Here is a 113,496-nt window from a genome sequence, read left to right on the forward strand (position 1 = left end):
ATTTGTGTGAAACATTACCCTGAGGACTAAGAATGCTTCCAAAGATCAGTTAGCCCAGACCTGAACTCCTCCCACAGGTATTGGCCGTTCTGAGCTCTTATAAGTCACTGGGAGGAAGTGGATATTTTTCACACAGACTCCACACATACTGTAAGTGCATGATTCTTACGACCCCAGTCAGACAGTAGATACATGTCATCTGTGGGCAGATCAGTGCTGGGAAAACAAGGCCTCGTGAACCTCACGATGAGTGGAGACACTGTGCGTCATCAATCACTGAGCAAATGCTTGGCTCTCCATTGCAAATTCAAATTGACAAATCAGGACACTATGCATGGTGGCTCCACCCATTTCTGGTCATGGTTGTATAATGCTCCTTTCTTAAAAAAAACAGTACTACTTCCCCCCTTTTGGAGGCGTTGTTTTCAGTCATTGAGGCATTATATCACACGTCAAGTGACAGAATTTGATTAGCGTATATTCTTTTTAGTTTTTCCTTTTTGTAACACACAGTGCTGCGAGCTTGCTGTTTGCTCAAATGCACTAAAAAAATGTTGTGTAAAGCCTGAACACATAATGAATTAAAATGCGTAACTATTAGATGCATGATGAAATCTCTCAAAGTTATAGACAAAGCGCAGTCAGGGTAGAATGAATCTGAGCCAAAAATGCATTGCCTATATGCTGAAATATCTCCATACTGGTCTATACACAGTTGTTTGTGTATATGCAAAAACAGTTCTGCATAGAATTTAGTTTGTCCTTTGATTAACAACTTTAAACAAGCATTGATTTCAGTGGTGGCTGAAATTAATCAAAGGTTGAACAGATGACTAATCTGATATATTTGCTTCATCATTCAGCTGTCTTTGATGCATCTAAAAGGCAGGTAAATGTGTTAATTTTTGTTCAGGTAATGTTTGTGTTGCACATGAAGGTGCAGTCCTTTACCCTCTTTAAAGCTGACGTATAAAGACATCATTATTGCTGTTTATATCATGTTCACAGTCTTCAGCTATAGACATTCATCTTTGATTATGTGATAGCAAAGAAATGCATACATCACTGTATGTATTATATCATAAAACTGAGAAGTAGCTTATTTTTTCAGTATGTAATGCGCAATTTATATTTTTAACTCAGGATAAAAACATGGTATGCCATAAAGCAGATTTTCTTATAGTAAAAGGAATGTTTCAAACTGCTTGGTGTAATTTTGAGGGTAATCTATCATTTCCTTTTTTTTTTGCCAAATTGTATATATTGTACAAACTCTAATAACTGCTTTTGAAATCTAATAAAATCGAATAAAATTGTCCTGAAGTAGCAGTGTCTTTTGATCTTGTTGAAAAAAAGTTTTCAGGCGATGAACACCACAGGGATAAAGTGCACTTGTGTAGTTTGATTGTGGCTATCCAGTCAATGTAAAATGTACATGGAGCTGTTTTCCAAACAAAAAACTCCCTTAAAAATATTATTTAATAATATGTAAATCCTGTAAATAATGGTACGCTCTCTGGAACATGTGATTAAATATTCAAACATAAGCGCCTGGGAAAGCGTTCAGTTGGGCATACAGAACACAGAGTACCTCCCAGCCAATCACTAGGCAGAATATTAAATGCTTGGTCTGGCCAACTAAACACTTCCCCAGGGCTTACTTTACCACAGAATTACCCTAGGTGCCTTTTAAGTTTTAATTGCCACTTGAATATTCCAAGAAGGCCAAGTATTTTTCTGAGTTTTTTTCACCACACTTCGTTACACAACAACGATGCTTGATGCTTCCCAGGGGTACAGAAGCTCTTGAGGCCATATTTGCACTTAACTACTATCCAATTAGCTTTGGCTTCATCCGGGCTTTCTCCTCGCTCAAATTTGTTCCTGCTTTTAAACTCAAGGATTTATTTCCCATAAAATTAGTCATAAAATGGTCATTTGTCTCAAGCTCATACTGTGGCACAGTACAGAAATACTCAGAGTACATGCGCAGCATTAAGCTACAGTGATATTTGGGAGAGTATATGCCCTAGCCACCCTGAGCAGTGATGGATGATGGATCCGCCTCCATCATTTTTTTAAAATTTGTACGTTTCACCCATTCAGAGGCAGACTTATAGCTGCGACAACTATAACCTGCTGTTTACTGACAAATGGTGGAAGTTACAAAAATAATTAAAAATACATTGATACATAATAATAAATAATGATATTTATTGATGATGATAAATAAATGATATTTATTTAAAAAGAAAGAGCAGGACTAGAAGAACTTGACTAGACACGTACCTTTCACAGAGATTTGCACCCATGCTGGGTTGTTATGTTTAGTTTATTAGTTTATTTTTATTAAATATGATGGCATAAAGGTGATAGTCCACCTACTGACTTCAAGGAACTCAGGCGGGACGGTAACTCCAAAATGCAGGCTTGTGCGTCCAGGCAAATACAAACAGACAGGCCCCAAATAAACACTATCTACCAGCGTGCCGGTGAAAACAGGTAGTGTCACGAAAAATGACCAAAATAGTTATAGGCTCCAAAACAAATGCAGCTTACTGGTCTCACAAAAAAAGAGAAATTTTCGCAAACTGCACCAAATTCGCCACCATGGGTTTTTCCTCTCCCCTCCTCCTCTTGCAGCCTGCGTTTCACCTCTACATGCTTACCTGGAAGGGAGGTTGCCTCTAGCTGTGCGATAAAGTCAGCAGCAAGTGCCAAATCAATGTGATGTGCAGTGACCCAATCCTAACAGTACGCATGCACACACTCACAGTACAGATACATACATTTACACACACACTCAGATATGCACACACTCATGCTCACACTCACATGAACAGAGTGATCTCATCTTTAGCTACAGGCTTTTTTTACAAGGTTATTAATAATTTGGAAGAATGTCTTGTTGACAGAACAGCCCGTCCCTTTCTGTTTTTTTTTTTTAAACAGCAGGTTCTAAAATGATTCACTCTCATGTCACTCCATCCCCACGGATCAGTGTTCCCCACTCAGGACCTGGAGGAACATGGTGTCTCGCAGTTCACTTTCAGCCACAGACACTCACAGAACTCAGGAAACGCAAGTCACTTTGACATCTGGTCGAATGGAAAAAGCTTTCAGGCACCAAGACCCTCGAAAGGTTGAGCAGTTCCTGTATAACCTGAGACCAGTACAGGGGACAAGATACCTTTTCTTGAGCGGAGCGTTACTTCAGAACTTACACTGCACCTGAGGGTCCTTCACCTCATTCAGTCTGGCAGAGTATGTCCCAAATTTGTTTTGGTTCAGAAGTACACAGGTATTGCGGTCTCCAAAGACCACAGGGTTGCGTACTTTGTCATGAGTGGAGTGGTGTGTGCTCCATCTGTGAAGGCCCACATGGAATTGCCAGTCTCTGTTGCCTGCAGAACATGAGCGGGACTGTCTTCTCTGGGAGTTGATCTCAGAGGCAGGGAGACCAGAGAGGAAAGTGTTGTAGATGTGCAGATGGAGGAGTATATGGGACTCAGGGTTGAGTGTGAAGAAACGAGTCTTTGGATGTTGCAAAGAACGAACCAGCAGGGTGAGCTAACCAATGCCATGCTTTCTGCAAATATCCACTGTTACCTCGAGACTTTTGCTGGTCTGGCAGGTGGACACTGCGATGCTGTGCTGGAGTAGTGGACAGGTCTCAGAAGGAAGGGAGAGGGCTGGGTTGTGGGTTCTGTTTCTAACTCAAGTCTTAATTACTTGATTTTTTTTACTTAACACATGAATGGAGACCTTGACTGGATTTTCAAACTTCCACCCCAAATCTAATGCTTAATCAACAATCATACTTGAATAAAAGAACATTAAGAAAGGGTGAGGCCCAAAACCACAGAACAGTTCAATGATATTTATTGTTTTTTAGACACTGTATACCCACAGAGGATAGTAGTGCACCAATCTCAGGCTGCATCCACCAATAGGAAGGGAGTCAGCTACCTTGAGAGTCAAGTCCCCCAAAAGATTGGTGGTGTTTGATTTCACAGCTCTTACACAACAGATGCAAAGAACAAAACATGTAGCCTATAAAAGTACATTTGAAATGCAAAAAACACACATGCACACATGCAAAAAGACGGTATGTTATTTTATTTTTTACTTTCTTTTTGGAATAGTGGAATAGTGCTTTTTGTTTTCAATAGCACTGCAATAATAGACAAGAGGTCCCGGCTATCATTTTTATTCCTCCCTTATTATGTGTATGAGCAATACGAAAGAGGGTTTGCAAATCTTGGTAAATTTAAACCATGATCGAACAGACCAGTAAGTAATGTATGCGGTATGATTGTGTGCTTCTGAAATCCGCAATACAGTATGAGCCATACAATACCCTACCTATTCTAATGGACACGTGAAATTTATGATGGAGTGGATGGTAATCAGAATGATATGTATGGATTACACATTGTATGGCCTATTGTGGAAATAAATAAATAAATAAATAAATAACCTATCGCCTTTCAAATCGGCCCACCTAAACGGAAGGTTTAAATTTCTGCCTTCCGTTTCAAGCATTAAGTCACAAGCCTCTTCCTGTGCGGCGTCCTGACTCCACATTCATTAATTCTGGAGAAATCCACAGGAATCTAGGGGAGTAGGGGGCATCTAGAGGAAATGAGAATGAGACACAGAAGTGGGCAATCGGGGCCCCTGTGTACCGCTGTTCACAAATCATTAATGATTTTGTGCTGGTGCCGTACGCTTTGACGAATGTAGCCTTACCGTATCGGCTCTCCGCGCTATCCTGCCGTGTTTAGCACCTTGTACCTTATTCCCCGCCTCGGATTGGCCGGTATCAAAGGTTGCCTTCTGCGCCCGGGGAGGTGTCCAAATGCGGCGGCTAATGTTTGACGTCACCCCCCAACTTCAGAAATCTCTGCGTGGCAGCCGTGGAACGCCGCGAGCGAGGAACGGGGACGCAGCTGGGGGGAAAGGGAAATAATGACTGAATGCCAGAGACCGCGTCGTAACTTTGATGTAAAACTCCATTCGAGTTACTTCAGGCAGTCGGGAAATTTTGCAAAGTGTTAGCAGAGCTTTTTACAGCAGTCGTCACTGGGGTGTTTTTTGGATAGCCGGAGACAGCCCAGCTAACGGTTTTCGCTGCGATGGATCAGTCTGTAGCAATTCAAGAGATTCTGACAGAGGAAGAAAACTGCCTCATAGTATCCTTCTGTGTTTTGCGATGTGGGCTATCCATGCGAAGCGGATGCGACGTTTTTGTTTGAGTATGGTGCATATTATGTCGTGAGTTTTACACGACGTAGGCTATAACACTTAAGTTCGCTCTGTGACTCCGATCGGCTGCTGTGTGGTTTGCCAGCTTGCGTAATTTTGAGGAAGATGCATTTCGGGACACTGGCGCAAGGCGAGGCCTCGGAGCTGCCGAAGTGTATATATGGGCAGTCATCTGGTTGTTTCAGAGTTGCTTCGTAGTTTGACTCTCATATATCAGTTACAAGCTATGTTCGTGGTTCTTTTGTTGTTGCAAATATGATCTGGGCACGTACTGCAGCGCCAAAGATTGTTCTTAACTTTGCGAACTACCGAATCCTGTTTAGAGCATGCCCAGTTAATTACTTGCAATGTCAGCCCAGAAATCAGGAAAATCCCTTGTGATGTTTTTAATGCGCCACAAGGGGGCGATATTGTATAAGTGCAATTGGACTGTTCTATAGTTGTTCCTGTAAACTGTTGTTGGTCATATTTGACATATTTATTGTCGGAATTAATTTATTTTGTATTATTGAACACAAGAGGGGGATTTAATGTAGCCAATTCTCAACTCCAGGCGTCTCGTAGGCATAAACCTTATTTCTGCACTGTGAAATAATAAGTAAGTTGTGTGTACTATTTGCCTTGAGTTTTCAAAACATGCCGTCCAATGTCTCCTGCTGGTGGACGATCTTACCGAAAGCAGATTGCTTGGTTTGGTGGAACACGACACGGAGCACGCGTGAGTTTGTGCCCGTGTTTTTGGGGGGGTTTTTTTGTTGTTTTTTTTCTTTCTTTCTTTAGTCAATCAGTGCATTTTTCATAAGCACCTCTAAAAGGGGTGACCAAAAGCAGAGAATGCACTCCATAAACTCAGCGTCACAGCGGCAGAATAAATTATGTTAATACACTGACTCTTGTCTCCCGAAGGCTGTTCATGTTTACCCATAGAAGAATGGCCATCACCGGTGATGACGTCACACTCGAGCTCATCGTCCCCATATCTCACGACTTCGCGATCGTGGAAGGTGAGCGAAGTGTCCCGTCCTGGCACTGACCTCTGTCCCATAACTGTGCTCACGAATTATGCTATCTTGCACAGGTTGAAATATAATAAACTGCGATTTTTAAACAATTACTCAGGTCCGCATTAAAGAAGTAACGGAGGCGGTGCGTTTACTTCAGTCCACGAAGATAAATTCCGTTAAGTTTTAGTTGTTGAATTATGGTGCACCAGACCGACTCATTTCTTTATGCTGTAGTTAATAATAGGTTTATATTTGTATGTTTAATTACCTGTTACTATTTGGTTTTATGTATGTGTGTTATTTGCTCTGAAGGATATCAAATTAAATGGTGTGTGTTTCTTTAGTTTCATCGCCTGATGAACTAGCGATTGTCGGTGAGTTCTTTTTATCATTCACACTACCTAATCGTCAAACATGTTTGCCAAACCCAGCTCTCAAATGCATCCATTGTTCAGTCGTTACTGAACAAAAGGTAATTAAGCTGTATTATTAGTCAGTAACAGTAAGACATTTTAAATCCATCAGCCAAATGAATTAACAGCAATGTGTATGTGTGTTTTCACCCAGAAGTGTTAGAGTCACTGTTTTCTAAATCGAGGCATGAAGTGCTGAGAGTCGGTTTGCGAGTGTTTTGTTTGTGGTGGGGGTTGCAGAAGCTGTCCCGTTGCCCTCTGTAGGTGCTGACACCAGGGTGCGGGTGACAGATTTGGATCTTGAGATGGAGGTTCACTTACCTTTCGGCTCGCACACGCGTCTCTTCCTCGGCGAGGTCAACCGAGCGTGGAGTGGTAAGAGGCCGTCTCATTCTCTTCTTCAGAATCTCATTTCGTGACGTCTGTTTGCCACCATCTCACACCAAACCTGAGGCTCCCGCACTGCAAACTGCGCATTGACATTGGTTATTAACAGGTGCACGATCTGTAAACAAAATGAGTGGCCTACTCAAGCCCTCTTCACTTCAGTGAAAATACAGCAGACAAGATGCTGTGACATCACCCATGAAGTCATTATTTTGGAGTTTTTTTCCTGACATGACCATTATTCCCTCACTTGCTAGTTGATTTCAGATTTCTCTGAAATTCACCACAGAGGAACCTTGTATGTTGGTTGAAGAAAACAGTTATTAAGAAAACTGTGATCAAGGAAAGCATTTTGTCTGGCTTTTCGGGCCTATACACGCCTCCCGTGAGACATTCTAGATTTTGATCTGTTCTTGGTAAGTGGAGGACACAACCCTCCGATCCTCTGCTCTGATAAGTTATTATTTATAGATATGTCTTTCTTCTGAACTTCGGACTCTGTCACTTGAAACCCTTTAGTTTCATAAGCAAACCTGCTTGGGAGGTTTTTGTATCGATCGAAGCGACTCAAGGAACAAACATCAGAGGAAGCATAAAGACTCAGTGCTGGTTTATTTAAAGCCCCGGGTTTGACTGTCAGTCTTTCACAAAGCTCAACGAGTGCTTTAACACAGAGTGGCCAGGCTTATCTCTGTTTTTAATCATTGCCACAAGCACAACAGCCCAGAGAACCATGAGTTTCCAGCTCTTGAACGGCAGGGGCAGTAGGGTGTAAGTCTGTGCTGAGCTGGGCTGGATTCCCGAGTCTTGCAGGTGACGTCTGCAGAACGGGATCAGAGCAAGAGCTGCTTTGAATCCTTGCAAATTCCTTCCCCCCCCCCCGTCTGTCAGAGGAACCTGCCCAGCAAGTTGCGCGCCGCTCGTAGTTGCCCGAGCGGGGAGGTGCAGGTGTGATTCAAAACTAGCATGTTTACAGCCTGAGTTATCGCTCTGTCCTGCGCTAACCAGAAGCTGCGATGACGAAACTCACTGCGGACAGACCGCAGATACGGTTAGCGCCCAGGCCGAGTGTGCATCGACACTCAGGAGGCTGAGAAACGAGGTCAGTTTAGCTAGTCTCCAGAGCAACCAAACACCTTTGATGTAAGGACAGGCATTGTTGTTGTTTGTTTTTTGTTTTTTTAAAGTCCATATCTCATTTGAACTTTGACTTTCACTGGTGATGATCTCATTCTCTCAGGCTGATAAAAAGTAGTGATGCGTAAGAGATAGAGAAAGAAAGGAAACTGAGGGAGGGCAGGAAAGAGAGTGCGTGGAGGGGTGGAGTTCTTCTGTGGGTAGTGGCAAGTTTAGCTGTCGCAAGCCAACCTCTGAATGCGGACACATCGCATCGCAGTGTCAGCAGAGGGGGGACAGAAGCAGGGAAAGCACCCTTTTATCGTAGCTTTGAAGGTCTTTCATTGGTGTGCCTTTTTTGTAGTTTCTTCAAATGTACGGAGTGGGGCAGGTTCAGTTCCAAGCAGCTGCTGTTGATAGCATCGAGGGAGGAGCGGTTTGTTAAGCATGTGTTACTTCTGCCGCTGGAACATCACTTGCACCGCGAGGGTACACATCGGCAGATGAGATGAAGGATTAGGCCCGCAGCAAGCCACAGCTCTCAGGGGTTCTCTCAGGAAAGGCAACGATGGAAAGCTGTGGAAATGTGTCGGAAATCCTCAGCAATGATAGGGACGTGAGGATATCGAAAGGTAAGGGGAGATGCGGCTGTAGAGAGAGTCCAGTCTGTGTTGAACAGCAGAAACGCCCCACTGTCGGTGTTCTTGTGGTCACCTGAGCACTGAAGTACTCAGCGCAGTTACAGGCAACAGGAAGCTGATACGGCTGTAAGACTTTGTGGGGGGGAATGTGTGTGTGTGTGTGTGTGTGTGTGCGTGCATGCGTGTTTGTGATCACAGATCTCAAAAAGGGAAGATAATACAAGCCACTGTGTACTCTTTAGCAGTAGATGTCATTGCGAGATGGAGATACAGTGACAGTGAATATACTGTATATAGGAGCCACATGTCACCAAATGCCGGTTTGGTGCCTGGTTTGTTGATAACAGAAACCACTGGATTCCATTTTTCTCTGGAAGTAGTCACAGAGGAGGGCCATTTGTGATACCCTGGCATTCTCATTGAGCTAACACTTAACATTCCAGTGCTGTGAGGTTGCTGCAGCCTCATGTTTGCCAAGTGCTATACCACTGTGGTAAAAATGGCATGTGTTAGCTAGGCGGTGATGTGTCTTTTTATATACCAGTGGCATTGTTCCTAATCATACCACCATGGCACTTCCACAGAAGTATGAAAATATCATGTTTGCATTTCTACATGGAAACATGCAGCCACCCTTACTTTGGCATATGTGATGAGTCAGCATGGAGGTGTTGTGGGAAGACTGCCTTTACCTTTGTAGTTTATTGTGGGCATCGGGGCTTTTTGCACTCTGATCTGTAGTAGTTCCTTTTTTCGTGGGGAACTCGTGACTTAAAATAAAGACTCCATGTGTGATGTGGATGTGTAGATTGGTATCTAAGCAACGTGAGTGACTCTGAACAAGGGTATCACCTGGAGCCCCTAAAAACACACTCTGCTTTCTCATGCAGCCCGCTTTGCCGAAAGACCCAGCGCTGGGAGTAAAGGTCACTCCTCAGCATTCTCTCTTTTCTTAATTCTTGATCATTTTCGTTCCTCTCCCACTCTCTGTTTGATGTCAACAGCGACAGACGAGAAGCTTTGAGCGAGACCTGGAAAGCGGTCAGTGACAGATTTCCGGGAAAGCTGCACTCGCGTTGGCCTTGATTTTGCTTACGTGTTTCTGGATAAAAAGGAAACGTGGGGCATCGGAGACAGAGTCCAGAACTTTTTTTTTTTTCTGTAGTCTCAGCGGTTAAAGGGAGAACAGAACAGGGAAAATAAATCTCCTTGTGAGCTTGGTTCTGAAAGCTTTGGGACTGACCTTGTTCTCTGCGGTCCACAGCAGTTCTGGACATGTCTCTGTTTACACTCACCCACTCTAGCTGTACGTGTGCTTTTTTTTAGGGTGACCCCGTCATGAGGGTCACTGGTATATTGTAATCTCATCTACCGTCCAAATGCTGCTCACCCTTTAGAGTTGAACGTATTTGGCACGGTCCCCACCGGCCTCGGTGGTATGGTTGTAAGCAAATGAGCAAGGTAGTCTGTGTTTATGCTCTTTCTGTTTTGGAGACGAGAAGAAACGATCACAGAGAATGATGCTAGTTCGCTGATGTATACCTGGCATGCTCATGTCATAGGAGCAAGCCCTGTTGAAGACAGTTTCTCACCTTTTTTTATTTTAATGGCTAAACATGGCTACCTCTGTTTGATTTTCTTCTAATTTGGGCAAACCTAGTGTCTGGTGAACTGAGCCATGTCAGCTTGCTGCAGAAATGCCTCCTACTCTCCTCAAACAGAGCTGACCTACATCTGTGCGGGCCAGTAGATATTTTGGTTTCTGACTCAGGGCCCACTGATCATCACCATAATCTTTCTACGTGCGTGCGTGCGTGTGAGTGTGAGTGTGAGTGCTGTGTGCGTGTGCGTGTGTGAGTGTGTGTGTGTGTGTGTGTGTGTGTGAGTGTGTGAGTGAGTGAACGCTCATGTCTTTGTTGTCTTGTCCTTGCCTCCAGAAGTCTGTAAGCAGTCCTCGACGGAAGCGCCAGTCTCCCAGTTCGAGTGGCTCTCCAAGTACCGCAGGCCTGCAAAAGGCCCCGGGCCAGGCAGACAAGTCAGCGCACCAGGCAGAACGCCATTCTCCAAGATCAGCCAGCTGAAGAAATCAGGCAAGTAGTCCCTCTCTCTCTCTCTCTCTCTCTCTCTCTCTCTCTCTCTCTTTCTCTCACTCTCAATTCCTTTTAGTCAGGGTGCCTGTGTGGCTTAAGATAATTTGATGTTGAGAGTGAGAGTGCTAATTTATTGCGTTGGAGCTGATATCTAAGTGTGCTCTACTTACAGGAGTCACTGTTTACAGAAAAATGAGTTTATTCTTTTACCATGAGCAGATGCAAGACATGTTGGCAAACTGTGAGTCTATCAAAGAGATGGGTATTAGATGTGTCATCCAGCCATACACTGTCTGTGTTGGGCATTGCAAATGAAAAGCCTGAATATATCTCAAGAATTAATATTTTAAGCATCAAATGCACTGACATTTTAAGATACAGTAATATTACAAAGAGGATGAAAGAAGCTAAACAGAGGTTATGTGGTCCACGTCAAACCAATGTACATTCTGATGAATGCATTGCCATTAGCACAGACAAATGTCTGGTGGATTTTGTCAGAACAAGTCCTTGTGAGTACTTTGACGAAAGTGCAACAATGGACAAATAAGGCGTTGACAATAGCATTCGGGCTGGCCTACGCGACTTCCTGCGCTTTCTTGCTCAAAGTTCACCCCCATCAAAGCTTAATTGAGTGTCTTTTATTCGATCATAGGCAAAACTGAGCCGGTATTTCAGCGTGCTTATCGTTGTTGGCACATGGTCCATTCACAGTGAAGAGACGATGTAACGATGTCGCTCGAGTTAAATCCTGAACGAGGAAGTTCACTGCAGGATGGCACTGTGTGACATCACGGGCTGCCGAATTTCCCCAGGTTGTGTGACATTCCTCATGCTGCCGCTGAGGTGAATATCAGATATTGGGGCACTCGACACAGCCGTAGCAGCCGCCAGCTATTTCAGACTTAAGACGTTTAGTTTGTTCGAAAAGCGCAGTGGTATTTGTCCTGTCCGTGGTACGATAACGTGGCTCACCGCGTAGGTTCAGCCTGCTTGGTCAGTGAGATTTTTAGAAGGAAGTGAATCATGGAACTGGAGCAAGTTTGGCGCTTCAGTGACATTCCCCCAATTCCCACATCTCCTCCCAAAGTACACAACCTGTGTTTCGGGATGTTTATGTCGTGCCGTAATGTCCCCCGAACTCAAACTGCCTCAAAAAACACGCACCGCACTGAACAGACACATTTTGCTGTCAGGTTAGAGTATGTACCTTGCTGAATAAAAATGAAACTGTCGCCCAAAAAAAAAAACCCACCAATAACTTCTCCGAAATGTCATGTGTGACTCGGTCCCCCCAGGTCCCCGCTTTTGCCCTGTATCGATCAGATATGTTCGTTATGCTTCTTTTTATCTTACACTGCAGTTGAAATAAAAAAACGGAAAGATGGTGATTCATTTGTCGATGGGTGTTGGTTAATGTAACGTCGTGCCTACTCTGATCTTTAGCCGACTGCATGACATAATAAGTGATCTTTGGACTTTGATCTAACAGGAGATTTCGATCTGGATCTTGGTTTCATGTGTGAAGACGTTAAAAAAAGTTCGATTATCACTAACACGCTAACGTTGGCAAGGTGACGTTACTGAAATGAAAAGTCATAACACTACGCCTTTCGTGGCGAACTGTGTTACACGGGAAGTCTGGCTAATTTGCTAGCAAGATTTTTGCATTTTAATAAACACTTGAATAATTCAGTCCCATTATATACCGAAGTTCTAGTGTCAGACTTCTTTCAATCGTACAGCTCCGATACTTGATTACTTTGGTCTAGCTGCACTTTGCGCAGTCGGTGTCACTCAGGCGAGGAAAAAGCGCACCAGGAACAGGTCTTGGGAGATCGGGCAACATGAGAATGAGGAAAGTAGGAAATGTCTGATACGATCAAAATAAGCGGTAAAGAACCCTGTTTGTTTATTCATTTTTTTCGCTTTGAATGGGGTCCAGTGTTTTGTGTATAGTGGTTTCATTGTTAACGGGCGAAGGTGCAGAACGCATCTAGGTAAATAGCTATTTCTCTGTTGTAGAAAGTGGAAATTGGCTAGCTAGTCCTGCTCGGCTCAGCTAGCTAGCTGTATGGGGTTCCTACGTGTTTATTGACTATAAATCTCTTTGTTCCTGGATAACCGGTCAACTAGCCTATAGTGCGCGGACCTGTTGTTTGGACAGCCTTAGCTAAGTAGGCTTACTAGCTAAGTGTCAGTCGTTTTAAATTTGCGGGCTAAGTTAACTCCGCTCTGGTGGGGAAGGTGTTCAGAATTAACTTTATGCCTTTGAAAATCCTTGATTCTGGAAGCCCATTAGCAAACTGTTTCCAGCAAGACGGCTTATCTTGGGGCGGTTTGTGCCGTCAGTAGTACTGTACTGTGTGTTTGTCCTTGTACACAACACTTTTTATTATTTTTATTCGGCCAGTTGATAAATTAGCCAAGTGAATTGTACACGTTCCTGGACCCTTCATTAGACAACGGCAGAATGCTCGTCCCCCTTCTAATAATTACCAAAGTTATAGTCAGCTATTTATCTACATTGCTCCCTCTGATTTAGATGGCCTCATAACCTTGTAAAAGATTATGTGCTTTAGCTTAGTGGATTTAAGTTCCGAACTGAAGTAGCTATACCTAGCTAGCTAACCATGCACCAGACGCTTTCAGTTGCATTTCGGACCTTGGACATTTTGGTTGCTTTTCACTCGGTGCGTCGCGATTTGGCATCGTATTGCACATCTCCAGTGAGTACAGTGAGCTCCGAAGTCTTTGTTTTTCTCCGGAATCCGGTTTAGACTACAGAATCTACTCAGGTAGACGGAGTTCTTAAATGCGGCGCGAACGACACTGAAATGGGTAAAAGTGCGCTATTGTCCGCTGGTGTGATGCTGGTGCTTCTCGCTGAACTTGCTGATAGTGTATGTTGGGATATGTAACAGATTTTGTGGTTGAGCATTTGGCAGATCAGCCTCATCCTAGGAAGCTGAGGAAAGGTGTTGCTTGAGCCCACCGTTTCACTAGTTCCTTTACTGTATTAAAGAACCTGAAACAGCGAAACGAAGTCTGAAGCCTGCATTCATTTTCATACACGGACAGTGCGACAACCGCTTTATTTCTACAGTGTGTATTACTCACTGCCTATCTGGCACCTGTTCAAATGAAAATTGAAGCAATACGCTTTCATACAGATTCATTTTCCATTTGGCACTGAATTAGCAGTGTGATTTGTCTGTGGTGTGCATTAGGTGTAAACCGAGAAATGCTTTGGTCTGGGAGTGGAAAGGTCAAAAAACCATTCTAATGACCATGGCGAGAAGGCAGGTGGTAATGCAGCTTAATAGGGCAGTTGTATTTGCCAGGGTTTTACATTTTTTGTGGGGAGCCTGATGTTCTAAACTCATAACCCACTCACAATCTATGACAGTGCATTGCTGAAGAGAAGCTTACACATAGGGCCTCTTTGGTGAGTTCCTCTCTCTGCTGTGTCACTGACCAGACCAGGCCTGAATCACTCACACCTCCTGACACACTCTGTTTTCACGAGCGCTTTATTTTTAACAGAACCAGTGATACCAATCTATGGTGTAAAACACAAAGTGTACAACTTGCATGCATCATCACTTTGCTGGTGGAGCTACCTTCCTGTGTTTTGAGGGCATATCTGCAATGCAGTGCAGATTATTCTGTCTTAAACAGAGTGCCCCACTGCCTCCGCATGGAATGTTGCACATGCATGGGATTAGTATAAGTTCCAGTAATACGTTACTGAGCGATGCATAGACCCCATGGGGCAGAGCATGTCACCTGCCTTGTCATGTATGTATTTTTTTTTTTTTTTTTTTGCCAAGTCAGATAAAAATGAAACGGCTGACCACCAACAGGAAGCGCACTTTGCTGTGACTCAACTTCCCCAGGTTGCTGGAGAACAGTTCGCCGGTTCGAGTGTGGAAACATGACACAAACTGTAACTCATTTACAGAAATTTCAGACCCCCCTTCAAAGGGCTGTAAAGTTATCCCTCTCTTCCTCAGTAATCAAGGGGTCAGGGAGTCCGCAGTGTATCCATTTTAAATGTTGACACGGGGGGGAAATACTATTTGTAGCGCTGAGTAGCTTTTTATGGTACCGCAGCACAGAGCGCGCGCGGTTAGGGACGCTTGCTCAGCGTGAGTCCTGCGCTGCGCTCTGGTTCTGTAAATACGCGCCTGTCGCAGCATGCCGGGAGTTTCCCTATGGAAGTGCAGAACAATGTTTTCCATTTCCTTCTCCGTCACGCTGCTTGCGGGGGCTGCGGTCTCCACCTCGGCGTTCAAAGAGCGTTCAGGGCCGCGCTGTTGGCGTGCCGTCCGTTCTGTTTACCCGGCATGGCGTGCTGCTCCCGCTGCACCTCTTGCTGTGGCCTGTTTAATTATAGACCGCCTCTTTCCTTCTCGCTTGCCTGTAGAGAATATATGCCGGTCCCTTTTCTATTTTTGCCCTCTGGGGTAGAGTGAAGTCGCGGTCGTCGGTAGGCTGAATCGGCTCGTCCTAGGCTATGGTTTTTCTGCCACGGAAACCCCACCCCCAAACACTGTATTTCCTGGCACCGCACAGATAATTTGGGTTAGATTAACGGGCCATTAAGGGCCCTGAAACTGATGAGGCGGTAAGTGAAACGGAATGATCCAAAGGTCGATTGAAGATATTGGGAGGCTTGTGCCAGCAGTTGATTAAAGGAGAACTCTGGTCTTCAGTGTCAATCGCTGACATTTTGTGGGTTTTATATAATGTGTACATGTGTCTTAAATGTGAAGAATGACTGAGCGTTACAAATCTTGTCATATAAGCCTAGAACCCAATCCTCCAAATGGTAACCAAGGCCAACATTATTAGCAGCCTACGTTTCTCAGTGAAATAAGTAAGTAAAGGCCTGTAAAACGTTCTTTTCCCCACAGAAATCCTCTCTGATTGCTTTAAGACACTAAGAATCTTGTTGAAAAAAACTGCTTGTAAAGGCACGTGGTTTACTATTTATGTAAATGTTTACTCATGATGATGATACTGCTTTTTACAAAAATTGGGTGAAACAACACATTTTCTGGCAATTCACCTTAAGTAAATCGAGAGGGAAAAATGAGAGGCTTGGCATATGGGCTGTAACAGAATTTTGTTCTGATTGGTCATTTTTGATTTTTGTGTTTTCATTGGTTGTCTCCTTCCCATCCAGCAAATCAGGTTCAGGAACAGTTGTAGCCCTTAAAGGTTGTAGCTCTCTGTTATTTCTCGCTGATGATCTTACGTGCCTTTAACAGAGACTGACTTTCTCAGCTTAGATGAGTAGCAAGTCATTGTTGCTGGAATCATAGAATTCATTCTATTTATCAAATCAAATTTGGTTTTAGAGACCGTTATTAAACATGTTGGGTGACGTAGCTCTCACTGACGTTAGGGGATTAGAGCGGTAAAAGTGGATAAAACGCCTGCAACAAAGCAAAGGCCAGAGAGAACGCCCCCAGGATGTCTGTGTAACACTGTTTGACGACATTTACGCTTTTCAGCATCATGCCCCTGTTATTTCATGTTACTAAACCATGTACTGTTGCAACACTGTATCCTGTAGTTGATATAATGTGTGGTTTTCTGCGGCAATACTTTACGGTCCGTTCAACTTATCGTATCGGACGCTGCCGCCATCAGACTGAGACGCAGGTGTGACCTGGTCCAGTTACACAGGAGTGTTTCTGACCACTCGCATAACTACAAGGTAGAGTGCCGGCACTACTAAGGTCTGCTCATTCCTCGAGGCTCGAAGTTTCTCTTTCTTTACGAGTTTTCGGTCATCTCTTACATCCTTTTTTTTCTTTGCTCAATCCGCTATCGCTTTCAAAAAGCTGTTTCCTATTTTCTTCTGTGTCACCGTTGGGTCTGCAGGGAGCTGTTGATTGACTGTGTGTTAGAAATTCACCAAAGGGGTGATGTCTTTATTGCACATGCTGATAGCTTAACTAAGACATGCATCTCTAACAGCACCTGCTATGAAAGGCTACACTGTGGTAGAGAGTGAGAGTGTGTGTGTGTGTGTGTGTGTGTGTGTGTGTGTGTGTGTGTGTGTGTGTGTGTGTGGGGGCAGCACAGGGAAAGCTGAGGGACACTCCTCAAAGCTCAGTCATAATCAGGGCTTCAAAGTTTGATCATTTGTGAGAATCCTGTGATCTTCAAAGGCTTCAACTGTATTGCTTTGAATAAGGATCTGTCAAGAACTGTACTGTTATTATAATGTTTTTATAGCTAGACACTTAATTTAAAATTCTTAGGTTTTCATTAAGCTGGAGAATTAAACCAAGGAAAATATTTTAGTTGGACATATCCAGTACACACCCCAGAAATGGACTTCACAGTTGAGTGTTAAAATGCATCATTTGTCCAACAAAATGCTTTCCCTGGGGTTTAATTTATTTTCCCAGGCACCTCGTTGTACCAGAGACACATTGTTACGACCAGCCTGGGCAAGAAGAGAAAGAAAATGCAATTAAATAAATCCAGCCGAGACAGGAAAGGAAGACATGAGGGCTCTGTAGTGGAAAAACAAGATAATGAAAGGTCCTTTAGTGTAATTTCCTCCTTTATGTGCTTGGCCATGCCTAGATTGTTATTGTTGCTGTGCCAGTTCTGGGGTAGGGGAGAGTTTTTGCAGTCTCAGAGTCCCACCCACAGGGCGAGTGGAAGCAGCTGAAGCAGCCGAAACACACAAACCCGCTCCAGAAATGGGGTTCGGGGTGGGCGAGCGTGTGGGGGGGGTCAGTTTATAGGACGGCCGCCTCGTGTGCGGCACTGCGGGGGTTTAACGTGACGGTGTGGCCGTCTCTCCTCGCAGGGAAGGCTTCGGTGGGGAACGGCAGAGCACAGGGGGAAGAGGAAGGGAGGACCGTGCGGGCGGGAGGAGACAGCGGGCCCGAAAGGTAAGGAGTGGGGACCCCCCCCATGGCGTCACGGGTTAAATTTCATCCCAAATAACGGAACATACCCACACCACAACACCCCGCATTCCCGCTACGTCTCAGTGTAACGCTGTCGACATGCTGTGCTGAGATCCTTTCACACTATTGCTGGAGTATAAGAGGAGGCCTGTTTGAAGGCTTTACGTTGGCTGGGAGTTTGAAGCAGCAGCCAAAACCCAGGCTGTACAGAGGATTGTGTGTAAATGGATGGAAGAGCTAGTCCTTACCAGCCAGCTGTGCTGAGCTGTGACAGTGGCTTTTTTACAGCCTCCTCTTTGGTTTCTGTGGGTCAGAGTCATGCTGGAGCAATGCCTGTTTTGTCTGGAGAGTCTTCTGAAAACACAATTTGCTCCTTAGACAGTATAATTCCGGTCGATGAACTGGAAACCCTGTTGTCTCTGAACAAGGAGCAGTCTCAGAGCTGTCAATGTAAGGTTATGCGGGTAAGCGGCTCAGTGCGCAAGGTGTTTGCTTTGAGCACAGGTGAAGCCCCACGACTCGGGTTCAGAAAAAGTGGCCGTGTGATTTGCCAACAACAGATCCCGGGATACAGGGGTGGGCGTGTTGGCAGGCAATGCTCGTCTCACTGCTTCCAGCCACGCTTAGATTTATCAGCCACCTGCGAGTTGCCTGGGTGACGTCAGTAGCGCCTAGATTCCAGCGAGTCTCCTTTCCACTGGGGCGCTCTGTGTGACGTGAAGGATTGCATTCGTCTTGCCTTGGTGCTCCTGCAAGAGGCTAGCACTCGGTTGGCAATTCCAAAACAAAGTTGCATAAGGGAGAAAACGGCAATAAAAAAAGGATATATGGTGGTTCAGTAATGGTGGGACAGGTGTTCAGGTTGACGAAGAACCCCCTGGGTTGCAACGTCGTGCACTGTGTCGTTTCTCTGTCTTTGTGGAAAGAATTCCGCTCCAGCTGACCTCTTACTTACGTTTGATTGAGCTCTTGATTAAATTCGGATCAGATGTGGCAGTCATCCACTTCTAGAGGAAGAAGTGTTGCGTCAACTTATTTTTGGTGATTTGTGCTGCCTAATCGAATTAGATAAGGATTTACCGCCTGGGAGATCTGAATTAAGTCCAGCGTGCAGGAAGTCGTCTTTACACGGGCTGAAGCTGTAGCTTGAGTGCAGTTTAATCAAGGCCCAGTGCACAGATTTCTCCTTTATGAACCAACTACTGCAGATACATTACATGTATTTTTCTTAATATCCTTCACAGAGTATTTACAGGAACTGGCAAATGAAGGTATTTAGCTGGTCTGCTGGTATGTTTTTAGTTTCCTTGCCCTTGTTTGCCTCTCCCAGACCTTTAAATTGTAATTAATTCTTTTGATGTGTGTTCCATGGTCTGGGCCAGAATATAGTCATTGTGGTACTTTTCTGCAGTTTTAACAGTCAAATGTCAGAATTCATAGAAATTGTTGTGCATTGTAAAGAATTAAAGATTAGCATTCAATTTGAAAAAGGAGGATTCATTCAGTCAGTTTTCCGAAGACCCAGAACAGTTAATTAACTGAACGGTTAATTGAGCTGTCGCTGTGACGCATGAATGGATAAAAAAGTGAGGTCCAGGAAACACTTTTACTTTTTACTTTTATAATATCAGCACAGATGTGCACCTGCAGCTACACTGTACCTTTTCATTTTAAGTAGCTGCTTCAGTGGCGGGCAAGAGTGTAGCATAATATTAAGGAGCAGCTGAAAAGTTGCTGGTGCAATTCCCCACTGGGGCACTGCTGCTGTGCCCTTGGGTAAGGTACTTAACCCTGAATTGGCTCAGTAAATATCCAGCTGCATAAATGGATAACATGTAAGAACTGTAATCTGTGTAAGTCAGTCTGGGTAAGAGTGTCTGCTGAATGACAATAATGTGATGTAATGCCTCAGCAGTCTCCAGAGCAGGCCCCCACTATAGACCTCTGAAGCAGCATCCTCGGCTCAAATGCTTTGCTCCCACGGTGCATCCCGCCTGAATTGCGTCCTGTATCTCTCCCTTCCCGCCTACAGTCTGAAGAAAGTCCCATCGGAGGACAGGAATGACCTGGTGCGCTCTTCCAGACACACGGTGTCAAACAAAGCCCAGATACTAGCCATGCCACAGTTCGTCCTGCGGGACAACCTCATAAAGTGCGAGCTGCTGAAGAATGAGCAGCTCTACACCTACATCAAGAACTACAGGTGAGCTCTGCTCTTACCTGCACACCCACATCAAGAACTACAGGTGAGCTCTGCTCTTACCTGCACACCCACATCAAGAACTACAGGTGAGCTCTGCTCTTACCTCCACACCTACATCAAGAACTACAGGTGAGCTCTGCTCTTACCTCCACACCTACATCAAGAACTACAGGTGAGCTCTCCTTTTATCCCTACACCTACGTGAAGAACTACAGGTGAGCTCTGCTCTTACCCCATAAACTCATATCAGGAAATACAGGTTAGTGTTCCTCTTACCTCATACATGGGCTACCAGTGAACTCTACTCTTTCACAGTGTAGTAATAGCAGAAGCCTCAGGTAAGTTCTGATCTTTACTGGGTACAGTAATATCTGGAGCTGCAGGTGAGTTCTACTCTTTTCCAAATCCACTGCTCGCTCCACAGTCCACACCCTCTCTGTGCACCTGTATGGAACTGTCACCTTGTGCCCACACATTGCAGTGCTGGCTCTGCTTAAAGCTTGTGTATCTCAGTGGCTGTTGTGTGCAGCGTGGTTCAGTAGAGGGTGCACACTGCCAGCCAGGGAGAGGGACATGCTCAGTGCGCTAAAGACCTTATGCTCCCATCTATAAGTGGATCACTTTACAAAGCATAATATATGTGTAGCTTCAAGTGACAGCGGTCACTCATCTTGTGCACAAAGACCAGCAGCTTAATTTGGACTGTGCTTTTGCTGAGTGGTTAAGGTACTTGACTTGAGGCTGAATGCCAAGCAGGGGTGATACTGATGTACACTTAATCAAGGTGCTTAATCTGACTTGACTGAGTATATAGGTGAATATCCAGCTGTATGAATGGAGAGTCTGTTAGAAATTCATCTATACAGCTAATGCAAGTCGCTCAGGGTAACTGCGGCTGCAGAGCGGATTTGTAGTGATCCCTGGAGCTGGTGCACGGTTCTGTAATGCCCAGTTCACTCTCAACACAGTCATTTACAGTTCCATTTCCTGACATGTACGCCTCTCTGTCTGGGGTGGAAACTGCATGCTCTGTCCCTGAGACTGTCAGCCAGACCCTGAGTGTGGGTGGGTTTCTGTGGCGTGAGAGACAGGCCTGAGTAGCCGAGCGCCTGGCAGGAAGACGAATGAGGCCAAAGCCGCCCCCTTTGCGCACCCTCCTTTGCGAGGGAGAGAGAGAGAGCGTTTGAGCTGCACACAGTAAACTCCTGCAGACGGATCTGCCGTAAAGGGGTTATCGCTCTCCGCTTGCGGTGCGATGAAGTGTTTGCATTTGGCGTCAGCCAACAGAAAAACCAGCTGTTATTAACACATTTACTGCATGACATAGGCATTACATTTGGTTGATTTTAGGTCTCAGTTAAATATTGAGAAAAAAGAAGACTCACTTGCGAGGGCTGAGTCTGTTGGCCTTATTGCCATCTAGTGATGAAATGAAGTACTGTCACATTACAGAAGGGATTGCTCATCTAGTGAGGAATGTTACTGTTCAGACTGCTCTCTGATAGTCGAACCCAAGGAGCACCACTAGATATTCACTGACTCAATAATCTGAATTAAAGTCAACATTTTAATTTTGAAAATCAGTAATGATCACATTTGGACCTCTGCATTAATAAATCTTGATGTTTAAAATTTTGTGAGTTTGTTTTAGATTTTCTGAATGTTTCTGTGGGTGTGTTTTTGCGGGAGGCAGGGGGGTGTTCTGATGAAAATGTGAATGGGGGAGTGCAGTAAATAATGAAAATGTGTTTTATGACATATGCAGAGTACTGTATTTTAGCCAGTAAGTAGGCCTACAGCCAGTTCTTCATTTAAATATCGTTTCATGCAAAACCCCACATGAGTAAAAGCTGCTTTTCCTCAGATAGTTCTTGATTCATATTGACACAGAGCGCCAGGAAACACCTACAAGCTCAGGGGTTTATGATTCTTGGTGTCTGTAGAGGGTCAGAGACCTTTTTTGCTACAGGTTTTAGCATTTTCCTTGAGCTAATGAAGACTTATGGTGAACAGCGAGTCATAAAGTGTGATTAGTGTCGTAAACTGAGAGTCAGATTCTAGAGTTCCAGGATGTGGTTCAAATGCTCAGATGTGCATGTAAATATTTGATATACCTGTATTGGAAAACATTCAAATTTTTATTTTTGACCGGAGTTCGCTTCGACTGTTTGGTATTGTTCAGCTGCATTTTTCTGCTAGTGCTGTTGCATTCTGTACACTGCCATCTGCTGGTGGAAATGAGCAGCACATTGTTAGTCCTCCCTGCCCCATGTGGTCTCCAGTGATCTGGACACTGCTGCTGCTGCTGCTGGGCTCTGTAAGATAATCACCAGCCAGCAGCGTGTGTGAAGCCTGTCACCACCTCGTCATGGCGACAGCCTCCCGCCCGTCAGACTGCCATCACCACGGCATCCAGCCGGGGGCGTGGCTGAGGCAGCCTGCCTCTCCCAGTGGCCACACTTAGAGTCACAGAGCAGAGGTGGGGCCCACGGTGCCGCCCCAAAGGAAACAGGTGTGTGTGTGTCGCACTGAGGGAGGTGTACAATTAAAAGCCATCTGCAGCTCCCACGCAGTGCTGAAGTTCTGGCCCCTGTGGTGCTGATGACTGTGGTGAGCAGCTGTTCAGCCAGAGGAGGGAGGAAGTGTGAGCTACGCAGCACCTGATAATCTGTGCATATTATAGCAGTGAGAGCTGCACAGAAGCTGGCCATACAGCAGTCAACTGTGCATAAGATGGCCAACTGGACATTTTACAGCAGTCAGTGCTACGCAGAAGCTGGCCATCTGTACATGTTACAGCTGTCAGAACTGCACAGCAGGGTCCAAAGCCGTGTGGGCATTGTGCCGGCCTCCCGGCCACTGTGTGTCCATGGTAACAGCCATGTGCCTTCCCTGTGATGACGCGTGCTCACGCCGGTCTCCCCGTTCCTCTGCAGCTTCTTCCTCGGCACATACAATGTGAACGGCCAGCCGCCGAAGGAGAGTCTGCGGCCCTGGCTGTGCTGCACTCCTGAGCCGCCCGACTTCTACTGCGTGGGGTAAGTGCACAGCTCCCCGGCTCACACCACAGATTCCGCCATTTTGGCTCTCCTTTACCCCTCTGCCCCCAGAGTTGCAGAGAAAGGAGTGATCTGATTGAGTTTACCAATCGCATGGACCGATCAGAAAGGAGGTGGTGTTAACTGTCCTGGTGGGTTCTAGCTTTCAGGAGCTGGATCTCAGCAAGGAGGCCTTCTTCTTCAATGACACGCCCAAGGAGGTGGAGTGGCTGAAGGCCGTGCTAGACGACCTGCACCCAGAAGCCAAGTACGCTTTAGTAAGGACCTCCTTTCCCTAACCGCCACTGTGCGCTGCCCTGCAGAGTGCTAGAGTGTTACTCTGTAGAGCGTATTAGAGTGCTAAGCTGTAAAGCATTACACCACAGAGCGCTGTCTTGTAGAACATTACACTGTACATTGTTACACTGCAAAGCGCTGTCCTGTAGAATGTTACACTGTACATTGTTACTTTGCAGAGCACTGTCCTGTAGAACATTACACTGTACATTGTTACACTGCAGAGCGCTGTCCTGTAGAACATTACACTGTACATTGTTACACTGTACATTGTTACACTGTAAAGCGCTGTCCTGTAGAATGTTACACTGTAGATTGTTACACTGCAGAGCGCTGTCCTGTAGAACGTTACACTGTACATTGTTACACTGTAAAGCGCTGTCCTGTAGAACGTCACACTGTAGATTGTTACACTGCAGAGCGCTGTCCTGTAGAACGTCACACTGTAGATTGTTACACTGCAGAGCGCTGTCCTGTAGAATGTTACACTGTACATTGTTACACTGCAAAGCGCTGTCCTGTAGAACGTTACACTGTAGATTGTTACACTGTAAAGCGCTACCCTGTAGAACACTATGCTGTAGAGTACTATGCTGTAGAACACCGCTGGGGCTTGCCGTGATTACTGATCCTGAGTTTAACTCCTCCAGTTGCTCATGTAAAGCAAACAGCTGTTCGAGTATCTGCTGTGTGTAAGATTGAAACAAAAGCTGTCATTGTGAACCGCCTGCAGAGGAATTCTGCCGACGGAATGGCAATGAGAGTTTTCCCCTTTCACAGCAAGTATGATATGTGGTGGTTTGCTCACTGCCACCCTCACCCACACTTCGGGCTCATTCAGAAGCACTTGAGTGTTCAAACTGGAGAGAAGTTTGTCAGCCTAACAAGGATTTTAGGTTTGTTGACCACCAAGAGAGGGAAACTGGCCTCTTTACTGCGGAAGTCTGAACAATTTGTGTCATTGTATTTTTTAATTGTCAGTAAAAGGGCTTCAGTGCTTTTTTCTATTACTTCTCTGTCCCTTAAATAAATTTGCTAAGTTTAAAGATTTTGTTTCTTCAGGATGCATTAGGGTGACGCCTGATCTTGCGGAGTGCTTTGTTTCCCTCCTGGTATGAATTTGGCACACTTGGTGAGGCCGTAATTGGCACTCCGCTGCGGCGGCTTGCTGCAGACAGACAGCCCTGCCGATGGCTTTACGAGACGTTATTCATCATCTTTCAGCTGCGCGTCTGGGAAACGGGAGAAACGTTTCAACATCCTTCAGAAAAAATAACACCTAACATCTTTGTTCTTCGCGTGAGCATGTGAGGGAGAAACCGCCGTGTCTCAGACCATATATTACTCCCCCTGTCACTTCTCTGAAGTGTTGAATCTATTATACCTGCAGGGTCTCTGGGGGAAAAAAATAGTAAATCAGATTTCTGTGCGAATATGAGAGTGGCACTCTCATATCTTTTCATATCAAAGGCCAGTTTATATTCCTTATTAATTTTGTGCCCCAGCTTTAAAATGGCTTCCCTGCTTCTGTCTGTAGTACCAAATGTTATATTATACAGGCTATATTCTAATAGTGCATGTAACATTCACATTACAATTAGTGGACACCTGATGAAGGAATTTGAGGTTATGGTGTTGTCCAGGTTTATATGACACTCTAATGAACAAGAAGCTATCTTGCCAGACGGGCTAAGGGGTTTTTGAAATCTGAACATTTAACATATTTGTTTGAATATACCGATGATTGAATATACCGACATCAGACTGATCACTAGTAAATAAGCCATATGATTAAAGAAGTTGAGTAATGGCCCTCTCCTGGCTGCTGGAGGGATTGTCCGGGACATGCTTGTCGGCGGCTCCGTTGCTTGAAGTTTGTATTTCTGGTGTCTTGCCCTCACCTCCATTCCCTCCCACTGCCAGTCCCTTATGGTCACAGTTCGGCTGGGTTTTCTGTGCTTTGCGCTGGCTGGGTTGTAAATTTGTGAGCAGATTTATCAAACAGTAAAGTATCATGTTGACGAGGTTATGGTTGACAGTTCCAGCAACAATAGGAACTGGACAGGGTGGCACAGTGGTGGCTGTCTTACTGGGCTGTGTGAGTGCTGCCCCCCGGTGGTAAAACATCATGGCTGCAGTTACTTTAGTGGAAATTCACTAGCGAGAGACTGAGTGAAAGACAATTCTATTTTTATAAGCGATCCATCCAGTTACAGCCAGAACGTCACTTTCGAAGGCTGATCGGGGGGGTTTTTGTTGTGAAAAGCAGCCAACACTGACAGCAGACCCTAAAATACATTTAAATCAAAAAAGTTATTTAAGTTTTTTATATTTATTGCTTCAATTGCGTAAATGCATTGCTGAAATTACTTTAAGCATAGTGTAGTTTCTGTGTGAGCGTCAGAATGGCCCATAACTGCAGGGTGAGCTGTGGGATTAGGGCTGCGTGTCTCTGGCGGCTGCCTGACCTCTGTGTGACCTCCGTGTGACCCCCCCACATGCAGGTGAAGCTGGCTCGGCTGGTGGGCATCATGCTGGTGTTCTTAGTGAAGAAGGAGCACGCCGAGCACGTCTCCGACGTGGTGGCTGAGACTGTCGGCACAGGGGTCCTGGGAAGAATGGTGAGCATAGAATCCCCTGAAAGAACGAGTCTGGCGTACGGTTAACACATCTGGCATCAGGCCGGGAGGCTGCCTGTCCGGGAGCACTGTCCTGTGTCACAAGGACGGAAGACGACTCGGAACGTTCTGATAACACACCTGAGATCACTGCAGGTTCCGATAACACACCTGAGATCACTGCAGGTTCCGATAACACACCTGAGATCGCTGCCGGTTCAGATAACACACCTGAGATCACCAAAGGTTTGGATAACCGAGATCACCGAAGGCCACAGCCTCACACTCCCTATCTGTAGAAACAAGTCTGTTACATTTACGTGAAAATTCTGCATTTGTGGTGGGGTTGGCTGGAGGTTACAGATTTCATCTGTGGAAAAGAGTCAGACTCTCAGTCAGCATATCCCACAATGCACTTTATTCCTAACACTGAATAATGAAGTAGGAAGTGTTATTTATATCTTGCAGTTTTTTTTGTTTGGCAATAGACAAATTTTCAGTGTTGTGAAGGAAATAATGTTCTTTATTCACTCCTTGATCTTCAACTTCATGTAGGGGACAGTGCTAAATTCAGAGCAGCTGTATATCCCTGACATGTGGATTGGTCAGGGTCACGTACACTGGTGCAAAGTCAAGGCCCTTTCACAGAGGAGGAGATTTTTTTCCACAGAGCCGGTTGGAACCAGTTTTTCTCTCATCTCCAGGGCAACAAAGGTGCGGCAGCCATCCGCTTCCGTTTCCACAACTCGGACATCTGCGTGGTGAACTCGCACCTGGCGGCGCACATGGAAGAGTGGGAGAGGCGCAACCAGGACTACCGGGACATCTGCTCCCGGCTGCTGTTCCCCCAGATACCCCTGGAGCTCCCCCCCCTCACCATCATGAAGCACGAGTACGCTCCCCTTCCCACAATCCCGCTGGGGTGACGACGCTGTGCGGCGGTGGTGCTGCTCTTGAGGGTTTCCAATGAGTGACTGGAACACTGTGTCATGGTTGCTTAGCTGCGGTCCATTTGCTGCGGTCTATTCACAGTCTTGGCTTGCTTTCTTTGCTGGCTCCCAAATCGACCTGCCAGAAAAACAAAGTGTTGGTGTAACGGAAGCTTCTCTTGTGTCTTGTCTCTTAGTATCGTCCTCTGGCTAGGAGATCTGAACTATAGGCTACATGATGTTGAAGTCGACCAGGTGAAAAATTTATTATCCACGAATGATTTTAAGACTCTACAGAGTTACGACCAGGTGAGCACACACGCCCAAACGGATTCCTGCTGCAGTATCATTACACACTTAAGTTTAATTGTTTTTGTTTGTTTTGTTAAACTGGGTGTGCATATTAGCTGCAGCTCCAGTGTAACCCATTTTTATAAATGACACTTGAATCTGGAGTACAGCACAGAATGCAAGTGTAGGATTTTTCCATGAATGGAGGCATGCATCTGCTTTGACCAGTGAGAGTACCCTTTGGCGCGTTCAGTGGCTGACCTTTGACCTGATGATGTTGCTTTTGTCCCGCTCAGTTGAAGAGGCTGATGGCTGAGCAGACCGTGTTTGAGGGCTTCGTCGAAGGAGAGATTTCATTTCAGCCGACGTACAAATACGACACGGGCTCAGATGAGTGGGACACCAGGTAGGGACACGGGCCCGCCCACACCTGGCACAGAGGATCACCAAACAGCAGGCTGTATCCACCTCCCATCTCTGGAATAGCAGGAGAAATGCGAGAATTACTTTGCTTAAAGATTTTATCTTAAAGTTGAGGCGTTAAAGAGATGTTTGCCCACTACCTGACATCGCTGCAAGGAGATATTATCAGATGAGAGTAAAACATTGAATCTTGCCGAAAGAAAGGCCAAGGTGACTTCATTCAGAAAAGTTACCCAAACAGAACCACCAAAGTCCACAGTGGACCTGATTGGAACTCCTGTATTATAAAACATACAATGCAAAAAATTGTTTAAACTGAATTTCACTAGAGAATGAGGAGTGAATTAGAGATGATTACATTTCCTTGCCCGTTATTCAAGAAAGAAAGGAAGCAGACACGAGGTAATTTGAAAAATCAATTCTGAAGTGCTGACTTGGTTGTTCTTGTGCAGGCTCGGTTCCTGTCGGGCCTGTGTGAGAGGATGCAGTTCGCTGTCAGTCCTGATGCATATTAAAAATGATCATTTCCGCTGATGAACTTGCAGAGTGTTGGGACTCCATTAGCAGAGAGTGATTGATAGGGCTGCACAATATAGCCATCGCAATATATCGAATAGCTATTTTTAGCGCAATAACAGCTATCCCCGGTATGTGGTGTTAGGTTTCTTCCCGTATTTTCTTCCCTTTAGTCATACCTGATGCAGGTGCACACCTCCAAAGTTCAGTGAAATGCTTCCAGGACAGAAAAATCTCACTTGTATCTATATGTTGGTTAACTAACCTATTAGCTTTGAAAAACACATAGCATATGTTTTCACTCTTTATCTTTGTAGCCATGTGTTTCTGCGCTAAAAACAGCTATTCGATATATCACGACGGCTATATCGTGCAGCCCTAGTGATTGGTTAAATGTAACATTGCCATTAGAGGGAGTGAAGTGGCAGGCTCACAGCAGCGCTGGTGTTGGTGCGGAGGTGGGCTGCAGGTGTACCACTGCTTCATACCTCTCAGTAAATCACTGAACCCCGACTGCGGGAGCGAGGGTCCCTCTGTATGAATGATACACATGCTGTGTAAGTGGCTCTGGGTGGGAGGGTCTGCTGGGCGCGGTCATGTGAGAGGGAGATGGGCGTCTGACGGCGCCGCCCTGCTGTTTGCCCGCCCGCAGTGAGAAGTGCCGCACACCGGCCTGGTGCGACCGCGTCCTGTGGAAGGGGCGGGGCATCAAGCAGCTGCAGTACAACAGTCACATGACCCTGAAACTCAGCGACCACAAGCCCGTCAGCTCCCTGCTGGAAGTCGGGGTGAGTCCCTCCGCCCGCTCCGCCACCCCTTTCCCTCCGACCCCTGACCTCTTCCGGGGTTTCCTTCTTCACCGCTTGTTCTTTTTCTTCAATGTTTTTTTTTTTGTCCAGATTAAGGAAGTAAATGAAGAATCGTATAGGAAGGTGTTTGAGGACATTGTGCGCAACCTGGACAAGATGGAGAATGAGTGCATTCCGTCCGTGACGCTGTCCAAGCGCGAGGTGAGAACGCTGCATGTGCGCGCTCCTGAAGGCGTCGGGACAGCGGGAGAGATTCACTCACTCACACATACATTCACTCACTCACTCACACACAGATTCACTCACTCACACACAGATTCACACAGATTCACTCACTCACACACAGATTCACTCACTCACACATACGTTCACTCACTCACACATACGTTCACTCACTCACACATACGTTCACTCACTCACACACAGATTCACTCACTCACACATACATTCACTCACTCACACATACATTCAATCACTCACACACAGATTCAATCACTCACACACAGATTCACTCACTCACACATACATTCACTCACTCACACACAGATTCATACACTGACTCACTTACTTTTATACTGACTCACTTACTCATACAGATTCACATACTCATACTGGCATCTCTCGCCAACTTTGTGGCTCACATCTCTCAAACACATGATGGTTGACAAACTCATCTTTGGCAGGGGATTGAGACTATGGGAAATAAGTGGTCCGGAAGATGAATGGTTTTATATGAGATAATCCAATTTAACCGTCTGTACAATGTAATGTAGTGTTTTCCTTTATCTGCGTCTGCAGAACATTGACCGGTCCAGTCACGTTCCTGTGTGGTAGTGAAATGTGTGTTGCCAGCAGCCCACAGAAGGCTTATGTTGAACTTTTCCCCCTCATCCCATCATCTGAGACTCACGTGTGACGTTTTGTAGTCCTGCCCAGAGCAGTCACTGCGGGCCGTCTGCACGCTCCGCATGGCTCCAGGCTCCATGCTCTCCGCAGCCGGTCCCTCCGCAGTGACACTCTCTCTCACACATGTCCTCCGCAGTTCGTCTTCCACGATGTGAAGTTCATGAAGCACCAGGTGGACACGCTGACCATCTGCAACGACGGCCAGGTGCCGTGCCAGTTCGAGTTCATCCAGAAACCGAACGAGGCAGAGTACTGCAAGCCCTGGCTCACAGCGAACCCGCCCCGGGGGTTCCTGGCACAGGGTAAGGATCCACCCCCCTGCATACCCCCCCTTTTCTTTCGGGAGAGAGACAAGTGCTGTCTCCTGGGTCTGGAAGCCCTCTGAATCGCTAAGCTACACAGTCAGGAGTGGGTCACTTAGATTACATTGCAGTAAATTGATGTCATTTAGCAGACACTCTTACACAGGAGCAACTTACATAAGTTACAACTTTACATGTTACCCGTTTATACAGCTGGATATTTACTGAGGCAATTCTGGGTTAAGTACCTTTCCCAAGGGTACAGCAGCAGTGCCCCAGCAGGGAATCAAACCTGCAACCATTTGGTTATGACCATTGTCCCCACAGAGGCACACAATTACAAATTACATGTCATTATTATTTTAGAAATGGCCCATATCCACAGCACCTTACATACCTCACATACCATCCATTCATACAGCTGGGTATTTACTGATGCAGGGCAGGTGGCGTTTCTCTCTCAAGGGCTGTTCGGTGAAGGACAGTGTAAATGACTGATTTCATAAACCGTCCCTGACCTCTGACCTGTGCTCCTTTTTTTTCCTGTACTGGTTTATATGAATCTGCACATCGTTATCATATCTGTGTCCTCGGTGCGACAGAGGTGTGCTCTCTCTTCACAACAGCGCTTGTGTATGATCTTGGAAATTTGTCTCAGCGCTGGAGCGAGAGAGAGAGAGAGAGAGAGAGAGAGGCAGAGGGAGAGAGGAACAATTAAGGAGCTGTCTGGTGGCGGGGAGTGTGAAATATGGAGGAGGCGTCTGGGCGTGCTGCTGTTGCTGCGCGCCGGTGACAGGGTGCATCCAGAGTCGCCTCAGCATATTTCAGCCCCCGGCTCTGCTGACGCTGCAGTCACCGAGTTTGTTACCAAAGTTATTAAACCAACAGAGAGCGGGACAAAGAGTGCCTGCGACTGTGTGTGCACCGCGCAGGGTGTGTTCACTGTGGTGTGCGTGCGTCCCCAGGCGACACACTGGACATCGAGCTGGAGGTGTTCGTCAACCGCTGGACGGCCACTCGGCTGAACTCTGGCGAGGACGCCATAGAGGACATCCTGGTCCTCCACCTGGACAGGGGGAAGGACTACTTCGTCTCCGTCTCTGGGAACTACCTGCCCAGCTGCTTTGGATCGTCCATACAGATGCTGTGCCACCTGAGGGACCCCATACAGGAGGTGCCTCTGAAGACCGTCCAAGAGCTGGTGAGGCGCCTTCCCAAAACGAGAAGCGGAAACCACACTCAACAAACCAAACCGACAATACTGTACCAAACAATGTGTCGAATTTCAGTCTTCAGAAACAGAAAAAAACAGAAAAGTATTAATAAGTATTAATATATATTTCTGATTCTTTGAGAGAAAGGAGTTTTCTTAGGTTAGCAACAATACAAGGCATCCTCTGCCTGTCCTGAGATTAACCCCTTTGTGTACAGTTTAGCCTCTGCTCATCCAGGCTCTAAGAACTGACCGAATGTCAGCTATACAGCTTTTCTGCGGATACACTGAGGTTCACCAAGTTTCCCAGTAATGGCAGGAACGCTGCCAGGACAAACAAAAACCTGCTGCCATAACAGGGGAGCAGTTTTCTCCAAATTCTGCTACATACCCTTCTGATTTCAACCAGTGGGTAATTCTCCATCTTTTAAATCAAATTGTTTACTTCTGACTCACCAATGTTGTGGTGTCACCTAATGTTATCATTAATAATGAATCATTAATACAATAATACGATAAGGTAGGGTAAGAAGGGTAATTAAAAACAGGGTAAAAGCAGGAAATAAAACCATAACACAACCAGATATACATTGAAAGAATGCAGAGAAGCACTAAATGCCTAGTTAAAGGCATGTTTTTAAACTGTCATTGGTGTCTGCTACCGTGACGTATTGTGGAAGTGTGTTTCATAGACAAGGTGAGGCACTTTGTACGCCTTCTCTCCGTGGGAAAAATTTCTTTATTAATAGGCATTCTACACAGGAACTGGTGAGCTGTGGTCTTCCTCTGTTGTCAGTCAGTCAGAAGTTGCTCAGACATGCAGGGTTGAATAGCATAGCACAGCTCTTTTTTTTTCCTCATAAAACTTTCAAAACTTTTTCTATCATACTTTTTATTGAAATCTTTGTGCCCTAGAGTTTACATACTGCTTCGTTGCACTCAAAGCAAATAAAGTACTGAAGAAAGACGGAAAAATGAAGCTCTATGTCTGATGGAAGCTCCTGCCATCCTGGATTGAGCTGTCCTATTCTGGCAAACATTTTAGTCTCATCATCTGCCACAGAGATGATTTCCACACGTATAATCTTTCCCAAAAAACTCTGACAGCCAAGACATTACACTAATAGCAACTGGAAGGCTGTCAGTACTCTAGGTATTGTGCCACAAGGGTCACCTCATCTAATGACAAAAAAACAAATGGGTACAGGACCAGCAATTTCAACGTGTTAGTAATTATCACTTTTAAAAAGCAGCACATTGAGTATTTTTTCAAGTAATTCTTCCAATTTTTGTATGTTTCGTCCTTTCTGTTTTTAACTCTTTAAGATCCTGGCTCATGAATCATTCTTTCATGAAGTAAGGCCTGTCTAACGGCAAGGTACCTTATTGAATGAGTATGTCACCACCAGATTGATATTGAGTAACTGTGTGATAGTTCTCCAAAGGGATAAGAAATTGTCAGTGAGGGATAAAAAATTGCATACGTTCATATTCATAAATATACACATCTGTCCACGCCCACCATGCATGCATCACAGAAAATAAATGTTTTTATGCTGACAAGCCATTATTCTTGTAGACTAGACGACAATACATCAACTCAGCTGTAATTACCCAGATGGTGTGGTGGCTCCTCCTGAGTTTTCTCTTTGTTAGATAAAGCACCCCAGGAAGAGGGTGAGGGATTGTTTTGGGGGAAACAGTGGGGGGGGGGGGGGGGGGGTGCAGTGAGGGGGTACTGCAGAGTTAGGCAGGCTGGGCTGAGCACTCAGCCCGCAGTTCCAAGCAGGAAAGCACTGTCTTGGGGGGGTTGGTTGCTAGGAACACACTGTAACCAGGGAACACATTTACATTCACATTTACATTTATTCATTTGGCAGGCAGTCTTTTCCAGATTGATTTACAAAGCAAGGTAGCAGTGAAAGAGGAACAGCACCCAGATGGTCATTAGCATTGCAAAACGACGGGGGGCGACGACGGGGCCCCGTCCGTGCTTCTCAGTGCCGCACGCGAGGTTACCGCGGCGATGAAACTCCCCCCTCGCCGTGGGCGCGGCCCACCGGTTTAGCCGGTTGACGGCATGGTGTCTGTGCATCCTTGCCTGCAGTGAGCACACGCCTTCAGGCGTGGAGTCTGTGTTCCCACAATCTCTGCTGTGGAGTGGGGGAAGAGAGAGTGCGCATGAAGGTGGTAGTTCCTTCAGTGAGAATAATAATAGCATTCAGGTTATGTTTATGTCACCTCCATTTAAGATATGGTCCCGTATCTTAAATAAAGGTATTATCATCATTCCTTTCATGTTTGTATGTATTTTTTCATTGATTTCTTTTTATGCAGAGGCAGTATGATGTACCTTGTATACCATGCTAGAAAGACTCATTGAACTGAGCTGGATAGAGAGAGAGAGGGAGAGATTCTGCTTTTGGGTCACTGTGAGTAATCTCAGCTCTCATCTGTTATCATGTTAAATTTTTTTTTTTTTTTTTTTAAACCATGCCCTTATTTATAACTGAAGACCGTGATGTCAGCAGAGGAGCTGAGCCTCAGGACTTCCGAGAAGCCCCTGGACATCCCCAAGGAGATCTGGATGATGGTGGACCACCTCTACCGGAATGCCTCCAAACAGGTAGGCCCTGCCTGCCCCCGAGCACACGCCGCTCCCCTGACCCCTGCGCCCTGCCTGCCCCCGAGCACACGCCGCTCCCCTGACCCCTGCTGCACTGCTTTGGCAACAGGATGGATCCACGGAGACCCTCGTGCGTCATACAGGACTGCGACTTCAGCCTCCTCCGCCAAGCTTTCCCACGCTCCCCTATATCCCACTGTCCTTAAAAAGTCATGGACAATGGCCAGAAACATGTTGCTGCAAACAAAAGATGCCCTTCCTTGTTTCTGTCTCACTAGCTTGTCATTTTCTGTGAAGACAAGCAATGTCAATGCACTGATACTACCAATATTTTGACTATGTCAGGGGCTTGCGTATTGAGCCCACAATCGTACTTTGTTGTAACAATGAAGCAGGTATCTGCTCTTGTGCAGATGCAGTAAATTTTGCGTTTCTCTAAAAGTATATCCCCTTGCAATTCCATCTTGAAAGTGGCACATTTTTGCAGGATCTAACTAATGCAACCCAAATCATTTACAACTTAATGATTGAAAAGTCAATGTTCAGTGCTGGTTTGAATGGCAGCACAGAGTTCGGCCAACCAGCCAGGATAAGGGTATCCTGAGCCTGTTGCTGTACAGCACAGCGAAGCTCTCCTCATTGCACCTTCTCAAGGAGTTTAATTATCTCACAGGATTAAATATTAATCAATTCAGTCAATCGATTAGTAGCTCAGGCAAGTGCTGGCCACCTTGCTACCCTTCAACACCGAGCACATGCCATCCGCTAACTGCAGCGGAGCGGTTCTGGGAAAACGTTGGAAATTTCCATTGGCAGGGCTGTCTGTTCTGATCTGGTGTTACCACATTGCAGGAGGACATCTTTCAGCAGCCAGGACTGAGGAGCGAGTTCGAGGAGATCCGGGATTGCCTGGACACCGGGATGCCGGAGTCTCTCCGTATCCTTTAGTGCATTGGGTGTTGCGTTTGGGCGTTTTGGCCTGGCTATCAGGCCGTTATTTAATTGCCTTTTCAGCGGCCGTGTTCTCTGCAGGCCTTCCACTGACACCAGAGGCTCAATGTTCCCACAGCCACTAGCAGAAGAGACAGGATACGCATCTCTGATGTAGCAGCCTGTTGGGTGGTCATTTTTTCTATATGTTCCAAGAGGTATGGGTAGCTAGCATAGACCATTTTGTGCTTGTAAAGTAGTCATAGGTCAGATTATGATTCTTCACAGTAGCACTGTAAATGTAATTTTAGCTCCTGATATTCCTGTTTTAACACTGATGTTTACAGTCCTTATGATATGTGCTCGAATGTTGTCTTATTTGTATGTTGGTCTGGATAAGAGCATCTACAAAATGAGTACATGTAAATGTGATGTAATGTAACTGTAAAGGACCTGCTATGTCAAATTTACAACCTGAGTTTGTTGCCTGGTGTGCAGTGTAAAGTTCATCACAGAAAAACCATAAGTGCCTCAGCTTTGAAGTAGACAATAGCTACTGCTCCTCTTAACACATTTGATGTGGTGTAACTTGCACCATCAGAACTCATGCGTTAAAATAGGCACAGGCATCTTCTCTTCTCCACAGTGATGAACCGTTTGGGGGAACTGTTTTAACAGTGGGCTGGCAGGGAGAAACAATGAAGAGGGCACTTACACTTCTGCCCTGGGCTTTCGTCCCGGGGGATTGCTGGCTCGAATCCCAGTTGAGACACCATTGCTGCAACAGTTGAGGGTTAAAGTCAGTTACCTGTGACTATTAAGTGGCATTAGTCGGTTGTCTTTAGGATGTCAGCTGTATATGTTGACCTGGGTAAAGGAAAGGTGAAATGCAAAGGGTAACAGTGGGGTAGTGTGATACTGTTGTATTACTCCCTTGACCAAAGCCGAACCGCAGCTGGCAGTAACCACTCAGTGGCTGAGGCCCTCCTTCTCTTCCTCGATGCTCTCCCCGAACCTGTGGTTTCCGTCTCTCACTACCAGCAGTGCCTGGACAGCTGCCCAGACCCCACCCAGTGTAAAAAGGTCAGCTGGATATGCTGATGAAGCTCTCAGCACAAGAATCCTTGATTTTTTTAATGCCTAATGATTATTATGGGATTTGTTTGACATATGTCTTTTTTTGTTCCTCATTTGCAGGTTATTTCCACGCTACCTCTGTGCAATAAAAACGTGTTTAACTACTTAACGGCGTTTCTGCGAGAGCTGCTGAGAAATTCTGCACAGAATCATCTGGATGCCAACATCGTAGGTAAGGAGGCAGGCGGAGGAAGGCACTTCATTATCAGAACTGCGGGGACTGCACGTGGAGGATGTCAATTTGGAGAAGTTGCATAATAGCATGACTCACAGCTGTTTCACTTCTTTTTGGAGTGTATTATTAGATGCTGTTTTGCTTAAAGATTTCATGGTAGGTACACAGAGTAACAGGAAGATGAACCATTTACTGAAAAGCCACAGAAAAGAACTGTTCATATTTATTTATGTGCTGATATTAACTCATATTCAGAAAAATTTTGTTTCATGGTGAATGGCCAGATTATTGACTATGCTTCCTGAACAGCACTCAGAACCTCTCCAGTGGTGCTAAGTTTCAAGGATGTTGTTCCAAAAAGGAAAACTCACACCACTACTTACAGAAAAATGAGAATTTACAGGACATTGGCCATGACTAAACAGCTATATCAAAACTATCATCCTACTGTTGTTTGTGGATATGCATTTTATGTTAGACAGTTTGCCACTGTCAAACTTTGTAATGAGGTCTGCTATTTATGTTCCTTCATGTTTAATTTGATCAAATATTCAGGAAGATGTTGGAATATTAACAGCCAATCTTCTCTAGATGTTGTCATTCCAATTAGCTGCAGTATATCAAAACAGCAGTAGGAGCGGGTTATACAAAAATATTGCTGTTTTAAAAACTCAAGCACAAATTAGATTACATGCCAAAAACAGCTGCTCTCTTCAGCAGCCACACACCTATGCTTCAGTGGTGATCAGACATTGATTGGTTGATTAGTTTTGCTTGTTAGCCAGTGACTAGCTTCCTTCACACACTTTCCCCTCACACACACTATGAGAACTGTTCAATATGAAATGAACTTGATGGAATTACAGGTGAAGGCTCGTCTTTCACAGATCCTCAGAGGCCAATAAAAAGATTAGGCCTTCCACGCTGGTGTCACATTACATGCACCCTGCTGGAATAACACATACCCACAGGGTCACTGATTTGGAAAAATGTTTTTTTTTTCCCAGCCTCAGCTGGAAACCATGTGAAATTTCGCTGATGCCATCAGCGCTCGTGCCAGGCAAAGTCCTCTGTATTCCGTCCAGGCATGAAAGCGAACCAGTGGAAGTTCAGTCTTTGGGCAAAATCCCGAAGAGATTGTATCTGCTTCCTGTCTCTGTTTACGTATTGGAAAGGTCAGCTCGTGGGGTAGACAGACAAACCTCAGATGGGTGTTGCCTGCCTCAGTCCACAGCTTGGATCCTCAGCATACACCTTGTCAGTGTTTACATGTTGAGAGAATACACATTGTTTTACACCTAGCACATTGTGCTCTTACAGTGGAACACTTTTATGGAATGTTTGCCCAGCAAGTTGTATGGCTCATGTTCATGTCCAGTGAACTTGAATTGCATTGCTGAAATTGTGCCCTGTTCCTTCTCCCCAGCAACCACCTTTGCTCCCCTGCTACTGAGACCACGCACTAAGCAGGACATTACGGAGAAGCGGAAGACCCAGGACTTCTTACACCATTTCCTCATTCAAGACCTTTACTGCACAGAGCATCAGAATTCAACACCCTTAGCTTAATGTATAGCACATTATTAATTTTTAAAATAAACTGTACACAGTTAAACTTTGTATAGTCATACTCGATTTATGTTTTGATTAAAGCCCATACATTGTATACAACAGGGTTTTAAAGTTAGCTGTTAATTTTTCATAGAGCAGCTGTAGACAACTGACATTTTTTTAAAAAAATATATATATGTATATTTTATTCGGTAGTTATTTAAAGGTAGAACATGTTTGTACTGTTCTACTGTTTGTAAAGAAATACAAATCTTGTTCTTTTTATATATAAAAGACATGTTTAAAAGATGGTTTACTGTGGTTTTCTTATAGAGAACACCAAGGTTTTAAGTTTTCTGTCATTGCACAAGTTAAATTTGTGTTTGTAGAAGTTAAAAGTTAAATCGGCAAGCTATTTTGTATGATTAATAGTTTTGTCGGACCAATACATTCCAACGGTCACAAAATATCTCACAGTTTAAATGCAAGGTGTGATGACACAGACATTTAGAATTGCTACTGACAAAGGAAATTGTTTACTCATTCGTGTGAAAATGTATCTCAGATGTGTCAACTTAATCCTGTAAGATGAAGGCCATTTCACATTCAGGAGATACGGTAATTGAGAAAGTACTAACCTTGATGGATTTCTCGTCATTAGCTGGCTTATGCTCTCAGAAAATAGACTGCATTGTGACTCAGCGTTATTAGGTTCAGTACTGGCTCATCTGTTCTTTACATACATCCAGAGGGTGGGTGGAGATAATTAATTTAAAGTTGGTATCTGCCTGCTCTTTGCTGCCGAGGTCTTGAAAGTGTGCAATCTGCACTGTCATGGCAGAAAACAAATTAAGCAACTAGCTCAACCTTTAACGCGTGCGCTACAAAAAAAATCATAGGGCATATGTTGTACAACATGGAATGCATTGTAAATTAGCCTATTGCGCAATCTACTTTCCATAAAAGCAACATCAGATAAATGCAGGCTACAGTTTGTGTAACGCATACCATCAGAAACATTTTTAACTGAAACATAAGGTGCTCTCCGTGTGCAACTCCTAGTTATTGGACGTGTAAACCTCAACAATTTTTAACCTATTTTCCAGGATTCGCTACTTTCTCGATCTACAAAAATTAAGGAAACGTATGTTAACTTCTGCGCGGAGATTCAATATGAATACCCACACCTGCCTTTTAGTAGCCTAACGTTACATAAAACAAGCTGTCTTCCATATTGTAACGTTGTATAGAATAATTTGTTGGTTGACTTGAGCGATTATAAGGGAGTAGTTTGATTAGCACAACTTTAAGAGGTGCTTTGCAATTTTCAGGGGAACATGTTTGATATCCCACTGCGAACTAAAATTGACCAGAAGCTAGTACGGTACCCCTATCCCGATCGATTTAGATGAGCGTGCAACCAATGTTTTGTTAGGGGCGCAAATTCATTCCTATCCAGCTACCTAGCTCTGTTGCGAGATATGCATATACCCCGAGGCAAAATCTAATTAACATCAAGTAGCGGGACATTATTACCAAAGGCATGCTTTGGAGTCATTCTTTTTATGCTGTTTGCTGGCGAAGGGAACGCACTGGTACACTGATCCTGGGTCAGTGGCGACTAGTTTCCCAGCATGCCTCGGGAAGAGGAAGCCCAAACGTGACGTTGTTGTAATCATGGTACCGCTGGGGAGGGGAAGAGAAGAAAGTGCTAGCAATCCCAAATTCAGATCAATTCGGCTTCTTCTTATTACCGGTAAATTTTTCAAACGTCTGATTTTACTCATATATTAATGCAAGAAGACTTTGGTGTCGGTAGCTACCATCGCACTTTTAGTTTTCTGTTTATGTTGCGAGTTAAATTACTGTCCGTTGTCGCTAGCTGATAAAGATGCCGCTGCATATTGCTAGCTAGTTAGCTAATGTTAGCTAGCGGTCTCAAGCTCTCATTTGATCAGTGTTTTGCAAATATCCTGCAAAGAAGGTCCGTTTTAACCAAGAGGGTATCGCGCTATTATCAGCCTTGTGTCGAGATTTAGGGGTCAGACGAGATAGTTACAATTTACTCAAAGTTAACCGTGATATTTCTCAGCTAGCTTTATAGCTGTGTAGTTTTGGAATAAATAACTAGCTAACGTTAGGCTGCTTCCTCAAGAGTGAAACAACTCAAATGAGCCATGATGCGCCGTTAAGCTGCAAAGTTGCCCCGTTGAATACCTGTCAAGTTGGCGCAGCGGTTAGCGTTTTCGTGTTAGCTAGTCTAACTAGCCGGATGACCTTAGTTAGCGTTACCGTCATTAGCTTCCCAGGTTGATTTGTGATCGACACTGTGAAATTAGCCAGCGAGGTGGTTAACGTTGGTAGCTAGCCAAGTAGCTACTTATTAGCATGTCCATTAAGGCGGTTAGCCAAGTTGGATAACTAACTAATTTAACTGGTTGTTTATCGGTACTGATTTAGCTGGGCTATCTCATTTATAGAGTAATGAGTAAGGACTTACTCAGTGAGTAAGTAAGGCAATGTTAAGTAACTGCCAAGCTTGCTGGTTTCGTTTCGGTAACAGGAAATTTTTATCTTAATGTCAGTTATTTTGGAGCTAAGCAGTTTTAGCTGGTTCACTTCATTTGGCTAGCTGTGCCACATAGCCAAAGCGAACTCGCTAGCGTTATCGGAGCTATCGTGATTTGGGACTGACCTCGCAAGTTCCTTGGAATTTGGAAAGTTCCAGAAAATTTGGTAGGAACAATATTGTAAATGTCCTAATGGCTAACAGTCCGTGATATCCGCTAGTTTCATGGATAGTGTATCTAGTTACCTAGATAACTATTGAATTTGGAGACCGTAGTAATAGACAGCTGGTTTTTCGTGGGATCCTAGATTTCGCTAAATGATCTGGCTAGGAGACCCCTTAATGTCACAATAGTGGTAAGGCACGTAGCTACAGGGTGCTAGCTCGCTAACTTATGAAACATATTTCTTTTCCTCGATGCGGGCTAACTGGTAGCTCTGCTTGCTCACAAAAACAACTATTCAATTTCCAATTTAAAGATGCTTTATTGGCAGGACAGATGATCGCTATGTTGCCAAAGCAACAAGAAGAAGCATACATCAAGTAATAAATTAACCATAGAAAGAAAACACGCATACGTACTGGTTAAATTGATAAATAATAAATAATAATCAACCCTAACTAACGTTACCTAGTTTTTGTGTGATGTGTGACCTGTCTGCGTTTTGTTAAGCAGTTAGACTAACTTTACAGTATTTGATTTATGAAAAAAATCAGAAGCGTTTATCTGACTAAACAACTGTGCGGTTGAGGCTTTGTTTTTTGGGTAAGGAGGACTTGCTTGCTACTGATGACAGTGTCGTCTTTTGGCAGGCAACCTGGACAGCTGGTTAATGTTGGATAATACCAAAGCGCATGTGAATGGATCATAATGTTGGCCGGATAAAAGGCTGAATGAAAATGACCTAACTCACATCTTAACATTTTCAGTCCACAGTTTTAGAAAGGGATTAACCCATCCTTGTGTCTTCGCGCTTTTTACCCTCTACCGGGCAGATAGGTTTGTTTTAGCGATATTCCTTAGTAAACTTACTGATGCTTTACATAATATTTATGTTGAGGATAACTTTCAAGGTAATAGGTTACTGTGGGCTATACAGTTTTATCATAGACAAGGTCATTGAATCCCATGGTTTAGGATAATCTTTGTAATGTAGAGTTGCACATTTTGCTGCTGGCCACTGACGCCTTGCTGCTTGTCTGAACAGAAACTGCGCATAGCTTTCTGCGAGGTAATACCTCAGAAAGAGCAGCAGGTGCGAGCTCAGTGTGTGCGGGAAGTTAAATAAGACTGCACTGGCACGCGGGCCACTTGGTCACCTCTACAGCTGTTTGGCACAGTGTCCGTGCGTGGCACTCTTGTCATTGGCTGAAAATAGCTTCCCTCCGTCGCCCTAGTTACCTTTTGCACGCTGTCCCTATTGCGTGTCCAAGTGACATTCCTCCTGTGCCAGCACAAGTCAGAGTGTATGTGGGGGAAGTCCCCCTTTTGAATACGGCATCGCAGACTAGTTTCAATAGCAAAAATCAAATTTTAAGCAAGGTTCTGGTCAGGTTCAGACTTACTCCCCCTCGTAATGGGTGGCTGCCCCCCCCCCAGGACTTCTTGTTTCATTATTTTGCACGCAGCTGAAAAGGGAAGAAATTTATATTTATACAGTTGTACGGAAATGCCAAGTCTCGTGGCCTTTTGTCACTTTGGCACATAACTCTGTTTATTTTATCCCAGGAGTTTACATGATGTCGCACGGACAGGATAAAGTTACTGATAAATCTTTGATCCATTGCTTGTGCCAGACTCTTAAGCTCTTTAGATGTCACCCTGACAGCTAGATAGACACTCAGGGCTCGAAATGAACGCTCCCCTTGCGTAACAAGTTTTAGAAAAGTCATATTTTCGAATGGGCTTGTGCTTCCTCTCAGTGTTGCTTTGAAATGGCTCCAGCGGGGGTCAGTGTGCAGTCCTAACCAAAGCACCCCCCCCACAGGAAGCAGCAGCGCTCGGACCGCAGCGCGGGTGTGAGCCGGGCGTCGGGACCATGGGCGAGAATGGCCCTCACAAGGAGGCCATGTACTTCGAGGTGGAGGTGGACGACCTGACGCAGGAGGACGAAGACAAGATGGTGGACTTTGACAAGGACGGGCTGATGCCCTCGTCCTCGTCGTCCGGCGGGCGAGTGTACGACCGCACAACCGTTCTCATCGAGCAGGACCCCATCGGCCTGGAGGAGGAGGAAGAGGAGGAAGAGGAGGAGGAGGACGGCGGGCCCTGTGGCGCGGATGACGACGGCGGGATGAGGTTCCTGGGCGAGGGCTCGGAGGCGGGGCTGACCTTCATGGTGGACCCTGACGGCATGTCGCAGGGCTACGTGCACCACACCATCTCGCCCGACCAAATCCAGTTCATCATCAACCCCGGGTCCACCCCCATGCCGCGCAACATCGAGGGCGCTACCCTCACCCTGCACTCGGAGTGCCCCGAAACCAAGCAGAGAGAGGTAGGCCTCGCCCCCCATCCCCTTTGCGGTGCTCCAAGGCCTCGTGCTGTTAGGGTTTGTTGAATGATTCTGATACTGGTCGGCAGTGTGGTGTGGTAGTAAGGAGCAGAGGAGTCATAACTGAAGAGTTGCTGGTTCAGTTCCCCGCTGGGCCACTTCTGCTGTATCCTTGTGCACAGTACTTAACCCACAACTGCCTCAGTAAATATCCAGCTGTATAAATGGATGACGTAAAAATTGTTACCTATGTAAGTCACTGTGGATAAGAGAGTCTGCTAAATGACATTATTGTAATGTAATGTAAGGATAAACTTACCCCCCCCCATCCCAGGTTAATTCTCTGGGTGTTCGTTCCTCCCAGAACTCATGAGGACTTTGAGCTAATGAGTTGGTTGTTTGTGCTGAAGGGCTCTACCTGTGCCATTTCTCTGAACTATAGAGACATCTGAATCCCTCTAGGCTGTGAACCCTCTGGTACCAGTGTGGTAACGATTCATAAGTTCTTCATCTGTGTCCACAAACAGCAGCTCTTCCTGCCCTGCTGTAGGTGATGGCAGCAGTAGTTACCAGGACATGCCTACTTTAAAAGAGCAATTACAGATAAAGTAGCATGAGGGTCAATGCTAGGTAGACCTCATTTGTTGAGCAGATTGCGTGCTAATGATGTGTCTTGTTTCGACAACGGCGTGGCTTGTTAGTCGCTTGTTCAGTAATATTCCCATGCAAAGTACCCTCATTGTGCTCAGCAAGGGCAGGCCTGCTTTGTGATATTGCTGCTATTGTTCGGGGTCCTGTCATCCCTGTAAAAACCGTGTCACTGGGACGCGAGGGAATTGGAGTGCTGCAACCTTCTCCCCATCCTCCGCGACAGAGACGCAGTAGCACAGCCGTAGCAAATTAGCAGCACAATCTACTGTTCCGTCCCATAATGCTCTAGGTATCCCGGCCGTCACAATAAATGAGCAAGTAAGAGAGAAGTGTAATAAAACAGTGTTGATTATGCAGCGAAACAGCAGGGTAAAAGGGATTGCTGTGGAGAGGAGGGCAGGATTACTTGTTGAATGAAAGGCTTTATTTGCATAGCGTGCTTCTCTCCCCTGGGACGCGGCTTCCACGTGATTGCATATGATAGATCCTTATCCCTGCCTGCCATGCAAACACAGCCAGGAGCACCGTCCCTGTTTGGTTTTCTTTGTACGCACAGAATCTGGTAACTGTTTGCGTTTCCAGGTTTTGTTGTTGTTACAGTCTGAAAAGCGTGTTCGCACAGCCTGAAGGTCACAAATTAAACCACAAGTTCCTGTGCACACAGTGAAACTAAGTGTCACGCCGCCAGTATTACCACACGTGGGGAATAACAGCCAAAGTTATTGGATGGGAGGTGCAGTATTCAAGTGTGGGCAGTATGGAAAAGGTGCAGTAGATGACCCAAGTCTACTTGGACTTGGATACTGTACTAGAGCATTAAAAAGCATTTCAGGGTACTTGGGATGCAAAAATAATTGGTGAAATGTACAGAGTTGAAAGCAAAGAAGGTTGCATGCATGTTGTTCAGTGACTTTGTGAGACTACACTATGATGTCAGCAGTAAAGGGATTGGACAAAATAACCCTTTCATCTAGTAAATAATAATTCTTGTGTGGGAACAGTTGAGAGTCTGCTAAGATTGGTGTTTGAAAATGTTTTTATGGGGTCTTCATCGCTACCTCTCTGCTGAACACAATAATTCTTTAAATTGACATCCTTAAAAACTGTTGTTACAGTCAATAAAACTTCAGAACCCTTATAACCCAGCCCACCAACACATTCACCTTGCTTTGCTGGGAGGTCTCCCAGGACAAGGGACATGTTCCATTTGCTCCCTGTGCTGGATTATTGCCATACTTTCATATGAAAAGGCTTTATTCAAGACTATCCACCATCTTCTGTTTTTTTTTTTCTGTAAGTGAGAAAACTGGATCTTAGAGCAGAATTTTGCAGTATATAATATGCTGTGGAGTTGCTTACTGTAAAGGGAATGGGAGCCCCTCGGCTGCTGGGATGACATGGTTTCCGTGGCGTTGGAGCCAGCGCCATTGTAAGCACTCTAAAGTGATGGGGGGTTAACAACTCCTGTTGTTACAGAGTTGGCCAGGACCACATGACCTGCTGCCATGGCAATGAATTGTTGAGCTGGCTGTCTCCCAGGCGTCACCCGCTGTCTCCCGGGGCCACTGGGTCTTTCCAAACCGGAATGACTGCGCTTCGTTGCTGCAAGAGCCGCCCGCCAAAAGCCCTGTTCCGAATGTTCAGAGGCTCACCTCGGCTCCAGGCAGACAATGAGACCGGCTGCTGCCCAGCCGGTCCTGAAAACGCACCCTCGGTTGCCCGTGGTAACACCCATGTCAGTAAACTTTGCTCTTGGCCTTGAATGCAAGTGGAAATGTGTTTGATTGGCCACTATGTGTCTGAAAGTGAAAGCGGGCAGTGGAAGTCCCCCAGAGCAAGCCTGTCCGGTACATTGGTGTCCTCCACTCACACTCAGCGGGTAGTCATGCAGGTAGTCAGTTTCCATCTCCCTGTGGAAAGCTTGTTGAAACTGAGACTTAACAGCTAACTAGAAGATTAAATGATCCATGCGGATTATTCATGATCCTTCAGTGTGATTACGTTCTGACAGGTTGGTCTGTATTCTTTTCAGCTGAGTTCGATGCACTCAAAGTCTCTCCTGTTGCCGTGATTAAAGCACACCTGGAGAGGAGTCACAGATTTGCCGGTGTGGGTCGGTCCCTTGTGCGATTTCTTCCCACTTAAATAATTTCCATGCATGGCGGCTGAGCGTCTCACTGTGTTACTGACTGCCACATCATATTAACACTCACACAGGGCATTACTGTGCCCCCATCTGTTAAGTGTTAAAGCCACACGTTAAAGCTGCGATGTTTGCATTCGCACCTCTTTGTGGCTTTGGGTTTAGGAGAAATTGTGCTCCTAAATAAGGGAAGCTGGACTGGAGAACAGACTGTGAGCTTTTCTGCTTTCTGCCACTGCAGAAGAAGACAGCGGGTTGGAGTAGCTTCTGTCTCTCCGTGTATTGGCCAGTGATGCCAGCCTTATAGTGTAGTGATTGTCTTTGTACCTGCGGATATCCCAGCTCAGGGCTGTGCTTTGGTGTGCTTTGGTTTCCAGAGAAATGCAATCTGGAGGTAACCCGAATTTTTTTGTTTTTTTGTTTTTTTTTTTTTACTTGCCGTGCTCATTCTGTCCAGCAGTCCAGCCGCACTATGGAAAAAAATACCTCATAAAACTGATCAGAACTGAAAGTTCTGGTCCGTTATTCCTGTTGGTCAGTGTGACTTCCAGCTGTGACAGTATTTTCCAGTGTATCATGGGTAAATGGAAATTTCATACATTTTAATATCATCGCACGTTAACAGACACAAATGTTGTAGCTGATCCATTCCACATCAAAAAGAGCCAGACTGCATCACTCAAGATGGAAACGTTCACCGTCTCTTTCAAGGAATAATTCTTGTAGTAAGCCAGAATCTAAACTCTACTGTGCAAGGTTAGTAGTAAAATGAACTAAGCAAAGATGTCTAAAAAGCCAGCTCGCAGCACCATTTAGGAAATGTTCGGAAAGTTATACACTATATGGCCAAAAGTTTGTGGACACCCCTCCTAATTATTGAGTTCAGGTGTTTCAGCCACACTGATTGTTAACAGGTGCATAAAATCAAGCACATAGCCATGCAATTTCCATAGACAAACCTTGGAAGTAGAATGGGTCGTACTGGAGAGGTCAGTGACTTTAAATGTGGCACTGTCATAGGATGCCATCTTTGCCACAAGTCAGTTCGCGAAATTTCTGCCCTGCTAGATCTGCCCCGGTCAACTGTAAGTGCTATTATTGTCAAGTAGAAGCATCTAGGAGCAACAACAGTTCAGCCGCGAAGCGGTAAACCACGCAAACTTACAGAGCGGGGCCGCCAATTGCTGAAGCGCGTAGCACGTAAAAACGGCTATCCTCTGTTGAATCACTCGCTACAGAGTTCCAAACTGTCTCTGGCTGCAACATCAGCACAAGAACTGTGCATCAGGAGCTTCGTGAAATGGGTTTCTATGGCCGAGCAGCTGCACACAAGCCCAACATCACTATGCGCAATGCCAAGTGATGGCTGGAGTGGTGCAAAGCACGCCCTACTGGACTCTGGAGCAGTGGAAACGCGTTCTCTGGAGTGATGAATCGCACTTCACTATCTGGCAGTCGGAGTTGGCGGATGCCAGGAGAGCACTACCTACCGGAATGCACAGTGCTGACTGTAAAGTTTGGTGGAGGAGGGATAATGATCTGGGGCTGTTTTTCATGGTTTGGGCTAGGCCCCTTAGTTCCAGTGAAGGGTAACATTAATGCTACAACATACAAAGACATTTTAGACAATTGTATGCTTCCAACTTTGTGGCAACAGTTTGGGGAAGGCCCTTTCCTGTTCCAACATGACTGTGCCCCTGTGCACAAGGCAACGTCCATAAAGACATGGTTTGACGAGTTTGGTGTGGAGGAACTCAAGTGGCCTGCACAGAGCCCTGATCTCAACCCCATTGAACACCTTTGGGATGAATTAGAATGCCGATTGCAAGCCAGGCCTTCTCGTCCAACATCAGTGCCTGACCTCACAAATGCTCTTTTGGCTGAATGGGCACAAATTCCCACAGACACACTCCTTGTGGAAAGCCTTCCCAGAAGAGTGGAGGCTGTTATAGCTGCAAAGGGGGGGGCAACTCCATATTAGTGCCCATGGTTTTGGAATGGGATGTCCAATAAGCTCATATAGGTGTGATGGTCAGGTGTCCACATACTTTTGCCCATATAGTGTAGGTATTATAATAACTATATAAGTATCTTTATGCTTTATGTAGACTCTAGTTATATAGAGCAGTCAATTATGGATCCATTGAATAAAAGCGAAATGGCACTCAAATCCGTGGTTCATCGTGAACATTGGCATGGGTTTGATAACTGAGGAAAAGAAAGAAAAGAGAACTTTTTCAAACATGTTATTTTTTGCTCTTGTCAGCATTTTGTCTCAAGGGGAACATTGTTTCGAAATAATTTTGTCTCGTGAACTCCATTTTGAGAAACATATCACAACATGAGCTGAATGTATCATGTCATGCCTAATGAGAAATGACAGATAATATAATAATCTTCTAATCTGAGTCTGAATTCAATTTTCTTGGTTGGGCTTAAAATCCAGAAAAGATTTCATAATGTTGCCCACGGTCTGAAAGTGGCCTATCAGGAAATGTTAACTCAGCAGAACTGATGAGGTGTGAAAAAAGGGAGCGTTTCGCTCTCGACCTCCTGTGGCCTGCGTAACTGGCATCCCTGCGTGACGGAGAGGGAGGGCCGCGCCCAGGTTCGTTATCCTGTGATTGATCCACAGATGCAGGGATTGATCCCTGTGGAAAAGTACGGCAGCCTGCTTAGAGTTGCTAATGTAGCAGGCCGCTCAACGCTAACAGCCACACTCCGTCCCTGTGGGGTAAGAGTGAAATGCTGGGGGGAGGGCTCCGTGGCTCTGACTGCGCCTGGGTCCCCCCCCCCACGTCTGCTCAGCATCACTGAGATGCCCCGTTAGTGCACCACTCCGTAACTGATAGCTGCATTCGAGCTAGGCCCGCAGGCTGCTCCTCACAAACCGGCATCAGCGTGGAGCGGTTAGCATGTCTGAAATCAGCCGGAGCAGGGTTTGGAGGGGGGTGGGAAAGAAGGGCTAAAAATAACCCGGCTGAGCTTGGACAGCATCAGCATTGTGTGCAGGCCCTGCGGATGCAGGGACGGCAGTCCCACCGGCTGCTGCCCTATCAAACGTAAGCATTCAGATGCTGCTGCTGTTACTGCAGAAAGGGCGTCTTTAATGCGTTGGTAGGTGCGTGCAGCGCACAGCATAGCCGGCTCTTGTTCTTCCCTGAGTCCAGCACCTGGAAATCGGACGACACGCGCATGTGCAGGGCGATGGCCGTGATGGCCTGCGGTTCTCAGTCAGCAGAGCTCGAGGAACACGAAGGCTAGGGTGCAAAGAGACTTGAGAGAGAGGGTGCTATTCATCTCTCTCTCTCTCTCACACACACACACACACACACACACACACAGAGCCGGGTTTGGGGTGGGAAGGGAGCGTGGTTTGTTGGTTTGTTTCCTGCCTGCAGGCCCTTTGTGAGGGGCGGTACTGCCCGCTCTGCCGCTCGGTGCCGCTCGGTGCCGCTCGGTGCCACTCGGTGCCACTCGGTGCTGCTGTTGCGTCTGCTGGGGAGGCAGGGCCGTAATGAAAGCAGGCAGAGCGGTCAGGCCACGGTTCCCTTTCCCCTCGGGCAGTCTGACAGCCGCTGAGTCATGAGCTCCACGCCTGGCTGCAAATGTCACAAGCTCATCTGCATCCACTTTCCATTCACTGTGTTATTTATTTTTTTATCGAGAGGGATTTATTACTAAGTCGAAAATCTGCTCTTAGGCTTGTAAAGCTCAAGGAAACTGGGCTTCAGAAGTGCTCTCAGGAAGTGTGATTGGCCGATTAGAAGCTGATGTCCACAGCAACATGAAAATAAGGCCAACTGCTTTTCAAAAAACTGTAGCATGCTTTCTGGGTGAACTTCTCCGTTTTTAATTTTTTTTTAAAAGTAGGAGCTATTAAAAAAAAAGAAATAAAATATCAAATTGGAACCTGCTTATAGTGAGTGCTGATCGTGTTCTGATTTGGTTACCTTGGGCATCAGCTCCCGGAAATGCTGACGGTGTTGGACAACCTTTTGTCTTTGTTTCTAAACAAAAGCAGTTTAGACAGGCTGAGAGGAACTACTGGAAGTAACTCATTGTGGTCTGTGATGGCGTCTGCCCCCTGCAGGTGAAGCGGTACCAGTGCATGTTCGAGGGCTGCACCCGCACCTACAGCACGGCGGGAAACCTGCGCACGCACCAGAAGACGCACCGCGGGGAGTACACCTTCGTGTGCAACCAGCAGGGCTGCGGCAAGGCCTTCCTCACCTCCTACAGCCTGAAGATCCACGTGCGCGTGCACACCAAGGAGAAGCCCTTCGAATGCGACGTGCAAGGCTGCGAGAAGGCCTTCAACACGCTGTACAGGTGGGGCTGCGAGAAGGCCTTCAACACGCTGTACAGGTGGGGCTGCGAGAAGGCCTTCAACACGCTGTACAGGTGGGGCTGCGTAACCTTTAACACACTGTACAGGTGGGGCTGCGTAACCTTTAACACACTGTACAGGTGAGCCTGTCACCCCTCAGCACACTGTACAGGTGGCCCTGTCACCCCTCAGCACACTGCACAGGTGGGGCTGCGTAACCTTTAACACACTGTACAGGTGGCCCTGTCACCCCTCAGCACACTGGACAGGTGGCCCTGTCACCCTTCAGCACACTGTACAGGTGAGCCTGTCACCCTTCAGCACACTGCACAGGTGGGGCTGCATAACCTTTAACACACTGTACAGGTGAGCCTGTCACCCTTCAGCACACTGTACAGGTGAGCCTGTCACCCTTCAGCACACTGTACAGGTGGCCCTGTCACCCTTCAGCACACTGTACAGGTGGCCCTGTCACCCCTCAGCACACTGTACAGGTGGCCCTGTCACCCCTCAGCACACTGTACAGGTGGCCCTGTCACCCTTCAGCACACTGTACAGGTGGCCCTGTCACCCCTCAGCACACTGTACAGGTGGCCCTGTCACCCCTCAGCACACTGCACAGGTGGGGCTGCGTAACCTTTAACACACTGTACAGGTGGCCCTGTCACCCCTCAGCACACTGGACAGGTGGCCCTGTCACCCCTCAGCACACTGCACAGGTGGGGCTGCGTAACCTTTAACACACTGTACAGGTGGCCCTGTCACCCCTCAGCACACTGGACAGGTGGCCCTGTCACCCTTCAGCACACTGTACAGGTGAGCCTGTCACCCTTCAGCACACTGCACAGGTGGGGCTGCGTAACCTTTAACACACTGTACAGGTGGCCCTGTCACCCTTCAGCACACTGTACAGATGGCCCTGTCACCCTTCAGCACACTGCACAGGTGAAGCTACCTGCCCCACGGTCCCTTTCCTCCCTGCTGCTCAGTCACAAATTGCTCAGCCATCCCGGTAATGTTGCACTGAACAGTGGGACGTGCTTTCTGGTGTGTGCCTTCCTGGATTTGAATAGAGGATTTGAATTTTGGCAGATATCCACTCCATTGTTAAAACTCCCCCATCCGAAACTGTCCCACAAAATGTGTCTTGCGCAGCGTTAGATAGATCACTAAGTAGCCAGTAGCTCTGACCCCCCGCCCCCACCCCCCGCCGGGACGCTGCTGTGGGTGCGTGCTCGGCCCCGGGCCACTCAGGCGGTCTCTTTGTGTCCCGCTCAGGCCACTGCAGCAGAAGCGGCTGCTGGAACCGCACAACAATCGTGTGTCAGTCTGTATTTATCAGCGGAGCCACCCAGAGGCATGCAGTGCTGTTCCCCTTAATCTCATTAATGCCCCCCTCGCCAGCCTCGCGCCCCCCCCCCCCCCTCGCCAGCCTCCTGCCCCCCCGTCCCGTCTCATTCAGCATTCGGCAGGGAGCAAAACGCCGGGCTGCTCCCAAAAGCTCCACGCCGGAGCGAGGCTGCTCTCTCACTCTGTCCCCCCCCCCCCCCCCCTCTCTCTCTCTCTCTCTCTCTGTCTCTGTCTCTGTCGTTTATCTTGCGCTCCCTCACACACTCTGTTTTATGTTTTTATCTCTCTCATGCTCCCTCTCTCTCTCTCTCGCTCGCTCTCTCTGTCCTGCTGTTTCCCTCCCCCCCCTCTCTCCCCATCTCCCTCTCTCCCCTCCGTCTCTCCCATGACAGTGGCAGGCAGCCAGCTCTGTCTCTCCGGAAAGGTCAGGGGCGCAGAAGTTTCTGCAGCATTGAGCCGCTGTTCCTCTGAGTGCGGCTGGTGCCATAGCCATTGCCGTGGTGTGTGACCTTTCAGACTCCGGCAGCACCTTCTCCACAGAGCTAATGCCTTCTCCCCTCATTAGAGGTGCCCCCACCCCCCCCCATGCAAGCTGGTGGTCTAATGACACCCCACCAGTGGAAAAGGAGGTATAGCAGCACCCCAAAGGACATGGATCTGATAGAGAGCTCTGTATTATCCTGATCTTCGAAAGCAAGAAAATACAGGCTGTTAAATAGTTCAGCTATTTCAGCTTATCAGGGAGCACCTGAAAATGTGTATTCTTCCTCAGTTCCAGTCTCTGTGAGAGAAGATGTCTTTGCTTGGAAAGCCCGTGGCTACCTCCTGATCCAGTAATATTTAACCGTGCTGTAAATTAAAAATTAAACTAAGACTGGGAGGTTGGATTCGCCCTCAGACTGAGAGTTGACATTTTTATCTCTTGATAATTTGCAATTGAATGGTGCCCCTAATTGGATCACGCAGAACTGGCGGCTCTCAGTAGGATGCATTGCGCGTTCTAGCGTGAATCATACCCACCAAATAGCTGGATCACAAACCCCGTTTCACATGTAGAGATTTCCCTCGAGCTCTTCTGTGGATGCTTGTTTTAATGTCATTTTGTTGTGACGATATTAAAACAATTGAGTCTGAAGCTCCCAATCCAGCCATCCAGTTGTAACTCATTGATAGTCCCACACTGTATAAGAGTAAGAATCTTTGAGTGAAATGGTAATTGAGTGATGAAGTAAATGTAATATAATTACATATTAAATGTAATGAATCCATATTCCACAGAGCAGGTGATTGATAAAGGAGTGGTGCTTCTCACAGTGTGCTGTTCAGGTTTTTTACACAGGAAGAAGCCCCAGCTTAAAGCTGTGCTGGAGGTACTTTTGAAAGGTTCAGGGAAAGCATACACAGACGAGCCTTGTTTGCCCAGAGGCATGTTGCGACACCCTGGCGTTTTTGCTCTGAGCGCGGTATAGATCTGTCCTTACAAGGCAGGCGTTTGGGACTCTCGTGCGCTTGCACCTTTAGCCCCGGCCTTTCTGTGACCCAGCCAGGCTGTGCTTGCAGCCGCCACGGGGTGACCCTGATTTCTGTGTGTTTCCGCAGACTGAAAGCACACCAGAGACTGCACACAGGGAAGACGTTCAACTGTGAATCGGAAGGATGCACCAAGTACTTTACCACCCTCAGCGACCTGAGAAAACACATCCGCACGCATACGGGGGAGAAGCCCTTCCGGTGAGTCCCGAGCAGCCTGTCCACGCTCTAAACAGAGATAATGTATGCGCACACCAACCAATCGCAAACAGCAGATGGTTTCACCCGCTCGGTCAGCACACAGTGGCTGTTTCTGTCATTGAACAAGGCTGCACTCAGACAAGCAACACTGTTCAATGCGATCTGCGTGTACCTGTCTCAGGTAAGCGCAGGTGTGGTGCAGAGCAGGCATGTGGCTGGTGAAGGGGGCCGTAGTCAGGGAGGAGTGAACTGAGAGGGAGTCGTTTCATTGGCAGTGATGACTGCACTTTCCGGCAGTTTTAGCAGTGAGTAGTTTATGTGGTTTTTTTTTTGACAGTGACATGAACAGTGATTGGGGCTGTGTTCTTGGCACTTACACAGGCTGTGATATAACTTTATCAGGCTGTGATGTAACTAAAGTGTTTGGAAGAGATGTGAGGTCTGGCATGAACAGCGTTACTGACAGCGGAGGACTGGGATGATACATGTGACGGGGTTTGGGTTTAAACGTTAGCAGTGTTATAAGATACTGATGGGACCAGTCAAACAGGCGGTGCTTGATGGCGGTACTGATGGGCAAAGTTGTGGTGCAGCTGATACATGCTCACATTTAGACAAATAGATTATAATGCTTAATGAAAAATAAAATGAAATCAGATTATGTTATTTGTGTTGATCACTTGGTAAGACAAAAACAGTAGGCCCTTCTGTATGTTTACATGGCAAGTGGCCCTTGAAGCCTCAGTCACCAGGCTGGAAACACTGGCTTCTTGTGCAGTACATGTTGCATGTTGGCCAGATCCTGCCTATAATTAGGAATCTCACCACTGCACTACTAGGAACGAAACTCAATGTTTTTGTTAGGATTTGTTGTACCGTGTATGTGATCTTTTAAAATAGTAAAAATAGCCAGGCACAGGGGTCTCTCCAGGCAGGCATTGCCCAATCAGCTCCCCACTTCACACTGCCCGTGGGGGGGAGGGGGGCAGCACTGTGACACGCCCCTTTATGTTCTTACGGTCATGTGACCCGTGCAGACGAATAAATTCCGAACGAGCTGCTGTCCATCACGTAATTCAGCTCAGAGGCCTCCTAAAAATGGCAGGCTGGTACACTGAGTACCGCGCTGCTCTGTTCCCTGGGCTTATGGCATCTTCCAGGCAGACTGATTAATGCACGCGATTGTAATGTCCTCCGTATTACCAAAGCGCTCAGTCAGCTCACATCTGCTGCTCTCTGCCAGGGCTTATTTTAACAGATCGTTGTCAAACTGAGTTTTTGCCCCCCCCCCCCCCCCCCCCTCTCTCTCTCTCTCCCCCTCTCTTCCTCTTTCTGATCCATCATCTGTCCTAATGCTGATTTGTGTGCTGGTGCAACCATGTGACCACTCCCTGACATTACATTACATTGCATTACATTATTGTCATTTAGCAGACGCCCTTATCCAGAGCGACTTACATTGGATACGTAAAACTGTAATCTTTTATACAGCTGGGTATTTACTGAGGCAATTGTGGGTGAAATACTTTGCCCAAGGGTACAGCAGCAGTGCCCCAGTAGGGAATTGAACCAGCAGCCTTTCAGCTACAAGCCCAGCTCCTTACCGCTGTGCCACACTGCCGCCGTTGTGCTGCCCACCCATGTGATTTAATGTGGATGTAGTGTGTCCGGGAGAATCTGTGTGGCTGCTCCCTGACCGCTGTGCTCTGATTCCTCCAGGTGTGACCATGACGGCTGTGGCAAGGCGTTCGCCGCCAGCCACCACCTGAAGACGCATGTCCGAACGCACACAGGTAGGCCCAGACCGCCCGCAAGGCCGACGGACGCCACTGGGGGGGGGGTGGGGGGGGGGGCGCTCTCCGTCCCGCGCGGCCCCCGGAGAAACGCTGTCAGAGCCGTTTATGCAGCTCTCTCTCCCTGCTTGCTTGCCTGGGCTCTCAGGCAGCAGATGAGTCCTGCCATTATCAGCCCTACCGAAACAGGCCCTGGCTTCTTCATGCTGTAATGGTGTGCATGGCAAATCGGATCAGCTAACCATCTAAGGCGCTAACGCTAATGCTAAGTTTCTGTGTGCGGTCATGGCTGCCACGGGTAAAGGAAAGGGTCCCGTTTGCCCGGGTGGAATTTTCCACAGACGCGTGTTGAGCTGATGGCAGACGGGGATGGCTGGCATCTCGTGTCGCGTGACCACCTGACTCGGGGAGGAGCTGCCGCCAGCTCTGTGCCGTGTCCCCTCTCCGGTCCTAAGCGGAGGGTTTGTGAATGGGCTGTGTGGAGATTTGGGCTGAGGACTGCAGAGCTCAGCTCAGGCTTGGGAGTGCGTGGGAGGAAGCTATTTTGAGGTGTCATCCTGTCCCAGTTGGCTTTTGTAAAATTCCAGCTGGGCTCAGGAGGGAAGGGGGGCGAGTAAAGGCTGTCTATAGACAGAAATGCATGAATCACAGCTCTGGAGCCCATGTTAGGTGTCTTTGAAATTAAAGCTGGATATGTGCGTGTGTTCTCAGCCATCACTCCGTCTGTCTGTCTGTCCGTCTCTGTCAGGAGAGAAGCCCTTCTTCTGTCCCAGTGACATGTGCGTGTGTTCTCAGCCACCACTCCGTCTGTCTGTCTGTCCGTCTCTGTCAGGAGAGAAGCCCTTCTTCTGTCCCAGTGACATGTGCGTGTGTTCTCAGCCACCACTCCGTCTGTCTGTCTGTCCGTCTCTGTCAGGAGAGAAGCCCTTCTTCTGCCCCAGTGACGGATGTGAGAGGACTTTCAGCTCTCAGTACAGCCTCAAGAGTCACATCAAGGGTCACGATAAGGGCCCTCCCTTCGGCGTCTCCCTGAACAGCTCCCTCTCTGAAGTGAGTTCTCCCACAATGCAACGCTCTCAGTAACACCCACAGGACAGATCACACTTTGGGAGGGGAGAGGGGGTGTTGGAGATGGTGCTGTCATCCGAAGTGTCAGTTGATATGCTACAGTGTTCCTCTGGGCGCCTGTTACCCAAACCAAAATGGTGTGATATTCCCGCCACCCGAAGACACTCTGTTAAGCAGCCTCTTGAACCATTTTAGAGCAATATCTTGTGTGAATCATCAGCGATATTACAGCTCTGAAATATAAAGTCATTTACTTGTTTCATCCGTGATTGATCGCCACTGACTCCCAGTCAGTGGTAGGTGCAGATTGGTTCAGTTTATATCACTGTGATGGAGAACTTAAATTTGTGATTATCTGTTTTTACAGGATGCAAATCACTCACTGTGCCTCAGTGATTTGAGCCTCATTTCCACAGATTCAGAGCTCAGAGAAAACATTAACAATGTAAGTGTTCATGCAGTCTACCCAGCATGCACTGCTGTTGCACACGTGCGCTCGTGATGTGCGAGTGCTCACTGTTTTAACTTCCTTCCTGTCTGTGTGGCAGTCTCAGAACCTGGATCTGAATAGTGTTACTCCTGTGAGGATATTTGAGCTAATGTTTCAGAGCCCAGAAAACAGTGTTAGCCAGGACGAGGCCCCGCCTACAGGCAAGTACCACAGCACCGCTGCTCTGTCTCATGTTTAAGCCACGTGGGAAATGGTGCTTTGTGTTTAACGCCCTCACTCCATTTGAACCCTGCAGATGGCCTGGTGGAGGCGTTCAGCTCGGAAAACCCCGCCCCTCCCGTCGCGGCCGACGCCGGCTCCCTCCTCTCCCTCCCCCTGCCGTTCTCCTCATCCTCTCTGACGGGGGCCGGCTTGGAGACCCCCCCGCAGCCCACGCAGGCCCCCTCCGGCACACCAGGCCCCACCCCCAGCGGCCCCACCCCCAGCGCTGCTCCGCCGGCCCCGTTCGGCCCCGCCCCCGGGGCGCTGCAGACGCCAGAAGTGCCTGCCCAGCCCTACCTGCCGCTGCCGCCGCCGTTCCTGCAGCAGGACGGGCCCAGCCCCACCCCGCCCCCCACAGCGTCCACTCCCTCGGTTGCTCCCACCGTAGCCCCCGCCCCTGCGGTGGCCGTCACTGAGACGCTGTCGGCCGCAGTGCACACTGTGCCTTTAACCGCCAACCCCGGACTGGCCCCCAGCCCCACCATCACCATCGCCCCCACCCCCGGCCTCCTGCAGCCCGGCATCGTCATGTCCGACCAGAACCTGCAGTGGATCATCAACAGCGCCACCAGCTCCCAGCAGAACCCCGAGCAAACGGTACCGCAAAACCCGTCAACACACCACACAAACCACACGACTGCAACCCAAACCCGCCCCCACGCCCAGCTGAGCTCCAAACGCACCGTCAGACTCACTGCGTACTTCAGAGTCTAACACACCTTTTGGTTAATTATTAAAGAGGATTTAGGTTACTTACCCAGTGAAGTCAAAGATTAATTATAATACTGAGAGATGGGAGGACACTCGGCCTCTCCAGGGACAGTGAAATGCTTGTGAAACTATGTTTGCAGTATTGCATAAGGCATTTTTCATTTCAGATGCAGCGGGACGCACTTGTAGAAATGAGTGCTTTGCATAAGTCCAAGCGTTCACACAATTAGGACAATTTGTTCTGGCAGCTCTGTGGTTGAAGTGCTAAGGGGTCTGCTATCAAAATCAGTTTGTTTCAGTGGTGGAACTATTAAGAATTGATGTTCATAGTATCCTTTTCTTTTTCTTTCCTTTGTATAATGTGGGTTGTCAGAATTGCTTTCCTCTTTTTCTACTACTGAGAATTTATATTGTCACATTAAAAAGAAGCATAACAAACTAAAGGTCCGCACATTTTAAAATGAAATCTGTTCCCACAGTGCATGGCAGTTAATTAGAATGTTGATTTTGCCTGAAATAAGGTCAGTTTGCATGTTAGTTTGCTTCAGTTTTAGCTGCTCACTGACCTTCATGTTGGCAGTGCTGTGCTGTTTCTGTGCACTGACATTTCTCTGCCTAAAAACCGCCCCCCCCCCACACAACTTCCAGCAGCACCAGGGTACAAAGGTGGAAAAGGTCTTCTTCACCACAGCCATACCTGTGGGAGGAAATCCAGGTGAGACACATTTTGACACGCATTTCTTAATTACATTAATTACGCTACTGTCATTTAGCAGACGCTCTTATCCAGAACCATTTACATAGGTTACAGTTATCTGTTTATATATCTGTATGTTTAATAAGGCAGCTGTGGGTTAAGTACCTTGACCAGGCTTACAGCAGCAGTGCCTCTGCAGGGAATGCAGGCAACCTTTTATTTAGGAGCCCTGCTTCTTACCTCTATGCTACACTGCTGCCTTGTTACACTATTTTCTCCAGGGGCTTTCATGTCACACGCTGGTTTCCCGCCACTATACCGTTCAGCTTACTCAAGCCAGGGGGAATGTATGTACACATTGCAGAACTAGCTGATTCCAAAAAAAAAGATCTCATTAAGGAGAAAAGCCTTAATAAAAATACAGGAAATGGGGAAATGATACAGATATAAGTTTTTGTAGAAATAAATAGTGAACTGTAAGGTGATGAAACAGGAGAGCTGAGGATGGAATGGGATGGCATAACAGCATTAGGCCCTAATCTGATGGCTTCGCCGTGGTGTTTTTTTTTTTTTCCTAGGAAACTCTGTGCAGCAGATCGGACTCAGCCTGCCCGTCATCATCATCAAACAGGAGGAGTCCTGCCAGTGCCACTGTGCCTGCAGGGACTCCAAAGAGAAAAACTCTGCTAAGAGCTCCGCCCCCGCCGAGACCCAGCCCGCAGACCCGCCCCTGGCTCCGCCTCCCCCTCCACCCCCCGCCTCCGTCCCTGCCCCTCCCGCCTGCCCCTCCCCCCGGCCTCCCTCCTCACCCCCCAGAAACAGCGAGTCCCTGGCCCAGAGCACCGCCCACCAGACTTTCCCCTCGGAGGCCCCGCCCACAGACCCCCCCGGCGAAGCCCTCGTCAACATGGACATGTCGGACTTCCTGTCCCTGCACAGCCCGGAGACGCCAGCCAACATGAGCACCATCGAGGCGCTGCTGCTGGTGCCCGACGACTTCCCCATGAGCGGGAGCGGGGGGGCCGGCTCCGCCCCCAGCAGCGGCTTCTCTAAATGAGCACCCGGGGTAGTGGGGGGGTGCAGAGCCTCGCTGTCCCCCTTTTCCCCGGTCCCTGCAGCAGAGGCTGAGCTGCGTGCCTGAGGGGTTCCCCTGCCACGGACTTTTACCCACAGTGCATTCTTCTTCATTACGCCGCGCGTGGGGGGGGTGTGCGCGTCAGAGCGCGCAGCGATCGCACCCACGCAGCGAAGATCTACCCTGCACATCTACAACAACAGCCGTGTGCTTACACGCCATTCGATTTCTCAACTTCCACGTTAGAATCAACACTAAACATCCTCGCAGTAGCTCAACAAAGGCGTCAAGGATATGCTTTGACTTTTGGGTAAATTTAAGTACAAAAATGCCAACATACATTTTATATGCATTTGCAGACCATGTAGCTTAATTAGCTGAGAAGTAATAGATTTGAATGAACTTCAGAGTGATTATGGAGATACTTCGAGCACTGAATCCTCGAAAGGCACTAGAGTTGTTGTAATGAGTTTGTGTGACTTGGAGCAGTGATCCTTGCATTGTGTAAAACAAAGCCTCGTGTTTCTGCTCTGTGGCTGATCAGCTTACTGTATTCTCTGGAGTGGATGGTTTGGTCAGTCTGTGTTACACAGTGTGGATAAGCAGAATGCACCGCACTGTAAAGTAAAAGCTCATTCAGCCTCTGAAATACCACTTCAGCTGAGAGATGCTGCAAAGTCACGAGGGGGGGAAAGTGCAAATTTCCCAAACAGCAGAACAGAAACGTACTTGTGTATAGTTTTACTAGGAAAGCTAGTGTAGGCCAGAAAATGTGATTGTAGTCTAATGAGTTACTCTTTGTAATCTTTTCTTTTATATTATTTGTACCAATGGTAAAAGTAACGATTTTTGCTTGCCTTTTAAATGGAATTTAAGTCTATACATTTGTAAACAAATTTGCCTATTACTAAATTAATATTTAATTTTTAAATATGTTAATTTATTAAACATTTAATTTCTGCTGTTAGAAATGCTGTCAGATCCGATGAGGATTCAGTTATGAGCGGGATTCAGTCTTACTGCCCCTATGTGGGTTTCCTTTGTCTCCAGTATTTAAGCCAAACAGCCACCACACACCATAGTGAAATGGCAAGGGTTTTGGATTTGCACTTCTACCCTCTAAATAAGCAAAGCGGCTGTCAAACATGCAGCTTAGTTGTGCTGTGATCGGGTTTGGTTTGAATACTGGAGATACGGAGAAGCCCGTAAGCCGCGGAGGATTGAATCTCTTCCAGTTTTTCCAGAGCTTCATGGACCAAGTCCATTTGTGACCCGGCAGTGGTGCTCCAGTGGCCACGCAGATCTGGGACCGGGAGTTTTTCTTCCAATGTTACTGATTTTACTGAAACTTCCCAGCAATCATAGATCATTTTTGGGGTCTGAGCCCCCATCCCGCACCCCAAAGTGGCCAGATTTCGACAGCTCTGGGTTTGGCGAGAGAAATGAGACAAAAATGTTAGCTTTTTGAGCTGTCTGCATCTCGTTATGGGTTTGCTTCTCCTGGAACAAACGCATTAACTGCGTTATAACTCAGTCTCCGTCATGAAAGATCTCCAACAACAACGAAAAAAGAGTAACAATGAATATACACACTGTTTTAATGACCCGCTCAGGGATAATGTAAAATGGGACTTAAGTCGATTGAAACCTTATTTATTTGAAATGGACTCCTAGTGGACGTTTTGTAAAGTAAAGAACTTTAATGTCCCTCTATGGCAGCAGCTCATTATCCATCTCTGTTGACCCCCCTTGTTGTGCACTACCTAACAGTGGTTTAGGTAAGCCACAGTGTGACTAGCTCTGTGCAGCACTAAAGTCCTTGTTTGTACACAGTTGCTGTAAACGATAGTCTGAGAGGAGGGAGTAAATCATAATGTATATATGTTTCTTAATATAGGCTGCTTCTTCCTTTAGATTGTTTTTTGAATTTGTATTTTTGTATAGATTTGAATATTTAGATTTTGGGTTTGGAGACTAAAGACGTGGACCCTCCATTGCCTTTACATTTTGCAATTGTCTGTGAGTGAAAACGCAGTTTGCTCCTGTAACATTTATACACGCGTACCGTATGCAGAGGTTTGATGCAAAGCCTTGTGTAGAGTTAATCCCTAGATATCGACGAGTCGGCTTCTGCGCCGTGTGTAGTTTTACGAATACAAACATAACTGAGCTTCTCAAACTATATCTGATGTTGGTTTAACTTGCATTGATGACATGAGGATCGTTCAGGACAGCAGCATGGGTTGACTCCAGTACTGGACAGATAGTGTCCTGCAGGTTTAAGAGAACTTTCAAATAGCAACAGGTTTGTTTGTTTTTTTTTTGTTTTTTTGTCTTGAATGTCAAGCGAACAGACTGCCAGTCCACACAGTGGCTTCGTTAGGGACTAAGAGACGAGGCGAAAGGAGGCCCGGCAGCCGGCCGCCCGTCCCAGAGCGTTCTCCTGCCTTACAGCTCCGTGCAGGGCGAGCACCGCCTCGGGGGGGGGGCCTCCCTGCCTTGCACAGACCTGGCCTGTAAATACCCCTACAGAATGCAGCCGGACTCGGTATCGCTGGGCTGCGCACGCTGGCGTTTGCAGTGCCATTTTGCAGCACCTAGAGCGGGAAAGGAGGGAAAAAAAATTGGAATGAATCATTAATGCAAAATGTCTTTTTTCTTTCCTGTCAGTACCAGTCTGTTTTCATGCCAACAGATGCTGTTAGTCGCCCTGTTTGATGTCTTTGGCGTTTGGGGAAGGGTGTTTAAGTGGAATGTTTGGCCTTGTAGAGCTTTTCTTTTAGGTCCCCTCTTTATAGCGTAGTTCACAAAGTAGCACCACACAGAGGGACTCATTCTACCTGACGCTGGTTGTTTTTAAGCCCTTTGCATTTGTGTAAAATTTTCATTCACCTGATGTCTTCTTCTGCTCCATTCCTTGGCTAGTTGTGTGTTCTAAACTGGGTATGTTGTGCTGCTTTTGTCTTTAAGATAACTGAAGTAACAGTATAGCATTTACTTTGGCTTGAGTCTTAAAGGATCACCCCTTGGCATTATATGCAAAAAAAGAACAAATTATTCCTCACGGAGAAAATGTCAAAAGAAAAAAGCCACCTCGGATGATTCTGTGAGAAAATGAGTCCCAAGGAGAGCGGTCAGATCCACCAAGCGGGTTTGTCTCGGAGAGTCTGTCATGGCCAGTGACTTCGCAGGGTGCTTGGTTAGTCTGCTCAGAGGCTCTCCCTGGGGCTCATTGGCGTGTTCAGTAATCACAGCTAAATGGGTGTCCTTAAAGCTTAGGGGACAAGAGTAAACATCTGCATTGCATCCAGCCAGGCTCCTGTGTGAGGCTTGTGTGAACATGTTTCATCTGTTTAATTAAAGATGGCAGCAACCCATCTTTATGTTATTATATGGTACTCAGAGCACTTTAGGTTAGATTTATTCTAGCACCATAGGAGAATTGTTGTGAATCATGCTCCTTGTGAATTAATTTATAAATCATTTGTTCTGTAGCTGTGCTCTGAATGCGTGGCTTTCACTGGATTGACATCTCTTTCCTGTCATGTAAATATCTGTATTCATGCTGATACAATTTTATCAGTGACTGATCTTATGGGTCGTAATCGGAGGGGTTGCATAGCTGACACATTTGCAATGAACATGCTAGGCCTTCCTCTCCCTAGTGATGGCCTCCGATGAAATCAGTATGTCACGCAAGAGGCCAGTTAACTATGCAATGTTCCACAGAAGAGAACTGCGAAGAGCTCCTAAAAGTAAAGGCATTAGCCCACACATGCAGCTGCAGTGGTGAATCTGGTCCGTTTTGGCATTGCCCAGTTACTCAGATGCAAGCTTTTTCCTGAACACAATGAAGGGAGGGTGAATCCCAGATATTCCCAGAAGACACAAAGCGGTCAAGAACCTCCTAAATGCACAGAATTCATTTGGCTCAAACTCAACTTCGCAGAGAATCTTTGATTGAATCTCTTTTGTCATTTAATTCACAGTGTCCATTTACAAATACCTAACCTATGTTATACTCAAACGTGTTTTTTGTTTTGTTTTCCTTTTTGCTGTGTAGACTTAATTGCATGTAATGGATTTGATGTTTAAATGCTTTTTTGGACATATGGCCTTTTTTGTTGAAGTGTGAACTTTTTCATTTCTGGCACACTGTAAATGTGGTATGGGGCATTCAGTTGAATTTCAGATGGCCTCTCTTCCTCTTTGATTCTCTGTCTCTTGTTCATACATTTAGTTACTTTTTTTTGATGCTGTGTAGAAAATGCTTGGAAGAATCAAAATGAAAAGGTTTTGTTTAAATGAAACGTAATTCTGTTCTAAGAATTATTTGGGTCACTTTAAATGTTGTGGTAGGCTACATTGTTCTGTTTAACTTTTTTTTGAGCAAATGAAAGTTTGTGATATGTCGTCTCTCTGTTAAATGTTCCTTTTCCGATCATCTCAAGCTTCAGTTCTGGCAGATCACTTCCAACGTGTAGTCAAGCGGATGGAATTCTGTATTCGGTTGTCTGCCAAACCAGCAATACTCTCCAGAAACCAATTTTGTTTGTAAGCTTTTGGAGTTGCACAGCCCGCTTGGTCTTTATGGTGTACAGTTGATGCCGATAGTTGTATCTGTCAGGGTTCTGCCACACATAGCCGGTCTTTGTCTTAGTACATACGTGGTAATTAGAGTTAATGGGTTTGTCTTTTTCTCTCTAGCAGTGCTTTGGAAGATAGGGGTGCAACACTGATGGTGACAAAATGCTTTGAATTTCAGTTTTCACTCGGGGTGAGTTGTGGTGCGATTGCCTGAATCAGAACCAGGCGCCAGTTCCCTGGCCGGATTGGACCGAGTCAGCTGGGTCCTGTCCCGGTTCTGTTCCGTTAGTAGTGTGAACGTAACCTTAAAGTCCACAGGATTTGTGAACATGGCCTCCGAGGGTGATCAGACGGGAATATAAAAATGCTTCCAAAGGAAGAGAATGTCTCCAAAACCCAAAGAGTGAGGAAAAATTAACATGTAAAGATTTGTATTTTTAAAAGAATGTATAATGTGAAATGTTTGCTTATATGCTCGTTTTGTATAAAGTAATATTGTATTATGATCAAGTAAAAATTTAACATTTTTGGAATTGAAAGCAATATAATACTAATTAAATCCTATCTGCGTGGTCTTTTATTGGTACACTAATGCACCAGACAACACACATTTTGTCTGAAAGTTTATTTATCAAAGTAAATGTTCTTGCACATACATTGCACTGGTCAGAGGCTTTGATCCTTCGAGAGAGACGCAAAAGTCTTATCACTGACTTCCTTTTCCTGCAAAAGACAGACGTCAGATTCAGTCCCCTGCATGGTTACTGCAAGAGTGAAGTTTTTTAAACTTACAGCCAGAGTAGTACGGAGATCCCGCAGGTCCTTCAGGACCATTTCACATAGCTGCAACTTCTCCTGCAGCTTGCACAGTCTCGCATCGAGATCTTGAAGCTCCTCCGACTGTTAATGAGGCCAACAGCAGCATGATTAGACCAAGATGCCCTTAATCACAGCAAGGCTTATCGATCTCCGTTCTGAACCCCTACGTACTATACCTATAACATAGAATTGTTGCTCTGGTTCAGTTCCAGAAAAACGCTGGTTACAGTATTTATCATTTAAACGTTTGCATAACGCCGTACATAGCATTCCTGTATATGTCACAAACAATCAAGTGACAGGTGCCATTGCATTACATTGACAGTTGCATTACACAGAAACATTCTGGGAAGCTCTTACACTTGTGCTGATTGAAAACGTTTGGAATAATCGCGCGTTACACAAAAGAACGCTGTAATGCAATGATCAAACCTTTCTCAAGTCGTCTGCCTTCTCTTGTGGAGCTGTGCTGATGTCCTTACCATCTAAAAATAATGCATACATTATTATAAAGAGTTATACTTCCGTGATACGACGCCTGAAAATGAATTTAAGCAGTATTTTGCAGTTTTTCTATCACCTGTATTGGACGCCATCTCTTCATCTTTAGAATCGGTTATTAACGGAACTCTTATAACAGGTGAGAGAAGAGCTTGCGCAGAATTGGCAATTAGCGCTGAGATGTTGCCATGGGCTACCTGATTAAAATGTTATATTAATCCATTCAGTGAATTCCGAGTTCAGTGAGTTCTGATTCTACCAAGCAGGGCCAACTCCAAATTCATTATTGGGTGGGTAGCATCAATTACATCATTTACATTTCATTACAATTACTAGGGTGACCATACATCCTTTTTCCCGGACACGTCCTCGTTTAGAGACGCATGTTTTAGGTCCCAAAACGAGGACATGTCCGGGAAGAAGAGTACGTACGGCCACCTTAGGTCAATTATAACACCTGTATGTATACCGTTGCCGTAGGTATTAAAGGCCGTTAGGTCTACTCTACTCTAAACTCATAAGCACACACAGCTTTGTTGTCCAACCATCCACGTCTGCTGTCCTGCGTTTATATATCGGCCGTGTCTCTTTAAGGAACTTGAATGACGAAGCGGGTAGGAGTGACCCGGAAATGTCTTGCCGCTGGTTTCATCACATATGGAGACCATGCGCGCAGGTAGCGAGTAAAAGCTCGCGTCTTTTCATGCAGGCGCTGCGGTGTTTGTGTACCTCCGCCATATCCATCGCCGTTTGCAGTTCCGCGACGAGGACGCTGCCGGAGAGCATGTGCAAAGAGCTGAAGACCCGCGTGCTGCGCCTCGCGCCGCACACTGCGAACGGGCCCTCGCTGCCGCGCGGGGACGGACAGCAGGGTAAGCGCGCGCGCGTCCCGTCCGCCGGTGCGTGTGCCGGCCTGAGCTCGGCGGACCGGGCGCTCCTCGTCGTCTCTCGGTTCCCGGGAGTTAGTCGGCTACATTATTCCGGGTTTCACTTCGCTCCTATACAGCCAGCCACAGCACCGTGTATGGGAAATCAGTAATACAGACAGTTTGGCTGGGAACGACGGTATAACAGCTATGCTCTTCGTTTCTGTTAACCGGTCAGCAAAGCATTGCGGTGTAATCACATTTTACGAAACTATTACCCCTTTATCCTGAGTGAAGCGAAACCGGCTGCGTCGCTGCTGATGCAATCATGCAACTGATGCAATCGTGATTCGGTCAAGGTAGAAAACATGTTGTGAGAACTAGCTACTTGAAACAGGTGATTTGTCAGCTACCAGCAATACTGTCACCCCGATATTGATAAACATCTCCAAAATCAATAGAAAAGTAATCTTCGTAAAAGTAATTCGGTAATATTATAAGCACATTTTGTGAAATGTAGCGCTTGTTATAAAATGAAACTTGTGAATTTACATTCATTTTCCAAGTTTTACTTTGAACAAATAATTACAAGTAGTTTTACGGCTTGTACGTTTAAATGGGTATGCAGTCAACTATGCAAGTAAAGTAATTCTTTCCATACCATCAGAGATAGTTATGGTGTTTTCAGGCTCCTCCCTGAGTGTGTGGGGTATGGAACTTTTACGAGAAGCAGAGTAGGGAACTGACAGAAACGCCCCATTGCTGGATGCAATGCTTATTATGCAATGCTTATTATGCTAACCTGTTACTACTGTTATGAGTCAAACTGATATTCATTAGATGTGCTATTGCCATCAGTGTTCAAAGTGTGTCTTATTCTTGCTCATTCCTAGAGAGTGGAGGTTTCTCCTGTTAGAATTCTTAGTGCTTTTTCCAGATTTATTCTTTTTTTTTTTTCCAGGTTTTTTTTTCACAGACACTAGCTGAGCTTAAACTCAGTGTACTAATTTTTTGAGCTGTTTGTGCTTGCCAGTATCTCATTCTTTACAGTACTGATTTGCTGCTTACCTGAGCTCATCCAGACATAATCTACGTAGCTTATGCGGCATCTATTTATACAGCTCAGTATTTACTGAAGCAGTTCAGGTAGAACACCTTGCTCAAGGGTGCAACAGCAGGGCCCACCTGGGATGCTGACTGGCAGTGATGGGGTGATAAGGCTTGAACTTTTACATACACCTCCTTCCCTCTCCCAAAAGCTTTTCTCCCAGAGTCCTTGCTTGCGCTCTGCCAGAATTTTCTGCATGTTGTGGTGAGCGTAAAGACCAGGGGTTTCTGGTTCCTTAATAATTTGTCATCAATTACTGGTCATTTAACAGGTGCTGTTGTCCAGAGTGACTTACAATTTTCATTTTTACAGCTCAGCATTTACTGAGGCAGTTGTGGGTTAGGTGCCTTGCCCAAGGGTACAGCAGCAGTGCCCCAGTGGGGAATCGACCCAGCAACCTGTCAGTTACAAGCCTTGCTCCTCACCAATACACCATACTACTTGCAGCATTTCCCTTTAAGTGATCATTAATATTTACATACACATTAATAATCATATTTAAATCCAAGAGACTGGTGCTTTTGGAGCATTTTGATCCATACCATTTATTTTACTGGTTAGTGCTAGGGTTAGGTTCAATTGCACTGATGAGTTAATCTTTCCTTAAGAAACATACAAAGATCAAATAAGATTTTTTTTTTTTTTCATTTATTTAGTCATTTCTCTTCCTGTTGTGTTTTTGCCTTGCAGATTGGAGAGACGTCCTTGAGACCACTGTTAATTCTCTTAAAGAGGGGCAAGTTGTGGCCGTGCCAACAGACACCATATATGGCTTGGCCTGCCTGGCTCAGAATTCGGATGCCGTCAAAAGGGTGTATGACATCAAAGGACGAAACGGCCAGAAACCATTAGCCATCTGCGTGGGAGAAATAGATGACATTTACAAGTAGGTTTGCCTGATCAGGAGTGCTGTTTGTACCGATTATATGATTGCTTGGGTTATTGGATTGGTCTTCCTCAGCATGGCAGTGACAGAAGATCCATAAATCTTTAAATCTTCAGCTGTTAGCAGCTGCAGCATGTCACAGTAAGTTATCAAAGTGTACAATTTCAAATAAGCATATTTTCTTCTGGCAGTGTACATGAACCAGTGAGCCAGTAACTCAAAATGGGAAAGAATTCAAATGGCATGATGGGCTAAAATGACAATGAGGGGGGAAAAAGAAAGATAATGGTGATGATGATAATGTTATGCAGGCAGTATGAAGGGAAAAAGTAAAGGTGGAAAAGCTTGGACAGTGGGTGCTGGCTGGCTGTTCTGTGCTCCCAGGAGAATGCTGAAGTCCTGCTTTCCTCATAGCGCTGGATCGCACATGCAAAGTCCGTTTGGCTCTGCAGCCAGGGCGTTTGAGCTGAGGCTTCGTGTCTTGAGCTGCTGTTGGGATTTGACCCCCCCGCGTGTGGTTTCAGGTACTGCAAGGTGACCGTTCCGCAGCCTCTCCTCACGGACCTGCTGCCGGGCCCGGTGACGCTGGTGCTGGAGCGGTCTGATGCTCTGAACCCTGAGCTCAACCCCTTCACTCCGGTAAGACGGACTCATCACTCATCACTCACCACTCACCCTCCTGCTCTTATTCTGACAGAAAAATGTGCTTTTTTTCCCCCCAAACAGGCCATGAATCATACATTCTGCATGTGAAGTCAAAGGTGTGGATTTTTGCTGCAGGCAGTGCTTGACATACAAGCATTGTGAATGTGTATTAAAGCAGTAGAATTTTTTATCAATGATTCATTTAAGAACAGCTTATCTCCTCACTGAACCCACAGTGCAGCAAGGATTCTAGAAGCTCAACAAATCCCCCTTATTAAGGGTATATTACACTGGTAATATTTTGCCTAAGAAACGCACAGCGGTTGATGAAACGCCTGGGCCTACACCATCACCATCCACCACAGCTGTCTGCCTTACACACACTTGTAATTACTCACATTGTTGCTCTCCCAGCTCTAATGGACTGGAGAACCCAGACAACTACAGGAAGGATCAAATTTAGTGATCCACTGAGCACCTATTGTGGATGTGTTAGGGCCTTTGTGTGTCTGTGTACATTTTATACACACACACACACACACAGAGTAAGGAAAAAAGGGCGCAATTCTGATCTTCATGAAAAAGACTTCTTTATTTGAAGGAACGGCAGTTGTCAGAAGTACGTCCAACGCACTCTGGGTTCAGCGGAGTCACAATGAACTCCGAGCACTCAGTGAAAGCATTCTTTCTACTGATACAGAGCTTTGATCAGGATAGACAATAATTAGCATACATGTGGTGAAATACAGGAGGTCTGGTAATTAGATTATCTTCCCTAGCAAGAACAGTTCTCAATCACCCATCACCGGTTTCTTTAGAAGTACCAATTGCCGCAACGGCTAGCTGCGGCCAAAGTGGCAATTGAAGTCAGTGAGCAGGACTGTGGTTACAATAAGGCATTGTATTTGCATTCCTTAAGTGCGAGGATCTATGCTATCTTACGCTACACTGAGTGAGCTGGTTTAGGGATTTGGACCAAAATCTTACAGCACACACACCCACACCCACAGTTAGTATGTAATGACAAATAAAACTGACTTGGTGCCTTCAGTATTGTCTTCTAATGGGACCAACTACCAAAGGCCATTTCTGCACTGTGGTTGCAGGATGCTGATTAATGGTACGCAGGCTGTGAGCGTGTGAGGCCTTAAGCTGTTATAAAGCATTGCTGTGCTCTGATGGGAGGTGCATGGGGTTGTGGGGCATCCTGTGGGGATTTGAACCCACAACCTTCTGCTCAAGAGTGAAGTGGTATTAATAATTCTCATTCCATGGACACCCCTGGCTGAGCCTGGGGGGGGGGTCACCAAGCTTGCCCTTGCAGACATTGATGATGGTGATGATGATGCTGTTACTGACTTACTCACGGAGCACGGCGGTCCTTGCACTTGCAGCTGGTTGGGGTGCGGATTCCGGACCACTCCTTCATAAGGCGTCTCTCCCAGATGTGTGGCGAGCCTCTCGCCCTCACCAGCGCCAACGTCAGCTCTCACTCGAGCACCATCGCAGTGCGCGTAAGTCACACACACACCCCCCACTGTCCACACCCTGACTCTTTACCTCTGTATGGTTCTGTAAGCCTTCGGTGATCTGCAGTATGGTCACTCCCGATCAGGTGACCCGCACACAGCAGGGTTTTTATCAGACGAGGAATGTGTTTTCCTAGTTCTCTTCAAGCCAAGTCTGTACAGAAACAAACATTAACCCTCAGTGCTTTCTCTCTGCTAATGTTAGTCTTTCAAAGGCTCACTTACCCACCCGGGTGGGTTTGACTGACAGCGCACCCTGAGCACTTCACTGCAGTACCCACTGTCACCTCTAGGGTGCATTCCTTGCCTTGCTCAGCGCTTCGTAGCGCTGTCACAGGGCCTTGCCTCTGATTTTTGCCTGTAAACTGATTTAACAGAAAGCAGCTTTGACTTTGTCCCATTAGCATTGTCTCTGATCTCTTTGTTTTTGCAGAGGAAGGTGTTCGGTTTCAGTAGCCAGGTGTCCCTGTTTTCAGTATTCATAACTCCATTTTTGTTCCACCTGTCGTATCAGTCAGTCCAGCAGATGTCTTTCTGAAGGCATTTTTGCCGCAGAGCACATTGCAGAAAATGAATGCATTAGTTATCTGAGATCTGGTCTGATTGATTTGCAAATGCCTGAATGAGTATGGGATATTCATGCTTTGTAACCAGGTCAGGGTCTCTAGACTCTCTTGTGTAAAGCCTGTTGCCTCTGTAGATCAGGTAGAGGTCAGGGGCTCCAGTGGTTTCACGCCTCTTTTCTCTGCAGGAATTCCAGGATCTGTGGCCGAAGCTGGCCGTGGTGGTGGACGGGGGTCCGATCGGGGACCAGAGTCCGGAATGTCGGCTGGGATCCACTGTGATCGACCTCTCTGCGTCGGGACGATACCAGGTCATACGCCCAGGATGGTGAGTACAGCTGCCTGTCCCCCTGTGACCTCACACTGCGCCAGTGTGATGTCACAGCCCGAGGCTCCGCCCACAGCTGAGCTGCTGACCTTTAACTCCTCTCAGGTCATCCACAGCCCCTGCTAATTGGCTGCTGAGGAGGCCCTTTCAGTGTTTCTAGCACGGCCTGTGTTTAAACCATTCTACTAGTATGCTGTGCAGCAACGTCTGAGCTGATGAAGAGATTAATGCAGCATCTGTGCTTGCGAGACGCTGTGCTGATTATTTAACAGTGGGAATCGCACATACGGTAGTTCAGCACCATTCCTGTTTCTCAGTGTGGAGCCGAGCATTTTCACACAGCAGCCTATTCTGCGTAGAGCAGCGTGTTGGGTAGAGCTAGGGCAGTGTGTTGTGTGTGTATGAGCTTGTGCATGTGTGCGTGCACATAAAAAAACCTGGTGGACTTTATGCAGCTTTTTTTTATTGGAATTTCACCTGCAATTTTTCTCTCATCTACTGCATTATTGAAGGCACGAAAGTGTCTGCTTTTAAAGTGGTTTGTGCACCTCAGAATATTTCTGGCTGTGCCTGTGTTCAGGAGTATAGGGGTGCTCACAGGCAATATTTTTTTCAAAGATCAGCCTTTGCGTTGGATTGACACCAGCTGCCGTTAGTGAGAGCTGTGAGCAAACCGCCTCAGTGTTTCCAGGCTGTTATTACTAGAGCCTTTTTTTAACAGAATGTTGCGCTGAATTGCTGCTGCACTGTGCCCCTGCGCTTGTGTTTTCCCCTCGGAGCCGTGTAAATGCTTAATGACGCTGGAAGTGTGCAGCTCAGCCGCTCACCTGTGTCTCCCTCTCTCTCCTCCTGTCTTTCACAGTGCTCTGTGTGCGACCGTTGACATTCTCGAGCAGAAGTACAAGCTGTCACAGGCGCCGGCTGATCACTGACGATTGTCAACACTCTCTCTCGCACCGAAACGCACAACTGCCTTTACCCGAGCCGTCCTGGTTCTCAGCGGGAACAAATCAATGTAGAACCTGTCTCCTCTGGAGTGAGCAGAGGCCGCACTGTCACCCAGAGAAAGCCAGGCGCAGCTCGGTCAAAGAGCATTTATGACTTTTTATTTTTTTTTTTCCCCCTTTTCTTTTTATATAGTCTGTGGGTTTGAGGTTCATTAAGTTATGGGCTGGCTCTGTCGTGGTGGAATCATTGCAGGCATTCTAGAGCTGATGGGAGGGGAGGGGAGAAGTAAAATTAATTTCCTGCGAAGCGGAAAGTGACACTTCAGTCCTGGAACGGAAGCGTTGCGGGTCTCGCGCTGTTCTTGCGATCGCAAGGATGCGCGCCAAGTACAGGATGCAACAGCTGCAAGCTTCTGAGGGGAATTTTTTTTTTTTTTTTTTTCTTGACAGCCCAGAGTTCCTGGCATTGTTGAGTGGTGGCACATGGGGGGGGGGGGAATTGGGGGGGTTGGCACATCCCTGTAGTCTGTGCCGTTCTGCCTGCCCAAGCCATTACAGAGGCTTCACTGGCCCTCAGAGACCTGCTGCAGCTTGAGGGACCCCTCTATGGCTACCCTCAGCATGCCTGCTCTTCCTTAATGCACATACACCGCTTTCACTTCACGGAGCATTTCCAGAGTTCCTCAAGGCTTCTCTCCTTTGACTTTTTCATGAACCAGTTTATTTTTAGATTATCTAACAGAGAGAATACATTTGTGTCAGAGTTGAAGGTTTGGCTTTAAATTCAACATGCAAAGAGGCTGGTTATTTTTAGCCTGTATGTTTTGTCTTTTCACATAATGACAGTTTTTTCATTCTTGAGTTTTAGTTTTTAATTTATTTTATAAGTTATTTTTTCATGGTGTTGCATGGGGGTGTTTTAACTTGGTTCTTTCCTCCTGGAGCACCTCCATATGTCATATGTAAGTATTACACATGTGCATGTAAGTCTTTATATATAAATTTTTTGATCTTTTTTTTTCCAGAAGTTGTTCAAACATTGCACTTCCTTCCTGTCTTGAAATCCATAAAATCAGAACCAGTGAACACCAAGTGGCTGGAATGGCCTCTGCTAATATGTACCAAATGAAAGTTGGTGTTGCCGTGGCAACGCCGCTTTTGTGCCGCATGCGCCGAGTTGCTTGTCTGTCTCTGCACAAAAGGTACACGCAGCCCTGGCTGCACCGTGCTCTGGGTTCACTGTCAATCAGTCCCCTCAGATCAGAGCTGCAGGTTTGCGGTATGCTGCCTTCCGTTAAGGCAGGTGTATTTGGTGAAAAACTAAAAGGTTTTTTTTTTTTTTTCCCTGCAAATATTGTGTGAACGTGGGAAGCTAGTTTCTCCTTAATTATTCATTGCCCTCAAACTTCAAATGTATGCTTTTATACTCCAAGGGCATCCTTTGCCGTTTAGCAGTTCAGTTTTAAAACCATTTCAGTTCTTCAGAGGGGTAAAGAAATGGATTGAATGGCCATTTATAACTGTGACTGGAATCTTTCTGACTGTGTACCTGTATGTACTGCTTTGGGTTATTTTTCTTACGTTCCAATAAATGAACTGCTGACTCATGTCAACAGGATGGGGTTTGAGGCAGAAGATGAAGTTGAATGTGTGTGGTTTTTCTTTTTGCTCATAATCCTGGTTTACGCCTCACATTTCCTTCCAAGGCTGTCTTGGGCTACAGACCAAAGTCAGTGTTTGCTGTTAGCGAAAAGCAAGCATATGCTCACTTAAATAGCAGAAGACCTGATGCATGGGTGGGCCTTTGTTTCCCCTCAGTGCGTGCTGTAAGTCAGTTATCTGCCATTAAAAGCCGGCGCGGAGGCCCTTTGATCCAGCATGCCTTAGTTTGCTGTCCAACAGACGCATTAAAGTCCACAGTCAGGACACATTCTTTTATTCTTAAAATATGATTCAGGTTATTTGCCTGTTGCCATGGACAGCATCATTTCACAAAGCTAATATAAATAATTAACTTACACTGCATTTATTTATATATTTGTGTGTGGATGTGTGTATGTGTGCATATATATATATATATATATATATATATATATATATATATATATATATATATATATATATATATATATATATACACATTTTACATATATATATAATGTATGCACACACACTAAATGCCCAGCCTCATCAATTTTAAGAATATATATACACACATACAGGCCCCTAAAAGAAAGGGTGTATAATATTTATAGTCTTGCCATCAAACTTCGCAATATTGACATTATTCCAGCGTCCCCTGTCTCCAGTCAGCATGGTTGATGAAGCACGACTGTCCCATGTCATGTGACATGAGTATGAAGGAAATCGTCGTCTTCGGTAACATAAGACAAGTTTGTTAGGCCCTAGTGGTCCAGGGAAAGCACGAGGGGATCTGTGCATTCTCCCAGCGTTATCTCAACGTTATGTGGATGTTTTTCTCTCTGGGATTGGATGTGTATGCAATGTTTCCTCTTCACTGCACCTTAAACAGTACGCAGTGCCGAAGCAGGAGGGCCAATCACAGTTTGCCGTGTTACGCCATCCCCTGAGCATTGCAGAAGCTTTTCCGTGTCCGTGCTGGAGGCGTGCTCCTCAGGGTCATCCATACACCACTTATCCCACCCACAGATGCCAGCACATATTATTTTTTTTATCCATAAACTGGGTGTGAGGAGGTGGGGGGTGAGGTTTACTGCGACTGGTTAGGTTTCTTCGTTGAAAACCTGCTGGTCTGTAACCAAAGCGTATATACAGTGAAAGACAGCACAGTAGAACACCTGAGCCTTGCACAGCCTTCTCCTGTAATCTCTGACCAATCAGACGCTGTTGAATCACAAAGAGTATTGTTCCAATTGCGGTGCAGTTCCAGGAAAACAAACAGATGCTGTGTTTTTGTTCAGTTTTTCGCAACGATTCACTGCTTTCAAAGCTATTGTACATGAGGGAAGTCACCTGTCCCTCAAAGCAAGGTTGCATTTCACTCTGCTGAATGGCTGTAATAGGTGGAGTGGAGGTTTGGTGTTAGCATAAGCAGGCGTTGGAGAGCAACCAAAAAGCGAGCCGCTCAGGAGACCATGTGAGTGGGTGAGAAGCGTTTCAACTTGGAGCTGATGATTGGTCCACACGAGGAAGAAGTTTCAAGAGCGCACAATCACGCCTGAGGTGTTCCCGTGACTAACTCCAGTCGCCCATGGTGGGCCATCCCCCGCACCAAGGAAAGTCCTTCAAAAAGAGACTTCTCAAGCTTCAAATCTCAGCTCTGTGCCGCTCACGGTGGAGGCTCGGAGGACACATACGCACAGGGCACCCGCTTCACCCACAATGCAGTGCGGCGCCTCACATCAGCCACTGTTCCTTCTCCTTGTTGAACTGCTCCGCCCACTTGCGGGTGAGCTCCAGGTAGAGGTCGGGATTGTGGGGCTGGTAGTCCAGGTAGAGGCGGGTGACGGTCTTCTTCGGCACCGCCCTCTCAATCTGCGTGCCCTCGTGCCACTCGTTGAAGGAGGTGATGGTGACGATCTCAGGCCGCACCGTGAGCGCCGCCTGCAGGGCGGTCTCGTAGTAGCGGCCGTTGACCCGGTTGCGGGTATTGTGGTTGTTCCAGGGCCGCACGCTGGTGTCGATGTAGCCGGGCCCGGCGCTCGGCACGAACAGCAGGTTGTTGCCGTCGCAGAAGGCTTTGATGGCCTTCCAGTTCTGGTGCGAGGAGCCGAAGGAGAAGCCGTTGGAGGCGAAGTAGGTGTACATGCCGTCGAAGCCGCCTGCCAGGATGTCGTGCTTGTGCCGCTCCTCCACGATGAGGGCGATGAAGACCCCGTCGTACGGCGTTCCCCGCAGAGTGTGGGACCCCGCAGGGGTCAGCAGGTCTGACCAGGCCTCGGGGGGCGTCAGGTAGGAGTCGTAGATGTAGAACAGCGGCAGAACCTTCCCAGTACTGGTCTTGAATCTGTAGAAGGCCCCGTGTTTCCCGTACCTTACAACACACAAGCATCAGGAGAAGAGGGTGAGGAACATCCAAAGGCTTCTGATTTCGGCTTCAGTTTGCAGAAAAGCAGCAATACGAACATTCCCCTCCTTTAGCGATTCATCATTCTTGCCTGTCTACCAATTTGCAAGTACAGTGCAGCCTTACAGGTTAGTTGTGGACTACATGCAAATCATTATGAGTCTATTTCCTGGGATATGTGGTTTGGTTTCCATACTCCTGTGAATAACCTCAGTAAATTTGATGTTGCTGAAGTATATGGTGCTACAATGGCTCATCTTTGTATGTTGCCTGCTGTTCTCTATGTGAAGAGAAGGCTACTTTATAATCTATGCATAATTAAGAAGCTGTTCTATTCAATAACATTTCACGTAAATTTTTAACAGCATACCTCAGGCATGATTCTATAAGCTGATATCTTAAAGGGTACGTTGTTCTGTAAAAGCGGTGATGTGCCTAACAGACATCATTCAACATGTATGGCCAGGCCCAGCCTAATATGAAAGAGAGATATTCTACTCTCAGTTGGATTTACCTACTAAACAAAGGATGAATAAAAAATGAATGTATCTGTAATTCAGGACTGTAACTCTAAGTTTAATTTAATGATAACTACATGAAAGGGAAAGACTTCAGCTGGATTTACCAATGAGATTCCGATCCAGTATGATGTACGACTCTGATTTGTGAATTTTTGGTACGTCCAACCAATCACTTCCCCTGGATTTGTTTCGGTCATATTGCCACCCCCTAGGTGTTTTGTAAGCTCCGTTATCGGTGTGTGCAGCTGATCTCCTGACGTTCCCTGGTTCTGTGCCCTGGTTCTGGGCCCTGGATCTCTGGTCTGTGGGCGTTCAGTCAGACAGATGGCCAGGTAGGCAGGGGTGTGCATGGGTGGAGGTGGCTGAGTGGCATCTGAAGCCAACTGGAAGGAACCTGACAGTTCTAAAGAACCAGACATCCCACACAAACAGGCCAGAGAATCCATCGCTTCTGTCTGAATCCCCCCCACCGCCACCAGCCCACACCTGCAGCATCAAGGCTAACATTAAACGCTGTTCTGCTGGTGAAACATCAGAGGTGAGACTCCTCTATTTCTGAAAGCCTGTTTTTCCCTCTCCCCCACAGTGCAGGAGCCCACCCCTAAAGCGATAATCCTCTGTTATTAAGAGGAGCTGTCCACCCCCAGACCTCACACTCAGCATCACCACCCCTTCTGTAGAGTGACGGGACGGGACGGGACAGGACAGGGAGGGGGGGGGGGGGGGGGGGGGGGGGCGCTTACTTGTCGATGATGTATTTGATGTTGTCGTGCACGCTGTGGTCAGTCCGTCCTTTGTAGGGCTGAATGTGAAAGGCCACCTGTGGAGAGAGGAAACAACAAGGTCATTGGGTACTCATTCCAAAGACTGCTTTTAATTATTAATCCATTCATGTTTCACACAATCAAAGCACAGATCCTCCTAATGAAGTGACATTACAGTGGCTTTTCTGAAGATTCATCTCGGCTGAGGTCCATAATAGAGCTGAGTGAAGCGAGTCTTGCTGAGTCTATTATAGTCTCCCAGACAGATCGTAACACTTCTGAAGGGTTGATACCACATCAATTGCATGCACACGAGGTTTTCAGCTTGTTCATCAGAAAAAAACAGACCCCTGGCTATTTGACCTCCTTTGATTTGATCAGCGCGGTTAAACATTCACGTGTCAGAATGTCCCTGTATCATGCAGAAATAAATCAGCAGCTATTTGTTCGAATCTATAAAAAATGTAGCCATTATCATTTATTGTGGTTTTAATACTTCTCCATATTTAATGTAGCCCCTGTCTGCCCTCATGGATGAATAATTCCTCTGTGCAGGACGCAATGCCACCCTGATGCACGCTGTTGCCGCCTGAGCACTTTTTTTTTGTTTGTTTCCTCCAGTAAGCGTTTTATCTGATATGCCAGTTCCTTCACCAGGACTGACCCGTGCAATCCCGTCTCCGTTTCAGACGTGTTTTTTTTGCCCTTGTGTTTACCACGACTGAACCTCCACTGTGGTTTGAGCTCAACATCTTGCAGTCACACAATGAACGGGCCTTGCATCACCTGTCTTCGCTTCGTCTCCTGAACAGGTTATACTTCCTTTGCACCTTATCAAGACTCAAGCTGAGAACTAAGCGTGTTTTTTAACCTGCTTCATATCTAACCATGCAGGCATTGCCCAAATGGCAGCATTCAGATTTGAATTAGTACAGGCACTACATTACTTTATTGTAATTTAGCAGACACGCTCATCCATATCGACTTACATTGACGTAGTTTATAGTTTTATCCATTTATACAGCTGGATATTTACTGAGACAACTGTGGGTTAAGCACCTTGCCCAAGGGTACAACAGCAGTGCCCTAGTGGGGAATTGAACCAGAAACCTTTCAGTTAAGTGCCCTGCTCCTTACCACTAAACCACACTGCTGCCCCACTCTACAAACAGGATATGTAGCCAACCTCCCTGAGAATGCTACTACACTGACACAGGGTTGCTGTTGTGTACAGTGAGCTCCATAGTAAGTAATTTACAGCCAGTCTAACGGCTTCCCGGGAGCAAGGGCTTATCACCCAATCATTATATTGCTGTTGCAGCTAATTAGGCCTAATTGGTTTTCCACCGCCCCTCCACCTTCTGCTTTCTCCACTCCCCTAAGAAAGAGAGGTAGAGGAAGCAGGTTGTTTCCTGGCTGGCCTTTGATTCACGTCCCCCAAACTTTAATTACTCCAGCTGAGGAGTTTAGCTGACTGCAGACACAGGCTAATGGGGAAGCACCAAAGTGAGCCAGTCTGGCAGGCCAAAGCAAGTGTTAGCCCAGCTGGTACATCTCAACAGCACTGTTGGGGAATTGTATTTTAACAATTTAATGTTTTTGCTTTGTACTCCTTCTGAATAGGAGGTACCAGCAGCACGATGTTTGCGGTTGGTGATTTGCCAGCAGGTCAAAATCTGGATTTAATTCAAGTGCTTACATCAGGAGGACTGCTTGTGCCTCCCAAGTAACTGATTCGGTTCTCAGTGAAACTGGGCAGCCCTTCTGCAGCTGGGATTTAAACCCAGACTTGCTGGTAAAGCGCTGCTTCAGCTGGGATTCAAACACAGCTGTGAGTGGCCTCACAGCTTGTGAATGTGAGATACACCTGTGCCCTCTTCCTGGTTGGGTTCAGTTGTGGAAAGTGTTAGACTCAGCTTTTTTTCAAATTTATTTTTAGTAGTCTCACAAAAAAAAAAAAGATTACTTAAACGTGTGCACAAGTTTGACCCTCATGGTTTCAGGATTAAAATGTGTTATTATGGACAAACCAAATTTGATCTCTATAAAGATACTAAGATTACATCATAACAGGATTAGGCAGGAGAAATGATCCTGTTATAATGTTGTTTTATGTTTAATTTCCTGTTTACTTTTATAGAGAGAGAATTGTATACACATACATATATACTAGTATATCCAGCCCTTGTGTCTGACATTGTATTTGGTGACCTGGATTTTGCCTCTCTTAGGCAGACAGCAGCAGAATTTAGAAAGAGTCTGTGTGAACCTGAGGAACCTCTCTTTACCGAGGACAGCCGGAGTTACTCAGGGTCACTGTCTTCAGACAGATGGCACAGAACCTTACACTGAGTTCACAAGCACACCCAGAAAAAAAAAAACAGGAAAGGAATGAAGCAGTTCAGCTTCAGTGTGGCATCCATCAAGGGTGAATACTCACGGTTGCTGCAGTCCCTTATCTTTAGATTGCTTGCCTGCTACATTATGAACAGCTAATCTTTTCTCTTCTTTTGTGTCAGAAGGGAACACCAGAAGGGATTACTTTCTATAAATCGAAACCACAGAGGGCTTTCTCTGCATGTGGTCTATTATAAAGACTGCTCTCTGTACGTAAGCAGAATGATCTATGATTCCGTTTATGAGTTCTACAGACGACTGTCAACACACACCATCTGGCAGAGACAATGACTCGCGTGACAAAGGTCTCCAGGTAACTAACTGGTCACCTGTCGAGGCTGGTCGTATTACACATTGATTCTGTCACCGCCCTCGGGATCATCAACTGCAGCGCTGTCTGTTTTTGGTCCATCAAAGGCAGTACGCCTGTCCGTAATTCAACCAATCATATTGTTCCGCTCATTCTCAGGCGACTCCTCATGTAGCTGGGCCTTTCCGGGAGGCTTTAAACAGCACGTTGGCTTTCTCCACTCTTCCTTTATTTCTTTATTCTTCATTAATTAAGGTGGCAAGTCGACGACAAGCACCAAAGTTTTGCATTGAACGCGGAGGCGCACAAATGCAATTTCCTTAAAGGCGGTGTGCCGAATGGCGCGGCCCTGAATTATATATGACAGAAAGTGGAGGGAGTCCCGGGGGAGAGGCGCCGGGGGAAAATGGCTCTCTGAGTGGATGGATGTGGCCATTAGAGAAACGGCGGTAACACTTTACAGCGAGGTAACGCAATAAGCCCAAGCCAGCGCCACACGCTCGTCTCTCTCAGGTGGCTCTTGATTAAATTGCGGTCGAAACTCTTTGCATTTAGAGCCATTCCCCATATTAACCTGACATAATTCCCGATATTCAGTTATTTGGCCGCGTCGCCAGAGGAGGAGATGCCTTTCGGCTTAGCCTGTGGAATCACTGGAAGCAGCCCGTTTTCCTGCCTGACTTTTCCCAGTCAGCCACCTGTCTTGTAGAGTGGCATCACTTTTCCTCAAAGTGACACGGTATCAGGAGAGGTCTGGGGTTTCGCCAGGTGTGAGACGGCTAAGGGCCATTACCGCCCGGCCCACAGCCAAAACATAAGAAACGAAAGCTTGCAGACAGCTGCTTGATTAGGCAGAATGTTTTCCATTTTTAATGCTGAGACTGGGGGGGCGCAGTCACAGATGACGTATTTGCGCCGAGGAGCGGAGGGGTCACACTGCTCCGGGCGAGAGAGGGACAGGCGAGAGGGGCCTGCACAAACGTTGCTGTAGCAACAAGTCGCTTAGCAGCAGCAAGGGGTTCCCGGTGTCACGGTGACACCGGGATATGAGAGCGCTAATGGACTGAGAGCGCGAGAGGAAGGCAACGCAACGAGCAGAGATGTCATTTAAGCCGTCGCTCTGAATAAATTGGTGCTGGTGGAGTGAAAAAGAGCAGCGTGAGAAATGTGTGCGTTTGTGCTTTCAGCCATCACTTCCTCACAGCCCCGGGGTCAGTCTCTTACCCTGTGGTTGCTCTCTGTGAAACTCTCCCTCACCCCTCAGCAACAGACTAATGGCACTGTGAAATAAGTGTGTTGCTGAAATCAGGGTTTGAGTCATTTCTGTTCCTGAAGTTAGTGCCATGAAATCAGTGTGGACGCAGAGTTTTGTTACAGTTATTTTGAGATGCTCTCATCAAGGCTAACTTGCTTGGCACCCTATTTTACAGCTGCACAGCTGGGTATTTAAAGAAGCAGTTCAGTTCAGGATGTGCACTTTCCTCAAAGGTACACAAGCAGTGCCGCACCTTGGAATCAAACCTGCAGCCACAATCCCACTTCCCTATTCATGCAAAATATGTATGCATATGTGCATAGATCTAAAATGTATGTATGTATGTATGTGCATATTTGTATCTATCTATCCGTAATATGGAATTATGCAAGAAGAGGAAGGATGGAACCATCTGGACTCTCCCACATATGCTCTATCATTATTTAACAGGATTTCACTACCATAGAGTTGACTGTGTTCACTCGTGGTTCCCTCTTATACTTACTAATCTAATTAAGGTCTTGGCTTTGGTTTTCCAGCACTTTCAGGTGGGAGTGCAACAGCATTTCCATTTCAAATTTGGGGGGGGGGGCTTTTTTAATAAAAGTGACATTTAGCCTTTTCAGTGGCTTATTTATGTGTGAATGCATTTGTTCTCCTTGCTGTCAGCATCTCCGTCAGCTGCAAATGGCTCAGGCAAACCATGCGTGTTCAAATCGGAGGCTCATTTTCCACCCACGACACATCGGCCAGTTTCGGGGCGTCAATTTGCCAGTGAATGAAACCGAGCGAGCGATCGCATTTAAATATCAGGAAAGAGCAGGTATCCCATCAGCCTCGCCGCTTCGCACGCTGTGAGCCGGAGCGGTGGCGGCGTTTATCTGGCCGCAGAGAAACCCGGTCTCTTCCGGGGTATCGCACACGCCTGCCGGCAGCTCGCTGGAGCTCTCACACGCGGGCGAACCGACAGCTCCGCTCGCCCCCTCCTTCCTACGACATGCCCTACTTACTGCCTGGAACGAGGGCCCCTGAGGGTTTGAACCATTCCAGGAGACAAACCCAGGTCCCCACGGCCCCCCCTGGTGTCCGTCCCCCGGGACTGCGTGCTTTCAGTGTACGCCGGTCTCTGGGGGGCCTGTGTGATGGGGCTTGTGTGTTATGGGGTGTATTTCAGGATGATGTCATCTCATCCCCACTCAGCTGTCTCTCCTGGCACTGCGGGTTTTGTTGTGGAAGATCCAGTACCTGTCTCAGCTGGGTTAGAACCGACTGCCTACACACACCACCGGGTTAGGGATTTAGGAGATACAGCCTCAGGGGCATTGTGTGCAAGGGGCTGTTAAGTGCAGGGATGTCATTTCTGAAGGGTGCTCTGTCTACGCACTGTCATCGTTATTATCACTGTTTATGTATCCACGGCAACTTCCGAGGCCGTCGTGGAAACGTATAGAAAATGCATGTCGCCAAGCAACAAGACCCACACAAACATAGCTGCAGAAGAACCGCAGACACGGCGATTCAGCGTGAAACTGAAAATTCTTTGAGTCTCTGTTGACACTGTGGTTATAATCACTGTGGCACAACCTTGGAGAGGAGCACAGGGGTGACCGAGGTCTGCTGGCCAAACAGAAAAGCCTCTCCCACTCCGTTGTTTTTGCTTTTTGCTGGCCCACATCTCGGAAACTTTCTGAACCGTGTGTGCACTTCTCACATGTAGCCCTCCACAGGAATTCAAAACCTCGGCCTTCAGTGAATTACACTGGTTTTGTCTTACATTTACATTTATTCATTTAGCAGACGCTTTTATCCAAAGCGACGTACATAGGTTACAGTTCTTTACAATGTTATCCATTTATACATCTGGATATTTACTGAGGCAATTGTGGGTTAAGTACCTTGCCCAAGGGTACAGCAGCAGTGTCCCAGCAGGGATCGAACCGGCAACCTTTCAGTTACGAGTCCTGCTCCTTAACCACTATGCTACACTGCCGTCTTCCGCAGGCATCCAGATTCTCAGTGACTGCAGTTTTAATAATTGCACCTGATGAGCACAGCAGAATATTTACTGTTGCGTTTGTGGAGAGCCATGTTGCACGAATGTCTAACAGCTGGGCCACTAAAAGAGTGTGAAAGCACAACTGTCAAGTGTGAAGTCTGAGGCTTCCAGCCTCATCCCTGTCACCTGCTCACCATTATGGCACAGCCGGAAGCCTTGCAGCTGAAGAAAACCCCTGAAAAAACTACATTCACGGCCAACGACAAAATAGATGCTCGCTTTTGCTCCGGAGTTATAAAAAAGATACATCACAAAGGCAGACTGTCATTTTCTTTACTTTACAGGGGAGAGGATGGCGATTCATGAGCCTGGGGTTCAAATGAAATGCAGGGCGGAGACAGACCTGCTTAAACCAAGGCCATGCGTCTTCCTGCTAATACCCTGTTCCTAAGTAATGGCCGGGAAGTGAAGTATAAATTAAAGACTTCATTCTCATTTGCCTGCTCTCTGCTCAGTGGAGGCGCAAGCCCATTAAATTCAACACGGCTGTGTTTGCATTTTGAAATGCAAGCTGAATAATTAGATCCAGGACCTTTTTTTCCCATCTTTTTTTTTCATTTTAGAGAGTCAGCATTCTTATGATGGTTTAATGTGAGTGATACTTATACGGTCAAGTGTGTCTCCTTTTCATGATGATCATATCGACAGTGAGTTTGGAAGCCTTGAATACAAGAAAAATGAAATGTGATGGCCATACTTTACTGCAAAGCTTGGCTTCTGCCGAGAAGAAACATCAGGGTATAATAATATGGTTCTTTAGTGCTTTGCCTTTATGGATGTCTGAGTAAAGGCCCTGTAACTTCACTGTAGCTCCCTCCCAGTGGCTTTGAGTATGATGGTGGCTAGTGTTCTTTCTTTCCTTAGTAGTATCAATTACCCTGGGCAAGTTTTGTTTCACTCATTTATACGCCTTGCTTACAACAGCAGTGCCCCATGTGGGATTTGGTCCAACAGCCTTGGGTTTACAATCCCAAATCCCTAATCAGTATTATACCACACTGCTGCTCAATACACCTAGTGCACAGATCCATCTGAGGGCCTCCATATTAGTGTATCTCTAACAGCAAACATACTGTACAAAGAGCTGCTGCCATTTTTTTGCCTTTTTCCTCTTTATGACCCTGATGATCAGCTTGCCTCACCACCTTTATACAGGAAGCAGCAGCACAGCAAATGCAATCCTCTGGAACTCTCATGCCAAACTGCAAACTGTCACATGACCGGACCCACAGTGTGGAGCAGGGTGGCAAGAGTGGAGTGATGAGGAGACCCTGACTGACATAACTCCCCCCCAACCCCCCCCAACCCCTGGTGGAACAAACCGAAATGTGCTCCACTGCTGAGTGTCAGCACATGACAGAGCTCAGATTCGAACCCGGGCCTGAGGCTTTTGGCCTGACTCGACCAGACACGGAACACCCCTGAACCTGTACTCCACAGAGCCCCCAGTGGTCTGCCTGACAGTCCGAGGCACAGTAAAGTAAGAGTAGCACCCAGCTGTGTCCAAGGAACTCCTTGCATGTTTTATGCTTCCTTTGACCGTACATGGACTCGTTTTTGCCATTCGTGGGTTCGAGGAAACATTCTGCGTCTGAGTTTTGGTAATCGACACACCTGCCAGGCCTGACACACTGCGTCAGCCTCTCCCAGCTGTACGTCAGCGTCATTTATACACACCAGCCGGCCAGCGGGGAGACGATGAAACCCCCCCCCCCCCCCCCCCCCCCCCAAACAGACAACTGATCTGCCTGCAGTGAAGTGCGCGGCTCCTACCCCCCACATCCCAACCCAATGTGGTCTGATGACGGAGGGTCTTTGTGGCTCCCTAATTTGAGCCGGGCCCCAGGGAAAGGTATTGTGTGCCCCTCCCCAGAGCGTCCTGCGTGTGACTAATAAGGTAACGCTTCAAGGGCCATTTGGCAGGACGGTTTTTGCTTACAGACACCAGCATATTCAGGTAGTGCAAGACAGACCCATCTCAAAAAATTTATGGATTCATTCTATCTTTTATATATATTCTATATTCTATATAAAATCAATATATACATTCTATCATCTATCTGTCTGGCCGAGTATTGAAACCTGGTCATGCAACGCTTATAGTATTGTCGATTCCATATGGTTTTTTGCTTGTGTTGTACTCTGCCTCACTTGTAAGCCGCTTTGGATAAAAGCGTCTGCCAAATGAATAAATGTAAATGTAAATGTATCTTTTACATATTTTATATATGTACATTATATCTTATACATCATGTATGAATGTGAAACCACAGGGTTTCTGGCTTCCTCACCAGATGTTGCCAAGGACTTATCTGGCTCTGAAGTTCTGAAGCCACCTTCTTCTGAAGAGCGTGTGACACACACACTTATTCACAGGCATCTTGGATGGTGTCTTAACGAGGAGGACACATTCGACACCACAGATATCACATTACGTGGGAGAAGACCTATAAAAGTTTAACTAAGATGCAAGCGTGCTTGTGGGGTGTGTGTGTGTGTTTGAGGGCGAGGAGTGGAGGGTACACATCAATAGAGATATTTTGTCTCCAAAGGCCTCCCTGACCTAATTGGCTCGCTGTCACACATTTTTCTGTGCGGCTGACAGGCCCTGCTCGCTGGAGCTCCAGCGCAGAGCCGTCTCTGACCCCCCATCTGCATGGCAGCCCTGTGCTTTCTCCCACTCCGCAGCCCATCGTGGCACCACTCCCAACGAACACTCACATCTCCCCTGTCACCTCTCCAGAACCGCCTGGGGCCAATCCTCAAAATGCCCCTCCATTTTAGGCCTGTGTTTTAAAGGACCCCACCCCCACCAGAGACGCAACGGGGCCTTTTAGCGCCTGTCCAGAGGGGTGTAAGAAAAATGCACTTCTTTTGTCTTGTTGAATAATGCACCAGTTGGAGGAACAGAAGAGGGAGCCCTTAATGCCAATGAATCCCCTTGAATTGAGAGCACTCGCCTAAGAGAGACAGAGAGAGAGGGAGAGAGAGAGAGACAGAGAGAGGAAGGGAAAAAAAAGGACTCAAGGCCATAATTATTTCCGCCTATTCTCTCAGGAGTTGAGCGGTTGTTGGTGTTTGAGTGATGTTCACGGTGCATTGGCGTACGGCGTGTGGGACACGGCTCGTTCCTTTGCCGTTGAGTCCTTTCGTCTCCTAATGTCTCGCATCAGTAAGCAGTGACTTATGCCGCCCGCCTCTGTCCCAGTGACCGCTGTGACGGGTTTCTCCTCAGACGGAGTCGGGCGCGAGCGCTGCGCCCGTGTGTGTGCAGGTGCCTGTGCACGCAGGGTCGCAGCTCTGAGCACTGCAGCAGAGTGCACGTTGCAGGAGAGCCGCGTTAACGCTTTCAGACCTGCGGAAAAGCGGGTCGCCTACGTCTGCAAGATTTACAAAGAGCAGAACTCATTTTTCAGCGTGTTCAGCATTGCGTGGGTTTTTTTTTTTTTTAATGTTTCCACAAGGTCTGTTTTTTTTTTTCTACGTTTAGCGTTGCTGCATTCAGATGGATGGAACACAATGATGCGACAGTGTTTTCCTCGTCACCATGGTGACAGAACCAGTTGGACAAGTTGCACAAAGCAAAGTACCGGAGATTGAATTTGCCACACGTAGGTCCCCCCTTGTTTCTGGAGTGTCGCTGTGAGCATTTGAGCTGCTACTGGTTCTCCTGAATATGTACTAATGTATTTGCACAACAATGAGAAAAAAAAAAACCTACAACACAGCAGAGCTCCGGGACTGTGCAGTTGCCTACTTCTGGCCTCATGGGGAAGTGAAGCTGGAGGCCCTCACAGCGCTGTCTTTGAAGTACCCTTTATGATGGGAGTTTTTTTTATCTCTTTTGAATATGCCTGCCAGAGATCCAGCCGGTCTCTGTCTGGTCCGCTCTCAGAATTGGCCGCTGACTTTGTGGGGGCATTTTAAAACGGTGCTCTGTGCCTTTTGGCTTTGTGACGGCCCACACTCTACCCCGCTTTCCCCAACTCTACCCCCCCCCCCCCCCCCGTCTGATCACCAAGCGCCCCTCCGTCCCACCTCGGGAGGAACAACCCCACTGCCGTCGTCGGTTACCTTGATGCTGTGCCTGTGGGCAGCGTCCAAAATGGCAGGAACCAGGTCCTCTGTCGGCTCTCCATTGTCATCCGCCAGGCCCGGGGGATACCAGGACAGCACCAGAACTCCTGCAGCCACAGGTGACATCACTCTCAGAATGCAACACACTGATGACATCACAAAACAGAAGAACTGCTCACAGCCCACACTTATTTGTGACACTGACTCTGTGTTGAGGCAATGCGCAAACCACACAAAAGGTATAACGGCTGTAGCCCTCCATTTTAGATTCAGATCTACGACCTCTGAACAGGTCAGACGCCATTTGAAGTTGAAAGCACCAACAGCATGGCTGTAGAGAACTGGAGAGGAACAACGGAAATACATACAGCCCTTCCGAGAGTCATCGGATATGTATGTAATTTCACCCCATTTATTAAGCTTGGACTTGATATCCACTTTTTAAAAAGGTCTTTTGTTTCTGGTTTCACTTCCAGCACATTGATTAGGCCTTGTGATGACTCATAAATCCACACTATATGACTGAGAATTTGCCTAATGCTGCAGGCAGAAAGGCTAAACATGTTCAGTGGGGCTATTGGGACAGTATACATTTAACTACTATATGCACGTAAGAGTAGTAAGTGAGCTTAGTGGCGTTCAGACATCACAATGTAGGCTTTGCAATAAAGGAGAGTGTGCAGTTATCCCACACACAGCTGTAGTGAGCCAATTGCATTTGCATTCACGTCAGGTTCATCTGTTATCTACATGTACTTAAGATGCTTTCTGCTGGCGGATAATTAAATGGACATGTCTACATTTACATAAAGAAAGCGAGCCGGTGTTCTTTATCACAGTGAAAGGGCCAGGCCTGGCCCAGCAGATTTCTGCTGGGTGTTTTATTAATGGGGTCTCAGAAGACTGGCATCAGTTGTGGCACTTGAGAAGCATTTCTGATTTTTCTTTTTTTTTTCCAGAAGATGCTGGTGCCAGTTGATTTAATTAAATGGACTCCTCCTTTCCACCCGCTGTTGACTTGCTGCCCCTTCTCCATCTATCACGGTGTCCAAAGCACTGTCCATGGCAGACCATACATTTATCCTGAGTTACTCGCTCCAATATGGCTGCCGGGCTATTGGCTTTGTGAGGGGCTCCAAGCAGCTACTGTCCCACCATGAGCTGCACTGAGTTGGCTCCTAACTATTTGTTTTCCAGCGTATCACAGTGCCCTGACTACATTACTGTACAGTATTGATTTGCCTAGCAGACCCACTTATCTCAGGCGGCTAACCGTGCCTAGAGTTGTAGTTCTGTAACTGCTCACACGCACAGCTGATGACTCGACCAACTGAGGAATGGAACTTTGCTTCAGGAAACAGCAGCAGTCCACCCAAGATCTGAGTCCACAAACATCCACTACCCCAGATCCTCACAAACACTTATTCCCAGTGAGATTATGGGTAAAGCCTTTCTTGAGGGGGTTCTAATGCCCTTATAGCTGAGGACCAGAGTAAAATTAGGGCTCTGGTTTGCCTTTAGAAAGAGCACCAGTGAATCTGACAGAAATGTATTTTCTTCCTCCAAAACGTCAGAAATGTTCATGCACATGGAGAAATATTCCACAATTTCAAATTATTTTGGAGGGACATAGGTAAATACAAAAAATGGAGGCAATTAAAGCAGAATTAATATGTTCGCTTCATTTTTAAAAACTTTTAGTTCTATCATTGAATATGCGCGAGTAACTGGCACGGGTTCGCGTCCGGAGCTGTCCTCCGCGTGAGTGCTGAACGCGCGCTGATCGAGGATCACGCGATTGCCTCGTGCGCCTCGAGGTCGATCAGATCTAGCGCGGTTCTTTCTGTCCGTTTATATGATTCAAAGACAACAGCTGCAATTTACCTGTGCGGCACTTGTAGAAATGTATAGGTCGACTGTGTTTGTTGCGAGTTTTTTTTTTTTTTTTGAATATATGGTGGCAGTAAATTAATGCAGTGGCAGTAATGTAATGCAATTGTTGCGCGTTTGCATTTAAAGTGCTGATAAAGTAAATATCACCTTTGTTTTATCCAGGTGGCTTGCCTAAACTGGGGCTAAACTTACGCTTTAAAGTGGGTTGTGAATTAAAATCGATAGCTATCAACTCGGCAATAGCCGCGCTGCAGGCTATCCATAGTGTAGGGTCAAGTTCCCGTCAGTCAATCGAGACGTTTCGCTTTTCTGCGTTGATGAGCTGAGTTAATTGAATCCAAATCAAGTTCTTCAGAGAGGTTTTTGTTTCCTATTCTCTCTGGCTTCGGGCTAAGGGGATGCATTACGTGTTTGGCAGTTTAATCACTATAGAAGCATCAATGCACCTTTATACTCTACCTGCAGCCGCAGCTCCGAGCTGTTCCATATGAGACTCCAGCACGTCCGGGTCCCTCGAGCTGTAGGGTCCCAGTTCGGGGTAGAAGCTGGAGCCAATGTCTTCCGGAGGCGTGTGCCTGCCTTTCGGGTAACTGGCGGCGATCTTGGGGTCCCAGTGTGGCACTAGAACGTGGTCCCAGTGCATGTATTTCCCGTCTATCTGTGGGTTGCCGTACCACACGTAATAAAATATGTGCACATCGTAGAATATGCTCTTGTCCGGGCCGGAATTGGAGAGGACCACTTTGGTGTTGCTAGCCGCATGGGCTTGACCCGGCGACACGACCACGTTGTTTGACACCGAACGCCGGTCCACCCTCTCGCCCACCATGGGCATGATGTCCAGTCCGGGGGCCAGGTCAGAGAAGCCGTCGCTGGGTTTCAGTGTTCGTAACCCCATCATTGTACCAAAAATGAAGAGCGTGAAGAGAAACAGCGCGACACATGCTTTCTTGCGTAGCCTGGCCATCGCGAACCTTTTCGTCCCACAGAAGCGACCCTCAACAGTTCACAGCCTCCCAGCGCTGACTAGCTCCTCGCCCGTCTATAGGTGAACTGAGGTGTTAACGGTGTCGCGGCGACTTTTCTTTTTGCAAAGCTTCTCGGTATGTCTGTTGTCTTCCTTCCTCCATCAAAATTAACCCGGCTTAAGCAACGCCAGAACTCCAGGACAACGTGGCCGCTGTCTAAAAATACACTATCTGCGGCATTTTATGTAACACGCCAGGTTATTGCTGTACAACTTCACCAAAGTCTACAGTTACATGATTGCGCATAATGATCGTTGCATTTCTGCAGTAAGCTTAATATTCTGTTATATTATGTGACGCAATGTATTTGAGATAATGCAACGCGCTGAACACAAATTATACAAAGTTTTATTCACTGTACATGTACCACCGACAGATATCGGACAGGGTTAAGGTGATGTAAACGATAATTTCTTCCAGATAAAACACAACTGGTGATAACCAGTGGCTGAGTATGTGTTCTGGTTGTTTGCTGTATGAATCTGAATATAACACAACTGATACTAGCACTTTTCCGTGAACGCGTTACCGTATGTATATGAAACGGTAGTGATCGTTCTGTGTCGAAGATATGTTCAGGCGTTCGCTGAACTGAATTTGTTCGGGATCTTTCCCTATAAAGAAATTGTTTAGGTTTGTGACTGTCAACAAATGTCTCTCAAAGGTCTCTCGTGAATGAACTTGCTATATTTAATTGGTGCAAAAACAGAGGTCTCGCTTAAACAGAAAAAATCGCGCTTTACTTTACCTCGGTGTTTAGGGTCTTCTAGTGCTTCAGAAAATATGTGTTTGCGAGTAATTAATTTTGGGTGATATCGTCCCATAAACATAACACGCCTCTCAATATCCTCAGTCGCAATTGGTAACCATGAACAAAAACCGACTTCCGATATTTCGATTTGAAAACATAAAACCGTTGGTAGGATCTGTGCCTCGCCTTGTTCCAAGCGGATCTATATCGAGCGCTGATTTTACAGATTATGATGGTGGCCCTTGATCGTTAAACTGTCACACAGCGAGGCAGCATCGTCACCCTTGTCTCCCGCGACTCTCCTGCGCAGTATGTTCGCTCTCGTTCCGTGCTCAAAGCTCACTCCTGCGCTGTGTTATTCTTCCTTGTGGACCGGGAGCAACGATGCGGAGCGATGGTTCCATCCGGGCTCTTTCCAGTCTGCGTGCCGTCTCGATTCGGCGTATCCGTGTTATATGACTGATGGCCGTGCTTTCAGTCCGCTCAGCATCCGAGCTGGCTGTTCTTTATTGTCCATGTTTTTCTCTACATGTAGGCGGAGCTCTCTCCAGCCTGCTGGCTAATTGTGTGATGCAGGGAAGAGGCTGGATGGGTGGGGACAATAGCAGACGCGCGTCTTATAGGAAATTATACGAGCGTGTAAGAGCGCACACGTGAAAAGAGTCGGTCTTGTGCTGTTAGAAAACAGACGCTGCACACTAAGGCAGAGAAGAATTTGGCAATGCCTTTGGTGCGGTGTTGGGGGGGGGGGGGTCACATTACGTCGTATCCATCCGCCCTGTGCACTTATCAGCCTAATTGCAAAGTTGGCACTGACTTCAAATGCACGCCCATTTGCATTTTATGGATGTGATGTGTAGTGTGATGTATTCTTACTTTAACAGTGCCGCAGCTCTTTATAACGTCTCTCTGTATGTTACGGTCGTCAGCGACGTGCTTGTTTTCTCATTTGCCGTTTTTCCTTCCCGGCCTTTCACGCCTGTCTGACACGGCTCCTAGGCAGCAGGCATCGCGCTGAATTGGTATGGTGTAGCGCCGTGCCAGAGTGGACTCCCTCTCCTACGGCTCATTACGGCCAGTGATCTTGATGCACTGTGAATAGGCCCTCCCTGTGAAGCGTGACAACGGGCGGGCTTGTAATTGAATAGGTAATTCACAGCTGGAACCCAATTAATTGGGTAAATTCTGTCAGGTCAAAGCCATGTGTAGGCACGTGCCTTTCTGTTTCCGAACTCGTGTAGCTTTATTTATATATTTATTTATTTAATTAATTTGTTACATTTCTCCCCCGATAATTACCCGGCGTACACCACAGGCCGTGCGTGGAATGAGTCAGTTACTTGGACTATCAATCACGCATGGCTTACGCAGCTGAAAAGGCTCGAGGAAACATCTGTCAGATCGTTTTAACGTCTACATCAGGGCCAGCGACCGACGGCTTCCAAATCTACAAAGTCCTGTCGACTGTAGCGGTGCAGACGTCATAACGGCAGATATCAGATTGGGACATCAAACCACGCGATGAGACTCTGCATGAAGGTGCCAGTTTTGGAGGGGAGCGGAGTGGTGATGTAACTGAAATGCGAAATTAATGTGGACAGATCATAAAGTAAACTTCTGTTCAATGCCCGTGCCATAACATGCACCAACTGGAAAACTAAATCTTTATAGTTAAATAATTTAAGAAATATATGATATTAATGGTGTTTTGCCAGTTGTAGATAGAAACACAGACAAATCAGATCATAATCAAGGCGTTATTAAGACTGATCATCTGTATTCTAAGATTGGTCATGGACATCACGTCACAGATGAATGTACACAGACTATTAGCGAGAGGGTTCTTGTTTTTGTTTTTTTTTTTCATTATAGTATCGTTAACCCCTACAGCTGACAGCGCGTTTACAAAGGTGCTGCACTAATTGTTTGGGAGAGAATTCCCTCAGCGCGAGAGGAAAGGAGATGTAGGTGATACAGATAAAGAAAAGTATCGTAATGAGGGCTGAATGGAACGCTTATGCAGGTGATTATACCGCCGGGGAAATGGACCGTCGTCGTTAAGTCTGTGATGCAGACTGCAGCTATGGCGTAATCACTGGAGTAATTCATGTGTTCAGCATAAACGAACCTGTGTCAGCGGTAGATCACAGTTACAGTAGCCACCCCTTAGCCTGTGACGAAATGCAAGTTTATCAGTCTAAATATCAGGCAAGACAGACACTGAAACGTTCGAGTTCTCCCAAATGTCAAATTATGAAATCAAAGACATGATTGGCGTATCATCGGAATCGAACGCTTCAAATAATAATTCAACGCTCCTCATATAGCAAGAAGAAAATGCAGCGTTAAACAGTGTCATTTATAAAGTTGTGAGGTGTCCAGATGAGATAATAGTTCTGTTTGGTAACATTATGCAGTTCCAATAACTGCGAGACGAGTTGACCAGGGACGTTAAAGACGTGTAGAATTCAATACCGAACTGAAATGAACACAATTAATGTTACAAAAGGACACCAAACGATCAAAGACTACGTTGCACTTCTTAATACTAATGTTTACCTCTAAGGGAGGCTTGAAAAGCTGAATTTGGGCAATCACAGTAAAATGCGGTCCTCGCTTTTGAAAAGGCCTGCTCATTTCTTGCATCCATCCGCGCGGAAACGCCTAAGGCGAAGTTTTTCTAAGCGTAAATACACGGTCGGCGTGCATGATGCACACGTTCAACAATTCTATATATAGTGACGTCCTCCATGTCAGCGTTGATTACCCATAACTGTTTGCGTTGTCTCCAAAACAGGGCCAACGGACACATCAAGAGATCATGAATGCGTTTTTCAATTGCTGATGCTTTTTAACATCAACAGCTGATGTTTTCAACATCTTTCACAATTTTTATCTGTCACAAAGTAATTTCCACACGTTCAGAAATACGTCGTCCTAATGCAAATTACTTTTCTCAGTGCAGCGCTCCTATAACAACCCATCAATTATTAACGTTAGTGGCGTTAACTGGGAAACAGAACACGCTTTTGCACAATTAAAGAGGCTGGGCTGAAAATGGTTTAATTAAATAGCCGATGTTTGCTAGTTGATGAGCTGTCAGAACCAAGCAGTTAACTCTTTCCCAGGATCGCAAATGAATCTGCGTATCAGGTGGATCTGTTTCTGTGGGCGAGGATCCGAGGGGAAACGCTTGCATATTCTGGGGGCTACAATTTCTCGGTATTTCAGATACAGATCACCACTGCGGGCTTCATTTTTTTCCCCGAGCATGCCAAATTTTCTGAAGGAGCACTCGGGGTATGAGAGCGTATCTGACTGCTGCCATATGCAGTAATCTCAAGGCAGCACTCTGAAATGGTTCTGCGCTGTCTGACCTCCGACGCTTCGTCTTGATGATGAGAAGGAAGTGACACGGAGCAGATCCGTCCAGAGTTTTAAATGCGTCCGCTCCCCCGCTGCGAGACGCCCTGGCGTTGGAGGTGACTTTGTGGGATCTCGCCCGTCGCTCGTGTGAAATTTCAGCTTCTCCAGTACACATCAAACCCCAGTGGAGCACAAGGTCATGAAAGGTTCTTCTCGAACGTCATCTCAGAAGGTTGTGAGGGGAGCCTAGTTTTCCTTTGTGCCACTGAACGTGTGCCACTTACACTACATACTGTAATTTAGAAGACACTCTTATCCAGAGCAACTTACTTAGCTCATAAACTTACATGTTATCCATTTATACATGGATTTATACTGGAAATTTACTGAGGCAATTCTGGGTTAAGTACGTTGCCCAAGGGTCCAGCAGCAGTGCCCTAGTGGGGAATCGAACCAGCAGCCTTTCGTTTACAAGCCCTGCTCCTCTCCGCTGTGCTACACTGTCAAAGTGCAAAGTGCTTCTCGGGTTGCCGTGCATATTCTGCAGAGACCACCTGGCCCCGGGGCTTACCTCACAGATCCGCCTTGCGGTTGTTTTTAGATCGTGAAACCCAGCCCCATCCATTTGCTGCTGTGTTGGTGCCCCCTCTTTGCAGTCCGGACAAGCGAGAGCAGCCATGTCAGGACTGCTTGTCGCAACAGATAAAAGAGGAACCGCTTCTGGCTCTGTTTTAGCACAGATTAGAGTCAAACTTTTTTGGCACAGGGCTTTGCTTGCATTAATGCAGGGTAATCCTCATTTTTAGCGGGGGGTTAGTATCAGCTGTGTCCTCTCTGAGTAGCTGAGGCTGTGTTCAAGCTACAGAGGTACAGAAAGAGCTGGTGTGCGGGCCACCCAAAACGCCACTATGCGTGAAATGGTGTTACAGTATGGCTGGATGGCTAGCTTCAGGACCAGCTCATCCTTACAGTGCCTTCATACTGGTTCCATAGGGTAAGAAAAGAAGTTCATATGTGCAGTTATTTATTTATTGTTGCTCATATGACCAAACCTTATTTGAGGAGTCAGCTTGAGGTATTGGCTTAATGAATGACCCTGGTGCAGTCCATACATTACATTACACGGCATTCATTTAGCAGATGCTCTTATCCAGAGCGACTTCCAGCACAATAGAACAGAAGTGTATCCATTCAATTTAAATGAGCAGCAGTGTCAGACCAGGCTGACAACACTCCCAGACCAGTGAGTGCGAGTGTAACACAATTCAAGCCCGACCACAAGTTAACCTGCGCTAACCTGACTAGACAGGGGAAGCCAAGTATACATTAGGCACTAGATCACAGAATCCAAAACACATCACAATACTACACGTAACATAAAAAACAAGTACTAGAAGTAGCAGGTGTTAGGGGGCAGGGATTGAGGTGGAACCAAGATGCAGTCTGAAGAGGTGGGTCTTCAGTCTGCGTCAGAGGATGGGCAGCAGTTCCGCTCTCCTTGCCCCTGTGGGGAGTTCGTTCCACAGCTGAGAGACCAGTACAGACAGGAATTGTGTCTGAGAGGAGCGACCCCGTTGGGATGGAACAGTCAGTTGCTCTATGGATATAAGCGTGTCTATAAGCTTATTTCTTCTCTATGGTCAACAGTAATAATAGCAATAATATAGACGTATCACGTACACTTGACCGATGACCCATGGTTCAGCTCAGCACCTGTCTGTAATGCACCTGAAGGTTGGTTTGCAAGCTGCCAATAAATCAGAATACATTGATGCAGAACACATTGATATAACTCACCTGTGACACCTTTTTATACAGGTAGATATTTTTGAACCTATTCAGGTGAAGTACCTTACTCAAGGATCGATGGGCAGTGTGTAACTGGGAATCAAACCTGCAACCTTCTGGTGCGGTTCCAATCTCAGTTTTATTAACAGCAACAGCACAGCTGCCTGTTATGTTTAAGGAGGTGACAAAACAGCTCGGTTTTCTTCCTGCCAAGCTCTCCTTCGTGGGAGGCCGTGAAACAGGATGGCACCTGCAGTTGGCTTTGGCAGTGCTGCAATCACAGCGCGTAGACTGGCTGTATAGGCAGCCGGGTTCAGTGGGTCTGTCAGAAAAGATGCTCTCCGAAAACCCATAATCACATCCTACGCGCACCCCACGTCCCTGAAGCGTGGCTGATCCATACAGCGTTTCAGCGCTGGGGAAGAGAGCAGGATGTATGGCGTGTAGAGTGACACGACTGTCACTGGAAAATTCATCCGGTCAGGAGTCGTCTTTGCTTTGCTTGTTCTTCATCAGTTCACCCAAGGACATCAGCTCAACGCTTTCACAAATGACTGATTGTGTTATCGAATATGTGCGCACACGCACAGCTGCTCGCGTAGACAGTGAGGCTTATTCGAGAACAAAGAGGGAGCTATAAGCAACAGTGCGTCTGCTTTGATGGAACGTTGCTTCAGTGGAAAAAAAAAACTGCTTTCATGAAAAATTCAAGGTAATAAAGCAATTGTCTTGGAAAACAGGGTTCGCCTCGAGGGGTTTTTTTGCTGTTGAGGATGGAGCGCCGAAGACGTGTATTTACTGCATCTGAAAAATGTTTTCTCAAGGAAAAGGGAGCCTCAAAGCGCAAGACAGGGTCATTTGCGTATGTGAAACTGGAGGAGGTTTTCTGAAGGAGGAAACACGCAGTCCAGACCCTTTCATCTGTGATCACTTCACTCTTGAGTCACAAATATGTGTGAGTTTCTCCGGTACACAGGTCCCTTGTAATTGATGACACCGAGGACCGAGGAGGCCTGAGATGTTCTGAGAGTCCAGGAATGTCTTTGTTAAATGACTGAGAGCGGAAGATATTCACAGCAAGGTCTGTTCCCAAAATAGCAATCAAATGGATGGCTATTGTACGCTGGGAACATTGAGATGCTGCTGGCAGTAACAAGAGAACATGAGGGAAGGTTGAACCCATGCTGTCCTTCTTTATAAACCCCCAAATTACTCCCGAAATATCCCAGAATACCACGCCCTGGATGTTTGAGTAATTCAATGTTCAACAAAGACTTACCACCATTTACTAAAACAATCTTTGTGTTTGGAGTTGTAGATTTGATTCTGAGGGAGGTTTGCCTCTCTTCTGTCTCAAAATGAGAATCAATTCTGAAAATCAAGGATCTGGGGAAAGTTTAACAGCTCATCCAAAAAAAAAAATGACTCCTCGCAAATAGCAGTTTCCCCATCAGTGCACTGTAACATTAAGTATATTGCTTAGTCTAAAGGGAGGTGTGGTTGCTGCTGTTCCGCTAACATAAACATACATTTTAGTCTTACATTTAGGCACTGATCAGACCCAGCCCTGCTCAGCTTCTGCAGTTTTCAGTAATGGGTTACGAAGTGATGTTCAGCCAAACATTAATATTGCACGCTTCATTGGCGAAGGGAAAATTCAGTTTGCACATCATCTCAGTAATTTTAAGCTTCAGCTATAATCAGTAATGTGATGTTCTGTTGTTGGTCCATTTTCATGCGTCTTTACCGCATACCTCTTCAATATGCATGTGCAGCCGGCTAGAGCTGGCTTTGAAGTGAGGCAAAGCGCAGTCTGCCGGAGAAATTCAAATGGGCTTCAAGTCCCTACAGTAAATCCCCAGCACCAGCCCAGCCACCATAAAACCGGCAGTTCTAGTTTGGAATAGATTACATCATAAAACAAAATAAAAAACAGAAACGCCCCCCGCTTGGTGCCATAAACCAAAATCAGGATGCTTTATTCTGCAGATTTTCTCTGAGACTCATGGCGTTATTTATGTTACTACATTATTATCTTAAGACTATTATATTTACCGCATTCACTGTTTTTATCCACATACACGTTTACTTTGGAAACTCCCGATATCCCACCAGAGGTGCAGAATCGTGCTGCATGTGTAGCTCTGAGTTTTGCACAGCCACCCTAAGCCCACATCATTTCGTTTGAGCCAAATCCAAATTGACCCTCATTAATCAGGAGAGGACTGGCACCAACTCAATCCAATTCAATTCCATGCGCAGCCAGTTGGATAGATCGTGCAGCCCCAGGTTAAAACTGTCGCCCAATGAAGTACATGTGTGAAGTCTGCCTCCCCACACCCGACACTGATCTTTAATATTGACTGTCTAGGCAGACAGGCTCCACTGTCTGTGCATCGGGAACAGCGCCTAAATACCTGTCTTTGGTAGAGAGCAGGCTCTGTAGCCATGAAAACATGCCTTCTATACATCAACACACATCATTATTATTTATTAACTCATTTATTATAAATGATTATCATTATCATTTATCATAAATTAACTCATTTACTATACCATTATAACTAATTTGATGTATTTATTTAATAGCGGTTGTTACTCTGATGGTAAGCAGTGTGTAAACAGTATCTGAGCTCATTGTGCAGGCTTTTTGCCTGTATTTTGAAACAGTTCAACGTGTGAGTAATGTGCAGTTTCACTTTCTTTCATCTGTCAGCATAGGGGACTGTTTCATGCAGGTGGTTATAACGATGGCACCACAAGTTGAGAAAAATAACAGCAGGAATGGTTCATTTTAATGGGAAAGTAATTAGCCTCACAGCAGACTAATTAGGCTTTGTTGTGTATAGCCTAATAAGGCCAACCCCCAGCAGATGTGCGGAGGGGGGAATGTGGTTCTGGATCCGGTTCCTCCTCTGTCCAGGTCCTCCACAATTTGGCTTGTGTGTTATCTGGGGTAAAACGCACAAGTGAATGAGGCGGACTCCTGGATCAGAAAGATATCAACTTTCACTTCTCACCTTAAGAATAGAAGAAGGCCTCCCACGTCCTGGTCGATAATCCCGGCTCCGGCAAGATCAGCCGCTTTTAGAGGCGATAATCCCTGTGTCATGTCTGGACCTCACCAGGAGCAGGGCACCCACGCTGACTGCCTGTCTACTCAGCCTGGGCTCAACTGAGCTCTGCTCCACAGGGAGCTTTTACACAAATGTATGCTGAAGGTACAACACCTTTCGTGCAGGAGTGTTGAAACAGCCGTGTTATTAGCGTTTGTTCTACAGGATTCCAGGTTATCTTGCAGGATGTTTTTATAGTTTTTTCCCCACATTTCACACATACTGGAACCCATGTCTGTGGCTGGAGTTTCAGAAGGCAGATCATAAAGGTATCCTATTTCTCCTCCAGAGCAAATCCCACACCTTCATGGTCACCAGTGATTGGATCAGAGAGTATTATGGTCATGGAGCTTCTGAACTGGTGAGCAGAGAGGTCCACATATGAGACCAATACACTCAAGCAGGTGTATTACCTAGACAGGGATAAGCCTTTTCTTATTTATCTATTTATTTCTCGAAGCGCCTGACCCTGTGAAGGAATAACTGAGCAATAAACCACAGAAATAAAATGACCCTGTTAGCGCTTGGGAGAGCCTCCACTCCCCCTCCCAGGGGAGCTGTGGGTGATAGCCTGTGGTGAGAGGTGGAGGGCAGGCTGGATGTTCATTGTTATTTATGATTATTATTTAGCCACCTGCAGTCATCTGTCAGAGTGGCTTTAGGGCCCGTATCTGCCCTCTCCCAGCCCCTCAAGAGAGGTTGTACCACCTTGATTCACACCTCAAGGAGTCATTTGATGCTGCCCAGCTTAAATTTCTAGGCGCTGTTTATCTATCTTTATTCAAGGGGCTGTTTTGTTTCTGATTTGCCTTTGTTAAGAGGAGCTGGCAGGTTCCTGAAGAGTTCTGAGAAGATTGGCATCCTGGCGTCCTGGCTGGTAGCAGGAGGCCACAGCTTGGCACAAGTTGCCCCCCCATGCCTCCTCAGACCCCCCACTGCTTGTTAGAGAACACTGGGGAGAAGCAGTGGATTCTGGGGTGTATTTTGAGCACCCACCCCCACTCCTAAATAAACAACTCTCCAGCCAGAGCCTTTGCTGGAAATGGCACAGACTCCATTCTGCTGCCATCATTCCAGCTCTGTGCAGGACCGCTCTGTCTCCAGTGATGTCATTTCCTGATTAGTTTGCACATGTCAAGAGCAAAAGCCTCATCCTGCACCAAGCAAGGCCTCCTGCATTCTCTTGACCTTTTATCAGTGGTACACTAATCACAGATACTGTATACACCACAGCTACAGTTACATAATGGCACCTATTAAATCTTGAACAGCAATACGTAGTGTTAATCTCACAATCACTGTTTTGGGAGTGTTGTTAGCCTGGTCTGACACTGCTGCTCATTCAGCTTGAACAGATACCTCTGTTCTTTTGTGCTGGAAGTGGCTCTGGATAATACTGTCTGCTAAATGAATGTAATGTAATGTCATGCATTGTCATGTCTTGTAATGTAATGTAATGTAATATGTGTAAAACCGCTGTGTGCTTCCCCTTAGGCAGACATGACAGTGTGTGTTATATGGGAATTATAATGCTTTGTGGGTAATGTCTGTGACACCATGTCCAGGCCTGCAATCTGTATACCATCATTGCGAGACAAGGCATTTGCTGAAACATTTACTAGTTTATATCAAGGCCCTCAACAGCAGTTTGATGGACCGTTCACATCCTTTCAGTGACAGAAAAGACACACAAAGCGACTAAATCAGTGGCTTTAGACCTGTTTAACTTGGCATGGCGAGCTTCAGATCGGTCCATCTGCCAGGAGAAAACCATGTGGAAAATGAACTTGTGTTTCAGAGCAGACCAGACCTTGAATCACGCTGCTGGAATTGAAATAGCAATTCACCAACCCCTGCACCCCTTCCCCCCCTCAACCCCCCCCCCCCCCAAAACCCCCCACCCCGTTTAACTCACTGGGCAATTGGTTTTCTATCATAACTCCTGGCTGATATTACGCTCTCAGAAGGGGTGAGGGCCCCCGGTGTTATAAATGCATTGTGCGTGGCCTTGACCGCACCGAACGCCCGCGCTCCGCCACGGAGAGGCTGAAACAGAGCCATTCTTTCCCTCCGCAATGGGAACAGGCCCCTGCGTCTGTGCAGAGCGCGTTCTGAGAGGCCCCGGGGGTCCCAAAGCCCACACGCGTTTCAGCAAGGCAGCGCGGCCTTGCTCATAACAATGGGCTGAGAATACACACTCCTCCATAGGGAGCGTTTGCTGGAGCTCTGAGCCAGTGCTGTTCACACTGAATCTCTCTTTTCGATCTGATCTGGCTTTGTATATAAGCAGGTCCTGTGAGGAGCTGTGGTCAGGGAACTGGCCTCCTGCCCAGGAGGTGATGGGTTCTCTTCCCTGCTGATGCATCCTTACCTGAGAGGCGGTGCTCAGTAATGTGGTGGCAGTGTAGCACAGTGGTTAAGAAGCAGGACTCGTGACTGAAAGGTTGCCAGTTCGATTCCCCGCTGGGGCACTGCTGCTCTACCCTTGGGCAAGTCACTTAACCCTCACCGATTTACGTCAGCAAGTATACAGCTGTGTGAATTGGTAACAATGTTACAAAAACTGTAATTGATGTAAGTCACTCTGGTTAAGAGTGTCTGCTAAATGCCAGTAATGTAATGTTAGCTATCTAAGCCATCCTGATCTTCCTAATGCTGTGATGAGAGGTCTTCCATAACATCAGTGTTTTCCAGCCTTTTTCATACCAGGGATAGGTGTGCTACTGCCTGGCTTCTTTGAAGACCGCCTAATCATCCAACAATAACCCTTGTTGTATGCTTGGGTTTGCTGCTTCACCCACCCAGCAAACATTTAACCACATACACACACACATATATATATATATATATATATATATATATATATATACATATACATATATATATACATGTCACATATATCAATATATATATTTTATCTATATCTGTAGAATAAATTAGTTTAGATAAGTACAGTAAATGTGTAGTGTCCCATATTGCGAGATACAAAAGCACTATCCATTCAACTAGCTAGTGTAAGATACTTTAATTAGCTAGCTGTTTCCTGAAAGGCCTTTCAAAGGGTAATACCACTAACTAGCTAAAGGTCTCCATACTTTAATTAGTTACCCCTGCTTTGGCAAAAGACAGCTAGCCAGCCAAGTACATACACCACTGAATTTATCAGCATTGATATCAGGACAAGATATAATGTGCAAGAGGCCAAGCTTCTCAGCGGTTTATGGACTGATGAAACATGGCATGAATTTCAGTGAATATGATTTGTACTGCAGGACTGCATTCATGTTTGTATTGATTAACCTTCATATAACCATGGAGAAAGGTATGCGTTAGCTTCTGTTGAGAGGGACACAGCAGTAAGGAAATGGAGTGGATGGTAGCAGTTTTTCCCGTTTTCCAGCAACTGTGTGGTGACCAGAATATGAGTGAACATTTTTGCTGAGGTGAGAAGGTGGAGAGGTGCTCTGAATGCACATGTCCAAAAAACAGCGGTAGCCACTGACCTTATCTGCTGTGTATTTGTGCTATGTCAGTACACACACACACACACACACACATTTTCCTGAAGTACTCTGAAAGACAGTGTCAAAGTAATGTTAGGAAATCCTTGGAATATCCCTGGAATGTACAACCAGCCCAAAACTCCTAGATGACAACTCAAGCATTTGGTAGTGATAGTTAAACATTTGTGTACTCTCAAATGTTGAACGAAATATGACTGGCAGAAACTTGTCTGTCCCACTACTGTTTCTTTTGAGCAGAGTTTCCACTGCAAGCTCACTGTTTTCCAGCTTCTCATGTAGCGTTGTTTGGTTAAGACATAAAGGCATGATTTAATGCCATTGTTCCAGTGATTTGATGCAGTACAGTGGACTAACTAAAGCAATATTTAATGCGTGATGGGTGATATTTTCTATTGACAGGCTGTGGTTTTCTCCTCCTGAGTCCTGAATGCTACTACTAAGTAATTAATGTTCTCCCTTTGCTTATCCACCATTTGGATGAAAATATAGCTGAATAGGTTGTTTTGAAAGACCAATAATGTTAGCTAGCTCGACATCCAGCTACCTGTCAAACATCATGCATTTTGGTCCTGTTTTGTCTCCAGTATGAACTGAGCGGCCCAAGCAAGCTTGCATAGCCAAGACAACTAGTACTCCACTGTCTGTGAGTCACAAACACATTTCTGTACATTAGCAACGACAGTGACCGCACAGCTAGCTGCCATTAGTCTCTTTGCTAGCTTGGGACTGGGGGCACCGAGAGACTGGTTGGCAACCGGTCCACAGGTGGGGGAAGGAGAAACAATGCGCTGAGTGACCCAGGAGATCCTGTCTGATTGAACCCATTTTAACCCTATCCACACCAGATCCTCACTGCGCAGAGAATAAAGAAAGTGAATATTCATGAGGGCACTTGCTATGTGTCATTATGCCTGGAATGGAGATTTGTGTTACATCTTCCTCAAATGCATGTTTGCCTGTTCTATTCAGTCAGCATCCCAACACACAGCTTATCGAGACTGACACACACACACACACACAAAAAACATGAGGAATGACTTATTGAAAGGTTTTATAAGCACTTCCCAAATAACCATCACATCAAGTTCTGACAGTGATTTATTTGGGTCACTTTGAGATGAAGCCTGATGGTGCTGTAGCCGGGCTTAAACTTGCTCATCTACACCCAACATTTCACGCAAGATTTATTAACAGTTATTTAAAACCGAGCCCTCTGGGGAGGCAGTATGTTTTAGAAGCTTCATCTGTAACCAGAGGATTTCAAGTTCAAATCCCACCTGGGGCCTGTGTACACTCTGTGTACACCAAAAATAGATGTTTAACTTAAGGCTTACAAATGTATGCTTATACTCTATATGCTTGATGTTAGCTGTGGGTAACTAGGCAACCAGTAACCTATTTTTGTTCTTCCAAATACTGAACACTGATGAGATTAGGACAATAACGTGCAAGTGGCTAATCGTAGGATTGTTTCAAAGTGTGCTTTTGGGAGGGCAGGCATTGACGAGCTATGAATTCACAAATTATGCTGGACAATAGTGCCCTTTGACTTGTTACAGTATAAGGATCCTCCAGAGAAAATTAACACAGCGGAGCCATGGGGACATCTGGTGGTATACTTTTGTTATTACAGAATTTGAAAGATTCAGTCGTAAGTAAATTTGCCACAGATTTGTATTTATTGTAACTTGTAACAGCTTCTAGGTTTTATTTAGCTATTTTTAAACAATACACGTTATTGTTAAAATATCAGAAATTTATACTGACCTTGGTTTGTTCAACTGTGTGGATGCAATAATGTAGTATTGGTGTAGAGAGCAGTATTTTCAAATAAATTTCAAATGAAAACATCTACACTTCATCTGAAATCACTGTAGAAAAGTTTGCATGATGTCATTGAGTATATCAGTGATGTCACTGCTCTTGGATATCCGTCTCTTTGGAATCCAAGCATTAGGCTAAATGTATGCGTGTGCATGTATACACACACCTTGAATCCAATCAAGATTCTATCCTGATGAAGACACTGTGTGTGACTGTCAAACTGGTTAGGAGCAAAGTTTTTAACCCAAAAATCTTTGAGAGAGATAACTTCTCTCTCAAGGTGGTTGCATTAATGCATTACAGCGCCTTTGTCAGATCACCTTTCACGCAGTCGAGTCGATTTCTAGACACCACACGATAAGAAGGATGTAGAAGCTCTTGAAAAAATACAGAGGAAACAACAGGAGTTTCTGCCGCCATCAAAGGTGTAGGTCATGGGGAGAGATATAAAATGCTTAATATTTTTAGTCTTAACAATAGGAATGAGGGGAAATTTGATCTAGATTTTACCTTGTTATTATGTAGAGCTAAGATAATATAAGAATATTTTAAGACATAGGTGGACATTATATAAATTGATTGGATACTTACATAAATTTCCTGCTGATATTAGGAAGTTTTTTCCAGTCAGAGATATGAAACATGCAGAATTTACAGTGGGAGCAGAAACCCTTTGTGTGTTCATGACCGGGCCTGATGCATGATAATCTCAAGACTATAGGCAGAATGATTAGCCTGGCTTGTCAATAAAAAATGTGCTGGTTTTTCTGCTGTCTGTTGCAGGAGTGCTAAACACTACAACAAGAAACATCTCAACAATTATGTTTTCCAAGGACGAGGTTTACATTTTACATTTACATTTATTTATTTAGCAGACGCTTTTATCCAAAGCGACTTACAAAAGTGTATGCAGTAAGTATAGCGACAGTACGGAGACAAGATGTGTACATCCAGACTTCCACAACAATTTGTCAGTGTTAATCCTTCATTGATGCGTGACACATTTCTAGTGATGATGTCTTAAATAAGAATAGCAAATGTACTTGCATACTGAACCCAATCATATCGGTACATTTGGGGGAAATCGATTTCCTGATGCTTTACGGCGTGCCTCATTAGATTAATTCAAGTTTTTTTAACAAAATGCTATAATTGATGATTGTGCTATGAGTCCTCTTTGATTTTCAGCTTTGCAATGTGTTTTAGCGAGGAAATTCTGCAAAAGCTAACTAAAAGGTCGATTTTAGTAAATGTTCGATTTAACGCCATACATTTTGATGTTTTCTTTAATGTAACATACTTTCTCACCACTAGAGGGAGCCTTAACCTAAGAAACAACTGAAAGAGCACCAGCGATGTGAAAACAAAAGGAACAGGCATACGCGGGGCCTTTACATTTTAACAACTGTAACATAACTCAATTAGCAGAAGCATCTCTTAATCTCCTCTATGCTGCCACAGGCCAATCAATCTACAAAACTCTCAATTTGCCTGGATTTTCTTACCAGTTTGGACTCAATGGTAAAATATTTGTAGGTATGTAACTACAGGAAGAGAAAAATAAACTGTAGGCAGAAAAAGTCAAATACTGAATTATAATTCTATAGTTAACTTTTCTGTAATCACCAGAAAATAATGAGAAGTTAAATGAAATGCTATGAAAGCAATCAAAAATATCTACAGAGGGATGTAATAACTGAGGAGATGACAAAGGAGGTGGCTGAAAAGAAATCCGGGCGCATGAGAGAATCTGCATATCCCATAATCCTCTGCATGGAGGAAAAGAGGGCGAGGGAGCCCCTGACCCCCGCTGGTGCCCTGTGGTCGGCAGGTCTGGCTCGTGTCAGAGGTGAGCCGGCTCTTCTCCTCCACACTAATGAAATGGCTGCGCTGTCCAGGGTGCTGAATCTGCACTGAGTATTGATCCCAGGCCTCTTTCTTCTCCCACTGCACAAAGGTTTCCTTCTCTCTGTTAACGCACGCACACACACACACACACGCACGCACACACACGCACACACTCATACACGCACACACACACGCACGCACACACATACACACACACACTTACACACACACACACACACACGCGTATACACAATACACACACATGTTCACACTCATATAAGCACAAAAATGCACACACGCACGCACACACACACACACACACACACACACACACACACACACACACACACACTCATACACACACACACACACACACACACATATGCACACACACACGCACATACACGCACACACAGACAGTGCACGTGCACACACACATACTCATTCTGATTGACCAGAGGCATTTTCCTCTGTTCAGGTGGCTATGAGGTTAGCACATTCTTTCTCTTGAATCTCTCTGTGGTATTTGGGCACGCTGGGTGCTATGGTTTCTGGCTTCGTACCGCTGTCCATGGAAGAGGAACGCCTCCCTTATTGATCTCTCTCCCAATAAATCTCCCCGGCTGCCCGTCCTATCAGTGCCTCACTTTGCCAGGTTATGAATGGGCCTGGATCTCGACGTATTGACCTGCCGAACGCCGCGCAGGCCAATCAATCGCCTCGGAAGGTGTTGCTGGGAAACTGTGCCAGTGATTAGCGTCAGGTCATCTCCCACTGAACGCTCATCCCCCCCATCAGAGAACCTGCAGGAAAATGAACTCTGACAAAGACTTGATGATATTTTGCTGTTCTGGGAAACAGGGGCTCCAGGTGCCTCCTAATCAGAAGCCTGTACAGCTGTGCCAATCCCCCCACACATCCCCGTTATTGCGCTAAATGAAACGTGTGTGCTTCACCTCTTATGTAATGCTGTATCAGGCTTCTTTCATGCTACAGCTTAACTCCCAGTTGTGTGTAATACACACAATCCCAACCCAAGCACAGGTGAGGAAAAAGCCGAAAAGCCAGTGACTCAGAGTGCCGACCGAACACAATACGCCAGCGTAATGTGCGATTTCAGATTAGAGCATTGATCGACCACGGATCAGATTATTGATTATTTGCCGTGGCTCATGGGGGGTGGGGTTGTGGGGGGAGGGGCTGACAGCTTCCCGATCGGTGCTCTGGGGTCGTTATCCTCCCAGTCAATGCCCTGGGCATAGGGGGGCAGAGAGGACACCTCGGGTATCGACTGAGGCAGGAGCGCTGGTGTGAAACGGTGCCACCTGACCAGAGAGACGCACATTCCCATAGACAGTGCTGTGCATGCCCTTGCTGGTCAGGAATGCTGTTAACCAGGTCTGGCACTGTTGCGCATAACCTGGGCAGATACACTCCTGTCCCTGTGCTCTGGAAATCACTCCGGATGAGAGCTTCTGCTAAATGCATATAATGTAATGTGGACCGACACTCACTAGAGTGGCAGTCAGCTCTGCTAAATCTGCCTACAGCTGTGTCTTACACAAAGCAGCATAACGTGAAGGCAGCTGTGTGGTGTATTGAAGAAACTGCACTTCAAGAAGACAGCTGCAGTTGATTCCCAACTAGAGCACTGTTCTTTATTTAGCTTCTGTGGGTACTTAACCTGGATTGCTTCAGTGAGTATCCAGCTAGTGGAATGGACAGTGTAATAAATAAAATGTAACCCATGTAAGACATAGTGCGTAAGGATGTCTGTTGTGTAAATTAATTCTGTAACGTATTTCCAGAATACACAGAGGGAATCAGTCCCTGTTAATTTCAGACCCACGGTAGCTTTATTGGAGTTATTGCTGAAGTGCATTTTAAAAGGGAAGAACGATTCCAGAAATTGATTCTCTCTTATTTGGTGGTTCTTGTGCGCATACTTCACCGTTCTCTGCTTTCACTGAGTTGAGCTTGTTCTACTCTTTCTATTAAGATGTAATCTAATTTAAAGATGTCTGCTTCTTCGCTGCTGGTGGAGCTGAGAGGCATCATCTTTTGCTTCCATTGTTTTTCATGTCTCTGGTTTGCTCAGGGTCCCTGTAACCGACCGCCCTGTGCATTTCTTTACAGTGTGATGCGTGACAGAGTGAGACGTGCCACTGTTTCCTCTGACAGAAAACATTGCACAGAAAACATGTTCACGCAGACACTGCCACTTTCCACTGTTCCAATAAACCACTTTATCCCCTGTGCTTACATGAAAATGTGCTGTACGTGTTCAAAGCTGTGAGCTGCTAAATTTGGGGTCATCGGTTAATATGCTGGGGGCCTGTTGAACCTACAGATTTGGTTTCCCTGTGGTTAATGTGTGCCATGTCTCCTGAAGATTATATAAAAAAAATTCACTACTACCTATCTGTCTGATATGTATTATCAAAAGAATTAAAGTAAAATTAGAAATGAATAAATTAGAATAAAATTGTGGGTAAGGGCCCTGAGCTGCCGTCTTTTGCAAGGAGTATTACCAAAATTGAGGTTCTTTTAATGGGAAACTGTTAGCGCTTTACGTTTATTGGGTTCCAAAGGCGTTTTTCACTCACCACGTAGTTATGCTAGCCTGATAGATGGAATATCGTGACTAAAAGGGGTTTTTATCCTTGCTTTACTGTAAGCCAGTAATCACATCCATATTTTAAGCTCTAAAGTTAAAGATGGGTGTTCAGGGTGGAAGTAATTCACTTTAATATTTCAGTGCAAAGTTGGCATTCGGGAGGGTTTGTGATACGTAAATCCTTATAAACCCGACCATTTTAACAAAAATAGTTTTTTGTAATTTAAAGAGTAATTAGGTTAAAGTTGTTTGCTACCGGCTTACGGGCCTCCGGCTGTCGCGATCTACCGACAGATGTGTACCCGCGGCTCGTGAAAAGACGCGGCGCGAGCGCATACAGGTGTGGCGGGAATAATGAGATCACCAGCTGCCACGCGCGCACATGGCACGGGCCCCGTCCCTGGCACACGAACCCAGCACCATCCAGCACCATCCAGCACCATCCAGCACCATGCACACTGTGCGGTGTGACTCACGGCTTCTCGGAATAAACCCGATCGCTTCCCATCCCCCCTTCACTCTGAGTCATGACGCGCTGCAGGACCACCTCAACAGGTGAACAGCCCCGAAGCCGTGCCCGCCAAACCGCCTTTGTCTCACAAATCCTTACTGTTTACCCCGTGATATGGCGCATGACCACCGCCGCACTAGAGCATTTTACAGCAGATGCCTTAATACACACTAATTGGCAAGTGGACACGGCCTATTGGTTTATTACAATGGAGCGGTTTGCCATCTGCAGATTCAAACTTTGCGGTTTTGCGCTCATTGGAATTTTTTGAGAAGCTGAACAGTTGGCACACAGCTTATGCATATTTTCTGCCGCTCTCGCTCATCGGGCTATTCAAATTTCCCTGTAATTGGCGGTTCGTTCGGGTCCGCGCTGACTACAGAAACAACAGAAGCGTTGACAGGAACAGCTCCTTTTGACGTTAAGGTTGTCGTGAGGATATCTAACGCTTGTATTTTGAACGTTATACATTGCTAAGCGATTGTCTAAACATTAACTAATATTTTCTTGGAAGCAAAGCTGTAATACAAAAAATAACTATTCGCTTGAAATACACGCCACTCTTGCCCCTTGGAATGTGTCCAGCAGAGACTGGCTTTCAGTGTTGTGGTGAGTATGACCGTTTGCTTAGGTGTGGAGCAGCAGCGGCTTGCTTGTGGCAGGTCCTGTGAGCACAGTTTTGCGTGGTGCTGCCTTCAGTTACAACAGTTGGGCTCTTTCTTCATACTGCAGTGAGCTCTGTCTTTAAATTGTCGATTTTTTCCATCATCAACTGTCAAGATTAACATTTTCAAGTAAAATGAAGATTTTTAATTACATTTGTAATACAAAATAATAATAATAATAATTAAGAACCACTTATTGGGCTCGTTGTATAGTTTGTATAAAATTATGGAGGGGTATTTATTGTCTGTTGCACTACTTGTTTATTAATACGTATTTAATATTTGAGTTTGTGCATTTGTGGATGATGATTGGTGTTTAGTAGATTACTGTTAAGGAAAAATATTCATATACCCATATCATACACCCTTGTATTCATATAACTGTGATGATAAAATTGTCTCTGAGACCTAAATTGAATTAAGCGATTTATTGACTGAGTTCCGTTTTGTCAATCAACTAATCTTTTAACATTTCGATGCGTGTAAACTGGGGGACGTCCATCAAGACGTTTTTATTTAATACTTTCGATGAATTTCCATTTGTTATTATTTTTGTTTCTTTGATTGCATGCCAGCTATGAATTCGGATTTTCTCAGGTTTCGTTGAATAATTATGCCAGTTTATGGTTTTTCCACATTTTTACGTTATGCTTGTTAATTGTGCATTTAAAATTGGAATAATAAAAATATTTTGTCCGTTCAATAATAAAATCGCCAACGGTTGATTCTGCTTATTATTGGTGTGATAATATAGTACAGTATTTAAAATCTAATTAAATAACTTCGAATACATTTTGAACGAATCTTATTTTTACGGAGGCGATAGGCCTAATTAGTAAAAATAAAAGCATACAATTAAAAGTCCCACGATCAGTTAAGCGATTCTTAAATTAATTAAAGTTATGTATTTGTTTAATAAAGTTTGTAAATAATATTGATTCATCCTGCTTTTCTATGACAGGAACATTAATTAATATCTCATTTATCTCACTTAAAACTATCGCGCGGGTCTCTCAATCGGTGAAGAAATACATTGTTATATTGATAACCCAGTCAATCCGAAAAAAACTCAAATTAAAAAAAAAATCAACTGTAGGTTATACTGAATTGTTACGATGTTTTATAAATTTAAAATTAAACAATTGATTCCGGCAGGTTTTTCAGCATTGCTGAAAACACAGGGCCTCTTTCGTTTTTGAATGTTAGATAAGAATTCTTAGATTTTGTTATTCCCTTATCTAGTACGATGTATATAATTTATAAATTAACTATTTATTCAGCTGCAAAAATTACCAGTGCATTTTAGTCTATTTTCCTTGTTCAATTATACAGTAATGGCCAGCGTAAGGACCTGCATCCATCCGGCCACAACCTCTGTTCCGGCACCACTGACCGTAGCGCCTTATAAAACTTGCGAAATTAGCATGACGTGCTGTTTAGGAAAATCATAAAGGATTTAAAATGGTAAATGAACCGTTAACATTTCAGCATTTTGAGGTGTAACAGTCTGATCATTCTTGTGAAACCCATCATTCATGTAATTTGCCTTTCCTTAAAAATGTCGCTGCAGATACAGCGTTACTAAATGACGTACTGATACTGACTGTTTTCCACAACACATGTTAATGGCGTGGTATTTCAGTGGTTTATTTGTTTATTATTTTGATACCTAAGATGCCTAAAATGTTTTACAGAGAATATGAAACTCGTGCGCTGCGTGTGCGTAGCCCACGGGCCAGCGCACTCGGCATCGCTTGAATGGAAGCGTTCTAAATGAGTTATGAAACGCCAATCCAATATAACAGCATGATGTAACAATGCAACCTTTCTTGACATCTGCATACAACCTATGAGATCTAATTAACCTGACTGATGCCGATGCGGTGGGAGGGGTGCGGAATGTTCTCACATCAGAACTGTAGGGCCTGCCTTTTTCGCTCTACCCCATTACTGACCTCACGCTAACTGTTGAACTTCACGGGTTTCTTAGCTGCCCCGTTCATATGTGTGGTTTTACTTACAACACTAGGGGGCATGCTCTCACAAGGGGATTGAAGCCTTAGTGGTGCCTATCTTTGCGTCACAAAACGGTGCCTCCTGCCGTTTACATCTGCCGAATTTACCCTGTGCATGTCTTGAATGAGCGGTCCCTCCACAGCAGCGGTATCCAGGCGAGGTGTAGTTTTATGAACTCTGAATTACACTGTCGCTAGCTAAACCCTAAGATCCACATTTTACTGTTACCCGGGATTTCTCTGATGGTTTTGAGTTGATATTTTCATATTTTTTATCTCTATAAAATTAGCAGATGATGTCATACTAATTACAGCGAGGTGGGAGGACTGTCGAGAGAAATATTAGTAGTAATACCAAGTCAAACCACATGGTTAAACTGTATGATTTTGCATTAGTGGGAATATTTAATGTTTTGGGACTTCAGCTCATAAACCATGTGGCCGGTTACAATGTGCTATAATAATAATATAGGTTGTCTTCAACACAAACCTGATTATGTTTTACATCTCACCGTTAAGCCTTCGCACGTGGAAAACATCTCCTTTGATACATTACATTACATTCATTCTTAACTATAATTAAGAATTAATGTAATGTAGAACATAAAAACATGAATGAAAACATCAACTAACTGAGATGTTTTCAAAATGAAAATGGGCGAACAACAACAACAACAACAACAATAATAATAATAATAATAATAATAATAATAATAATGTTATTCTCGTTCGCTGTCAAATTATTTCTCGAAAAAAAACCAAATAATTTTTAAATGTCTTTCCAGCTTCAAAAATGTAGCAGTAAGTATTGATTCTTGAATTCATTTGAACCACTTTCTATCCAGCTAATTTTACAACTATATTTCTGTCAAGAAATTATTTCTCATTTTAAAATACACATTGATAAATTTAGCTACGCAGTGTAGCTGGCCTGCGCTTCTTAGTTTTTGGCGTCTTATGATGGCCTAAAGAAACCTGTAGTCGGTCATTTTACACACAGCTAAGCCCACATCATGAGACGCCTTGCTGGTCACGTATTGGTCACGCCCGGCAACTGTCCGATTGTAACGCAGCGTTAGAGAGCAGAAGGACCGGTGACATCCGACTTTCGCTGGCCATCGTGCCCCTTCCCCCAACGCCCTGCCTCGCTGCACGTCTGCAACATTTGGGCGATCGCAGAATTAAATGAGTGAT

At 45.9% G+C, this 113,496-nt stretch overlaps 4 protein-coding genes across 6 annotated transcripts; 3 read left to right on the forward strand and 1 right to left on the reverse strand.

Annotated features, from left to right (window-relative positions):
* Nucleotides 1–4,940: 4,940 nt before the first annotated feature.
* On the forward strand, nt 4,941–37,965 carry inpp5b (inositol polyphosphate-5-phosphatase B). Of its 3 annotated transcripts, XM_036538939.1 has the most exons (23): nt 4,941–5,195; nt 5,895–5,986; nt 6,175–6,272; nt 6,617–6,646; nt 6,950–7,060; nt 10,767–10,919; nt 17,758–17,842; nt 19,893–20,063; nt 23,000–23,101; nt 23,265–23,379; nt 25,903–26,019; nt 26,721–26,908; nt 27,143–27,254; nt 27,533–27,642; nt 28,828–28,963; nt 29,075–29,185; nt 30,027–30,192; nt 31,158–31,393; nt 33,921–34,031; nt 34,884–34,968; nt 35,917–36,044; nt 36,159–36,270; nt 37,700–37,965. In XM_036538939.1, the coding sequence occupies exons 1-23, from the start codon at nt 5,139–5,141 to the stop codon at nt 37,840–37,842; spliced, it is 2,769 nt and encodes a 922-aa protein (XP_036394832.1). In that variant the 5' UTR covers nt 4,941–5,138; the 3' UTR covers nt 37,843–37,965. The 3 variants fall into 3 exon arrangements, with proteins under 3 accessions (XP_036394832.1, XP_036394830.1, XP_036394831.1); XM_036538937.1 differs by lacking the exons at nt 4,941–5,195; nt 5,895–5,986; nt 6,175–6,272; nt 6,617–6,646; nt 6,950–7,060 and adding an exon at nt 8,466–8,820; XM_036538938.1 differs by lacking the exons at nt 4,941–5,195; nt 5,895–5,986; nt 6,175–6,272; ... (1 more) ...; nt 6,950–7,060; nt 10,767–10,919 and adding an exon at nt 12,722–12,813 and having other exon boundaries at nt 37,700–37,964.
* A 1,543-nt stretch (nt 37,966–39,508) lies between these two features.
* On the forward strand, nt 39,509–59,911 carry mtf1 (metal-regulatory transcription factor 1). Its single transcript, XM_036539534.1, has 9 exons — nt 39,509–39,580; nt 42,382–42,891; nt 49,776–50,014; nt 52,962–53,093; nt 54,813–54,886; nt 55,803–55,936; nt 56,322–56,399; nt 58,026–58,092; nt 58,653–59,911. The coding sequence occupies exons 2-9, from the start codon at nt 42,433–42,435 to the stop codon at nt 59,129–59,131; spliced, it is 1,662 nt and encodes a 553-aa protein (XP_036395427.1). The 5' UTR covers nt 39,509–39,580; nt 42,382–42,432; the 3' UTR covers nt 59,132–59,911.
* A 5,729-nt stretch (nt 59,912–65,640) lies between these two features.
* Nucleotides 65,641–72,385, forward strand: yrdc (yrdC N(6)-threonylcarbamoyltransferase domain containing). The gene is made up of 6 exons (XM_036539252.1): nt 65,641–65,928; nt 67,721–67,916; nt 68,441–68,555; nt 69,956–70,075; nt 70,842–70,981; nt 71,844–72,385. The coding sequence occupies exons 1-6, from the start codon at nt 65,688–65,690 to the stop codon at nt 71,911–71,913; spliced, it is 882 nt and encodes a 293-aa protein (XP_036395145.1). The 5' UTR covers nt 65,641–65,687; the 3' UTR covers nt 71,914–72,385.
* Nucleotides 72,386–74,113: 1,728 nt separating this feature from the next.
* On the reverse strand, nt 74,114–91,709 carry si:ch211-30b16.2 (glycoprotein endo-alpha-1,2-mannosidase-like protein). The gene is made up of 4 exons (XM_036537982.1): nt 89,709–91,709; nt 87,354–87,463; nt 77,241–77,317; nt 74,114–75,943 (listed from the first exon to the last, which is right to left on the reverse strand). Exons 1-4 carry the CDS (start codon nt 90,214–90,216, stop codon nt 75,307–75,309), a joined length of 1,332 nt encoding a protein of 443 aa, XP_036393875.1. The 5' UTR covers nt 90,217–91,709; the 3' UTR covers nt 74,114–75,306.
* Between the last annotated feature and the right edge of the window lie 21,787 nt (nt 91,710–113,496).

This window comes from Megalops cyprinoides, chromosome 10 (assembly GCF_013368585.1).
Source record: "Megalops cyprinoides isolate fMegCyp1 chromosome 10, fMegCyp1.pri, whole genome shotgun sequence".
Lineage (NCBI taxonomy): Eukaryota > Metazoa > Chordata > Actinopteri > Elopiformes > Megalopidae > Megalops > Megalops cyprinoides.

Coding starts and splice junctions, on each gene's coding strand:
- inpp5b (XM_036538939.1), top strand. CDS start 5,139: ATGGATCAGTCTGTAGCAATTCAAGAGATTCTGACAGAGGAAGAAAAC. Junction 28,964..29,074: donor GCTCCCTGCTGGAAGTCGGG/GTGAGTCCCTCC, acceptor TTTTTTGTCCAG/ATTAAGGAAGTAAATGAAGA. Junction 36,271..37,699: donor TCTGGATGCCAACATCGTAG/GTAAGGAGGCAG, acceptor CCTTCTCCCCAG/CAACCACCTTTGCTCCCCTG.
- si:ch211-30b16.2 (XM_036537982.1), bottom strand. CDS start 90,216: ATGGCCAGGCTACGCAAGAAAGCATGTGTCGCGCTGTTTCTCTTCACG. Junction 77,318..87,353: donor CCCACAGGCACAGCATCAAG/GTAACCGACGAC, acceptor CTCTCTCCACAG/GTGGCCTTTCACATTCAGCC. Junction 75,944..77,240: donor ATCAAATACATCATCGACAA/GTAAGCGCCCCC, acceptor GTGTGTTGTAAG/GTACGGGAAACACGGGGCCT.
- mtf1 (XM_036539534.1), top strand. CDS start 42,433: ATGGGCGAGAATGGCCCTCACAAGGAGGCCATGTACTTCGAGGTGGAG. Junction 50,015..52,961: donor GCCTTCAACACGCTGTACAG/GTGGGGCTGCGA, acceptor GTGTTTCCGCAG/ACTGAAAGCACACCAGAGAC. Junction 58,093..58,652: donor ACCTGTGGGAGGAAATCCAG/GTGAGACACATT, acceptor TTTTTTTCCTAG/GAAACTCTGTGCAGCAGATC.
- yrdc (XM_036539252.1), top strand. CDS start 65,688: ATGTCTTGCCGCTGGTTTCATCACATATGGAGACCATGCGCGCAGGTA. Junction 67,917..68,440: donor GAAATAGATGACATTTACAA/GTAGGTTTGCCT, acceptor GTGTGGTTTCAG/GTACTGCAAGGTGACCGTTC. Junction 70,982..71,843: donor CAGGTCATACGCCCAGGATG/GTGAGTACAGCT, acceptor TGTCTTTCACAG/TGCTCTGTGTGCGACCGTTG.